This window comes from Pecten maximus, chromosome 17 (assembly GCF_902652985.1).
Source record: "Pecten maximus chromosome 17, xPecMax1.1, whole genome shotgun sequence".
NCBI classification, from domain to species: domain Eukaryota; kingdom Metazoa; phylum Mollusca; class Bivalvia; order Pectinida; family Pectinidae; genus Pecten; species Pecten maximus.
In genome coordinates this window covers 1,269,893-1,414,071 of record NC_047031.1, presented here as the reverse complement: position 1 = coordinate 1,414,071, position 144,179 = coordinate 1,269,893, and the positions used below count along the sequence as shown (strand labels likewise).

Below are 144,179 nucleotides of genomic sequence, written 5' to 3'. Positions count from 1 at the left end.
AAGTTATCACAACTTATCAATGTCCTCACCGTAATACAATTATACATGTGAAAAAACTTAGCAAAGGCTTAATGATAATCAGCACATCATAATTATATTATTAAACAGAGCAGAAAAAGAAAGAGAAAATGGAGAGAGAGAGAGAGAGAGAGAGAGAGAGAGAGAGAGAGAGAGAGAGAGAGAGAGAGAGAGAGAGAGAGAGAGATACTTGTCACCATATACAGAAGATTCCACTTGTTTGTCACGTTATGGTTAAAATGTTTCATTTTCAAGTTGTCATATGTATATAATCTGATTCACTACTACAAGGACGAGCTATTATTTAGCATTAATGCTATCATATAGATGTATGAAGATTTTTTTTGTAATTTTCTCAATGTACAGACACATTTATAAACACGAACGAATGACATATCGTCCGTCACTGAGTTATTTGAATCAATAACTTTGTCACCATTCACACTCCAGTACACACATCATCGCTTTTGATATCGCTCACAGGATTAAAGATATTGATCAAATATTGACCAATCAGCATTGTGCTTTATATTCACCTCATTCCATTCCGAAAACAAATCTGTATGGAGGCACAAGAAAGGATAAAAGAAAGAGTCATTGTTCTGTACAATTTTGCAATATTCACTACGTTATTGCATTTAATTCAAATACGCAGCAGAATCTATTTTTGAACAAATAAAACTAGAACATAACAGGAAACTGTAGAATTCCAAACAGCGACACCTCGTGGTAGAAAATAACAGGAAACTCTAGGATTCCAAACAGCGACAACTCGTGGTAGAAAATAACAGGAAACTCTAGGATTCCAAACAGCGACATCTCGTGGTAGAAAATAACAGGAAACTCTAGGATTCCAAACAGCGACACCTCGTGGTAGAAAATAACAGGAAACTCTAGGATTCCAAACAGCGACATCTCGTGGTAGAAAATAACAGGAAACTCCAGGATTCCAAACAGCGACACCTCGTGGTAGAAAATAACAGGAAACTCTAGGATTCCAAACAGCGACATCTCGTGGTAGAAAATAACAGGAAACTCTAGGATTCCAAACAGCGACACCTCGTGGTAGAAAATAACAGGAAACTCTAGGATTCCAAACAGCGACACCTCGTGGTAGAAAATAACAGGAAACTCTAGGATTCCAAACAGCGACATCTCGTGGTAAAAAATAACAGGAAACTCTAGGATTCCAAACAGCGACATCTCGTGGTAGAAAATAACAGGAAACTCTAGGATTCCAAACAGCGACACCTCGTGGTAGAAAATAACAGGAAACTCTAGGATTCCAAACAGCGACACCTCGTGGTAGAAAATAACAGGAAACTCTAGGATTCCAAACAGCGACATCTCGTGGTAAAAAATAACAGGAAACTCTAGGATTCCAAACAGCGACACCTCGTGGTAGAAAATAACAGGAAACTCTAGGATTCCAAACAGCGACATCTCGTGGTAGAAAATAAGTACAAGAACAAGTTTGCTCATTCAGTAACACATATTTGAATAGGCGTTAAAACATCTTAAATCTGTATGAATATATTGATACCTGTATATTGTTCGGTTTTGACTATGACGGGCTTCATTATTGAAATAGAAAACGATAATAAATGCAGATATGATAATTAGTTTTACTTTGGGGCAAAATCACAGAAGATAATACTCATTGTCACGTATTAAAATCAATGTCTAACTCTATCGTAGAAATACAAGAGCAGTAGTAGGGACTATACTTATTTGTCAAATGTCACTCCATCCTGAGTGTGTAGGAAAAGTTCTGAACTGATAACACATATTTGTTTTAAACTTAAATTTAAGATGAAAACCCGTTACTTTTATTATCAGCGTTGATCAATTTCAACATTGGGCAGCAGAAGGTATTCTAATTTCCGTTGTTTACCTGTAGTGTATTTACTGGAATGTGGTCATACGGATAACAGAGTGATGTCCCTTGGTTTTTCCAGTGATTAGTAGAAAATACCATTATAGAGGATAAAAGTTATACATGTTTAATGTTTGTATGGCTTACAAAATTATAATATCTTCAATAATCATACAAACTTTAAAGTTAAAAGGTACATGAATTATACGGTGATAATTTCAATAAGATAAATCAGAAATTTAAATTAATACAAAACATTATAACGTACACATACAAGATCTGAATAATGATAGTGACAACCCGCTATTTGTTTTATCGAATCAGCTTTGTTAAGTGTATAAGTCCTACTGAAATATTTTCATATCTACATATATTACAGTATTATGCTTGAATATCATTTGATTCCGTCAGAAATCTTCTTAAAAACAAGGACACCATCGATATGTAATACCGTAAATCCTGATAAAACAGAGACCTATATACTATATAGGTCTCTGTGATAAAACCATCTACATTTTATATCAGGAAACCGTTTGATTTGTTGATCAACGTTCTTTGTGGTTATTGGTAAACTCTGCTGGTAGACGTAAGTCCCCGACCTTTGTCGTTACCCTGTATGCCACTTTATACACTTAGTAGAACGGTCAAAATTTTTTGACTTTAAAAAAGTACATTATGCCAACACTACCAAATTCATTATAAATGTTGTTAAATAAACAATAAAAATGTACATAATTATCGATTGAAAAACAAAAAATATCTGTTGTATATTTCGAAGCTTTTTTTTTTGTTTTCTTCTTCTTTTCATCTGAAGTGGTTAATATTTCGAAGAAAATCATCGCATGATAAGTTCATGTTGTGAAATGCATCTCGATACGAGCTACACCCCTACACGGGAAGTTTCAAATAAACTGGCCGGGAATTTTTCCCAAATTCTTATATTTTTGCTGCAGATTAAAACTGTCGGTTTCTTATTTTGTGTATTAATTCTTCGCAAGGGGGAAATAAAGATAGGTGATGATGATGATGATGATGATATCATTATCGATTGAAAAGAAGAAGAAGAAGAAGAAAAAAGTTGTATAATTTTATACAATTCCCGCGGTTACAAACTATTACCATCCTCTCAAAATCGATTTTTTTTTCTACTTTTTTTTACCTTTTAAATTTAAAGCACAAATGGATTACGCCGCGAAGATCACTTTTAGGGCGCTGCTAACAAGATGTATTAATATAGTTTCTGTGACATTTCATTTTGGTGAGAAGAAGTGTTCTTACTGATGAACACGCTGATAAGTATCATTCAAGTGATAGAAAGAACAGAACAATCATCTGTACTGAAGATGTCATTTAGTTAATTAACGAGGGATTTTTAAATTAGATTTGACGGGAACGAAGAGCAAAGGGCATGTAACTCTAACAGCTCTACGGGTAATTGTGTCAGAGCATGTTTATCGCCTTTTATCCACGACAGGTGCAAGAGAAATATCGATTTTAGAAGGTCCCACACATGGAAAAAGTTATCGGTTATCTTAGTTGGCTATTAATAATTCTGCATGTCTCCCTCATATGGGGTAGTACATGTAATAACGTAAGGTACAAGAAAGATAACTCAAAATGTTTACCAGGTGTAATTGTTACACATGTGTGCGCATGTGAATGATGACACATTTACAGTATGTGTACTGTTAGAGCCAAACCACCTGGATTATGTGACCTTTTCATAGCCTCCCATGGAAGATCATTATGACAGGTTTGACTGTACACGTACTAACTGGTGTATATACATGTGCTTTGACTTTAATAGATAACATCATATCAAAATCAGTCGCAAATGTACACATACACAGTATATATAATATATATCATGAACAACACGTGATTTGTGATGTGGGCAGAACTTATTGCTTCATCCACGTCAGCTTTATCTATCGCCAACAAAATATAAATCATTTTATGAAAACAAATCATGCCCTGTATGTAAACGTGTTCACCTCTTCTACAAAGCAGGATCAACGCATATATATATTTCGTTTGTCACATTTGGAGACAAAAATATAAATTTGGAAATTTGAATAAATCTAATCAAGCTAACAATGCTTAGTTTTCAACTTATTGCGACTGGAGTTTTCACGTCTATTGCGTAACAATCACACTTCCATAAATCTAAGATCGGTGTTTTTTATGTTTATCTTACCTGGCGAAATCATGTACGAAACTGAGCCGTATATCAATGGAGCTCTATAGCATTTAAACCTTTATAGTTATGTGGTTTAGTTGAAAAGTATCATATTTTATTGCTTCTTAACATCAAGCAGGGGTTAGGAGGAAGTTATAGCGACTTATAGAAGACCTCGTATCCACAATTTAATTCAGAAATGTGACAGGAACACTGTTGCTGTGTTCTTATTTAATAAATGGATTCATTAATTACCATATTTAGAAATACAGTTAAAGCTGTCATTTGTGGCTTTCCAAGGGAGGAAATACAGATGTAACATTATACAGGTGATCTTATAATCCAGGTGGGAATACAGATGTAACATTATACAGGTGGTCTTATAATCCAGGTTTTGGAAACTATTATAGTAAATAACATTGGGAGGGAGAATACGGTCACATGATCATGAGAGAGGGTCGCTTATACCACCTAAGGCAGATTTGACTGTGCATGTTAGTACTTTTTTTAAAATTCTCAAATCAATTTTATTGCAGATAAAAAGCAAATAATGGATTGGACAAAAATTGTACAGCTTACTTACGTCCTTTCCGTTACAAGGGAACATATACAAATTTTGTCATGCAACTTGTATTATATCACGGGTATCAAGATAGAAGGGGGTGAGAAGGGGGTGGGGGTGGTGTGTGTGTGTGTGTGTGTGTGTGTGTGTGTGGTGTGTGTGTGTGTGTGTGGGGGGGGGGGGGGGGGGGGGGGGGACACCAACGAAAACAGAATATGGAATTTTGTAAGATGAAGACCGTGTATGTGGTTTATCTGGTCTTGTCGACGTAGGTAGACTGCTTGTCTAACACACATGTCCTTCTGCTTTCTAATGTTCGTCACATCCTGTGCTCAGTATCGTTCTCCATGTTCACTCGTAATCCATGTTTTACTTATCATGGAACATATAAAGAAGCAGGCATAACATGTAAACATTACATTAATGAATTAATTAATAATTACCATATATATATATATATATCATGAATATATATAAATCACCCAGTGTGGTGACGAATCCTATTTCTATTTTTACCAGATCGTTTGTGCAATAATACAAAAGAGAAAGTGAATTCGAAAAATTCAGATAATTTCCACTACGCGTTCATCAACTGATTTCTTGGTTAACATACGTCAACGTCTTCCGTTGGAGATATTTTGCTTGTTTTTTGACATAAAACATAACGTCACAACGACGTTATGTATCCTGTCGTACAAGAGTGACATAAAACATAACGTCACAACGACGTTATGTATCCTGTCGTACAAGAGGATGGTGCCATTGCTGAATCTGAAGGTAGTTTTTTTTGTCAAAACCCATCCTCTGGACATGTACTGTTGTATGACAAGATGCGATCATTGCTGAATGTCTTGGCACTTTGGTAAAGCCACATCTACTGGACGTGGCCTGTTGTATGAGAGGATGCGATCATTTCAACGCCTTCAAATGCTATAATCCAAAAATCTGCTGGTGAGTTTGCAGTGGAAACATTTTGAATGTTCGAACGAACGTTGTCTTCAAAATATAATATTTATACCAAATTCAAATGAGGGGTGTTCAGAATATATATTACGAATACAAGCAATGTTTGATAAAGGATGTAGACAGTTTCTCTGCGATAAGAAACGATAAATCTAAACCCAATACAACTAAAGAAATACTTCGATCGTATAAAAACTCTCCATGGGTTAGGAGTTAGTTGCTATTGACGTTGACTTTGACTGGTTAAAATTTAGATGTTGTCTGAGATTTCTGTCGTAGTCAAAATGGCACTGCAAACCGGTCCACATTGTACTACAGTAGGGGGCGGGGAGGTTGGTGGATGGTGGTGGGGTAGTGGTTCGGGCCGCGGTGGTGGTGTTAGTAATGGCGGGGTACCGTTACGGTCAATTATCTTATCACTTAAAAGTCGTTTATCAGTAATTCAGTTATCATATCCTGTGTGTCATCATGATCAAAGACAATCTGTAATTAAATATAAAATTAATTTAATTAGTCGTTATCTACGAAAATAAATTTGGAAAAGATAGAAATACTGATTTTTATAAAGATACATCTTACAGATCTAAAATTTGAGCAAAATGAACTCTGGCTTTGTTTTTATATATCATTTAAACATGGAATCATAAAATAGCAATACACAACTATGAAGCAATTATTTAAACATTGTATATTTAATTGCTTCTGGCTTTTTAAAAATTAGAATTATTGTTTAAAGGCAATTAATAGTTTCTCTTTTGTTTATCATAGGCATTTTTGAAGTTTAAGATTGAAACAGATGTAGCTTCAAACAGTATGTAAATAGACTTTAAACAACATAAGATATTAAAGAAATATATATGTAGAATCGTACCCACTTTATATAGCCCCGCAGTGTAAACCTTACCCAGGTACACAGTGTCATAAAAGACACAACACAATAGGTCGCCACACAAGGTATTTAAACAAGTGTATCAAAGGGCTATTGATTCTAAAGATCTGACATGAGTTATAACGATTAGACTAGATTCTGGTTGGACATAAATTTAGACAAATCAATGAACTAGCTTACTGAAATATTATTTTAGTATCAAACCTCATTTAAAATAGTTAGCAAAAATATAAACAAAATCTGAAAGCCTCTAAGTTATCATCTTTGTAAATGTTTTATAATAGGTTAAGTTTGGTTAATTATGAAATCAGATAAGTAAATATACCATTAAGCACACAATGCTTTATAAGATAGAAACTATTGTCTAATCTACCGAGGACAGTCCGGTACACCGGACATTGTTAGTGTGTTCTGTTACTCAACTGAGCGCTAAGTACCAGTTATATGAAGCTCACTGCACTTAAACATGGTCTATGTTTAAAGGAGCATAGGTGGTCATTTAAACTCTAAACGAAATCGAGTTAATTGTTTTTCGATATTTTTGCTTAAGTTTAGAAAAAAAGTTTCATATACTTATTGCATTACTTCCATGTAATTCAGTTAAAAATATATGCATTTTGCGCATATGACATATTATGACGTCATCATATCACAAGGATGCCATAACGGAGATTGATATAATCTCAGACTGGTGATGAATGGCGGCTAGCTAAGCTCTTTCACGGGGGTTCATATATCCCTGCCAACAGAACAGAACATTAATTGATTAATTTATTTCAAATACTTATAAAAAACGAATTCAAGTCAGAATAACATTATTCAATTCGTTCGCAAAAAAGATGAAAAAATAAAATAAAAAAATAATAATAAAAAAGGAAATAATAATAAAAAAAATAATAAAAAAATTAAATAAAACAATTGCGTTTGATTATAGGGGGACTTCGTCATACACAATGGTATGAAAGCTCAAAATGGCGTCACGTCTAAACAGCGTTATTGTCAGTCGTATTCGTGTTGTCTTTCCCTACTCTGAGACACTTCTCACTCTTCCCACCAACAACGTACAGTATTCGAGAAATATGGTTCTGTAGCATGACCTTCATGTCATTTGACCTTCAGAATGACATAGAAGTGCTAAGTATGACGTAGAAGTGCGCATGTGTAGAATAGTCACAAACTAGTTATGATTGGTTGATATGGATTTCCCTTTCAAAAAAGACAACTGTTTGTATCACAACAGCGCCTTTTTATAGCATATCACGTAGGTATATTATTGCTCTTGAATACATTAGAAACTTATGTAAGATCAAAAATTAGTTTGAGCCCTAAATTGCTGCTGGGAAAGTCAGGGGAAATGTGCGTTGCAACCTTTGATCAAGAACAAGGGAATGGGACCAGGGGTTTCGGAATGGGAATCGTCTTCTGTTCCATCAACGCCAAAAAAAAGTCTCACAATGAAAAATAAACAACAAAAAAAACAAAGCAAAAAAACTACGGGTCAAAATAAGATATAAAATCTTAAGTCCAACGCTGATTGAAATAGTGGTCAGTTATTAAAACCGGTATCAGCAAACACGAATTCTACCATTTTACTGTGACCGACTTTATAAACTAGCATATGGCCTCCAAAAATTAGAAAAAAATCGACTATTCCTTTAAGCAGTTAATTAGCACTCGGATAATTTTTCCGCTATCATGTAATCCAAGTAGTGCTGGATTTAAATTTACATATTTCATTTAAAAGATAGTAAAAAACGTGATAACATATCTAAATAAAACATAATATAAATGTTAGTCAGCGGCAGTTCTCCGGAACAGGCGGTCATGACATTCTGAGCTCAGCGAACAGATATCATTGCCTATTGCGTAACCCGAATGCACTTCATCTATAGGGGCACCGTTAACTAACTAAATATCGGCGGATGTTAATCGTAAACTGGATGGTGATTGCTGATATCCATTGATGCATTTGTGTGTTGGACAAATATTGCGGTTAGTGATTGTTGATGTTAAGACCTATCGAATTTATGGGATATCATTTTCAATCTAGAGAGGACATCAAGTGGAAAGTCATTTATAAATGGGACAACTGATGTTCCTCACATTGACTTTACTTCCTCGGGAATGTGACTTAAATTGGAATTAATCTCATCCTGGAGAAAGTCTACACATCACTGAGAGTTGGCCGAGACGAATCTTTGATATTGATATTGTGTGAGATAAATCTGGGCACAAAAGTGGACAAAGACAATAGCGCTGTTAAAACAAACAATGGAAATGTGGTTATGCAGATTTAACGAAACTCAAAAACCAGTACATGAAGTTTACATAAAATAACGTCATGTGTTTCCTTGCAGTTGTTTTTAGAAATGTGCAAATTTTCACCATTTCAGCAAATGTATGAAAAGATGACGAAAATGGTGCAAAGCAAATGATTTACAATATATTTCCGGATTCGACAAAAACTGTTTTGTGAATTAGACGGACGTGCGTCTGTATATTTAGGATATCGATACTCTGTGGGATAAATCTGGGACATAAGTGGTATAAGATGTACAATAGGTAGATAACAAGGTACTCATACATCATCACGTGAAGATATTCTTAAGATACTCATACGACATCACGTGAAAATATTCTAAAGGAACTCATACGACATCACGTGAAAATATTCTAAAGGAACTCATACGACATCACGTGAAAATATTCTAAAGGAACTCATACGGCATCACGTGAAGATATTCTAAAGGAACTCATACGGCATAACGTGAAGATATTCTAAAGGAATTCATACGGCATCACGTGAAGATATTCTAAAGGAACTCATACGGCATCTCGTGAAGATATTCTAAAGGAATTCATACAACATCACGTGAAGATATTCTAAAGGAACTGATACAGCATCAAGTGAAGATATTCTAAAGGAACTGATTCAGCATCACTGAAGATATTCTAAGATATCAAAGTAAGAAACAAGTGTTAATTTTAGATGGACACTTCATTAAGATTTGTGTAAACATTCACTATTTCATCAATTTGAAAATATTCTAAGGAAGATATAAATATACTAACGAAAAGAAGAAGGATTGATGTATATAGCAAATTACCTTAAATAGTTATATTTTCGACTTCTTCGTTGGAGGATTTGTGAACTAGAAGTTCGTCTGTTATATTAACATAACAGCACAGTGTATTAGACAATGGTTTCCGGGGCTGTGGCTGTGTCGGGAGGAGGATTCGGGGGCGAGAGTGTCCCAGGGGACGAGGCAACATTCGTTAATAATTGTCTCAACTTTCTGATTGTCCTTTTTATGGCAATTGTGGTTACGTCAATGACATTCGAAGTCCTTAAAATGCATAGAATGATAGTCGAAAATTCTAATGGGACTTGAGGTTAAATGGATATATTTAATGGAACATAAAGTTTAATGGATTTGTCTACAACTGGAAGCCTTTAATGAGTATTTCTTGGGAGGAAGGCAACTCTAAAAGGCCATGATAATTGATTTTCTTGTTTGACTAGGAACATGTTTAAAAAAGCATTTCTGAGAGGAGACGATTTAAATACAACTTTAACATAAATGTTTAATGGTAGAAATTTGTAAGTGTCACATCCTAGAAAGTGAGGTAATACATTATGAAAATGTAACTGTTACTTATAATACAATCAAACTTCGTTGTCTCGAACATGGATAACTCGAAGATATTGCTTAATTCAAAATAAAAAATAGTTACGACATACAAAATCGGTTACCTCGAATTCTCAGAAAATCTCGAAGTTTTCTTTTTGACACAGCGTGATAATGAGGTGTGGCTGTGTACACCAGTCCTTTTTATGCTTCAAGTGTTAATGAAATTTAAATGAAATGAGTATCATTTAAGGGTTGATATGTGGTTTGGGAAAAGAGTTACTAGGAAGCAAGCCATTGTTGTTTTCATTTGATCAAATTACTTGTTGTCAGACATGTAACATCTTCAAATGTGAAATTTGTTATAGATTATGTAAATACGAAATAGAATAGAGAAAACAACGAAAATAAAATTGATGGATTGTTCTCTGTTCATGACTGAGTCCACGCAGTTAGTTTCGTGAAAATAAAACACAAACAAAAGAGTGATAGATCCTCCCGTCGTCAAATTGTGAGATACATCAGATTCGGAGGATTGATGACAGCTTTATTTTCTGTTTATCATATAGAAATGTTATTTGATGGTTTTTCCTAGCATCTTCGTTCGTTTCGTCTTTATCCCGAATTTCATGCAAATACCACGACCTTGTATTTCTTATTTTTAGTCCATGGTTGTCTTGCCTTGAGGTATATCAGTTAAAAAAAGTTATGAAAATAGAAGCGATAAGGAAATTTTTACTCAAAATCAATAACATTAATGCAAAACTATGAACAAATATAGATTAACTTGGATACCATTGAAAAGTCACACAGGATGTTGGACCAGGTGCTATGGGATCATAAGCGTCTTCTGCTTCTTCCACAACACCATGGCGAATCAGTATATAAAATATTTCCTAGTGAGATCATGGTGTAGAAAACATGAAATACAGCTCCTATGTCAAAGTTTAAACCGATATTTCAGTATATACAGAACACACACGTATAAAGCAAGTAACATGACACCTTGTTTGGTACACATTATAAAAAATCAATGGCCAAAAACTGAATACCATGTCTATAAACAATACCGTCACAATGGCTGAACAACAATTAACCACCTGGACACACTGTATACATGGTTCTATTGCTCAAATGTACAATTTGAATTTGGGTTGTGCTCCGGATCTACCTATGTTTTACACACAGATTTTTCTTTTGTGATTCAAATTGGTCAAGTTTAGATTAAAGACATTTAAGTTCTCATATCCCTGAACACAATGAAGAACCACGTTTTAAATGGACTTATTCAGACTTTAACGTTATATATATATTGCTTTACGCTACCTACCATTTATAAGTTAACTATAAATTACTGATGTGGGTCTTTGCTTGGTTTTTATATATCAAAACAATAATTCAGTTATATCAAATATTTCTTTCAAAAAATCCCAAAAATATAAAGGTGTACAAGAAATATGATATACAGTTTGGAGCAAACTTAATTTGGTATCTAGTGTACTCTGTAGTGAGCATGTAGTGAAAAAGTGGGTGCTCTAGACTAAACACTGCAGTGAAATCTAGTGCAATACGGCGTTATTCCAAGTGCACCAGGCTGTTAACTACAGTGTACGAGCTGGGTGTTAACTGCAGTGTACGAGCTGGGTGTTAACTACAGTGTACGAGCTGGGTGTTAACTACAGTGTACGAGCTGGGTGTTAACTACAGTGTACGAGCTGGGTGTTGACTATAGTGTACGAGCTGGGTGTTAACTACAGTGTACGAGGTGGGTGTTAACTACAGTGTACGAGGTGGGTGTTAACTACAGTGTACGAGCTGGGTGTTAACTACAGTGTACGAGCTGGGTGTTAACTACAGTGTACGAGCTGGGTGTTAACTACAGTGTACGAGCTGGGTGTTAACTACAGTGTACGAGCTGGGTGTTAACTACAGTGTACGAGCTGGGTGTTAACTGCAGTGTACGAGCTGGGTGTTAACTGCAGTGTACGAGCTGGGTGTTAACTGCAGTGTACGAGCTGGGTGTTAACTACAGTGTACGAGCTGGGTGTTAACTACAGTGTACGAGCTGGGTGTTAACTACAGTGTACGAGCTGGGTGTTAACTACAGTGTACGAGCTGGGTGTTAACTACAGTGTACGAGCTGGGTGTTAACTACAGTGTACGAGCTGGGTGTTAACTACAGTGTACGAGCTGGGTGTTAACTACATTGTACGAGCTGGGTGTTAACTACAGTGTACGAGCTTGGTGTTAACTACAGTGTACGAGCTGGGTGTTAACTACAGTGTACGAGCTGGGTGTTAACTACAGTGTACGAGCTGGGTGTTAACTACAGTGTACGAGCTGGGTGTTAACTACAGTGTACGAGCTGGGTGTTAACTACAGTGTACGAGCTGGGTGTTAACTACAGTGTACGCACCAGGGTGTTAAGTACAGTGTACGAGCTGGGTGTTAACTGCAGTGTACGAGCTGGGTGTTAACTACAGTGTACGAGCTGGGTGTTGACTACAGTGTACGAGCTGGGTGTTGACTACAGTGTACGAGCTGGGTGTTAACTACAGTGTACGAGCTGGGTGTTAACTACAGTGTACGAGCTGGGTGTTAACTACAGTGTACGAGCTGGGTGTTAACTACAGTGTACGAGCTGGGTGTTAACTACAGTGTACGAGCTGGGTGTTAACTACAGTGTACGAGCTGGGTGTTAACTACAGAGTACGAGCTGGGTGTTAACTACAGTGTACGAGCTGGGTGTTAACTACAGTGTACGAGCTGGGTGTTAACTACAGTGTACGAGCTGGGTGTTAACTACAGTGTACGAGCTGGGTGTAAACTACAGTGTACGAGCTGGGTGTTAACTACAGTGTACGAGCTGGGTGTTAACTACAGTGTACGAGATGGGTGTTAACTACAGTGTACGAGCTGGGTGTTAACTACAGTGTACGAGCTGGGTGTTAACTACAGTGTACGAGCTGGGTGTTAACTACAGTGTACGAGCTGGGTGTTAACTACAGTGTACGAGCTGGGTGTTAACTACAGTGTACGAGCTGGGTGTTAACTACAGTGTACGAGCTGGGTGTTAACTACAGTGTACGAGCTGGGTGTTAACTACAGTGTACGAGCTGGGTGTTAACTACAGTGTACGAGCTGGGTGTTAACTACAGTGTACGAGATGGGTGTTAACTGCAGTGTACGAGCTGGGTGTTAACTACAGTGTACGAGCTGGGTGTTAACTACAGTGTACGAGCTGGGTGTTAACTACAGTGTACGAGCCGAGTTCACCTTTCTTGCGCTCTTTACTACAATAGACTACTGAGTTTTGTTTGCTCCAAACTATACTGATACTGAAAAGTAATAAAGAAGATCAACATTTAAACAAAGTCGTAGCTCCAAATAAAAATCGACCAAATGTAAGCAAGATATATATATAAATATATATATATTTGGGGTTGACAACCTTGGGAATCACCTTGATATATAATGGGATATGTAATTATATAATGTTTCGTCATATGATTAATTAAGGTTTTTGGGTTTGATCATTCCTCCTTTGCGATCAGTAAAGTTATTTTTAGCAAATCAAAAGGCATTGACGTCACGTTTGATAGAGCTGATATGTACACTTCTAATAGGGTCAACCTTTGTTTCTCAGTAACACAAAGGACGGGTGGTTGTTCTGTTCTAAAACACATTAACTATGTCGACTACAGTTTAGCTTATATTAAAAGTTTTAATCATTAATAATGATAAAAATGTACTCAGTAAAATACAGATTTCTTATTGCCATTTCCACCTGTTTAGGCTTTTTTATGTGGAACATTTTAAAAACTTGTGGCAATTTTATCAATTATTCGTGTCTATATTATAGATTTGTTATCAACTACACTTTAACTATATAACTTTTGGAGGAGCGGAAACAGAATCAATCTGCCATTTCATTGTATACTGTGTATATGTTTTCCTGAAGATGATATTCCGTAGTTGTCCCGGTCGGACATTGTTCGTTGGGATAAAATCTTGCGCAATCCTGCCTTGTAAACATTTTTTCGTAAACACTGATATACGTTTTGATAAATAATCGTTTTTTATTGCCGACTGCGAACATAGTGACACCCCCCCCCCCCCCCCCCCCCCTCCTCCCCTCGGGAATATTACCAAATATGCAGTAATTAGAATCGACTACTTCTATGAACTCCAATAAAATTCAGATAACAAGACTGGTTATGGTTTGTTTACGGCCTCTGTTTAGTAAACATCTTTGGAAAGTATACATATTACCGAATTGGTTTCCGGCTAGAAATCAGAATATACTGAAGTATGTACCTCATACCGTTATTTCATAACTTTAGAAAATATTGATATTTATTTGTTTTTTCGAATTAATTTCTGTACTTTAGAGATGAATATGTCTCGATTCCTGAGCTATCGCCAAAAAAAAACAACAAAAACAAAACAAAACAAAAAACCAAAAAAAACTTAAAAAATAATTAAAACAGAAAAAAAATTTCTGAAGAGCAAATGAAACGAGATCAGCTTTATTAGCTTGGCGCTACGTCTGATCAATATCTGGATGAAATCCTCATGTATTATTTTGCTTTTCAATATTTTTTTTTATTTGATGATGTCTATTTCCTAAACGTTTAAAAGGCTATTTTAGTGCTAATTGCTACAAGCAAAAAAAGGTTTTAATATTTTCTTAACACGCGATTTAGTTGATAAATCTTTAGGTCCGAATAGGACTGATGCATCTAAAACCAGTTGCACATACAGATTTTATAATCCAAAATAATTCCATACAGAAACAAACAAAATAGAATTAATACTTTTGTTTTTAAAAAGTACGAAATAAAGTTTTAGATCTTATTTTCAAAATTTACTTCGTAAAGCTAACAAATGTACCTAAACTAAAATTCCTTTGGAATCAAGATTTTAATGTTAGTACGTCACCAGAGGTAATTAGCATTGGAACAAGAGAACAAAGGCTTCCAACTTCATTAAGATCGTGATAACTGTTTGAAGTCAGTGTACAGTTACCCAGCGGCTCGTTTAGATAAAAAAAACCCATATCAATTTATTTAAAAGAAATGCTAAAATAAAGCCCTATTACGAAAAAAAGATAAGGATTTATATATCACGTTTTTTTTTATTCTAATCACATAGTATTTTGTTCGTAATCTGAATATATATTCGGTTTATACGATTACGTTAGTACAGGGATTTTTGTCTGAGTGATCTAGCTAAGTCGGAATGGTTAACTTAAAATATTTTCTTATATTTCAGTTTTATATCATAAATCATTTACTTTTTATACTTATATCTATACTGATATCTCTATTGATAGCGATTGAATGCTGGTGCATAATTACTTTTTGTTATATTAAATGTTTAAGAAAATAATCAAGTTTTAAAATTAAACTTATAATATACAAGCTAACCAATCATTTTGAAATAATCAATGTTTCTAAAGAAATACATCAATGGATCACAGCCTTAAAAGATTTGTTTCGAATTGAAATAAAACATTTGTCATGTAATAAAGTTAAACAAGCTTTGAAGTTGTTTCGATGTAACTACTGAAACACTTTAATTCTGCGAGGAATACAAGAAAGTTATATAAGAACGAGTCGGTACGATAACAACCGGTTGTGACTTTACGGATATGATATTCTACAGAGAGGAATACACTCGACTTGTGGAAAAGATATAATAGAAATAGTGCATTGTTGAGGATTATGATATACGCTTAAGACATTTACCTGTAAAACGGCGAAAGCTGAATGGCTATTAAATGCATATAAACAAGCATACAAAGGATTATAATTTACGCTGAAGAACTTTCCTGAAAAACTACGAAAGCTGAATGGCTATTAAATGCATCTAGACAAGCATACAAAGGATCACCATATACGCTGAAGTAATTTTCCTGCAAAGCGACGAAAGCTGAATGGCTATTAAATGCATACAATCTAGCATACAAAGGAGTAAATGAACAATTGCGGAATCTTACTATACAATCGCATACATAAATTGGATTGTGACAGGTGGACTAAACAATGGTTTCGGGGGCGGTTGCAGTGTCTGGGGGTGATTTCGGAGGAAATCAGCCTGGAGATGAGGCTGTCTTCATGAATAACTGTTTAAACTTTTTAGTATTTTTATTTGTGGCGATATTTGTGGTTGCACTGACGTTTGAGGTTTTAAGAATGAAAAATATGGCTGACGAGGAGGATCTTCTCAACAACACAGGCAGTTGACTATATCCTTTCTTCTTTCTAATATGAAAATTGAGCCCCATACTGCAGGTTTGTGTTAGCAAAGAGAAAATATAGTATTCAGATGTATTTGAAAGCATAACTGGACAAAAATAGTAAAAAAGCTAGAATATTAAAAAAAAGATTGCTGTTATGTTTTATTTTTTATTTTTTAAACTGCCCAATTTCTACTTGTGAGATTTGTCTTTGGCATTGGGTCATGAAATAGTTTATACAAGTTCATTTTGCATATTCCTTTTTTTGTTTTCATTATTACAAAGTCGAAACCAGAATGGATAAATAAATGAACAAAATAGATAAATAGATTTTTTAAAAAAATCAACATTTAAAAATATTTTTCTATGATAAATAGATAAATTTAAGAATACTGATGCTTAAAATGAGGTTTTGAGATTGTAATTAAATCCCTAGCATCATTACAGAACCACTGAACTTTGACCTGTATGATGTCATTAAGTATTCATGTAATGATGTCTTAGTCATAGAATGAAAAACTGTTTATTTACTTTTTCTAAACCCCATAATTCATTTCTCCGTTTATGTTTTTATTTACATTTTAAGCTCTTTTCCCTGACGTCCTTTCTATGGCTTCATACTTTTATGCCCAAAGCAATCCCTGGTGATTTCTAGAATTAGATGTAAAATACCGTTTTGTACTGTTCGATGATTCCATTGATATTTCTGATATTGATGACTTTGGAGTCTCTCTCTGTCGAGATGTTTTTACTGTAATCATTTCCCCTATTGACAATGATTAATCATCTGTCAATTTCTCGACGTGATTTTAGTTTTATCTCATTTCCTGTCCGTTAGCTATTGATATTCGATTTACTACAAAAACAGTACATTTCAGATGTCTAAAATGCGTTATACACACTTGCCTCTCATTGATGTATACATGTGTTTGAAAGAACATCTTGAAATCAGAAGATTTGGTGAAGTTTTAGATCAATGATAGTTTCGCATCTTTTTCCTGAATGTGTTTTGATTGATATACCCCCAGTCATACTTGTAAGCCTGTCATTTCCCTTTATGATATTGATATATCACTTGTCGATGCGATGCTATGACATGGCATGGTATTCTCTGTACACAATGTGGAATAATAGTTTTTAAGTTTGCGCTGTTAATGTTCTACTATGATGCCACATATTATTTTATCAAACTGTCATTGTTTGTTTCAAAATGTCGAATACTATGGCTTTGAAGGAAACACTCTGACTATACACAAACAAATGTATGCGAGTTTGAAATCCGATCGGTGACAGTCGAATTTCATTAAAGCTGACTCTAAAAGTTAGAATTTCATGAGATGCTCTCCTATAAAAATCTTCCGGAATTGTGTCTGGCCTTTCCAAGCAAGATATTACTTAAAATACATTCACTTGCATACCAGATGGAGTAAATGATGAAAATTTTTAAGTTGTACTGTCAGCTTAAACGGTATATGTTGTTCTCTTTGTGTATTTCGTCACTGCACACTGCATCACGTGCTGGAGAAGATAGATTTCGTAGTGATGACAAAAATGTAAGAATACCAGGTTAGTTTTTATATGGATGTTGTGCTACTGATAACAGGGTAGTTAAGTGATGTTTAATCTGATAACAGGGTAGTTATGTGATGTGTTTGATATGATAACAGGGTAGTTATGTGATGTGTTTGATCTGATAACAGGGTAGTTATGTGATGTATTTGATATGATAACAGGGTAGTTATGTGATGTATTTGATATGATAACAGGGTAGTTATGTGATATGTTTAATCTGATAACAGGGTAGTTATGTCATGTGTTTGGTATGATAACAGGGTAGTTATGTGATGTGTTTGATATGATAACAGGGTAGTTATGTGATGTGTTTGGTATGATAACAGGGTAGTTATGTGATGTGTTTGGTATGATAACAGGGTAGTTATGTGATGTGTTTGATATGATAACAGGGTAGTTATGTGATGTGTTTGGTATGATAACAGGGTAGTTATGTGATGTGTTTGATATGATAACAGGGTAGTTATGTGATGTGTTTGGTATGATAACAGGGTAGTTATGTGATGTGTTAGGTATGATAACAGGGTAGTTATGTGATGTTTGATATGATAACAGGGTAGTTATGTGATGTGTTTGATCTGATAACAGGGTAGTTATGTGATGTGTTTGGTATGATACATATAACAGGATGGTCATGTGAAGTAATATAGTATTTTTTTAATATTTTGCAGATGATCAAAACAATTGATGGAAACGAAGTTGCTCTAATGGCCTGACCGTGACGTATATTTCTTTCATTTGGAGAACAATGGAAAGTGTATATATTGTTTTAGAGAACAATGGAAAGTGTATATATTGTTTTAAATATGTGTAAACACTGCAACTCATCTCGCTGTCATTTTTGCATGCCGGATAATGTTTTAAAATATTTCGTCGGAATATTTCAAATGATTAGGAAAAAGGACTTTCAGTGTGATACCAAATGATTCAACAACGGTTTTTTTCATTTCAATGGATATAATTTTGTATATTTGTTTAATTCAAGCCAATGAATCATAAGAATCGCAGTGTAAACATTATAACTTTATTTCATCTACATATGGTGATATATTTATAACGCGATCATTTCTGGAGATGGTTACAGATGCAACAATATACACTATTATTGTCATATTAATACGGATTAAGTCATTGTTAAAAATTTGCATCAGATTTCGTTGAACAAATAGTGAATATTTGATTTTTGATTTCATTTCGGCAAAAATTGAAGACAAATGTACAGATAAAGACTGATACAACCATTCCATAAGTTACTGTATTTAAGTCCATTTTGGTGAATTCTTATTTTGTCGGATTTTACTGTTTGCAAAAAAATATCTTCTGAATAAGTAATGACGTCATATTCTTAATTATTCAAATGTTTCCTACTAATTCTTGTGATCAATGAATTACGGAGGATACACCCGAAAACTAAATTATAAAACATATTTGAAATAATGTATCGAAGTGATATTTATTTACTAGAATGAACTTATTATATAAACATGTTTGTCTATTAAATATCCATGTCGCATAACATAGTCATGAATTACTCATTTCAATTCATGTCTGTTTTGATTCTTTGAGTTTTTGTATAAGGCTGCGTGAAAACGAATATTCGATAAGACGAAAAAAAAATTCCAATATTTAGTCATATTACAGATAATTTAGATGAAATGGAGTATGTCCAGTTCCCCGTCAAAAGTTTTATCTATGCTATTGCGGCGAAAATTCAAAGTATCTAACTAAGAAAATAAATCTAAAAATATTGTCAAAACTTTTATTTATCAGATTAAGACTGTACATTTCTGTGTTAACAGCGTGAGCACTGTGAACATGTAAATGTATATCGCATGAAATAAAAAAGAAATAATGTTACAAAAAAGAAATAATGATACAAAGAAGAAATAATGTTACAAAAATGAAATAATGTTACAAAAAAAAAATAACAAAAAAGAAATAATGTTACAAAAAAGAAATAATGTTACAAAAAAGAAATAATGTTACAAAAATGAAATAATGTTAAAAAAGAAATAATGTTACAAAAAAGAAATAATGTTACAAAAATGAAATAATGTTACAAAAATGAAATAATGTTACAAAAATGAAATAATGTTAAAAAAGAAATAATGTTACAAAAAAGAAATAATGTTACAAAAAGAAATAATGTTACAAAAAAGAAATAATGTTACAAAAATGAAATAATGTTACAAAAATGAAATAATGTTACAAAAATGAAATAATGTTACAAAAAAGAAATAATGTTACAAAAAAAGGAATAATGTTACAAAAAAGAAATATAGACAGATCGTGAATATCTTTACAGCGGACCTGTAAGGGGCGTGTGTGCATGCTATTATTTATTAAGTTATTGATGTTATTCTTATTGATGTGTAATAAATTGTATGATTAAGTTAAATTATATTGATTTGTTTGTTTATCTAAACATAGTTCTCTATGTCTACATTTGATTACTCCACTATATTGAAACAACGAGATCTAAATTCCTCGTATCGTCTTTAATCGACATAAGGGCGTGGTATGTGATAGTTACATCTATATATATATCGCTATATCCATTTATACAATTTAACACCTCATTTTTACTATTACTACAAAAAGGAAACACAAAGTTTTCGAAGACTGCTGTTTCTGCAAGACATGTGTATTTCTGTGAAAATAATAATGATAAAATTACCCCTCCTCCCCAAACAATTACCCCCCCCCCCCTCCCAAAAATGAAATAAAAAAAATAAATAACCCAAAAATAAAAAACAAAAACAAATAACAAACAAACAATAACAACAGCAAAAATGATAAACAATAAGTCAATAAGTCTTTGGAAATTTTCCTCTGTTTTCTAAAGGTAATTGTTATGTTCCTTCTGTTGTAAAACTGCTGTTTCTGCGGGACATGCGTATTTCTATGAAAATAATTATGATGAAGTAACACACAACCCATACATAAAAAATGATAAACAATCTGTCAACTTGTCGTTAAAATGTTCCTTTTATAAAGGTAATTGTTACGTCCGTTCCAAACCTGTCTCAACCTTTGTGTTATATCATGACGAAATACAATTACAGACGAATACAAAACAGTGAGCTCCCGAACACCCAACATCATTGGTGCTCCCGAACACCCAACATCATTGGTGCTTCCAACACCCCACATCATTGGTGTTCCCCAACACCCAACATCATTGGTGTTCCCCAACACTCAACATCATTGGTGTTCCCAACACCCAACATCATTGGTGCTCCCGAACACCCAACATCATTGGTGCTCCCAACACCCAACATCATTGGTGCTCCCAACACCCAACATCATTGGTGTCCCAAACACTCAACATCATTGGTGCTCCCCAACACTCAACATCATAGGTGTCCCCAACACTCAACATCATTGGTGCTCCCCAACACTCAACATCATTGGTGTTCCCCAACACCCAACATCATTGGTGCTCCCAACACCCAACATCATTGGTGTTCCTTTGAGAAAAGATCTTTCTATTAGATATTTCTATGGGAGGATATATTACCTATTAGAGATATTTCTATGGGAGGATATATTACCTATTAGAGATATTTCTATGGGAGGATATATTACCTATTAGAGATATTTCTATGGGAGGATATATTACCTATTAGAGATATTTCTATGGGAGGATATATTACCTATTAGAGATATTTCTATGGGAGGATATATTACCCCTTAGAGGTATTTATATGGGATGATATATTACCCATTAGAGATATTTATATGGGATGATATATAACCTATTAGAGATATTTCTATGGGAGGATATATTACCTATTAGAGATATTTCTATGGGAGGATATATTACCTATTAGAGATATTTCTATGGGAGGATATATTACCTATTAGAGATATTTCTATGGGAGGATATATTACCTATTAGAGATATTTCTATGGGAGGATATATTACCCCTTAGAGGTATTTATATGGGAGGATATATTACCTATTAGAGATATTTCTATGAGATGATATATTACCTATTAGAGATATTTCTATGGGAGGATATTTTACCTATTAGAAATATTTCTATGAGAGATATTTCTATGAGAAGACATGTTACCTTTAAGAAGAGATACTTCAATGAGAAAAGATATTACCTATGAGAAGAGATATTTTCTATGAGAAGAGATTTCTATGAGAAGAAATATTATATTTAAGAAGAGTTATTTCTATGAGAGATACTTCTATGAGAAGAGAAATTTCCTATGAGAAGAGATATTTCTACGAGAAGATATTTTCCTTTGTTTTATATATAGAGGTTACACAACGAGTGGTTGTTGGATATGAAATTTATTTCACAAGAGTAAGTTATTTTTTAAAAGTTACAAAAGACACGAGCCGAGCTTTAGCGAGTGTTTTTTGCAACTTTTAAAAAATAATTTACGAGTGTGAAATAAATTCCATATCCAACAATTTTGAGTCGTGTGACCTGTTTCTACCACAATAATATCGGCTTGAATCAAAGGGAAACGTGGCCAAGTATAATTTCGCGTATGCAAATAAAGTGTACCGGTGACGTCCGGGACCCGGTGATGTGACGTCATTGATGACGTCAATAACAATTGCAGCTTGGGTCAGAGTTCACCGTGTTAGCCAATCAAAATGTGTACAGAGTTTATACCACGTGTGGTATAAACAGATTGTTAATCAACAGCTGTAATGATTAACTGATGGTCTGAGAGTTGAATAACACAGGGTATTGTGGTAGAAAATGAGAAGAGATATTACCTATGCGATATTTCCCTGAGAAGATATTTTCCTTTGTTTTATATAATGAGATAAACAATAGAACCGTCATGGCATTTAACTACTCACAAAACAAAACAGAGATACTCTAAACAGTACTTTTTACTAAAGGTAAGAACAAAGATTATTCTAAATGTCTTTAAGTGTCTTTAGGTTAATAACGCTCGGTAAACTAAGAACAATTTCAACATGAGCACTACACGCCACAAAGCACTGCCACAAAAGATATGGCTACTTATTTCTGCTGATATTGTTCTACCGGTTAACGGAATTGTCACTTTAAGTCACTTTAATATAAAATAAAACTTCTTTTTTTTTCATAAATTCATAACACATGGTGAGAAGATAGCTTATTATATGATTAACATAAGCTCTGTAATAAGGTGGTTCGAACATGCAATCCTGAGTGTAGTCCGAAACTATTACTGAATATAAGATTTTGTTACGTCCTTGTTAAGCTGACATTGCTGAACGGTGTAAGATTTTAATGTTAATTGAAAGGAACTGATCAGGCTATGGGTGATACATCGGGTGTTATACAAACACTGCCGGGTACCCGGTCACAGACGGGATTTATTTAGATGAGCAGCTTACCTGTACACTAAAAGCAGAGGACAAAATCATTTTCATGACAACTACTATTTGGTTTGTTTAGTTTAACGTCATATTAACAGCCAAGGTCATTCAAGGACGTGCCTAGTTTAGGAGGTGGGGAAAGCCCCCATACAACCATAATCTAAAGGAAAGACATGATAATTTTTTATCATTATGCAACGTAAGAACAATTCGATCTGAGTTTAAAAAAAAAAAATTAGGAATGATTTCTTTCTCGATTTATACATTAAAGGATGTGCCTAGTTTTGGAGGTGGAGGAAAGCCGGAGTACCATACAACTATAATTTAAAGGAAAGAAAGACATGATTAATTTTTATCATTATGCAACGTAAGAACAAAACAAATAAAATATTTAGGAATGATTTCTTTCTCGATTTAAACAGGAAATTAAGTTTAAAATGTCATAATCAAAATTCTGAATTTTTGATATTACGATCAAATCCAGTGACATGCCATTAATAACTTCCAACCCTGTATCAAAAGCATGGTGTTTACTTTGTTTCGCGAAAAGGATATTTATGCTATTCCGGAAGTAATTTGAGAATTCTAGATTTTGATTATCATTTATAGAAAACATTAACCTTGAGGAAATTCAATATTAAGTCAATTCTATGAAATAACAAACAATGAAACATTGAAACATGAGGCATATCAACATTAACCGCCTAAAACCGGAAGTGGAAATATATGTATCTGACGTGTTTAAGACACGTGACAGTCACATCGGCATTTACAGCATTCGACACCCAGGGAATCGTTAACATAAATGGATTGCGCATGTACAGTTTACAATATTGAAAATGGTATTCACATTAAAAAAGTAATGGACAGTTTCGCCTTGGAGATGTCTACATTCGGGCATGACATGTGTGTGTATATGGACAAGAAGTGTTTCATAATAAAACTCTCCTTACAGAAGTGAGAATTTAAATTCTCCTTTGGTCTTATAAGGACGAAACAGCTTATGGTGCAGTTAAATTCATTATAGCTCAACTGTACCTAACTTTCAATTTCTTTCTTCAAATGTGTTTGAATTTTTCGTGTCATTAGTACAACCCTTACAGGTTGAAGGTGACGATATTATCTAGTTAGAATAACACCTGCAGGTGTCACGAGGCTACAGATAAGATTATTATACCTCTCATTATTTTGCACAATATATAAAAAATAGACAATAGAAATGCTTTTGAACCACATCCTCCAAAGATGCTATCAACCAGGTTAATAGTCAAAATTGATATTTACTCGGAATGAGCGCATTCATATTTTCTGATTGGACAATGCATTTGGATCGTCTTTCCCCCAACTATCCCTTGTATTACAATAAAGCCCGAGATCGCTTTCGAGGAAGTAAGCGTTTTCGAGACCGAGACACAGTATGTTTACTTAAATCGTTCTAGTGAATGCTGTAAGAACATTTTATAATTTAATTTTGTATGAAACACGCATTTTCATTGGCTGAAATAATTTTGTTATACCTCCATAATTTGGATGAGAATGTGCTGGGGAGGATTATTTTTCTGAAAAAAGAGAGTACTAACACACAAGTAATGAAAACGGCAATTAACATACTGCAAGACTAGCTTCGGGAAAAAGGATTAGGAACAGTGGAGGATATAAACACTGGTTCGAGAGTAAAATGGAATGATTTAAAAGCTGGTATGATAAAACAGTTATTGTATGGATATTTCAGGAAATAGCACTTTAATCGTCCCCCTTGACATTAACTATTTCCCTCGACGTGTAGTTTATATCTCGGGGGATAATAAAAGTACTATTTCCCTCACATCCATTCAATAACTGTATATCACTCAGGTGTAAAATAAAGGCCGTGTGTAGTTCTCCGTCGGTACCATACACTTCGATAATTCTGTTATCTATAGAAGGTCATTTAGGCATAAACAGATACAATAAACTTTATGAATAGATTGGACACATCAGGTAGCTAATATCAAATCGCCCGTTTAACGTTTTGTGACTGTCAATGTCAATGGCGAATTCGTCTTTGACGTGTTCTAGACAGCTATAGTATTTGGTGTCTATTTTACCAGTTAAATAGCCATTTATTATTTCTACTTCGGGACTAATAATTGTGAACTTTAAAAGAAGTGTTACTTTCAAGATAGCATGCAACAGGATCTTATTAGCATTATCAAATATCGGAATCTAAGGATTTAAATCGGGAACCGTTCGCAAACTAATATGGATCAGGGAATCACACCTGCATTTGTTTGAAATTTAAAGACGAATTGTAACATTGGATCGCACTCATTTTCTCTCTGTCTCAACGATTGTCAAGGTTTAGATTTAAGTAACCTTGAATAGTGAATACTATTGTGAGTTTGATGAACCCCATCGCCTTCATAATGACCGGTTTTAAGGAAACACAAACTTGCACTATCTATTGATAAAGCCGGCTCTTGGATTATTTGAAAGAAGAAGTGGATAAAAAACATCTTCCGGGACAACAATCGCCGACATTATCGATTGAACCATTCCATTTGGACCTGTTTTAACATAGCTCCGTAGAGCGTTTGGAAAGTGACTCTGTTTGAATTGTCTAATACTGGTTAACCATGGTCGCGGGATCGGTGGCGGTTTCTGGAGGTAGTTTTGGCAAGGACGGGGGAGGAGGGGGAGGCGATGAAGCGTCCTTCTGTAATACGTTACTATATCTTCTATCCTTCATATTTGTCGGATCAGTTATCCTCGCCATGTACTTTGAAATCGTAAAAATGCAAAATATGCCCGATCCAAATCTAGTTCCTCCGGAATAAGACTATTGTGGAATGTGAAATGTGTTTTTTGTATGGTAAGTTTTATAAATGATTCTAATTATTTCATTACCTGTTGTTATCATAGCATATCGTTATTATGAATATGAAGTTTATAAAAACTTGATAGGTTTAACATAAACTATCAAAGAAAGTTAGAGCATTGTATTAATCGATCATGTTGGCCTGAATGGAGGAATGCAAGAGTGTCCTACCTTTGTCGTTTGACCCAACCTTAAATTTAAGATGATATGTGAACAATGTTTGAGTTTCACATGATAAATACTGAATAACGATAAGCGTTTGTTGTGTATAAACTTTCGCTGTTTTCGTGACTGCAACAGAACCGCGAATATAAATACAACGAAATTTTCTGCACACGAAATAATTTGAAAGCATCAAACCAAGAATTTTTTTAAACAAAAATATTTCATGTCATTCAAAGAACAGGACCCTACTTTAGTTAAACTGTGTGTTGTTTACAACATATAAATGATGCAAAAAGGAATTAGAAACAAGTGTCAAGACACTTATATTGACATAGTGTATGTATGTTATTTGAAGGCAACTCAGACAAAATAAAACATTATCTTTCACATTGACTAGTATTGGTCTCTAAGTTATGTAGACAAAATAATGATAAAGACTACACTGCAAGTTTATCTTAAGGGATCAAGTTTATCTTAATGGAGAGAGTTTATCTTAAGGGAGAGAGTTTATTTTAAAGGAGCATGCATGTTTATCTTAAGGGATAGATTTTATCTTAAAGGAACACGTTTATCTTAGGGAGAGATTTTGTTTTCAGTGAGCAAGTTTATTTTAAGGGAGAAAGTTTATATCAAGGGAGCAAGATGTAACTCATAAACTGTTTCTTCAATTGCCTCTTTGATATGTTTCACAGGTTTTTCACACACATTATGCAATATAATGTCATTTTCATAACTCAATAATTCTAAAATGAGCGTGTCGTAAACATAGATACTAATTTAGATATATCGTTAAGATGTTTGATATCTTCTCTTCCCCTCTCTCTCCCTTTCTCTCTCTTTCCTCTCTCTTTCTCTCCCCCACCTCTCCCCTTCTCTCTATCATATAATATGAAAATTGCATGCTCTTGTATATTTTGTACATTATTGCGGAAAGGGCTTTTGATTAATTTGCAATAACTTGTGCGGAATCCTTTTGTCAAACTTTTTGCAATAAAATATGCTTAAACTAACCTAACTAAACTAACTGTATAACAAGATAAAATACATTGTTTGTATTTTCGTAATTATATCTTTCTGTTGTGCTTTCGTCCTAAATGGTAATACATTACCGGGACACTATGAGCGAAAAAAAAAAAAAAAAAAAAAAGCCACTAAAATGAGATAACCGCTTAAATAATAATTATGTACGTTATAGTAATATTTTTTTTTCTTTTTCAGATTCTGCCGGTTGAATACCGGTGAAAAAGAGTTTAAAATTGTTGGGGATATTGATTACACCACGTGACTTGTGAATCAGACAATGTACATTATAACTTCCTCCTGAGTTAGGGATGTCATTGGATACGGTGTACATTGTTATTACATCAGGAAATGGAAATGGCGTGTTAAATTGACGGGATGTGACAACATGTTGAACTTTAATTATTTTTATTTGTCATCCTGATTTCTAAGAATGTATTTTGAATTTTCTTTTCTACCGACTATTTTACTTATTTTTTTTTCTTTTCTTTGATATAAAACTTCGTTTAAAAACTTAAAACAAGAAATAAATACTCAGAGTTAATCACAATTTTAATTTAAGATGGGAATATATTTTATACGTGTTGTTTGATATAGTTTTTTAAGGTAATAGTAAATTTGTCAATATCTAATTAACAATATATATACAACATAAAAATGATACAAAAAGAATCAGAAACAAGTGTCAAGACACTTATATAAATCTGACTCCTATATACATGTATATACATGTAGGTTTACGTTACATAATAACATAGACATAATAAAACACAACATCGTATCATAATGACAATAGAGTTTGATGTGAAAAAATAAGTTGGGAATTGATCAAATAATTAGATATTTGTAGTTAATAAAAAGGGGAAAACGTGAATTAGGATTTGATAAACATGTCAATCTAAATCAAAATGGAATCAAAGTGATAATTATTTTTTTTATATTTATTATATTTCCAAAAGTGAGGTTTTTTTCAGAACAGTGACATTGTAGTAGTTCATTCATACCCAATAATAATCCATTTGAAACAAAATTGTCTTTCATAAAGTCACATCTCATATCATAGAACTTATACAAAGATTTTAATTCTTTATTATATCATCTAATAAAATACTGTATTGCTATAGTAAAGATATTTTAATTAAAATAACGACACTTGTAATCTTATGCATTTAAACTTTCTTTCGGCGACACCTAGACGAATCTATGTAACTCTGGCGGCAAGCCATAATTTTTTTAAAATAAATTGTGAAGTTATAATCCTATATCCAATGTTCAATTCCAAAAGAGATATGCTTGTTACTCATATGGACACCTGTATATTTGAGATATTACTATTATAAAATCAGAAAAAATATACATCATTTAAAAATATAACAATTAACATAATAATGCATCAGCCGGCTGTTAATCAACATTAATTCTCAATGATGGACACAATATTAGAATTCCTGACTTATTGTCACAACGGACAATAGGAGTTACCTCCCTTACTCTTTTCGACAAGGTTAACCTAAATAGCTCCAACAGTTCACTGTATTGCTTTTTAAGATTTTTTTTAGATATTTCAGCATTTGTTTTTTTAAAACTAGTCATCGCCCTGAAATAGAGAATGAAAATGATTTAAAATATTAATTATAATTCAATAACATAATTTAAAATTCAAGGAGGTTATTCAAAGACCCTCTTATATATAATCTTATTAGTAAGTCAAAAAAGCATTACTTATCGAACTGCGTGAAACATTATGATTTTTTTTATAAATATACATGTATATATATCTAACAGGTTGTCATATTTCAAAGGATGTCTTTTTTAAAGATGCTGAATTGCTGATAACGTATACTCTGCTTTTCATCAAAATATAGAGGCAGGAATATGATTTTCTTAGGGATGTAATTAATTAATTATCAATTTTAAATTCAAAAGATAAAGTTAAACTTCATGAGAGTGTTAAAAGCGCAAAGTATGTAGCTTAGAGTGGTGTATCAAACTATACAACTGCCTGTTCCTGATTTCAATCGATCATAATTATTGTTTGTCGACGTGTAGCATCGTAAAGATACAAAATGATATTATTTCTCATAATGTAAACATTAAGACCTCAAAAATAATTTTGTTTTGTCTTTCGTTTTTTAATACAAAGGAGGTATCAAGTAGGAGCTATGATTTTGATTTAACGATGGTATTTTGATTGTCAGCAATAAAATGTCATGTTTTAATAAAATTTAACATAGTCGAGTATTGTTTATATGATGAAGATTAGGTCTGATTGTCACACCTGTATCTTACTCTCAATTTATTCTAAAATGTGTAAATATCTTGTCTATCTTTTGTGCAATCCTTCAAACACATTTTAATCCAATTTATCACGAATAAAAACTGTTCCATAGCAACAAAAAGCCATGAACAGATTTTAAATTTCTTTCTTGGCAAATACTCCTTTCTGTCCTAAACGAAGTAATTGATCAAATATACATGTATTTACATAATATAATACATTACATAATATTTATTTCAAATCGACAACATCAGTTCGTCAATGATCATTTTTCTAATCTGTAAACCGCTTTCATTAGGTAATACTACAAAATAATATATACCAGGTAATAGTATTGTACAAAGGATACGAATGTGGATTTCACCTTTAGATGTAAATGTATGTACTGGTGTAATACATATGGAATGTTTAACACAGAATCACATTCTACAGCTTGTTCTTCATTATATAAGAATATAATAGATACTTAACCTTCTTTTCGAGTCCAATAATGAAAATTATGATTTATTGATTTTTTTTTCGATCTATTCTGGGTTTTTCTTTTATCCCGATTAAGACATTTTGTCTGTGCCCTTTTCGAGTTTCTGGTCGCCTCCTATGAATAACACTTGGCAATTAACCCTAGAAGTACGAAACAGCTGTAGGATGTCCCAAGCATCGCTGACGAGTAATAGCAGGCTGAAAGGGCTGTATGGTGTCACTAAAATCACCGAAGCGCCCTAGAAGGACGAAACAGCTTAATGATGTCCCTAAACCATCACGGATGCGCCCTAGAAGGACAAAACAGCTGTAGTATGATGACCCTAACATCACTTACGAGCCCCTTTATAATTAAACAGTTGTAGTATGATGACCCTAACGTCACTGACGAGTCCCATGCGGAGAGAAACACCTGCATGATTTCTCTTAGCATCACTGACGAGTCCTAGAAGGACAAAACAGCTGTATGATGTCCCTAACATCACTGACGAGTCCTAGAAGGATGAAACAGCTGTATGATGTCCCTAACATCACTGACGAGTCCTAGAAGGACTAAACAGCTGTATGATGTCCCTAACATCACTGACGAGTCCTGTAAGGAGGAAACAGGGTCAGGGTACCTCCATTGCTTCGATTGTTGTTTGGCCAAATCATTTTAAAATGATGGACCCACGTTTCATCCATAGTGACAAATCTCTGAAGAAATTTGGCAGGATGTTCCTCAAAAAGGTTAAGATTAGCACGCAATAATGTTGCCTGGTGTTCTTCTGATCAACTGTCTTGGTAACCATCGGGCCAAAAGCGTTCTCACTGCAAGATCCTCGATCAGAATGTTCTCTTTCCTGTGAAATGCGAACTCTACTGACTATATATATTTCTGTAACTCTTCTGTCAGTCATAACAATATCATGAACTTTATTGACCATTTCTAGGGTTGCAACATCCTCCACGACGGGGGGCCATCCTCAAGGCTCTGTCGGCCGTGCTTAACTTCCACCACCCACATTTTCACTGTAGTATATGAAGGGGCATCTTTCCCTGGTGTTGCTACCATATCATTATGGTATCCTTAAGTGTTCAATTTTGTTTTGCAATTATTGGATAACTGCTCTTTCATCGATTTTATCCATTTTGCAAACACCGCTTGTCTTGCTTACTTTAGAGCACTACCTCGTTTATATAAACTCACCAAACGAGACCAGTCCTTGGGTACACGGCCCTATATAGTCAGAGAATAGTAGGACTTAAAAATAACATCCTTGAGTACCTCCTTCAATACGAGACTCAAAATATATCAATCAACCCTCATATCCTTGTAACACGCTGACCATCTGGGGAGAGAATGTATATAGGCTTGTCTGATACTCAGTCCATTAGTCCATAACATCATGTCAATCAAATCTGTTGAAATGAAGGGATTCGACACAATCACCTTGATTTATATACAGATAAGCGGTGAACAGTCGTGAACATGACATTAGATATTGTTATTTGGAGGATTTGAACAGAGAAAATCAAACAAAAATAAAAGATTAGTAAACAGAGTGAGGTTAAACTCTAGACTTTTAAATTTTATCTGAAATTACAAATCATTGAAATGACTCATATGGTATATAGACAAGTAATCCAAGTCAGAAAACATAGTTAAGTTCAAAATAAAAGGAAAACGATTGAGGACTTTTGTGATTATAGCTAACACAGGGATATAGTTTACCCTAAAATTAGTTTCGTCAATATATCGCTATACTAATGAATATATACCTCGAGAATATAATGTCTCACAATTATAACAGTCGTGCAGTTGTTAATTAATTAATCATTTTAAAGGAAGTCAACAAGGGGCTACGATATCATTTAACAAATCAGATTTAATGAATTATTAGAAAAGCAATTAATCAAATGTCTAATAAATGTAATTAACATGTTCAAGCTAACAATGCTATAGCCTTACATATCGTCTCCAGAAGATATGTTACCGAAATCCTACAATAACATTATTGTTAAATGTTGTCAACGTAAAGCATTGTCTACTTAACATACTGATGAATAATAAAACTGATTCTACCACCTCCGCTGTGCAATATATAATGAATTCAGTTCGGTTTTTTAAAATTTATAACGATACCTACAAAGCTTTGTTATAATATAAGAATGATAATTATTGGCAAGCCCGTCATACCGCTGGAAATCTTAATCTTCACAAAGTATTGGCTTAATATAACAGTGGTGTTTATATTATGGGGTGTTTTCTGAAGTTTTACATTAAATTTGTAGTTTCTTGAATAAACTGTAACCATTGGTAAGCTGTTGATCTTAATTATAAACTTGATTATGTTGCGAGAATTGCGAAACAAGTTGATCAACGTTTGGTTAAATTTATATTAACTACGCTTGTTGCCCCAGATGAAAACCCTCGAGGGGTGATCTTACTGTGGGAGGAGGCCAGAGTACCCGGGGAAAACCCACGTGGTCGGACAGGTGACCCCATACTATTTCACGTCCGATCGGGGGTTCGAACCCCGGTCAGCTATAGGTGAAAGACAAATGTGTTACCACTCTGCCACCCGGCCACCCATCACGTCTTATTTCATAAAAAAATACTGGCAGCGGCTCAAAACGTGTACGCCTTTCAAGATCTAAAACGGTTAAATACAAAAAAAAAACAACACTACATACTGAATTAAATAAAATGATTCAATGCGCTCAAATAATTTATATTACAAAAAAGAATCATGTATATGTTAACGCGCCCTCGACTTGTGTGGTTATATACAATCCTTAAACACAGGTATACACGGACAGGTGTTAGCTTACGTCTGATGACGTCATCATAGTATATATAATAGTCTATATTAGTGTAAATATTAATGCTCTGTGGTAGTTTAACATCCGATCTCAACTCAACGCTTATATTCATTTAAAATCCTCACAGACAATTTATAACCGGTTCTAATGAATTAACTTTAGGTTAAACACATCGTTCAACAAGAATAATCACTGCATTTAAATATCAAAGAAGCGTTAGCTTTATCAGTTAAATACCGATTAACAATATCATACTTTTAAAGACAATTACGGAGAAAAATAAAGTTTAAATACTTTCAGAACGCTTACTTTGAAGTTTTACCAATCAGAAAACATTTCATAATTTTTCACTTCGATATTTATTAAAATGTTTATGATTTTATTGGTTTTGGTTTGAAGCTAACCATACTTTAAACGACTATGACAAAGTACCTACCACCGATACAAATCGGTAGGTTAATTATGTTTCAGGGTAGATTTCATACATTTATCTATCTTTACACCGGAGACAAGAGGCCGTGTCCCCTCTACCATTTGATACCATTCATCCGATAGATACTATTGTGTCACAAAAAACGTCCCTTTATTGTTTAAAGATAATGCTCTGTTTGTCCTGGTATTGTCTTTAACAAGGTGTGAAACACTGCCTAGGAGAGTGTACTAGTAAACAAGAAATATCTTTAAAAAAGATAAACGGCATAGTTTTAATGCTGGTGATTTATAATGTTAATCTGCTGTTGAAATAAATTAAAGAACTAATGTATTTCAGCACGGATAACAAAATTATATCGGTTTGAATCATATTTGGTGATAATAAGGCTGCATTTGAATCAGGAATATAATTTTATTAATTGAAAAGATACACCCACTTATTCAGCTTGTATTCAATCTTAACTTTGTTTCGTTTTTAACGGCATATCTACATTTTGCATCTACCGCTACATTGACCAATCACATACTTCATCTTGACCAGTAACGCCATCTGTCGCGTCATATCCGGGGCCAAAAGAATAGTATACGGCTATGCCGAAAAATACCCCACTTGTTACATAGTGTTGTACATTTGTAGGTATAGAGTCATCCTTCAACTTCTCAAATTCAAATTCAACTTCACTTACTCCTTCTCATTACAAAAGTATAATTTATAGAGAGAATTTATCTACAACTTCGATAGTACAGTCACCCGTATAGCTGTAACTATATGTTGCATATACAAGAAGATTGTAAAACATACACAAATGACATAAGCATACAATTAAAAACATTCCATACAAATTAAGGGTAAGGTACATTTGAGATAAAGAGTATTAAATGTTAGGGACATCGTAAAGCTGTTTCGTTCTTCTTGGACTTGTTAGTGACATAATACAGTTGTTTCGTCCTTCTATAACTCGTCAGTGAGGTTAGGGACATCATATAGCTGTATCTTTCCTCTAGGACACATCAGTGATGGACGCGGTGCCAAAAGTGATGAAATGTTTCAACTAAAATCAGGAAAAACAAAAAAAAGATTAAAAAAATGAATACAGCAGAGGAGGTTCGATGCCCTTGTGATACAATTCATTAAATATTTCAATATGAAATTGAGAAGAAGAAGAAGAAGAAGAAGAAGAAGAAGAAGAAAAAGAAGAAGAAGAAGAAGAAGAGAAGAAGAAGGAAAGGCTTGTATATTCTTTGTCGATGGCACTTTTTATAAGAATTTAAATATGGCATGCAGGTTAACAGCAAATCTCGGGGATTCAATGTCTACCAGCACGGCATACCACTCAACGATCTCCAAGGACTGTACATGTACAAATGACACGTTGAAGGTATAACTAATCCCCTGTTGTGACTGAGATAAACATCATCCTGCATTTAAACGTTTAAACAACAGCCGATGGTGTACCGACAATACAGGAATGTCCTTTGTATAAGGTCCCATGGAGTTAAACTTTACATTCTGAATACAGAGGTATTATTTTCGTCCGTCCTAAGTATCAAAATAACAAGATCGTCAGGGGAAGAAGAAAAAAGACAAAGAAACAGAGTAATTAATTGATTGTGTTGTGTTTTGTGGAGAATTCATGTCATGTCCATGATTTAAGACTATTACCAATATTTTGCAGACCTAGTGTTCACTGAATCTTGTGTGGTTTCCTCATTATGACGTGTAAATATTCATTAATGATAAATCACTCATCCGGGAAGTTACGGGAACAGACAGAAATAGACTAACCTTACATTTCATTGGAAGTTTATTGAAATCACGCTAAACGAAAACGTTGGACTTAGTACACGGGGACAAAAATTCTGGAATCAAGTGTTGATTTACTCTGACAAAAGTCGTCTTGGAACTCTCCAAGTGACAGTGGAATTATCTAAGTAACTGTTTTAATTGAAGCTGACCCGCCGCCATGGTGTCCGGGGCGGTTGCAGTGGCTGGAGGAAATTTTGGTAAAGGAAGCGGTATAGATGCAACTGGTGACGAAGCCACAATGGTTAATAACTGCCTTAACTTTCTCATTGTCTTATTCCTAGCTTGTATCATCTTGGCAATGACTTTCGAAGTATTACGGATGCATAAATTAGCAGATCTACAAGAGAATGAAATCATGCGTAACGGCACTGGCGATGTTGGCTGACCTTTGAACTTTGTGCTTTGTAATGTTTTAACCGTGAAGGTAAGTTATAAATTAGATCATTATGATATGGACTGTCAAAGTGTAGCTATAATTAGATCTGTGATTAGATAGATTATACTTGTGTCGCGTGAACACAATTACGCTAAAATATTGATAGAGTTTCAAAACAGACATCTGAAAAAACTACATCAACAGGCGATGTTAGTAAAACAATGAAACTATCACTCTAATAGTATACAAAGTATCGGGTTTGACACGCCTGACACGCATTTTGCCAAAAGACAGAGGAGATATAATGTTGACATAAATTAATTGTCGTCTCAAATAAGAGTTACACAATTACCAAGAAGGGTGGTATTATACAATTGTTAACTTTGTTTAGGTTAATACAAGGAATTTTTAACCCGAGAAAGGTTTTATATACAATTCAGCAATATAATCATATCACTACTATAGTATTTTATGGGGTGTTACATTTATATACAATGTACTCATAGCAATAACTATAGTATTTTATGGAGTGTAACACCTACATACATTCTACTCATATTAACTACTATAGTATTTTATGGGGTGTAACTCCTACATACAATGTACTCATAGCAATACTATAGTATTTTATGGACATTGATACCTGCATACAATGTACCGTAACTTTAAACGTATTGTCATAAAAGTTTTCAAATTTCTTGCTCGAGCTGTTATTATTCCATTGTGTTATGAAATAGTGTTTTCAAATAAAATTCTTTTTCTGTTTCCTCGTTTATAACTTCTAATGATTGTAGAATGTATAAAAAGACAGAAGCGTCATAAAACATTGTGATTAGAATTTCATTTATGACAATCATTAATAACTAAATGATAATGGATAAATCAGTGATAAATGATCCGCAAATGTCCAGTATTGTACGAAATTGTATCAAATTTCTTCAGGATATTCCGAAGCGAGACGAGGGGACCCATATATTATCGCACATACGTGTATATGGTAAGGTATGAGAAAAAGCGCAAATAAGTGATATCTGTTTTACAGATTTTTTAATTTAAACTTGAATCTTTCTAATACAGAGTCTCAATTTTTCCAGGAAGGGATATCGTCCACCAGAGGTCACGCAGAAACGGGGAAACTTTTCATCAAATTCACACTGCCTCAATCTGGAACGCTCTAAGAAACGAACACTCGAGAGAGAAAACAGTTTTTGTGTCTTAAGGCCTTCGTGGAGTATGATATCTGGAATCTAATATTGACCTTCGTTGTGTTAAATGTTGATATTTGTGAAAATGTTTGTCGGTAATACCAGATGTTGTCGTTTCTACTGAAATGTATTTCTCTGCACTTTGTCGTTAAATGTTTTTTATTATTATAAATTTTGGAGAATATTGATTTTTTTTCACAATATCAATTTGATTCCAATACTTTTGTAGAGGTTGTAATCTGTATGTGACAGATGCAATATACGTGACTTCTAGCATGCGTTAAATATGAACAAAGGAAACAGTCACATGGTGACCTTAAAATGTACAAGGAAGAAAAAATGACCTTTCAGCCTCTTACAATCAAATACAAATGGTTTCCTATTTTCCCAATCTCGGTTGGCCCATTTCTCAGTTTTCGTAAGTCTGAGCCTATTATTTAACTCTTTTAACACTCCATTTTCCTGAATGAGATACGTTTGAGAATGTTTGCGAGTCAGTGAATGCTTTCTTCAGAGTAGTGTGAATGAAAGCGAGTTTGATATTCTCTTTCTCTGATGATCCGATCTAATTTTGAACCTTCATCTTTTTACATTGTATCAAACAATGGACAAGACAACAATATATGAAACAATGGACAATATACCAGTATATGAAACATGGACAAGATACCAGTATATAAAACAATGGACAAGACACCAGTATATAAAACAATGGACAAGATACCAATATGTGAAAAATAACAAACAATAACTTTTTACTTCAATAACGTCGACAACGTCACCCATTTTGAAATATATAACACTGTCATCGTTTTAGACGTCAAAAGAAATGTTTTGTGCTGCCTGTGTTGGAAAGGTGTATGATAATGTGAGCGTCCTTAATTATTGTCAAATTCTATATCATAATGTTATTGATATTAAAACTAAATTTAATAAATGTTGATATCTTAACGCTGTTTATATAAACTACCTTTTTACAATAAAAATAATACGAATTCCGGTGATCTTTCTGTTTTTATTTGTGTTTTTGTTTTGGTCTGGGTTTTTTTTTGTTTTTTTTTGTTTTTTGTTTTTTGTTATTTTTGCATTTGTTTTTATTTCTTTTTTTTTTTTTAAATATTTATCCTAACATTTCATCGCGGAAAAAGCTTTAAAAATTATTTAAGCAAGTGTCATAGTGCTTACAAGGTTCTATTTATTAAAGATACTGTATCTTTACAACCACGTGTTCCTTATAGGAACTGACCAAGTTCCCATTTATCAATTTACCTTCAATGATTTTCTGTAATCGTTATTCTAATTCAAATCTATTACACGAGGTAGTCAGAAGTGAACGTAGCTTTACACGGAGACACATTAAAACGATATTAGGACCACGTGTCTCGGAATGGTAACCGTCTGCGGCTTTATCTATGATATTCGCAATAGCAATCTAGGTTAATTCTGGAATATAAATCTAGGTTAATTCTGGATTATAAATCTAGGTTAATTCTGGATTATAAATCTAGGTTAATTCTGGAATATAAATCCAGGTTAATTCTGGAATATAGATCTAGGTTAATTCTGGATTATAAATCTAGGTTAATTCTGGATTATAAATCTAGGTTAATTCTGGATTATAAATCTAGGTTAATTCTGGGATATAGATCTAGGTTAATTCTGGGATATAAATCTAGGTTAATTCTGGGATATAGATCTAGGTTAATTCTGGGATATAGATCTAGGTTAATTCTGGGATATAAATCTAGGTTAATTCTGGGATATAAATCTAGGTTAATTCTGGATTATAAATCTAGGTTAATTCTGGGATATAAATCTACGATTAATTCTGGGATATAAATCTAGGTTAATTCTGGGATATGAATCTAGGTTAATTCTGGGATATAAATCTAGGTTAATTCTGGGATATATATCTAGGTTAATTCTGGAATATAAATCTAGGTTAATTCTGGGATATAAATCTAGGTTAATTCTGGGATATAAATCTAGGTTAATTCTGGGATATAAATCTAGGTTAATTCTGGGATATAAATCTAGGTTAATTCTGGATTATAAATCTAGGTTAATTCTGGGATATAAATCTAGGTTAATTCTGGATATAAATCTAAGTTAATTCTGGGATATCAATCTAGGTTAATTCTGGGATATCAATCTAGGTTAATTCTGGGATATAAATCTAGGTTAATTCTGGGATATAAATCTAGGTTAATTCTGGGATATAAATCTAGGTTAATTCTGGGATATAAATCTAGGTTAATTCTGGGATATAGATCTAGGTTAATTCTGGATTATAAATCTAGGTTAATTCTGGGATATAAATCTAGGTTAACTCTGGGATATAAATCTAGGTTAATTCTGGATTATAAATCTAGGTTAATTCTGGGATATAAATCTAGGTTAATTCTGGGATATAAATCTAGGTTAATTCTGGGATATAAATCTAGGTTAATTCTGGGATATAGATCTAGGTTAATTCTGGATTATAAATCTAGGTTAATTCTGGGATATAAATCTAGGTTAACTCTGGGATATTAATCTAGGTTAATTCTGGATTATAAATCTAGGTTAATTCTGGGATATAAATCTAGGTTATTTCTGAAATATAAATCTAGGTTAATTCTGGAATATAAATCTAGGTTAATTCTGGGATATAAATCTAGGTTAATTCTGGGATATAAATCTAGGTTAATTCTGGGATATAAATCTAGGTTAATACTGGAATATAAATCTAGGTTAATTCTGGAATATAAATCTAGGTTAATTCTGGAATATAAATCTAGGTTAATTCTAGATTAAGCAAAATCCGCTAATCGAGAGCCAGGTTGGTGGTAGAGGTGACACCAAGCGTTTCACAAGCGTCGCACACATCTGACTTTACATCGAACAAGGAACAATAATACCTTTATGTCGACCGTAAAACGTTTCCATTGTTTTCATCAACTTCCATTTCAAATCCTCCGATGTTATTTTTTCGCCAGCAGCCTAAATCTGACATGGAATATGTTGGTATACAAAATATAATTTGAAAACATTTGAATTTTTAAGAACTATTGACTTTTAGTTGTGGTAATGAATTATGACGACGACGATAACGACGACGATATAAGCGAGTTTCAAAGATGGGAGGAGATACCTATAGGAAATAGGAACCTCATAGCCCCACTAGAGGCAACATTATGGTATCTGATTAGAAAACACGTGTAGTATGTGGATGTTTGTGAGATAGTCGACACAGCCATGGGGATACATGTACATGCATTGATGAACTTTTAAAATTGATTTAATGGAAAGGGATATTTTGCCGCAAGACTCGAGTTCACATGCGAATCATTTAATTCGAAAACGAAGAAAATGTTTGTAAATAAAACATCTTTGCTTCTTAAATTTGTAGCCAATGTGATTTATCGGGAAAACTGTAAATAAATTGTCAAATGGTACTAATGTTTACAGGCGATGGTCACTAATATACTTAAGTTAGGTCCAATGTTTTAAGGAGAAACAAACTTGCATTTTGTATTGATGTATTGATGTATTGCAAGTCTTTATCGTATAGGTCATTAATGTCTTAAAATAGTCCCAGTTGAAAAATGACCAATGCAGTAATTTTGAACGAAATGGTTTCGTCTCGGACCGTATTACTGGAATCCAAATAAAGTCGCCATCTTCGATTTTTATATTCACGGAATCAAAGAAAGTTCTTCCGGTATAAAAAAAGAATTTGGATAAATCAGATGACGGCATGCGGTTTCAATCGCTCCGCGGAAATAAACAGATATTAATATATCAGTTTCTCTCTGATACAAGGGACATAACTCTGTCAATATATTTTTACACAATATGTTTTAAAGAATATTACTGACATTGTCAGTAGGCATTACACAAAGGCGCCATGCGGTAAAGAACTATAGCTGATCAGTTTATGAGATTTAGATTTTTGACACGTGCTTTGATGTCAAAAACCGTACATGGCTTATCTGATAAAGTGGTAACTGGTAAGACAAAAGACAATAGAGGTTATACAAACATATCATACCTATTTATATACGTGGTCTACGTCGGATATACACTTCAAAATGGCGGTCCTGGCGATTATCTTGGTTGTGAGCATTCTGCCCGGTTATATTCATTCAAACCCAAAGTTTGAAATACTGGATGAAACACGACAAGAAAATAGGAAAAGTATGTCATCGACAAACGTGAATCATCGACAATGTCCATTTATTGTGTCCAGAAGGAAGCGCGCTGCTGTTTCATTTGTAAGCGAGAAGGATGGAAAATTTGTACAGCAAAACGGACATGAATCTTTCAGAGACGTGCTTATTACGAATCCAGGTATGTTTCTACGGCCAGACGTAAATATTTCGTTTCCTATTTCTAATCTAATGAAGAAGATATTCGAATATTCTGTTACAAACTGGAAAAATCAGAAAGACAAGCTTGCCGAAGATCTGTATAATCCGTATTACGCTGACGCTTGGAAGATAAATCTGTGCAGTAGCCGGACTGTGTTGTTGGAGTCGATGATACAGCTTTGCTCTGCTGGTACGTTCTTTGGGAGGATGAATGAAATGTTAAGAAACTACAACGCGAAGAGAAATGCAAACCTTCAATCGTATGCTCTCATGTTAAACGTCATTTTGTTTGAGTGGCCGGAAGTGACGCAGTACACACAGACAACATATCGTGGATTCATATCCGGTGTACAAGATTATCAAATTGGCTTGACATTTGCCTGGATAGATTTTGCTACAGCTACCAGAAATGAAGCAATAGCTTGTCGATCAGCGAAAACGGCATTATTTGTTATAGACAACAGTGAGAATTCAAACTATAAACCGAGATCTATCGCGAAATATTCCCCCGATGGTGGCGAGTATGAATTTCTATATCCAGTTTCTGTTCTCTTTCACGTGGATCAAATCAGGAGTGGCGCGTGCGGTGACGTCACTATACCGACGATTTACATCTCACTTGAGGCTGGCGATTATACTTTGAGTGGATGTAGTATTAGTATCCCGTCACGTGCTGTTACATTTCTTTGCGCACTTTTGATAGAATTAGTAGCGAGACTCTGTAGCATGAAATGATTGCGGTGGCATGTGTCTGACTGGGTTTAAATGTCACTGTCCACGTGCCCTGAATGTTATAAACTTTGAGGCGAAGACTTTGACCTCAAGACGGTATAGCGATGTCGAAATAATGGAAAGAGAATGAACATTTATTCATAATGGAGTGTAATTGACAAAAAGTCCTTATTTGTTATCGACTCGGTATGTACCGATCATGTGTATACCGACCCTTGTGTATACCGAACACGTGTTTACCGACCCTGTGTATACCGACCCTGTGTATACCGACCTTGTGTATACCGACCTTGTGTATATCGACCTTGTGTATATCGACCTTGTGTATACCGATAATGTGTATACTGATCCTGTGTATACCGACCTTGTGTATACCGACCTTGTGTATACCGACCCTGTGTATACTGATCCTGTGTATACCGATCCTGTGTATATCGACCCATGTATATCGACCTTGTGTATACCGACCGTGTGTGTACCGACCTTGTGTATACCGACCTTGTTGTGTATACCGACCACGTGTTTACCGACCCTGTGTATACTGATCCTGTGTATACCGACCTTGTGTATACCGACCCTGTGTATACCGACCTTGTGTATACCGACCCTGTGTATACCGACCCTGTGTATACTGATCCTGTGTATACCGATCCTGTGTATATCGACCCATGTATATCGACCTTGTGTATACCGACCGTGTGTGTACCGACCTTGTGTATACCGACCTTGTGTATACCGACCCTGTGTATACCGACCTTGTGTATACCGACCTTGTGTATACCGACTTTGTGTATATCGACCCTGTGTATACCGACCTTGTGTATACCGACCTTGTGTATACCGATCATGTGTATACTGATCCTGTGTATACTGATCCTGTGTATACCGACCCATGTATATCGACCTTGTGTATATCGACCCTGTGTATACCGACCCTGTGTATACCGATCATGTGTATACCGACCTTGTGTATACCGACCCTGTGTATACCGACCCTGTGTATACCGACCATGTGTATACCGACCTTGTGTATACCGACCATGTGTATACTGACCCTGTGTATACCGATCATGTGTATACCGACCTTGTGTATACCGACCCTGTGTATACCGACCATGTGTATACCGACCCTGTGTATACCGACCATGTGTATACCGACCTTGTGTATATCGATCTTGTGTATACCGACCATGTGTATACTGACCCTGTGTATACCGATCATGTGTATACCGACCCTGTGTATACCGATCATGTGTATACCGACATTGTGTATACCGACCCTGTGTATACCGACCATATGTATACCGACCTTGTGTATACCGACCCTGTGTATACCGACCATGTGTATACCGACCTTGTGTATAACGACCATGTGTATACCGACCCTGTGTATACCGAAAACCTGAATTAATTGTACAGAACATAAATAAACAACAAAAACTAAATAAAGCAGTACAGATATATTTACAGTAAAACTTTATGTACCAAGTGTTGACTGAGTTGAAGAGATGAAACACAGACAGATCATTCGGATTGGATATAATAATATTAGTATACATAGGTATCTTGACACTTGTTTCTGATATCTTTTTCTATCATTTATATGTTGTATATATATTGTTAATTGTAAATTGAAAAATAAATCACAGTTTTCCCCTTTAACGCCGATATTTATTAATTTCTGATGAAAAGTGTGGATCCCATTAGTTTCTCTTTCTTGGAACCTTGAACATCACTTTTTTATGAACAAGGGGAGTTAACTCCCACCGCTCTGGAACATACATCGTTTAAAGCATCCAGAGGAAAATGTTTCACTTTTATGTTCATCACCTAAAATGCTCTCGTTTTATCGTTTTCAAATATAGATTTTTTTTCCGAAATCTGTAATTAATGAAAAATGACAATGTCACGTGGTTTGTGTATTCCTCTCCTCTAGTATCCCATATACATGTTTGGCATGGACCAGGAACTCCTCCATGGCCGGTATCTGGTCATTCTAGGATAGCCATGGTAAGCCACCCATGTAGCCACGCCCATTCATGCCATAGCCACGCCCGTACATTCCATAGCCACGCCCATACATTCCATAGCCACGCCCATACATTCCATAGCCACGCCCATACATTCCATAGCCACGCCCATACATTCCATAGCCACGCCCATAGAAAGGGGTCATTCCATAGATACCATAGTTATCGTTATCATAGATATCTCCATAGAAGTCACGGACATCTCCCAAATTGTCACTAAAATTATCGTAGAAATCGCCTGAAACAGGAAAACACACTAAGTAAGTATATGTACAACATTGCCTACATGTATACAAACAAAACAAAAACAAAATCAGGTAGGACTTGACTAGTTATCGCCCTTATAGATTCGAAACCCTCCCGCCAGGGATATGTTTCAAATATATATTTTGAAGCAAAAATAAGCGTATTATAGAAAAACTATTTTGTACCAGGCTGAATACTAAAGATAGAGATTGCTTTACCTTGAATCTGCCGTGTGATTCCATTTTATGTTGTAATATATATAGGGAATAAGTTTAGATAATACTGTTAATTTCTAGTAATTGGTTTGAATACACAAGACAAAAAAAAAAAAAAAAAAGCGTAACTCGGTCACGAAAAAAGTAAAATATAAACTTTATTTTAAAATTGTGATACAAGTTACGCCAACTTATATTAATCACGCTTGTTGGCCCGGATGGAAGCGTGATTAATATAAGTTGGCGTAACTTGTATCACAATTTTAAAATAAAGTTTATATTTTACTTTTTTCGTGACCGAGTTACGTTTTTTTTTTTTTTTTTGTCTTGTGTATTCAAACCAATTACCAGTCTTACTGTGGGAGGAAACCGGAGTACCCGGGGGAAACCCACGTGGTCGGGCAGGTCACTTCATACCTTTTCATAGCCGGAAATCGAACTTCAGGTGAAAGGTAGGTGTTACCACTATGCAAAATGCCAATCCTGTCTCATGGTCGGATTTGAAGTTGAATATTATTTTTATGATTACTTCTTAACTTGATTATTGTTTGTGAATGAACATTTATACGAGCAACATCCCATGTAGTAAGCGAGGCATTATTGTGTGTGTATTGTTTCGTATAAAAGGATAGTTTAATGTCACGTGACAAATATGATCAATTATACATGTAAAATAAACAGTAGTTAGGCCTTGTCACGTGTCAACATGATGGATGGAATGAGACATAAAAAGGAAATTCATCAAAATCGCGGAACCGCTACAGACATGGGACATTATTGTAGGTCCGGAACAGCGCATGCGTGTTGTTTACGGCTGTTTACTGCCTATCACGTTTACGTTGTAAAGCTAAATGCTGACTACACAAGCCGCTAATGCTTAAGGGGGTTTATACGTTTTATTTCCCAAAGAGAAATATTTTTTTTGTATTGGTTTTTGAAACATGAATCATTCCTTTTTTTTTATACATTATTGTTTTACTTGCCGTCGAAGATTTGAACAGGGAGTGGAAATTGTAATAGTTACATTTTTTAATAAAATGAACTGTAGCGATATTTTGATATACCCGACTATTTATACCTATAAAGTTTGAATGTTTATTATTTCACTGATTTGATTCATAACACAATATCAAATTGATAAGCAAACAAAACACCGGAAACTTTATATGAATTAGAGGAAAATGGGTAGAGAAAAATAAATCATGATACATGTAATCAGGCGGAGTTAATTAGCAAAATATTTACAGTTTTACTGATAATGTAATTAAGTTCAATGCTTATATTTACATTTGACAACGAATTTGAAAGACTATATCCAGGAATTTTACTCTGATAATGAATGAACAAATTATTATCGTCAAAGACGGAACAGCCTTTTCAACAGCCATCTTTCGTTATCGCCGACGTGACAATTATGACGTCACTATAATAATGACGTCATAATAAAGATTTGGAAGTTATGGACGCAGATATTTAAAAACACATCGATCAATACAAAATCCCGTGAACAACGATTACTCCGCTGACGTCACAGTCAACTTCCGGTATAACTGAAAGTAGTTCCTTTTATTTTTTTTATGTTATGAGATGATAACATAATTTTTTGAGCCAATGAAAATGCTTGTTACAAGCAAAATTAAATTATAGTTATATAGTGGGGCTGCAGTGTACAAATGTAAATATTATGTGATACACAAAAAAAACAAAAACAAAACAAATGAACCAACAAATACATAATAAGCAAATAAATGAATAAATAAAAAAAACCCCAAAAAACAGCAAATAAATGAATAAATGAAACGATAAATATTATACTTACTTATTCCAAAAACACCAGATACCAGTACTGTGAACAAAAAAAAAAGAGAAATGAATCTGATCTTATTTTTACACAAAACACAGAAGATGGGGAATTAGCACATACTATTATATACAAAGATAGTGTCTTAGGAATATGTGATTCACGACATTTACCATACTTACAAAGATCAGGTTTAGGAATATGTGAAAACTTTATTTACCACATGTCCAAAAATAATGTTTAGAACAAAAGTGAAACCGCATTTAGCATATATACAAAGATAAAGTTTAGGAATATGTGAATCACTGCATTTACTGCATGTACAATGTACAGAGATAACGTTTAGGGATACGTGAAACTGTATTGACTAAATGTATAAAGATAATGTTTAGGGATACTAGTATGTGAAACTGTACATGTATTTACCATATATACAAAGATAAGTGTAAGGATATATAAATCACTGTATTTATCATATGTACAAAGTTATTGTATAAGAATATGTGAATCATTGCATGTATAAATATAATCTCTTGTTCCACACAAAGTGTGGCTGAGTAAAATAAAGTCAACCAATCAATGTACGTATGAAGACACCCCCCCCCCCCCCCCCCCCCCCGGATGATCCCATCCCCACCCCTAGGACATTTCATAAATACATTCACTGACATTCCATAGTGAATTGTCTTGTGTAAAGTACACACATTGAATCTAACTGCACAAGGTCGACTTTAGTTATAATTGAACGTATTATGCTTGAATTGAAATAAAAGAAAGTTTGAACTAATGGGCTATTAAAATATTGTTGACAATAAGAGGATATCTATATAAATCTCCTTTAATTGTTTATCAAAGTCTAGATTATATATGTAACCGATCCTACAATTGTGTAATTCCGCTTCAACTGTAAATCCAACCATGATTTTTGTCTTCCCTCTCCGTAGGACATTCCCTTAAAACGCATTTGTTCCTATTTTTGACCTTCATCCAGGACCTTAATATCATAATATCCGTGAAAATTGATAAAGAAAATACTCCCGATTTCTACATAAACCGTGACGTTTGTTGTGTTTTCGTCATACCTACAGCAGTAGTGTCGTTTTAAAAAAAAACCTAGTAAGTACTTTTTCAATGACGTATGCATGCTTTATGGAAACCTAATATTACACACCCACAGTTTAAAACACTACACACATAAGTATCAAAGACTGCAAAACAGGTTTGAAAGTAAAATAATCACTGTTACATACATAGATAGTGAATAAAGCTTGTTTGTCTTGTTCTGAAATATGTATATGAATCTTTAAAAAAAATCAATTTTAATTGAACAATAAACCAAGGTAATTAAACCAATTAACTATCTCTATTGATTCATTATTATGATGCTATTTCTCATTATTTCTTATGTATCATCCGTTTCTAAAATTAATAACTTTAGTTTTCTCCACATTTTCTGCTAAAGGGGCATTCCTTCGTTCGGACATCAGAGACATGCACAAATTCTATTGATGAAATATATCTTCGAACGATGACTATATGAGTGTTTGTGCCTACAAGTAATGAAACAAACACCGAAATGTACAGGGGAAAGGTGTTTTGTATACAAACACCGTGTGTTTTTGTGGTAATTAGTGATACTTCGGGTCGAATTAGGAATTTTCAGGACTTAATATTCGAAGAACTTTGGTTTATCTTTAGAGGAAAACTGCCATATCAATGTAAAAAAAAATATAACCTTTACTGCGTGGAAAAAAATCCTATTTTCTAGTAAGTTTAATTTTGATGACCTAAACTTCACTCAAACGAAGGAATGTTCCCTTTAAACCCCATTCCTTGGTATACTCCAGGAAATAATTCATTATAATTTGATGACCTTCGGCGTCATAGGTATTAATAACATATCCTCTGTATCAATAATAAAGTATGCGTTTATGGTTCTAATATCTGTCGACGTACAATTGATATTGATAGGATTATCTTTATGTCATTAACATACAATGTAAAATATATCAGCGGCATAAATTCTCTTTAAAATAATCCGCAATTGACGTCATAAAAGTCGAATCTACCATTAAATTTTACACAGCAGCTGACGGTATCGTAGAGTCCTCTTATAATTTTCACACTTCCTTCAATGCACTCTTTAATTAATTCAAACCAGTTTTTTGTGTGTTTACAAAATCAAATGCCTTTTTTATGAGCTATGAAACAACAATATAACCTTTAACCTTTTCATTAAGTGTCAGATTGATCAAAAATTGTAAAGCCAAGCTTGGTCTACAGCCGACTGGCTTTTCCGGAATCCGAATTGCGAGTCGGTTAATTTATTTTACAGTATATCAACTGTATGTATATTTTTATCATCTCTCTGCTTACTGAATAACAAAATAGATAAAATAAATAAATAAATAGATAAATAAATAGAAAGATAAATAAATAAATAAATGAATAAATAAATCAATCAATCAATCAAATCCAGCTGAACATTTGTGAAATATTTGAACCTCTAATATAAGTCTGACCCTATCAGATACACATCTATTTAATATTTTTAGAGATGTATCTAATTCGATTGACAGATATCTAAATATAGCCTTAACTCATGTTCGACGTTTTACTTCGGAATCAGTGCCCGTTAGTCTTAGTTACACTCATACAATAACACCACGTTCATTAAAGGATTTAGTGGCAAGGGAAAGTTAATTAAAACGAGAAATTATAAAAATGATTCATATCAATAAATAAATATTTTTTACAACTTACCTGTAAATAGTGTGAATATTGCAATCTTCATACTGTAGTTATTGTTTTCCAGACCAAGAAATAAAAATACAATTAAATACGGACCGGGCTCGGCTTTTATTTATACGTAGACATGTCCGTCATGTTTTTTTGTTTGTTTGTTTTTGTGTACCATGATCGCCCTATCACGACCCTGTTCTGTATAATCGCCAGCTATTGGACATGCTATCATTGTACTTAGCTCTATTATAAGTGCACATTACACCGATTCCGGACATGATCACCTTGCGGTTTGTATACTAGTTACAACGTGATTAAGGCCGTTCCTATGTAAATAATGGTTTCAAGGTATGATAAAGGTTTGTTTTCCGAATTTGTTTAAAACATTACTTTTACAATATTAGATCTATATTACAGAACAGAATTAGAAAAATATATTTATAAAAAACGCTTGCAAACAGATGCCATCAAGAGAAATTTGTTTATTTGAGAACAAATGGAAATGTATGTTATCAATAAAATACACTGCATCACGGATGGAAACTTAATTGATGTCAAACCGATATCTATACACATTCCTCCTTGTACTGTCGTTTTACTTGCGTTTGAGTTATCTTTAATGTCGACAAGACGTTAAAGGGGCATCATAACACAGTCGACAATGTCGACAAGACGTTAAAGGGACATCATAACACAGGATTAGTTATCCCTATATCAGGTAATTTACAATGATACAAAATATCAAAATCAGTTAAAACAGGAATCTATGGATACCGATGTCAATACTAAGATCGTGTTACAGTTCACTTCTAAAGCGATATGCATTTATCTTTCATTCTCTCGTTATTATATTTTCGTCACATTTCTTCATTTTATTCTTTCCTTCTTTCAATTGTTTTTGGTATATTTTTGTTTTATTTTCTTCCCTTGTTAGTTTGTTTATATCTCGTGTATATGATGGTATTGAGCTTTACAACGAGAGGAAATAAAACAACTCAGGTCGTGTACATAACGAGAAAAAATGTACATGAACAGCGAATCACATGCCTACAGGAAACAAAGAGTTACCTTGGCTTGGCCTGCTGACATAAATATGACACGAATAGCCGACCTACTGCCTACACACGAATGCTTTTACGGGGGCGATGTTTCACCCCAATGGTCCGTTTCCCTCTTCCTTCACCTTTCCTTAACAGGTGTGAAGGAGGGCGGACAGAAGTAAGATGAACATCGATCTATTTTCAGATTATTTTTTATCAGCTCGTTGATAAACAAATGACAAGTTTTGGTTATAATGACTATATATAGACGAGTTTTTCTGTTCTACTTGGGGTTGAGGTACATAAGTAGATATTACCTGTAGCTGTTAATTTGTGCATACCGACCGGTACATCTATATTTTCAGAAATAGATACCTGAAATTGACTTGCAACTGTCATCGCGAAAATATCGAATATCTGTGTTGATATTCACAAATTTTACGTCCCCATTTCAGAAAAGGACACACTGTTTTGACCATCATAGAAACAACGGTGGTTTGCATTGTATCAAAAGAAAGGTAAAGTTGTTTTAAAAAAAAAAAAAAAATTCTGAACTTGTTAAATAGTAATCTCGGGATCAAGACACGGATGTTGATATGACATAAACGAGGGTTTCATGGTGAATATCCATATGAAAAATAAATATTTAGAACAAAAATTTCCACTTCTTTTCATATACTCTAGTTTAGATCCACCTCGATTTCCGGTACAATATAGATTTAGCTCCCAATAAAAAAAATGAAAAAATAAAGAAAATGAACATGATATACAGAGTTAACGCCCTTGTTATATATTTTCATATACATGTATATAAAGGTTACACAACGAGTGATTGTTGGATACGGAATTTATTTCATACTCGTAAGTTATTTTTTAAAAGTTACAAAAAGCACGAGCTTTAGCGAGTCATGTGACCTGTTTCTACCACAATAATATCGGCTTGAATCAAAGGGAAACGTGGCCAAGTATAATTTCACGTAGGCAAATAAAGTGTACCGGTGACGTCCGGGAGCCGGTGTTGTGACGTCATTCGATTATTGATGACGTCAAAACAATTGCAGCTTGGGTCAAAGTTCGAATTCTTTACCAATCAAATGACCGGGAGGTCATATAGCACTAGTGGTATATAACATATATTTATCCAACAGTCGGCATACTTATAAAATGGCTTGAGAGTAGAATAACACCGTGTATTGTGGTAGAAATAATGTTATTCCACTATGTTATCGGGTTCGAATCCATCCCGTTTACTGGGTCTTCACATGACTGACGTGTCCTAGAAACACACTTTGATCTACTTATTACTAGAGATTTATCTGGACGGCCCGTGTAACACTTAACAATTCAAAATTCTAAAATGCTTTGTAGACAAAATACTTTTGAGATATCGTATGATGACGGTGCCGCCATGCTGATCTAGCCTACTTTCGGTTTCGCGGTTCTGGCGATCGTGGTCATTCAGGTGCTTTGAAGAGATGAACGAGTTTTGATATTTTGAATCTTTAAACGGCAAAGGTATAAAAATTAAAAAAAACAAAAAACAAAAAAAAACAAAAAAAAAAAAAACACAAAATCGCGAAACGAGTTTGGATATTTGATATTTTAGGTTTTTAGTTAAAAGCCTAAAAATCTAAAGATTCAAAACAGGCTTGAAATTTTAGAATTTTGGTCAAAAACCTTAAAACCAAACTTTTTGTTTTGTTTTGAATTTGATATTTCAGGTTTATGGTCAAAAATCTGAAAATTTAAAATTCTAAAACATTTTAGAATTTTGAATTGTTAAGTGTTACACGGACCCCGGACCATTATTCAATTCATAATTGAGATGTTGTTTTATTTCGAATTCCAAGTCAGTAAGTATCGATGTGGAGAATATTCTGTAATAATTCTAAACTGTGGTTTAGAGGTTTAAATGTTCCCTCGCTCAGTCGAACAATTTTAAATGAAATTAAAATTTTCTCTTGCTGTGTCACGAATTTAAACACCGGTTTAAATGATTTAATTTTTCTTTGCCATCTCTTCAAGTGAAGTATATTTCTGTTTAAAATTAATAAAATTTGAATTTATGGTTTAAATCTTATTTTCCGTTATCAATTCGCCCCCGGAAGCAAACATATGCCTCGGTAGCGCAGTAGGTAGCGCGTCAGTCTCATAATCACATAAACAGAGCGATCTGAAGGTCGTGAGTTCGATCCTCACCCGGGGCATTAATTTTTATTTTTTTTTTGAAATATGAAATCTTCATATTTTTTTCTTCTTTTTTATATCTCGAACTTCTCTAAAATAGATTATAGCAAAATATTATAATTAAAAATAATAATATATGTATTTTTTTCCACGAAAGGTGGGTGTTAATCAACTCTCGAGACATGAAATAATCCTTACAACTGTTGAACAACATTCAGTTTATACCGCACGTGGCATAAACTCTTAATGCATTTTGGTTGCTTGACACGGCGAGCTTCGACCGGGACTATTCTCAATCACGTGGTTCAATGCGATTTGATTGGTTAACAATTGAAGGCCGCTTCACATTGTCCCGGAAATGATAACGCAGGTGTAGATTGCAACTGTTTTTGACATACTCTTGAAAATTTATAAAGATTTTTATTATTTCATTGCTTTGTAAAATAAAACGCTGTTTATTATTTGTCGTGAATTTAAATAAATTGTAATATTTCAACACATTTCCGAAATTGTCAGTTTTTCAAATTGATTAGCGTCATTTGAATTTAGAGTCATACCCGTATACCCCACCCTGATATTATGAAAACATACGTTGACACAAAACAGGTCAATTCATCCCCAGAATAGCTTTTCTATTGTGGTAGAAACATGTCACACGAACTCGAGGTTGCTGTAAATGGTATTTCTTTCACTTTCTTTAGTTGTTTTGCGCTGAAGCTCGTGTTTTTGGAACTTTTGAAACTGAAAGAAATACCAGAACTATGAGTTTGTGTAGACTCTATTTGTTTGATGCATCCATTGTTGACGTGTTACTAATAAGAACTTCTATAATGCATCGTTCGTCTAAAAATCAAATTATCACTGGTATCAACTAAAAAGTTTCGGTTGTACAACTGGTGTCCAACCCGAATTAAATACCGTATAGATTAGAATGGATTATTGATTGGGACAATTTATAACCGAGAGTTACCTCCCTTCGGCCATGTCTTACTTGGTAGAGAGGGGTGTAAGCTGGTTAATTACTAAGCATGTTGATCACCCGGAGATCTCGAAATACTTAATATATCACGAGAATCTGTCATAAAATCAACACATTCTAAAAATGATGATAATAATAATAATAAAAAAAAAATAAATAAATAAATAAATAACAATCATTCTCTTCTCCTCTTTGTCCGTTTCCTCATTCTTTCCTTTCTTTGTGTTTTCCATAACCCTTCAACACATTCTAAAAATGATGATAATAATAATAATAAAAAATAAATAAATAAATAAGTAAATAACAATCATTCTCTTCTCCTCTTTGTCCGTTTCCTCATTCTTTCCTTTCTTTGTGTTTTCCATAACCCTTCAACACATTCATAAAATAATGATAATAATAATAATAAAAAATAAATAAATAAATAACAATCATTCTCTTCTCCTCTTTGTCCGTTTCCTCATTCTTTCCTTTCTTTGTGTTTTCCATAACCCTAATATTATATGGTTGTTTAGTTAAGTTTATTACTACACCAATTACGATCCCCTACACCGGAATAAAATATACAAAATAAATAATAATAATTAAAGAAATCAATCATGGCATCAGTTCCCTTTCTATAGAATTTCTTATGTATAATTATACAAAAGTTCTTGATCCGATTCTTGCCAGTCTATTCTATATTTGAAACAATCTAAATTAACTGTTGGATGCCGACATTACTTCATCTAGCTAATTGTTACATATCTTGATTGCACACAGCACAAAAAAACAAATAATAATGAAATAAATAATTATGTGAAATTGACTTATTTAATTTTGAATTTAAAATGTTTTGTTGATAGGAGATGGCTTCATAAGTTGCCAAATCCTTTGTGACTATTTTGGACAATAAATAGGTTTAAAGTCAATAAATAAATAAAAAAAAAAAAAAAAAAAAGGCTGTGTCATAGATTAAGTTACTGTTTCAGTAAATCATGTACTCGATTTAATTTCACTCTCGTGATTGTACTGTGGTGAATATTTAATTGATTTCATATGTGTACAATTCGCATCTGTGTATGTAATCTAACAGGCGATTTATCACTTTGACCATATCAGAGTATCGGGAAAACCACCATTTCGCCTTTGAAATGCGATAGGTATTTGTGCAGTAGACCGAGTCATGTACAACTGTCTTCCCTTCGCCATTAATTGTTATCATCACACAAAGGGTGTTAACACGAATGGCCATTTCGTCCCGAGTTAGCAGCAACTTATTCTGGTTTTTCGGCATAGCCGTATACTATTCTTTTGGCCCCGGATATGACGCGACAGGTGGCGTTACTGGTCAAGATGAAGTACGTGATTGGTCAATGTAGCGGTAGATGCAAAATGCAGATATACAGTTAAAAACGAAACAAAGTTAAGATTGAATGCAAGCTGAATAAGTGGGTGTATCTATTCAAATGACACATTAATAAAATCTTATTCTTGATTCAAATGCAGTCTTATTATCACCAAAAATGATTCAAACTGATATAATTTTGTTATCCATGCTGAAAAGCATTAGTTCGTTGATTTATTTCACCAGCAGTTTTACATTATAACCATCAGCATTAAAACTATGTCGTTTATCTTTTTTAAAGATATTTTTTTGTTATATCTAACTGTGGGCGTCAACATACAAAACAATAGCATAGTTTTAAAGATAAGTGTATCCGACATTTTCTGTGACTTTTCAGGAATAAGATGTTCCATGATTCACAAACAACCACCTAGATGTCACTTTCGTCTTCTTTTGTCGCCATTGTTGCCTAGGAACAACTGTCCGACGTTGAACTAACTGCCTGTACTTTCTCTATACCACTGGTTTATGTACACGTACCCGGTAGACACATACTATATATATATATTCTTCTGTCTATATTTGGTTTGTAATAAAAACTTGTGCCGAAGTCCCTTTTTAAGATCTTCAATAGAATTCCCGAGTGATCGAGTGAAAGTAATGATGTTATTCCATTTATAGACTTAAATTAATTCATTTTCGTGGGCGTTGAACTCCCCGGCCGCTCTGGAGACTTGACTAGTCTCCACATGACATATATCGAGGTAAATTAACGAGACTTTAAGCAATTCATTCATCATACGTGTACAAATATAGAAACAGTTCACAACTCGCTATCAAAACATTTCCCGTTAGAATAATTCAATACCGAACATAAATCGAAATAGAAGTATAATGGCTGTCATATCGTGTACTGATAGTTAAATGCCGGACGGAGATATTGTTACGTGTGGAGACCTTGATGTACGATAAAAATCGGTTTAAAAATATTATTGAGTAACCGACGTAACTCATCTCGAAACAAAATACGATTTCTTTGTGATATGTAAATCCTGGGGCCCGATTGTTCAGCCGATTGAGCACAGGTATAATAGATTTTAGGTTTGATCCCTCCTCGGGTAAGTTTGTGTTTCTCAGGAATCTGAGATCATGGCCTTGTAATAGTTTACTTCAATTACTCTGGGTACCATACACAGGCAATATTCATTCACGTGAAATTCACATGAAATCCACGTGAATTTCACGTGAAAAGGGCAAAAAAGTGAAATTCAAATGAAATTTTTTCAAAATGAATTTAACTTGAATTTCACATGAAGGAATATCGCCTGTGTACGACGAGTAAGTCGTGTTGTCCCGTGAGGTAGGCACCAACTACTACATACTTCATTGAGACATTAAAACAACACACACACACACACAAAGAAAAGAAAGAGCACTGATCTGTTTACGCTGTACTTTAATGTTCCCCCCCCCCCCTTATAATTCGTCAATAAACCGTATATAATTTCATCATCTATAGAAGTTGCTCAAAATCAGAGGATAAAATGGATTTGTAAGTATTTACCCAGAGAGTTTAATTTGAATAAGGGCAAAATATGAATATGTACACAGGACGCAGATGACTGCCGGCGGGGACGTCATATGGCCCTGTGTCGTTAGACCGGCCACTATCCTTGACCCCCTGTGGTTCATACAAGATTACGGAATTAGTTTAGTGAGGAGAGGAATTTGTGAATTCTGAGACGTAGATTATTAAGTTGTCCTGAGCAGCTCAACAGAGACTAATCCATCCCGGAGAGGTCAAGGTGTGTGTAGTTTTGGGGTATTGTGAACTTTTAAAACCCAGACTGTTGTCCGACCATTACATCGTCGTCATGTCAACACATGTCGAGAAATCGACTCTAGACATTAACAATAGATTCAGTAAATGGTCAGTATTAATGGTCAATTTAGCTTACATCGACATTTCGGCCAATGTATATACATATCACGGTATCTAGGTCCCCTATAGCATTTCAATGATTTGTCAGCTTAATCATACAACAAAGTGAAATTTAAGTTTTAGATATTATTCTGGACTTTAATGCTAAAACAAAACATTGAAGTCACGAGATTTAAAATAATCACATTTTAATCAATCGTTATTCTGCTATCCTTCTAAAATGTTATATTTAATCAGAAAATTCTTCAGCGCGATATCAAGCTAGCTGATTTCTGAACCAGATCCTGTGCATACAGGAGTTGATTCCTACCTCCACAGGGGGTCGTCCTTAAATGACCATAGCTGTTGACAAGACGTTCAATATTACAAAACCTCGTTCAATATTGTTTGGTAAACATTTCTAATTCTATGTCAACCAGGTTGAATAAATAAGTCTCTCACACCGCCATATTTGTGTAATCGGCCTTCCATGTTGGACCCGACTATCCAATACGTACACAGAGCTTTACATAGAGCGGGTGGTCGGGTGGCACACTTGCCTTTCACACAGGCGGCCGGGGTTCGATTCCCCGATCGGACGTGAAAAGGTATGGGGCCACCTGCCCGACCACGTGGGTTTTCCCCGGGTACTCCGGTTTCTTCCAACAGTAAAACCCCTCGCGCGCTTCCATCCAGGCCAAGCGTGATTAGTATAAGCTAAGATAACTTGTTTCGCAATTGTTGTAAAATAAATAAAGTTTACATTTACACAGAGCTTTAACAACATGACCGAATGTTTCGGTATTGTTTAGGAGCTAGAAACAATTAATCTCGCGTTTTCGCCGTCGCGTTTTTGCATTCTCGCGGTTTCGCTCTTTCGCATTCTCGCGTTTTCGCTCCCTCGTCGTCGCGTTTTCGACCTAAGGTCGAGAGTGCGAGAATGCGATATCTGATACTTGGCCCTAACGAGCCACCATAGGTATGACCTGTATTCTGTAGACGACATTGAATAAAAAGGGTATAGTCACATTTAACTCCTTTCAGATCTGACAATACACTTGGCCCTGCACCATAATGGGTCAATTCCCGTCTTATTGAGAAAATCAATCAACACCCCGATGTGTGTAAATTTACTTTAACTTAATTGACATTCATTTAAATCTGCTTTACGTTTGACATGGAACTTTTTGTAGGCGTATTGACACAAGCAGGCAAGCACTTTACCGACGTTAAGAGTTCATTCTTTATTATAATCCAATAAGTGGAGCAATCAAAAATCTGTAGAAAAAGTTTAAAGAGGCTTGCCCGCAGAGAGATCAGAAAAATTGGCTAATAGAAAAAGATTTTTTACACATGACAGATTGTTGGAATTGTTGAGTTTTTCATTTTATTTTCCTTATAAAACGCTGAAAAGTGATATTAAAACCTCATTTTTAAATATTATTTATTTAATCGCAACCCGCAATAAGTCTAATTTGATTGACACATCAAAGAAACAAGCACGTGCACAGTGCCGCACAGTGATAACTTCAAAGGCAGCGGCGATTTACAAAGAAGATTTGCCGTTATATTCCATACATTTCCCTCTCAGGTTGAGTTTTAAATCGTCTTTTAAATACATATTCTGTAATTGTTTTCAAGAAATAAAGTCGGAAAGCCTCTAATTTTGTCACATAGAAACGTGTACTGAAGTTTATTTAGTGATCGGAGATGTGCCGTTTACCGGTCCGTCTGCGGGTAAGCCTCTTTAACACCACCGCAGCGATAAAGGAATTTTTTTATGACGAAATGAATCTGAGAATAGCGGTTTAGTTTTCTGATTTAGAGCTTTAATTTACTGTGTGAAATATGACGTGAATTAATAAAGGACGAATTTGATTGTCACAGACATGTCACGAACTAATTAATATAATGCTAATATCAGAATAATTAATAACATGATCTGTCCTTCTTAAAAAATGGAACTGTTTTGTTGTGAAACAGTGCTGTGTATCAACTACGAACATAAATATAATTGTATATATTATATTGTAAATATGTTTTTCTCTATACATCTTGTGAGTTTGGGAAAAGAAAACAAAATGCATTTGAATTTTTAAAAAGCAATTGAGCTGAATGTAAAAATGTACAAAATAGTATTGTACAAAAATAATGTCACCGAGCAATCTTATTTGAAGAAACTATATAAAATGTATATCTATGTATATATATATGACTAGTGTGTTTTAACAATCCTTCCCCACGATAATTTAACTCCCGCGCGGTTGATTTAATTAGGGAGTTGGTCAGTAGTGTTCTTCGACAACGTTTGGACTTTAAGATCGTGTTCTCTGGCATCATGTACGGATATAAACAATCCTATAGATTTAAATTGAAATATCCTTTTATCGTAAATGTACAACTATTCTTAGTAATGATATTTCACGTCGTGTATTAAAAATATAAATGTTTGAAATGAATAAATGAATGAATACAAAACAGGTGATAAATAAGTAAATAAAGTATGAAAAAAATAGATGATAAAGAGATACATACATAGATAAATGAAAAATACAATGTAAAAAAATAAAAAATGAATAAATAAATAAATAAATAAATAAAGTAAGTAGATAAAAGAAAAAAAGTGAATGTATTGTAATATTGATTGACATATCGAGTAATTACCGGGTAATGGAATGTTTATCATCCAGCTGTTTAATCATCGACCAATAATATGTAATGTGTGAATTTAGAATGGATATTAGGGAAACATTACTCTCTCCGTTTGAAATTGACAAACGCTGGAGACCAATTTGAAATGATATTTTTCTGCTTACAAAAGTATATTATCATTATTCTTTATTTTAAATCAAGCTAGCTCTAACCAAATTACTAAACCATCAGCTCAAACTCTGGACGGAAGCCAGCTTTAACCAATTCAAACTCTGGACGGAAGCTAGCTCAAACCAATTAAATTAATTATAGCTCAAACTGTGGACGGAAGCTAGCTCTAACCAATTCAAACTCTGGACGGAAGCTAGTTCAAACCAATTAAATTAATTATAGCTCAAACTGTGGATGGAAGCTAGCTCTAAACAATTCAAACTGTGGACGGAAGCTAGCTCTAACTAATTCACTAAGTCATCGTTCAAACTGTGGACGGAAGCTAGCTATAACCAATTCAAACTCTGGACGGAAGCTAGCTCTGACTAATTCAAACTCTAGACGGAAGCTAGCTCTGACTAATTCACTAAACCATAGTTCAAACTGCTACTGTACTTTGATTTGTCACTCTTATTTTGATAAATCGACGCTCCCGGAAGACAAAATATAATATATACACGTCCAGATTTTTTTAACCTTAAATTTTACGCACTAAACAATCTCTGCCATCTCCGCAAAATTAGCCAATAATTATCATTTCAACATCCCATGATAAGGGCGGGGGGTCCAGTAATTTAGTAACAATGGGAGTGCCGTAGGCGCGAGCCGATTTTTTTTTTTTTTTTTTTTTTTACGAGGGGTCTGAGGGGCCGCCCAGCGGGTCCAGGGCAGCGCCCTGATAGGGCGTTCCAGGGGGTCTAAGCCCTCCGCGGAAAATGAATATAGCACATTGCCAATAATTTGGGATCAGGCGCGGATCGAGGAGTTTACGAAAGAGGGGTCCAGTAATTAAGTGATAATGCGAGCGCCGTAAGCGCGAGCCGATTTTTTCCTTTTTTGCGAGAGGGAGAGGTCTGGGGGCCGCCCAGCGGGTTCCAGGGTGGCGAAGCCCCCCTGTGGATCTGCAATCGAAAGGAGAGGGGGGGGGGGGGGGGGGGGGCAGTAATTTAGTGATAATGCGAGCGCCGTAGGCGCGAGCTGAATTTTTTTTGTGTTTCCTCGTACCTGTCGGTAATTAGTATCACTCAATTCACGTTAAAACCGCGCATTCTTATTCATGTTGTGTTTCTGTCTTGTTCTCATTATGAACTCAATTAACTTCACAAATTATCATCAACTTATCTATGTGATGAAATTAAGCAAAATTTCGTACTGAGGATTGATATACTAGTATAAAAGTCAGAATGTTCCGGATGTACAATTTATCGAAATGAATATATAAATTCGTGTTTTTCCCCTTTTTTAGATTAGGGGGGGGGGGGGGGGGGCAAAAAGATATGTCCCCCCCCCCCCACTGTAAAAAGTGGGGGGGGGGGGGGGGGGGGGGGGCAATTGCCCCCCTGCCCCCCCCCCGCTTCCTACGCCACTGTAATGTATATGTATTGAAAATAATTATATAAATATATGGGGAATTTTCATAAACATTGCAATGGTTTATCGATTTCCTCCGGAGTTTTCTAAAATGCAATCAAAATGTTCTGCCCATGGCTTCGTTACTATGCATTATGCCGTATCTGAGAAACGTAGCCGTGGACAGATGCTTTTAAACAGATCAGATAACCTCAATTGTAAATATCACTCGTTACAACACGTGTTTCTTTTAATCAACTAGATATTATATTACAGGAGCTGTGGTAAATATATATAGGGGATGAAAAATTAACGGTAAGCCAGTCTAACCAAACATTCCCCAGATACTGAAAAGCCAATAAACTAAGCAAATACATGTTGTGTTATAATTGTAGTTTTGGTGAATGAAATATATGGGTAAGTCACACTGCCTGACCAATTATTTCCCCAGACACTGAAATGTCAATGCTAAAGTTGTGCGTTAAACAAATAAATGACGCTATGCTCTATAGCTAACTGAGCTACATGTGTGTTGTGTCCGGTTACCGATTTCACCTGGTCTATACGGACATAAAAGACGAAATTGATTAACTTCCCGCCTTGCATTATTTTATTCAACAATATTTTCAAAGCAGTCTTACAGTACAGCGAACGCAAATTTCGTAGGTTTCTAGACTGTTGTGGTGAAATTTTATGTTGGACTGTAGTAAACAAGCTACATTGTTAGCATATCTGTCAGAAGTCTTCATCTCCATATTTGATTTTAAAAAATCGTTTACATATTTGTTGATGGGTAATTCGGATCTTAGTCCTCAACTTGACCACCCTAAATGATTAGATTCCATGAAATCCTCACCAGTATATATTTTAAAACAATCCCTCCAGTGAAACCGCTGGCATATCGCTTATTAAAATCACATTTAATGAAGAAAAAAAAAGTGCAAAGCTCGACTTCTTGACGGGTCGACGCTATTAACCATCATTTTGGCGCCAATCGATGACGTAATGAAAAAAAAAACAAGGAAATGACGTCATATTATTTGAGCCGTCTCTTCCGGTCGGCAAAGTTAACTTTCATTATCGAATTTGGATGTTTATGCATTTTGAGACGAATACAAGAGAGTCAGTGTTGGTTTAATGTGATTCAGAGGGGGCCGTGAGGTAAGTTAGCAACTTCTTTTATCTTTAGATATCATTGTATGTGGAAAAATACGTTATTGTTGTACTTAATGTGAAACTTCCGTGTTGCCATGCTTTCGCGACATCTAATCTACGAACTGGAGAACTACATCACAACTGATCCCACTAGAACACTTCCAGGTTAATTGCTAAGGAATTAGGTTCTGTACACAACTGGTCTAATGATTATGTCGACCAAAATCTGTTTGATCACAAAATATATTCTATGGTCCCAAATCATTCTCGTTAAACGTTCCTATTCACATGTTTGGGTTTCCTACTTTCTTACAACATTTTAGTATTTGATACGATTTCAGCTTGACCTCGATGGTGATTTTGTGCAGATTCTGACACTGTGATAGAATAAAAAAAACAAAATGATGCTTAGAAATTAAAAATGTCAGGAAAATGTTAACGCAAATCTATATTATAATATTATGTTATACTACTATCGGAATGCCTTGTACTATTGGTAAAAAATGTAGTAAGGGTCAAAACAGCCCTCTAACATCCTCATCGTCCCGGGTCCCTAAGGACCTATACATTGACCCAATCTTCACCCCTGCCCTACCCCACCCAACCAGGACCGGATAGACGTGCTAGATTATAGTGCTGATATTTGTACGAGTTGTAGTTCGTTGAATTTTGAAATTTTTGTAGTTTTTAACACTGTGGGATTGCTTTTAGCAGATTACAGATGAAAAAGATCGATTAAAATAAATTGTAGATTGATCACAAGTACATAATATGCCGATTTATAAGATATGTTTTTTTTTTTGTGTGAGAAGTTTCTAGTGTATACGTTTTCGGTCTTTGCTGACCGTTAATTCCCACATTTTATTTCTATCAACCCATGCATTTGTGAATCCGTATATCTGTGAATCCGTATATATGTGAATCCGTATATCTGTGAATCCGTATATATATATATGTGAATCCGTATATCTGTGAATGCATATATAATGTGAATCCGTATATCTGTGAATCCGTTATCCGTGAATCCGTATATCTGTGAATACATTGATATATCTCGATCTTTGAATCCGTATATCTGTGAATCCGTATATCTGTGAATCCGCATATCTTTTAATCTGTATGTTGATGACAACCATCAATATGTTCTTGCATTACTGTAAGTATCGTATTATAAGTCAAATGAGGTAGTACTGTCGGATTAAAGTGTTTAATTCTAAATAAATATTTGGAGTACACGTAAAAACACACACACACACACACACACACACACACACACACACACACACACACAATAAATAAAACACTTAAAAGTTACAATTTTAACATTCCTCAAAGCCCAAAATGATGTCCTGGAATAAGTACTGCTCGCTTACAAATGATAAGCTTATATTTTCTTTTTGTGAATATCGAAGATGCCGGGACCATGATTAGAATTAGACCCGATTTTCTTGTATCCTCTCTTACACTTAAAATGTTAGTTTACTCCTCGAGTTCGGATCAGATCCAGTGCGAAACTAAGGCCCACTAAAATCTGTAGAGGTCGATCGGTACCACATTGAAAAAAATCCAATCTCAGGATACCACCGTTCATATCGGGATAATATTACTGGGCCCAAGCATTTAATTCTTTTGAAAATCAAAGAAACAATTAGAACAAAGCACTAATCAGCATTCTTTTTGTCTTTCAGAGACATGTCTATTCGGGGAACAGTATTTACGGCCTTTTAAATTCTAAAAGTGCAGTTCTCTGGCCATGAAAGGACTTTTTTCTCAGTTGGAATTAAAAAAATTCCTTTGACATCAATGTAGTTAAACATTTATCCTTAAACCAGATAATACACGGACAATCGCCTGGTCGTTACCGCGAGGGCACGGGTATCTCGTATATCACATAAAAGGTCCTATACAACTAGTTTAAATAACCGTGTGTATTATTTCAACGCTGTTCTGTTCGCAATTTAAATTGTTTCAAGTGATCCTTTGTGAGTTCGAACGTCTCGCTAGCTATCCGAGCATGTCTGGTTTAAACAGTATTTTATTTTGTAAACAGCAAAGTTGTACACATTACATGAATGTACGAGCATGTTTGTTGAGGTGTATAGAAATGGTCAGACCCATGTAAGGGAAGCTTCATACAAATTCATCCTCTGAAATATCCCCTCTATACACATTGTAAAATTCTCTCCAAGCCTCATAGACATTAGTTTATTACTTAAAGAAAAAGAGAAAAACTCTCCATCGATGTATACTAATGTTAAAACCCTTCACAGTCCGTCACCCCTCCTTACCCACAATACACTCTCCCTTCACAGTCCGTCAACCCTCCTTACCCCCAATACACTCTCCCTTCACAGTCCGTCAACCCTCCTTACCCCCAATACACTCTCCCTTCACAGTCCGTCACCCCTCCTTACCCCCAATACACTCTCCCTTCACAGTCCGTCAACCCTCCTTACCCCCAATACACTCTCCCTTCACAGTCCGTCAACCCTCCTTACCCCCAATACACTCTCCCTTCACAGTCCGTCACCCCTCCTTACCCCCAATACACTCTCCCTTCACAGTCCGTCACCCCTCCTTACCCCCAATACACCCTCCCTTCACAGTCCGTCACCCCTCCTTACCCCCAATACACTCTCCCTTCACAGTCCGTCACCCCTCCTTACCCCCAATACACTCTCCCTTCACAGTCCGTCACCCCTCCTTACCCCCAATACACCCTCCCTTCACAGTCCGTCACCCCTCCTTACCCCCAATACACCCTCCCTTCACAGTCCGTCACCCCTCCTTACCCCCAATACACTCTCCCTTCACAGTCCGTCAACCCTCCTTACCCCCAATACACTCTCCCTTCACAGTCCGTCAACCCTCCTTACCCCCAATACACTCTCCCTTCACAGTCCGTCACCCCTCCTTACCCCCAATACACTCTCCCTTCACAGTCCGTCACCCCTCCTTACCCACAATACACTCTCCCTTCACAGTCCGTCACCCCTCCTTACCCCCAATACACACTCCCTTCACAGTCCGTCACCCCTCCTTACCCCCAATACACTCTCCCTTCACAGTCCGTCACCCCTCCATACCCCACAATACACTCTCCCTTCACACGCGGATTCATACAGTTTGCAAACAAAATTTGTTTCATACCCCGATGAAACTAAAAAAAAACCGACATCAATGATTAAATGAAATAATGTACATTATCCATATACTTCACTGATGTTTTAAAACCTGGATGAATTATCCAGGTTTCTGTTGCCAAGAACGTCACTTCAGGTGTAAACAAATAGAACGAGCTACAGGAAACGGACACTTTGTCTGATGTTTGTCCGCGGTGTCGATCAAACAGGCATTAAACTTCATCATCAATATCTGTCTGAATTGTTATCTATGGAACGCCAGAGCTGTCTTAGGTGATCAAATATGATTATATTCGGTGGTTATGTCTTTATGTGCTGTAGTTATACCATTATATGCGGTGCTTTTTACTTTATATTCGGTGGTTATGTCTTTATATGAGGTAGATACATTCTTATATTCGGTAGATACGTCTTTATATTCGGTAGACATAACCTTATATTCGGTAGATATGTCTTTATATGCGGTAGATATGTCTATATTCGGTAGACATTTCCTTATATTCGGTAGTTATGTCCTTTTATTCGGTAGATATGTCCTTATATTCGGTAGATATGTCCTTATATGCGGTGCGTTTCCCTTTATATTCGGTAGTTAAAATGAAACTTTATATTCGGTGCAAACTTCCTTATATGCGGTGCAAACTTCCTTATATGCTGTGCAAACTTCTTTATACTATGTGGAAACGTCTGTATGATGATGACCAAACCCGGAACTTTTTGAGTGGATCAATCCTACAACGACACCGTACGGAGAGCGTCAAAGCAACCCAGACTCCAGAAACTCCAAACAAAATCTTGCTTGAAGATTTGAAACGGACCATTTGAAACATGGTATATAATCATGAAATGTTATATGAATTAAGGCAAAGCCTTAGAAGAGCTCAGCTATAATCACCTGACTCACCGTTAATCAAGAAGGAAACACAGGGACATGAGAATAACAGTCTAAGAACATGTACCACATTTTCAGATTTTTCGGCATAGCCGTCTAATTTTCTTTTGGCCCCAGATATGACGCGACAGGTGGCGTTCTGGTCAAGATGAAGTATGTGATTGGTCAATGTAGCGGTCAATGCAAAATGCAGATATACAGTTAAAAACGAAACAAAGTTAAAGGGACCTCACGGTAAACCAATATCTATTTTGTATTTTTTATCATATTATTTGGTATATCTTTAAAAATTAACCTTCTGAACAATGACTGACCATTCGAATTTGATGATGTATATACATAAAAACATCAATTATTAAAAGGTTATCACTCTGAATATGCAAATGTTGTGACATATACGGAAACAAAAATGGCTTCCAATGTGAATCGGCTGCGGTTGAAAACTATAACAGCTTCCGCAATGAAGAGAATAATGGGAAAATGGGTCAAACACAATCCTAGAATTAAACTTGGGAAGCAGTACAATAGATTGTAACAGTTCAAACATGAAAACAGCAGTAATACGGACGCCGCTCGTATTCTGCTTGATTGTTTGATAGTAGGTCATGATAATTTCGGTAATATTTACACAAATACAGTCTGTACCAGTACATTGCTACTGTCACTATACTATATGAACAGTGTTTACACTTATTTACACATAAATAATATTTACAGAACGTGTTATTTAACATTTAAACCACTGTGTATAATATCGTTATCCAACTAACCCAGATGGAATATAGATATCGCCTTGTAAACTATCGTGTGTTTGTGTTGCCACGATTTCAAAACAGTCACGTAATGATCTAAAAATAATTTCCGCGCTAAATTTAGAGGGGGATTCCCAAGTAAATCGAGTGGTCAAGCTGGACATAGGGATTGACTGTGAACATTGGAACAGCACAGAAAAATAACTGGAAAGGAACAAAACGCGTACATTCAGTGAAAATTGCAACGTTTTTACCGTGATGTCCCTTTTCAATTGAATGCAAGCTGAATAAGTGGATGCATCTATTCAAATGACACATTTGCAGTCTTATTATCACCAAAAATGATTCAAACTGATATCATTTTGTTATCCGTGCTGAAACTGCGCATTTATTAATTACATCGTAGTTCGTTAATTTATTTCACCAGTAGTTTTACATTATAACCACCAGCATTAAAACTATGCCGTTTATCTTTTTAAAAGATATTTCTTGTTTTTTTTTCTATAATTTTTTTGGGGGAGGGGGGAGGGGAGAAGGAGGATGTTAGGCACCTAATTTAAAATAATGACACAACGCATCTGCAAAATATGCTACAAACTAGGCCAATATTAGGGCCTAATCCAATACATATAGACTGTAAATTATACATCCCCCATTAAAAAAAAACCCAACAACATGTAAACACAATGTATTACATCTATACGTATATCGGCTGAAATTCTTTTTGTTTGTCCTGATGTGACTAGCATTGTCTTCATTTTGCATTGTCGGATTCCAGATTATCGCACACATCATATCCGTGATGACATGTGCACTGCATAATGATATCATTATTCTACTGCCACATTTCAAATGCTACTAACAACGTAAAAGTGCGGAGGGATCGAACCCGCGACCCTTGCTTACTGGTCCGCCGCTCTACCGACTTAGCTAAAGGGACATTCCCCCATCACCGACATTAGAAGCAAGGCGGCCGTATCACTATGTACACTATTTACAATTAAAACTTGCGCCGAACACACATTAACCCAGGTTTTATCCCCAACGAAGCCTCTCATTTTCCTATAGTTTTTTCATTTGGAGTGGTCAACGGCACCAAATGTAACAGAAAAGCAAGAAGTGTACCTCCACCGGGATCGAACCCGCGACCCCCGGTTTAACTCGTCAGCTGGTTCAGACAGAACTAAAGGGCTAGAAGACAAGCGTATTACTATATAAACTATTTACAATTAAAACTTGCGACGTTTATGTATATTATCTTTTGTTTTATGCATGTTTTTGGTTTTGGTTTCGTTTTTTATTTGTTTTTGAAGCACGGACACATATTGGTATGTACATTGTCCGTGTTTGAAATAACAAGAAGCAAAATCACTCACTTATAGACTATTATTTGAGATACATGTATATCATAAACATCGAGGTTTTTAATCTGAAGTGTGTGGTGTTCTGTTAGGGCCAAATTTCCAGTATCGCTCCTTCACTCCTTCGACCTAAACGCGAAGGAGCGAAAACACGATGGCAAAGGAGCGAAAACACGATGGCGAAGAAGCGAAGCAGCGAAAATACGATGGCGAAGGAGCGAAAACACGATGGCGAAGGAGCGAAAATATGATGGCGAAGGAGCGAAAACACGATGGCGAAGGAGCGAAGTTCCATCGTTTCTTCGCCATCGTGTTTTCGCTCCTTCGCCATCGTGTTTTCGCTCCTTCGCGTTTAGGTCGAAGGAGCGTTATTGGAAATTTGGCCCTAACGGAATACCATAGAAGTGAGTGCTTAATGGACAAGTTATAAAAAACAGGCTTCATTTTCCACACAAAGAAACACATTACTAAGTCTGTTTTCTAGTGGGAAAGTTTGGTATACTTAACGTCCTCACTGTATGCTTAGACAATTTAATCATGCTTGTTAATATCATTTTCATTAACTTAAAAAAGAGGTTCATGTATGGTCGTTTTCCGATTATTCTGACCGAGGCCACGTACAGCGATAGTCTGGGCTAAAAATACAGGTAAAATATCACGTGACCCCAGTGATTCCCTCAGTTCATTCAGATTTTACTTTGAATGATACGGAGTAAATAGGTTATGATTTCACTCTTTTTTTTCATTAAAGTGAACATTTGCTATCTCAACATTTCTATCTTTATACTAAATACTTCATATCAAATATGTGTTTAATGTTGAAAATATCTTTCAAATATGACCAAGAAAAATTGAAAGTTATCATTTTTAGAAACATAACAAAATATTAATGAGATGCATCTTAGTGATTCGAACTCCAAACCTTCGGGTTGATAATCGATCGTTCTACCATATGAGCTATGCGGACTAACATGTGAAGTTTATGTTATCATTTAGAGTCAGTCTAGTTAATGCTAAAATCAAAATGTTTTATCAACTATGTTTTTTTCAATTTTTCTATACCAGCACATCGGAGGACCACTTTTTAAAAATAGGATTTTAGTTGTCCTTTTGGTATATAGAATAAAATTAGACATTGTAAAAGTTGGTCTTCCGATGCGCTCTATGTAAAAAAATGATATGAATGCGGGAAAACTTCCCTCGAAAGTTGCAAATAACTCGATGATGCAACTTTACGGTCATTTTATGAAATATTCATTGCAACGAACAAACAAATTTTTCGCAAATAAGAATCTTATTTGTTATAGATTTATGGTTTGTATTCATAAACTCAGTTTTTAACATTTTTTTTTTTTTGATTTTGAAAACGGTGACCGTTAGGTCGAAACATGCCAATATGCGCCATACCCCTTTAAACAACAATGAAAGATAACTTTTCTTCAAAATAGTTATACAGCTAAGGAAAATCTAGTATTTCATGATTATATACCATGTTTCAAATCTTCAAGCAAGATTTTGTTTGGAGTTTCTTGAGTCTGGGTTGCTTTGACGCTTCTCTGTATGGTGTCGTTGTAGGATTCATCCACTCAAAAAGTTCCGGGTTTGGTCATCATCATACAGACGTTTGCACATAGTATAAAGAAGTTTGCACCGCATATAAGGAAGTTTGCACAGCATATAAGGAAGTTTGTACCGAATATAAAGTTTCATTTTAACTACCGAATATAAAGGGAAACGCACTGCATATAAGGACATATCTACCGAATATAAGGATATATCTACCGAATATAAGGACATGTCTACCGAATATAAAGACATTTCTACCGAATATAGGGAAATGTCTACCGAATATAAGGAAATGTCTACCGAATATAAAGACATATCTACCGAATATAAGGACATGTCTACCGAATATAAAGACATATCTACCGAATATAAAGACATATCTACCGAATATAAGGAAATGTCTACCGAATATAAAGACATATCTACCGAATATAAGGACATATCTACCGAATATAAAGACATATCTACCGAATATAAAGACATATCTACCGAATATAAGGACATGTCTACCGAATATAAGGAATTGTCTACCGCATATAAAGACATATCTACAGGATATAAGGAAATGTCTACCGAATATAAAGACATATCTACCGAATATAATGATATATATACCGAATATAAGGACATATCTACCGAATATAAAGACATATCGTCCGAATATAAGGACATATCTACCGAATATAAGGACATGTCTACCGAATATAAAGACATATCGTCCGAATATAAGGACATATCTATCGAATATAAAGACATATCTACCGAACATAAAGACATATCTACCGAATATAAGGACATGTCTACCGAATATAAAGACATATCTACCGAATATAAAGACATATCGTCCGAATATAAGGACATATCTACCGAATATAAGGACATATCTACCGAATATAAGGACATGTCTACCGAATATAAGGACATATCTACCGAATATAAGGACATGTCTACCGAATATAAAGACATATCTACCGAATATAAGGACATGTCTACCGAATATAAAGACATATCTACCGAATATAAAGACATATCGTCCGAATATAAGGACATATCTACCGAATATAAGGACATATCTACCGAATATAAGGACATGTCTACCGAATATAAGGACATATCTACCGAATATAAGGACATGTCTACCGAATATAAAGACATATCTACCGAATATAAGGACATGTCTACCGAATATAAGGACATATCTACCGAATATAAGGAAATATCTACCGAATATAAGGACATGTCTACCGAATATAAAGACATATCTACCGAATATAAGGACATGTCTACCGAATATAAGGAAATGTCTACCGAATATAAGGACATATCTACCGAATATAAAGACATAATGTCCGAATATAAGGACATATCTACCGAATATAAGGACATATCTACCGAATATAAGGACATGTCTACCGAATATAAGGACATATCTACCGAATATAAGGACATGTCTACCGAATATAAAGACATATCTACCGAATATAAGGACATGTCTACCGAATATAAGGACATATCTACCGAATATAAGGAAATATCTACCGAATATAAGGACATGTCTACCGAATATAAAGACATATCTACCGAATATAAGGACATGTCTACCGAATATAAGGAAATGTCTACCGAATATAAGGACATATCTACCGAATATAAGGACATGTCTACCGAATATAAGGAAATGTCTACCGAATATAAGGACATGTCTACCGAATATAAGGACATGTCTACCGAATATAAGGACATGTCTACCGAATATAAGGACATATCTACCGAATATAGGGAAATGTCTACCGAATATAAGGAAATGTCTACCGAATATAAAGACATATCTACCGAATATAGGGAAATGTCTATCGAATATAAAGACATATCTACCGAATATAAGGAAATATCTACCGAATATAAGGAAATGTCTACCGAATATAAGGACATATCTACCGAATATAAGGACATATCTACCGAATATAAGGACATGTCTACCGAATATAAGGACATATCTACCGAATATAAGGACATGTCTACCGAATATAAAGACATATCTACCGAATATAGGGAAATGTCTATCGAATTTAAAGACATGTCTACCGAATATAAAGACATATCTACCGAATATAGGGAAATGTCTATCGAATATAAAGACGTGTCTACCGAATATAAAGACATATCTACCGAATATAAGGACATATCTACCGAATATAAGGACATGTCTACCGAATATAAAGACATATCTACCGAATATAAAGACATGTCTACCGAATATAAAGACATATCTACCGAATATAAGGACATGTCTACCGAATATAAGGACATGTCTACCGAATATAAAGACATATCTACCGAATATAAAGACATGTCTACCGAATATAAAGACATATCTACCGAATATAAAGACATATCTACCGAATATAAGGACATGTCTACGGAATATAAAGACATATCTACCGAATATAAGGACATGTCTACCGAATATAAGGACATGTCTACCGAATATAAAGACATATCTACCGAATATAAAGACATATCTACCGAATATAAAGACATATCTACCGAATATAAGGACATGTCTACCGAATATAAAGACATATCTACCGAATTTAAGGACATGTCTACCGAATATAAAGACATATCTACCGAATATAAAGACATATCTACCGAATATAAGGACATGTCTACCGAATATAAAGACATATCTACCGAATATAAGGACATATCTACCGAATATAAGGACATGTCTACCGAATATAAAGACATATCTACCGAATATAAAGACATATCTACCGAATATAAGGACATGTCTACCGAATATAAGGAAATGTCTACCGAATATAAATACATATCTACCGAATATAGGGAAATGTCTATCGAATATAAAGACCTATCGTCCGAATATAAGGAAATATCTACCGAATATAAGGAAATGTCTACCGAATATAAGGACATATCTACCGAATATAAGGACATATCTACCGAATATAAGGACATGTCTACCGAATATAAGGACATATCTACCGAATATAAGGACATATCTACCGAATATAGGGAAATGTCTATCGAATATAAAGACATATCTACCGAATATAAGGAAATGTCTACCGAATATAAGGACATATCTACCGAATATAAGGAAATGTCTACCGAATATAAGGAAATATCTACCGAATATAAGGAAATGTCTACCGAATATAAGGACATATCTACCGAATATAAGGACATATCTACCGAATATAAGGAAATATCTACCGAATATAAAGACATATCTACCGAATATAAAGACATATCTACCGAATATAGGGAAATGTCTACCGAATATAAAGACATATCTACCGAATATAAGGACATGTCTACCGAATATAAGGACATATCTACCGAATATAAAGACATATCGTCCGAATATAAGGACATGTCTACCGAATATAAGGACATATCTACCGCATATAAAGACATATCTACCGAATATAAGGACATGTCTACCGAATATAAGGACATGTCTACCGAATATAAAGACATATCTACCGAATATAGGGAAATGTCTATCGAATATAAAGACATATCTACCGAATATAAGGACATATCTACCGGATATAAAGACATATCTACCGAATATAAGGACATGTCTACCGAATATAAGGACATGTCTACCGAATATAAAGACATATCTACCGAATATAGGGAAATGTCTACCGAATATAAAGACATATCTACCGCATATAAAGACATATCTACCGAATATAAGGACATGTCTACCGAATATAAGGACATGTCTACCGAATATAAAGACATATCTACCGAATATAGGGAAATGTCTACCGAATATAAAGACATATCTACCGCATATAAAGACATATCTACCGAATATAAGGACATGTCTACCGAATATAAGGACATGTCTACCGAATATAAAGACATATCTACCGAATATAGGGAAATGTCTACCGAATATAAAGACATATCTACCGCATATAAAGACATATCTACCGAATATAAAGTCGTATCCGAATATAAGGATGTGTCTACCTCATATAAAGACATAACCACCGAATATAAAGTAAAAAGCACCGCATATAATGGTATAACTACATCATATAAAGACATAACCACCGAATATAATCATATTTGATCACCTAAGACAGCTCTGGCGTTCCATAGTTATCTCATGAAATATAACTCGTTGATAATCATCTGCGGTATTCTGTAATATGCAAATTTTCTTTTTAGTCGTTAATTATTGATATAATTTTAAATTTCATGATATCGTTACGGTTGTTACTATCGATAAAGTTTACAAAGCTGTGTTACGTTATATTTTTGTATAATCTACAATGCAATTGATATCATAGACTGACAATATCAATGAGTCATTGTTTTGCTGCCGTTATAATTGGTCGCTGTACCAACAATATTATGGGGATGCACTTGGATATAGATAAATCGTCTGTCTATTTTGATTGGCTCTCAAGCATACGTTATACCTATTGATCAATCTGATTAAGATTAGACTTGTAATTTCCATTCCTCTGCGATACTACGGTGGCTGATTTGTGCCATTTCGTCCTTTCGCCCCCCCCCCCCCCCTCCCCCCAAAGACGAACATCAAGTATTTTAATTTTCGTCTTTTCGACTTTTCCAAAAGACGAAAATCAAGCTACTACAGTGTCTGCTGGTAGGAATGGTGAAAAATGAGTTCGATATAAAGTGTATTCGGAGTAATACATACAATCGTAGTATCAATGGCAGATGAATTATGTCTTCATAGATAAACATCTATTTGAGAAAACGGTACTAGAAAACATCATGACAGTTTCTGCTAACAGCGTGAACCTGATGGCTTAGTGGGTAGTGTCCCGGCCTGTTTACAGGGAGAACCTGGTGGCTTAGTGGGTAGTGTGCCTGTTTGTTTACAGGGAGAACCTGATGGCTTAGTGGGTAGTGTGCCGGTCTGTTTACAGGGAGAACCTGGTGGCTTAGTGGGTAGTGTGCCTGTCTGTTTACGGGGAGAACCTGATGGCTTAGTGGGTAGTGTGCCTGTCTGTTTACGGGGAGAACCTGATGGCTAAGTGGGTAGTGTGTCTGTCTGTTTACGGGGAGAACCTGATGGCTTAGTGGGTAGTGTGCCTGTCTGTTTACAGGGAGAACCTGATGGCTTAGTGGGTAGTGTGCCTGTCTGTTTACAGGGAGAACCTGATGGCTTAGTGGGTAGTGTGCCTGTCTGTTTACAGGGAGAACCTGATGGCTTAGTGGGTAGTGTGTCTGTCTGTTTACAGGGAGAACCTGATGGCTTAGTGGGTAGTGTGTCTGTCTGTTTACAGGGAGAACCTGATGGCTTAGTGGGTAGTGTGTCGGTCTGTTTACAGGGAGAACCTGATGGCTTAGTGGGTAGTGTGTCGGTCTGTTTACAGGGAGAACCTGATGGCTTAGTGGGTAGTGTGCCTGTCTGTTTACAGGGAGAACCTGATGGCTTAGTGGGTAGTGTGCCTGTCTGTTTACAGGGTTAACCTGATGGCTTAGTGGGTAGTGTGTCGGTCTGTTTACAGGGAGAACCTGATGGCTTAGTGGGTAGTGTGTCGGTCTGTTTACAGGGAGAACCTGATGGCTTAGTGGGTAGTGTGTCGGTCTGTTTACAGGGAGAACCTGAAGGCTTAGTGGGTAGTGTCTCGGCGTGTTTACAGGGTTAACCTGAAGGCTTAGTGGGTAGTGTGTCGGTCTGTTTACAGGGAGAACCTGATGGCTTAGTGGGTAGTGTGCCTGTCTGTTTACAGGGAGAACCTGATGGCTTAGTGGGTAGTGTGTCGGTCTGTTTACAGGGAGAACCTGATGGCTTAATGGATAGTATGCCTGCCTGTTTACAGGGATAACCTGAAGGCTTAGTGGGTAGTATGCCGGTCTGTTTACAGGGAGAACCTGATGGCTAAGTGGGTAGTGTGCCTGTCTGTTTACAGGGAGAACCTGATGGCTTAGTGAGTAGTGTGCCTGTCTGTTTACAGGGAGAACCTGAAGGCTTAGTGGGTAGTGTGCCTGTCTGTTTACAGGGAGAACCTGATGGCTAAGTGGGTAGTGTGCCTGTCTGTTTACAGGGAGAACCTGATGGCTTAGTGAGTAGTGTGCCTGTCTGTTTACAGGGAGAACCTGAAGGCTTAGTGGGTTGTGTGTCGGTCTGTTTACATGGAGAACCTGATGGCTTAGTGGGTAGTGTGTCGGTCTGTTTACAGGGAGAACCTGATGGCTTAGTGAGTAGTGTGCCGGTCTGTTTACAGGGATAAACTGATGGCTAAGTTGGTAGTGTGTCGGTCTGTTTACAGGGATAACTTGATGGCTTAGTGGGTAGTGTACCGGTTTGTTTACGGGTTGAACCTGATGGCTTAGTAGGTAGTGTGTCGGTCGGTTACAGGGAGAACCTAATGGCTTAGTGGGTAGTATGCCTGTGTGTTTACGGGGAGAACCTGATGGCTTAGTGGGTAGTGTGCCGGTCTGTTTACAGGGAGAACCTGATGGCTAAGTTGGTAGTGTGTCGGTCTGTTTACAGGGATAACCTGATGGCTTAGTGGGTAGTGTGCCTGTCTGTTTACAGGGAGAACTTGATGGCTTAGTGGGTAGTGTGCCTGTCTGTTTACAGGGAGAACCTCATGGCTTAGTGGGTAGTGTGCCGGTCTGTTTACAGGGAGAACTTGATGGCTTAGTGGGTAGTGTGCCTGTCTGTTTACAGGGAGAACTCGATGGCTTAATGGGTAGTGTGCCAGCCTGTTTACAAGGATAACCTGATGGCTTAGTGGGTAGTGTGCCGGTTTGTTTACGGGTTGAACTTGATGACTAAGTGGGTAGTGTGCCGTTTGTTTACGATATTTTGATATCGTTTGTTTTTGTTCAAATAAATAACCATGGATTACCGCAAAAAAAATTCTCTAATGTCCAGGGTCAGTTGAACTGGTTTATACGGCAGGATGTGAAATAATGATAAATATATGTAAAAATAATGGCGGAAAGTATGACGCTGATTTGTTGTAGCAACAGGATAACACACGTGTGTTTAGATGCGGATCAAGTTTCCGATAAATGATTCAGTGGTCCAGGCCTTCCAACTGTTTATGTATTCAATGGCAATTCAAATACTGCATACTGGTGATTTAAATACGATATCCTGAGTTTCTGTTGAATGCGTCCCTATATAGACAATGAAAAGGAATATTTCACAAAGTCCATATAAGTTACACAGAAGGGTCTTGTTTATTCTGAAGAGGGCCCAATTAAAAAAAAACCGTGACATTTATAAATCATTCCACACTAACTACTCATCTCGATAGACATGCTATATACCCCCTATAGAGAGATCTTTATACGTCTCCTATTTATATAGAACGTTTGTGGATGTTTGCTCACGAGTTTGAGAAAATGTTTTGCTAGCTTCACCTAACGAACTTATGCAAACGGTTGCCACAACAAACCAGAGAGAATAGATCGCATGCAATGTCCTGTTTCATTTTCTTTTCAAACCTTTTTACAAGTTCAGTATATTGCTCACACGACGAGTAATGCATCATTCAATTCACAATTTAAGATAAAACAAAACTATATATATATTTTCTATAGAAAATGAACTATCATTCGACCCGAATGCTACAGAAAAAAATCCACGAAGAACACACATTCACCTTAGTCAGTCCACGACGAAGACACATTTAGCTTAGTCAGTCAACGACGAAGAGACATTTAGCTAAGTCGGTCAACGACGAAGACACATTTAGCTTAGTCAGTCTACGACGAAGACACATTTAGCTTAGTCAGTCTACGACGAAGTCAAATTAAGCTAAGTCAGTCCACGATGAAGACACATTTAGCTTAGTCAGTCCACGACGAAGACACATTTAGCTAAGTCAGTCCACGACGAAGACACATTCAGCTTAGTCTGTCCACGACGAACACACATTCACCTTAGTCAGTCCACGACGAAGTTACATTAAGCTAAGTCAGTCCACGACGAAGACACATTCAGCTTAGTCAGTCCACGACGAAGTTACATTCAGCTTAGTCAGTCCACGACGAAGACACATTTAGCTAAGTCAATCCGCGACGAAGACAAATTCAGCTAAGTCAGTCCACGACGAAGACACATTCAGCTTAGTCAGTCCACGACGAAGACACATTCAGCTTAGTCAGTCCACGACGAAGACACATTCAGCTTAGTCAGTCCGCGACGAAGACACATTCAGCTTAGTCAGTCCATGACGAAGACACGTTTAGCTAAGTCAGTCCTCGACGAAGACACATTCAGCTTAGTCAGTCCTCGACGAAGACACATTCAGCTTAGTCAGTCCACGACGAAGACACATTTAGCTTAGTCAGTCCACGACGAAGACACATTCAGCTTAGTCAGTCCACTACGAAGACACATTCAGCTTAGTCAGTCCACTACGAAGACACATTCAGCTTAGTCAGTCCACGACGAAGACACATTTAGCTAAGTCACTCCGCGACGAAGACACATTCAGCTTAGTCAGTCCACTACGAAGACACATTCAGCTTAGTCAGTCCACTACGAAGACACATTCAGCTTAGTCAGTCCACGACGAAGACACATTCAGCTTAGTCAGTCCATGACGAAGACACATTCAGCTTAGTCAGTCCATGACGAAGACACGTTTAGCTAAGTCAGTCCGCGACGAAGACACATTCAGCTTAGTCAGTCCACGACGAAGTTACATTAAGCTAAGTCAGTCCACGAAAGAGTTGATATGACAAACACAGAAGCTGGGCCCTCGACAGGATTGATCAGGCTACCAGGAAACTGAATATGTATGTGTGTGTGTGTGTGGGTGAATGTATGTTTATCAGAATATATATACAAGTATAGGAGTATGTATGTTTTTTTTTATGTATTGATCTCCTTGTTTATTTGATGATGATGATGATGATGATGATATGATGATGATGATGATGATTAGCATGATGATAAGATTACAATGGTGATGATTATGATGATGATGATGATGATGAACTTATGATGATATTATGACGATGATTACTATGATGATGATGAGATTATGATGGTGATGAATATGATGATGATGATGATGATGATGATGATTAGCATGATGATAAGATTACAATGATGATGATTATGATGATGATGATGAAGATGATGATATTATGACGATGATGATTATGATGAAGATGATGATATTATAACGATGATGATGATGATGAGATTATGATGATGATGGTGATGACGATGATGATGATAATGATGATGATGATGATGATGATATGATGATGATGATGATATTTTGATGTTGATTACTATGATGATGATGAATATGATGATGATGATGATTACTATGATGATGATTAGTATGATACGATTATGATTGTGATGACAGGCAAACCATACCAATTGGAATTGATGTGTGTTTGTGTGTGTGTGGTTCTTATATATTTATGTATTAAAAATGTCTTAAAAAATAAAACAAATATAAAAAAAAAGTCAGTCCACGGCGAAGACACATTTAGCTAAGTCACTCCACGACGAAGTCACATTTAGCTTAGTCAGTCCACTACGAAGACACATTTAGCTTAGTCAGTCCACTACGAAGACACATTTAGCTTAGTCAGTCCACGACGAAGTTACATTCAGCTTAGTCAGTCCACGACGAAGTTACATTCAGCTTAGTCAGTCCACGACGAAGACACATTTAGCTTAGTCAGTCCACGACGAAGTTACATTCAGCTTAGTCAGTCCACGACGAAGTTACATTCAGCTTAGTCAGTCCACTACGAAGACATATTTAGCTAAGTCAGTCCACGACGAAGACACATTTAGCTAAGTCAGTCCGCGACGAAGACACATTTAGTTAGGTCACTCTGCTTGTCTGGGACAGAAAATTATCTTATATGTATTAAATATCAATGCCATTGTTGATTGTTATACGTATAGTGTTATAGAAAATAAAATTAAGGATGTGTATCAGCAAAAATCATTAATAGGATTAATCACGAGGAGTAGAATATAAACATTTAGTCGATAATTCTTGTTGACATTTTTATTTGATTATTTGATTCAAAATAAGACTTTCGTCACATAATCTTAAGTATAGAGTATGGCAGAAAACATAATGTTCCTAGGGCTAACAGATTTTGCGCTTGTTGTAATTTAGAAGAAATGGAAGACGAGTATAATATCATTTTTATTACAATGTCCATTTTACTCTGACCTTCGTCAAAATATACTTTGATTTATTATTACAGAAAGCCAAGTATACAAAAAATGTATCGTTTCAAATAAGTATACTTATTGAGCATAAACAATTCAAAAGAACTAAATACAACTGGTAAATTATATTAATTATATTATTATATATAAAGATAGAAAAATTAGATAGTTGAGTATGACTGAAATGAACACTTATTTATAATGAGCTTACAATATCATGTTGTATACTCTCCGTTTTTATGTACGTAATTGTACCGTTGAATATTTATATTTAATCAAGTTGTTATTTTCAGTTATGGGCCGATAGGTCCACGAAATAAAATTAACTGAACATTTTTACTGTTAGAAATATAGACACAAAATAAGCCATTAAGATCATCTTTGAAACCTCACTCATGTAAAGTGCTTTATTTATTCAATGTAAGGGAATAAAAAAACCAGACAATGGAGTTCTTAACTTAGAACACATAATTACTCTAGATAAGTAAGGAATTTTATTGCCTCGAGTTTGTACTGATTATATGAATACAGTCAAACCTGTCTATCACGACCGCCCAAGGGGAGGCAGAAAAATGGTCACTATAGACAGGTTGCCTTTATAGACAGGTCAAAATTATCCCACAAGGCAATTTACGTGAAACTGCCATAAATAATTTGTCATTGAACAGGACATTCAGAAGACCAGTCAGAAGTCAAATAAATGCATAAGCTTTATAAATCTGTATATCCGAAAATAATTGCAAAATACCTCGACATAGAAAATCGAGAAAGGCAAGTGTGAAAGGACGCATATTCCGGGGAAGGTAATATTAATGTCCATTAATAAAATCAATACTACACTGCGACGCCTGATATGTATATCACTTCGCATCGTGGCGACCAGGATGTAGCACGGTAAGCTATCGATTACATGATTCAATATTTAATCGTTCTGTACTGACCCCAATTGGACAACACTTTAGGTAATATTTGACCAGCTGTTCCGTCCCTTCAGGTAATATAATCAACTGACCACTGGACCCGCTCGATACGGAGGCTGGTCAGCCGTAATGCCCACGTACAGACTGGTTTAAACACACAAGGACCAGCTCCGCGTTCTCTCGTGAGGGAGATTGTTCCGTCACATGGTGATGCAGACGACTGTGAAAGGAAACTTAGATACGTGCATTTAATAAACTCGCCGACACAAGGGGTCGGCTCCTCCCTCCAGGTATGAACAAACGTGACGCGTACACCGGAGTATCATCTACTGGTTAGCTACTTAACCGTACAGATGTGCTATATATAGCGTAAAATGAACTGGATTACCTGCTTTTAAACTGGACGTTCATATTCTTAACGATTTAGGTTATTTTATCTTACGTGGGGTGTGATATTTCTTTTAAAGCTTCGCTTTGAGTGTAGCTGCAATTTGGATTTATATCGCTTTGATGTGTAAATGTTTCAACATCGCAACGCCCTTTCGAGAGGATATCCCACCTTAACTTAGGCACCAAAGGTACAGTACTTTATTGTAAGGCCTGTTGTTGTAACCATTTGTACACTCGATATGAATTTCTATATTTAAACATTGCTTTCTGTCGTTTATTGATTTGATATGTAAGGTGACTACATCATTATTTTGTTGACATTTTGTTTACACCTGGTCATGTTATAAACGTGGATCTGAGATATTATCTCAGACAGGAGTTTATATCTCCCGAGATTTGACCCGGCTCATCCTTATATTCGCAAATAACTTCCCCATCACTCCCTGAATTTGACTTGATCACCCATGCATGTCTTTCACAGGGGAATGACATATAAAAACTACTTTATCTGACATCTAATGGGTATCCCACGTCACGACATTCATTGATATCAAAGGAATGTCTGATGTTTCATATTACAGAAGTCCATTGTACTTATGTTACATGAGTGTGGGACATATATATTGTAAGACTTTTGAGTTTCTGGAATGTGTGAATTTGTGTGGATAAAGAATGGCACGCATGCGCGGGATGAGGATGGAGAGGATGAAATCGTACTTGAGGGGTTGAGGGTGGAGAGGGGTGTGTCACGAAATTAATTATAATTAATCTACATACTCTATACTTATTATATACAATGTCCAGCCATACTATTTTGATAACTTGATATTTGTCGGTTTTGGAAAAATAGAAAAGAAGATTATTTTTAATTTTGGTTCAACGTATTAGTGTGATTTTAAAATTTATCATATCTTATTTTTGAATAGAATTTGACTTGTTTGACAGTTTTCGAACATTTCCTTAGAGTTAACATTGTAAGGTTATTGTATAAGAATCTATTGTTTGACAGTCGAACCAGCCGATATTCGATTTCACAGGGTGACAATGAGACTTGTTTTTTTTAGTTTAAGTTTCGAAAGGATCTCGTATTCAGAAATCTATAGAGAGAGATAGGATGACCTAAGTTGTTATGTCTGACAGAAAGTAACTCGGGCTTAGAGCTATATATATGTATGACATTAGGATAAGTAATAACAAGCTTAAGTTGAGAGAGGGGTAAACTAGTAGGATAATTACTGACCAGTTTTAGACGAGAGACGGGGTATTCTAGCAGGATAATTACTGACCAGTTTAAGACCGGGGAGGGGGTATTCTAGAAGGATGATCCAGTTTATGACTGGGGAGGGGGTATTCTAGAAGAATGATCCAGTTTATGACTGGGGAGGGGGTACACTAGTAGGATAATTACTGACCAGTTTAAGACCGGGGAGGGGGTATTCTAGTAGGATGATCCAGTTTATGACTGGGGAGGGGGTATTCTAGAAGGATGATCCAGTTTATGACTGGGGAGGGGGTACTCTAGTAGGATGATCCAGTTTATGACTGGGGAGGGGTATTCTAGTGATGTGTCCATGCTGTGTCTAATTGGTAGCGTTCCACTTCTGTTGTTAAGACGAGACCAGTATTATCTAACAGCCATTTAAATGAGTTGGTGTAATGCCAATTTGTAATGAAATAGTTCCTCAAAGCAAGGCCTAATATTAGCGAGAGTACACATATACTGAACACAACATGTGCGTGCGGTAATTTTGGTCAAATATGCCGTTAATCGTGCCGCAATTATGAAGCCATAATTATTACCACGACGACTATGGGAATCCACCCGTGGAGAAGACTGTATGATGTAATAGGTCAGACGTTAAATTACATAATAAATGGGGTTGGAGTGAAGACATTTTAACACATACATACACATAGCATAGATGTCTGTTTTGGGTGGGGTGGGGGGGGGGGGGGGGGGGGGGGGGGGGGGGGGGGATACAGTCGAACAATGGGCGAAGACTGAAGAACAAATACATTTGAGAGACATCTCTGTCTTACGGGAGAGAACATGTCCGATTCATTATGGCGACCCGGCTGCATATTTCTGGCGGAGTACTTCATAATCGACAGATAATAACTTGGTAAGGGTAGCGGTGTATTATACAGATTAACGTCGTAGTAGCGGACAATAAAAGGTAGATGTTTTGTTTATCTTGGTTACGTACCGTTGACTGACCTCGTACAATAGGTATCTGTCGTCTGTGTGCTGAAGAAGGCTTCATTATAATCTCATTTAAGAAATGATAATAAAAAACATTGCGTAGGAGAATACACCCGGTGTGACCAGGCTCGAACGTGTTAGGTCCAAATGATATTAATCGGCAAGCCATACTGTATGGTGTATAGATTATAAACTAAAAGTATTTAAAATAATCCCTACAGGTGGTATCTCCACGCTTTGAATTTGAATGGATATCTATGTGCCAGCTACTATTCAAAGTCGATATTTCGAAATAGCTGAAATGTACATAATGCCAAGCGTCGGGACGTGTTCGATGTTAAATTTATGAAATATTTGTGAAGCATTTGTGACGTGAACATGACCTACATTATTGCCTTTATATATATTTTCGCTACAAAGGGTTTTGTAATTGAAGAGTACTGCGATCGATACCCATATATCTGACAATTTGTTTGTCTGGTTTAATATTGATGTCAATATACGGACCTTATCATGTCAAAAAGAAATATTGAGGAAGTATTCACTGGGTCAAGCACACTCCGTGGATAGCGCCTTATCGTCGGTATCAATGGTATAAACATTGTCCTGTCACACCGTGAATCCTCGTTTAATCAACACCGTCCTTGTCCACCCTCATCCGAGATAAATAGTCCCGGATCTACGTCAAGATGGCTTCTCTAATGGACATCATTATATTGATGATTTGAATGGTTTGCAATTGCATTTTATTAGATACAGTTGACAGATATATTTAGACAGATATCTGAACGCTTGTGTTCGTAAATGAGTATATATAAGTTGATATACTTGTAACTTATCTCGGAATTGTTCTAAAATAAATAAAGTTTGCATATTTATCTTTACTTACGGGACATTAACTGACACAAGGTAGGAATTGTATGACAAAATGTATTACAAAATACACATCTCATGATTTTTCTCAAGTTGCAACTGATAGCAAAGCTGGCAGATAAGTTAGTGGCTAGAGAGCAATGGCAGTGACGTCATAGAAGGAAGAATGGCAACCTCCCCGTTATTCCTACCTGTCACTAATGAGATTGGGTCTGACGACCACCATTGTTACTGAATAACGTGAAAACGTAAATATCCTTTTACAATAACTGCAAAGTAAGTTATATCAATTTATATAGATACATATCTTGTGTTTACGACTCATCTGTCGTAATTACATTAAAACATTGCTCTACGCAATCAATAATACAATTTCATCACGAAAGCCACTCTAAAAGTGTCATCCTGGACTGAAGATATTAAAAAACCCACGTACCATCAATAAAAACCCACGTACCATCAATAAAAACCCACGTACCATCAATAAAAACCCACGTACCATCAATAAAAACTTTCATCAGGTTAAAAATGTGAATGTCCGGAAAGTAAAAACAATTCAGTGGTAAATTAAATTTCCTCGGCGATTAAAAATAATCATACAGGGTGTTGGCTCAGAATTTAGCACAGCTTCTGAACTTAACTGAACTAATTGAAATCGGCGTCCTTAAGTATTTACTGCTTAAATAGAAGGGTTTCGCGTTTATCTATTGGCATTTCGTAACTACATGTATTTCATCCTTGATCTCATCACCACAAAAAGTTCTTTTATCCAAGGGAAATTTTTATATCGCCAGTTTCCAACCGTAAACGAGCGACTCTACAACGAAATTTCGCGAAACACTAAATGTGACCTTGGGAGGGTCACTTTAAAATAGTCTCCACAAACATTCTTGAGTTTGTTTTCTCACGTCCCACGCTGTACTCGTGGATTGCGTAATAACTACAGCCAATGTTGTTTATACTGTGCCATCATTAATGATATTGCGTCTGTGACCATTTTTTAGACCCTTTTTATATCATTGAGGTTTAACGCGAAATTTATGCATTTTCGGTTCGCGATACGGTGGTACTGTACTGGCCAGCTAGGACGGAAGCGCGCGAGGGGTCTTATCATAGTGCCCGGGGAAATCCCACCTGGTTGGGACAGGCGACGCAATACCTTTACAAGCTCTATCGGGAATCCATCCGGTCGCCTAGGTGAAAGGTAATGGTGTTACTAACGTGACCCCCTCCCCCCCCCCCCCTAACTCGCCCGTCTACCTGTCAATCAAGGGCTGGATAGATACATTTCAGCCGTAGCATTCTTAGCAAGTAATAGCATCTTTGTTCACAGAACTTAACTTGATTTTCATTTTAACATTTGTTTTTGCATTGTGTAACAGCAGTCAAAGTCATGAAATGATGGTCAATCTAAGTGATCTCATTCAAGTATCGTAAACTCGACCTAAAGGTGACGGGCACGTTATCTAAAGTTAAATGCATTGATACTCTTATTCTAGTGATGTAAATAGCTGGATATCATTGGATGTTTGTCTTGTGTGTCGCGATGTCACCGTGTACGTGTTGACAGGATAATGCTCAGTGCAATAACGACCTACAAAGGAACGGTCGTCCGAGACGCGAGATTAACATCTGAAATCCATTAGCTCTAGGCGGACAACATGACCGTCGGCCTGACGGGTGTGAGAACCTACAACATTGTCATCATACACGCTAGTCTATCATTCTATAGGTAACAAACAACAAAGAATTCAAGACTCAAATATCGCCCCAGAAGTACAGATGATGGGGCGAAACCGATCCGGAAAGGGAGGACATTTCCTGTACCACATGTGACACCGGAGTCTATTTATGTCCATTTGTAGGGATAAGAAGTGTTGGACTCATGCCCTTTTGGGTTCCTTTTCAATGTATTATGTTCGAAAGCGTCATAGTTTAGAGACCATTCTTTCATCTTTTTTCTTTATTATTCTGTTTGGTTTGATGAATTTTAAATTTTCTCTATTTTCTAAATGTTTTTATTTCTTTCTTTCTTTTTTGTGTGTTTTTGTTTTTGTTGGGGGGGGGGGGGGGGGGGGGGGGGCGTAGGGGGTCCGTTTTAAAAATCGATGCACCAGAAATAAGGTTTGTTGCATGTCTTAACATGCGCTCAAAGTATTTCATCCTCGCACTACAATATATGCAAGTCACAAAAGAACGGGTTATATATTGTATCGGTAGCTTCCCATTCATTTACCAACTTTAATTACTCAATAAATATTACTCTTGGATTTCTGAAGTGACTACGGTGCATGCTATTGATGTGCAGCTTGTCATATATCATGTTACCAGTAAGCCATATATCTTTAAGATCAATACAATACGCCCATTATACCTCTTGGGTTTCAATCTGCTGAATGAACGTGGTATTCCTGTGCAGGTCGCCGTGTCATCATATTATAATCCAGCAATCCTTTGTGATTTTCTGTAACCAAACGACAAAGTTTGTTGATATGAAAATGGCAGGACGATGTAACACAAGAATATAATCAATAGAGAAATCGTTTTAACTTTCAAAGTTCCGTCGTAACTGTCCCCAATAAAAGGACAGACCATTTTTTCGGTTGACATTTTCCATTTAAAAATTGCAAGCATATGCATGTTCAAGATTGGGTTCGAAGAAACATATTCAAGTTTTGATGCGCCAAGGATAAGGAAAATTCCAATTATCGATAAATCTAGTCTTCCTATTTTATTACATAAATATCCGATTCATTGCTGTTTCATAGATTAAAACACGTCAACACGTGTTTTAGATAACAAATATGTGATATGTTTAGAAAATCATTAAACAAAAGGTTTCAGGTATACAAAAAACATTAATCATATTTTTGTTACTCAATGGTATTGGTGATTGTCAGTAATTTAAATATTGACATTCCATTTGTTTGCGCAATGTTTTCTAAACCATTCCACGTTACATAATTGAACACATGATTATAAGCAAACATAAAAATTTAAAGCAAATATTCTTGAAATGGTATCAAATTATCAGCGATGTCAAACTGTCAATAGGAACAAGGACGGAAGCGTGTTGAAACCGGTGGTAAAAGACTAAATCAGGAATTTTTCTTTGAGCTTCTTTCTATCTATAACTAGCACAAATATTACTTCGTAAATAATAAATGTGGTAAAAATAGAGTAAAATTAAATTAGATGATTTCTTATTAATGGAAAGAATGCTACTTTGAATCCAATCATCGAATCAGTTAAGTAACCGCCACAAAAACCTTAAAACTTATTCTTAAAATAATTGTTTCTTTGATATAATAATTATATATTTTTTCTTAATTTTCCTGTTTGTATTGATATCGTTTTACAAGTGTTCCCTTGACAGTTGAAGAAAATGAAATGAAAAAGGAGGACAAATTGATTAGAGACCTTCAAATCCCACGTAAATATCTGTAACAATGAATTAATTCTCTAAGATATATCGTGATATTTTCCTGAATGAGGTGTCTTTACAGATGCAGCTTCTCAAACAGTAAAGCTGCAAACGAAGATATTGTAGGAAATATTTTCCATTTTTGATAAAATGAATGAGTTAAAAGGGGCCAGAAGTGTGAAGTAATTAGAGAAAAAGGCCTTAATGTTTTTTTTAATCTAGGTTTTTTTATTTTTTAACTTAACCATAACTCAATCAATTTGATAATTCCTAGTTTGAGTATATTTAAGAAATATTATTCTCAACATGTGTATATTCCAAATATGTCTATCTATAAAGTTCACAGGTGACGCTAAACCTTGGAGACAAAATGACTTGACACACAGGTAACGGTAAACCTTGGGAATGAAATGACTTGACACACAGGTAACGGTAAACCTTGGGAATGAAATGACTTGACAAACGGGTAACAGTAAACATTGAGGACAAAATGACTTGACAAACGGGTAACAGTAAACATTGAGGACAAAATGACTTGACACACTGGTAACGGTAAACATTGGGAACCAAATGACTTGACACACTGGTAACAGTAAACATTGAGGACAAAATGACTTGACACACTGGTAACATTAAACATTGGGGACAAAATGACTTGACACACTGGTAACGGTAAACATTGGGAACCAAATGACTTGACACACAGGTAACATTAAACATTGAGGACCAAATGACTTGACACACTGGTAACATTAAACATTGAGGACAAAATGACTTGACACACTGGTAACGGTAAACATTGGGAACCAAATGACTTGACACACTGGTAACATTAAACCTTGGGGACCAAATGACTTGACACACTGGTAACATTAAACATTGAGGACAAAATGACTTGACACACTGGTAACGGTAAACATTGGGGACCAAATGACATGACACACTGGTAACGGTAAACATTGGGAACCAAATGACTTGACACACTGGTAACGGTAAACATTGGGGACCAAATGACTTGACACACTGGTAACATTAAACATTGAGGACAAAATGACTTGACACACTGGTAACATTAAACCTTGGGGACCAAATGACTTGACACACTGGTAACGGTAAACATTGGGAACCAAATGACTTGACACACTGGTAACGGTAAACATTGGGGACCAAATGACTTGACACACTGGTAACATTAAACATTGAGGACAAAATGACTTGACACACTGGTAACATTAAACATTGAGGACAAAATGACTTGACACACTGGTAACGGTAAACATTGGGAACCAAATGACTTGACACACTGGTAACATTAAACATTGAGGACAAAATGACTTGACACACTGGTAACATTAAACATTGAGGACAAAATGACTTGACACACTGGTAACGGTAAACATTGGGGACCAAATGACTTGACACACTGGTAACGGTAAACATTGGGGACCAAATGACTTGACACACTGGTAACATTAAACATTGAGGACAAAATGACTTGACACACTGGTAACGGTAAACATTGGGGACAAAATGACATGACACACTGGTAACAGTAAACCTTGGGGACCAAATGACTTGACACACTGGTAACATTAAACATTGGGGACCAAATGACTTGACACACTGGTAACATTAAACATTGGGGACCAAATGACTTGACACACTGGTAACATTAAACATTGGGAACCAAATGACATGACACACTGGTAACATTAAACATTGGGGACCAAATGACTTGACACACTGGTAACATTAAACATTGGGGACCAAATGACTTGACACACTGGTAACGGTAAACATTGGGAACCAAATGACATGACACACTGGTAACATTAAACATTGGGGACCAAATGACTTGACACACTGGTAACGGTAAACATTGAGGACAAATGACTTGAAACACTGGTAACGGTAAACATTGGGAACCAAATGACTTGACACACTGGTAACGGTAAACATTGGGAACCAAATGACTTGACACACTGGTAACATTAAACATTGGGGACCAAATGACTTGACACACTGGTAACATTAAACATTGAGGACAAAATGACTTGACACACTGGTAACGGTAAACATTGAGGACAAAATGACATGACACACTGGTAACATTAAACATTGGGAACCAAATGACTTGACACACTGGTAACGGTAAACATTGGGAACCAAATGACTTGACACACTGGTAACGGTAAACATTGAGGACAAAATGACTTGACACACTGGTAACGGTAAACATTGAGGACAAAATGACTTAACACACTGGTAACGGTAAACATTGAGGACAAAATGACTTGACACACAGGTAACGGTAAACATTGAGGACAAAATGACTTGACACACTGGTAACAGTAAACCTTGGAGACAAAATGACATGACACACTTGTAACGGTAAACCTTGGGAACCAAATGACTTGACAAACGGGTAACATTAAACCTTGAGAACTAAATGACTTGAAACACTGGTAACGGTAAACCTTGGGGACCAAATGACTTGACACACTGGTAACAGTAAACCTTGAGAACTAAATGACTTGAAACACTGGTAACGGTAAACATTGAGGACAAAATGACTTGACACACTGGTAACAGTAAACCTTGAGAACTAAATGACTTGAAACACTGGTAACGGTAAACATTGGGAACCAAATGCTTCTTTTTACAGGTTGTCATCTTGTATTTACATGAATGGAGATTTATAACACTAGTTTAGACTGGTCTCTTGTATAAATATGTAAAGGCTGCATTATCGATGGGGCAGGGTTTTGTGTTGGACAAAGCAATTTTAGTTTTTTATGCGACGACGTTGGCTGTAATATCAGTTATTTATCTTGCATTTTACCTACCAATTGTCCTCCATGACACTTGTTTTGTATGGTCTACTGGTTTATTGACCAATTCTGTGTGGAATACAACTTTTGTGCATAATTATAATGAATGCATTTAAATGGATAACATATCTGAATTATTCAAAATGCATTTGTTCTTACAGGAATACGGTATTTTGTAGTCTGGCCCCCTACAATAATTTTGTGTCTTTATAGCCCACAGGGTACCGTTAACACCACTTGTTCCAGTATCTACGAGTCTATAGACAGCTATGCTAAGCACGCCATCTAAATATCAATAAAACATTTTTACACGCCTTACCTCGTCGTCCTTTTTTCACATGTCTTATTATTTTTATAAACTTCCAGCTGCATGTATTGAGTAGCTTGGATCTGGCTTGAATAGTGCACGCCAGACCGAAGCTAATTCGATACAATACAGCTATATATCATTAGCTGTTTATATGGTGTTCCCTCCCAGGCTGTCACGCTACTTAGCATTTTGCATGGCATTGATGACAGAAATTAGTAATTTGATTTCTTATCCACGAATTGATAGGTTAGAACTATTTCCTGTTTGTATAAATGTTTTTAAAGTGTCTTCCTTTACGGTCACACGAGGTAGTCCGGTAAATGTAGATTTGTGTTGTTGTTATGTCGGTGACATTGTCAAGATAATACATTTTGTAAAGTGTCTTCCTTTACGGTCACACGAGGTAGTCCGGTAAATGTAGATTTGTGTTGTTGTTATGTCGGTGACATTGTCAAGATAATACATTTTGTAAAGTGTCTTCCTTTACGGTCACACGAGCTAGTCCGGTAAATGTAGATTTGTGTTGTTGTTATGTCGGTGACATTGTCAAGAGAAGACATTATGTAAAGTATATGCGTTTTTGTGTTCTCTACGGTCAAATATCGGGAATATTTTGCTCAGAAGTGTCTTAGCGCCAGGTTTTGGCGACTACACTAACAAATATTGTTGTAAGGATATTGTATATTGTACTCTGGTCATAAAAAATACTTCCATTGTTGATGGAAGGCAATGGCAGTATGTTTGGATGCTTTGTTCATTTTTGCCGTCCTTTGTGTTTTGATCCATGAAAATGACTTCAAACATGATTGATGAATTTTAATGTCACCATTTCCATTTATTGTCTGTTCGAATTTATTGTTATGAGTGTAGAGCTTATATTCACTTATTATGCAGCGTGATTTTTGTTATTATATTATATTATATATATCAAGTATCACGTGATCACGTGTCTTACAGTTATGAAGAATCATGTGATCACTTGTCTTACAAATATAATATTCCTGGTGTCTTACTTACGAATATGATTGGTCAACTGATCACCTGTCTTACTTAGAAATATCATATATCACATATCTACAAAAATGATTTGATCAACTGATCACGTGTCTTACCTACACATATCGTAGGTCACGATTCTTTTTTGATAAAATAGGTAATGTGGGTTGTGAACAAAATCACGTATGCATTATTATATAATTTGTTTATATAGTAACGAATCGCGTGTCTTGTATATACTCAAAAAGGTCAGGATTGTGTTGCGTGGTAACGATATGTCACGTGTCTTCTTATAAAATAAATGACGTGTCTTTTTGCATACATCACAGGCCACGTATACACATACGACAATGTTACTGTATTAACAGTTTGCGAAGCCCTTCTCCTGTCGTATCAAATGACACCTTGTGATCATATTTCTTGTGATATAATGCAAGATGTATTAAGTGTGTTTTGTTTCCTTTTTATCAACTCGTGTTTTCTGCTGAACAAGCCGATTGTTAAGAGGGACGTATCTCCATTATGGAGTGCTTTGAAGTAAAGGGCCGTATCTTAAATTTATCATATTTTTTTTTTTATTTTGATGAATTACAATTCCGACTGGGCATTTCTTATAGAATATGTACTTTATATCAACGGAAAATTGTCTAATTCGTTTAAATCACATAGTATTTTAACAGAATAAGACTATTTCAATTGATATAATGTACAAATTCTATTAGAAAATCTCACTCGTAGTTGTAATTTATTAAAATCTAAAAATTGATAAATTTGACATACGGCCCTTTACTTCTAAGCACGCCATGTTGGAGATACGTCCTTGTTCCTCTAAACAATCGATTATTAATGGTCTTAAAGCACTGCATGACACACTTTATTTTTACTAATAACATTTTCGGTTGTGTTGCAAAGTAACTTCCTGCGTCAGTATATGGTACAACCACGACAGGTACGACATTCTTAGGCTATGTAAAAGCCAGTATCACACCTAAGGGTACGCTCTGTAAGTATTTCAAGAACCCAGAACACGCGATCGTCTGGAATTCAAGGTATGTGTAATTTATATACAGCTGTATAATATTTTGATAATAATACATTTTTAACCAGAGAGATACTTAATTTTACAATAGTTTGCTGGTTAAGAATGTGTAAATACAGTAAGCTGTTTAAAGTTCTATTTTGGAAAATAGTCTAAGATAAACTAAGCACATGCCGATTTACAAACACGATATGGTTTTCTGGTAACATATTTGATTAAATAACTCTCCCTTTGGACACCGATATACAGGATTTATTGACGAGACGTGGGTTAAGATTTCCCCTAAGACATCTATGCTGGACAGTATGCTCCAATACCCACAGCTTGTTCTCTACGTAATGTGAGAGGTTGTATTGGATATGACCAAGCCCTTTCGCAGGTAAAGACTACGATAACGTACGCTCAAGTTACACTGCTGCAAGTCTAAAAACGATGACGAATTTTTCACGAACAGGCAATTTTACAAGCTTTATTGTGTGTATAAACTCATATTCCACACACAACATCAAAGTTGAAAGTTGAAAAAGCACACATCCAGGTCAGCGTTTTCAGTGACAACACGCATACAAACGACTCCCTGTAGGGTAGGTCAATTCTCGGTATGTCTGTATTTACATTGACAAGCTAGTTCGTTTGGTCCACTGCAGCTAATAAATTGTGAAAAGCATGTTCAATATATTCCCTAAAGCATATTGGACCTGGTTTGTTTGCTTTCAACATAATAATCAAATAAATGATCACAGGAACCTAATGCTGTCAATATAATTCCACAGCCTGCTTACTTAAAGCGGAATTAAACATTTTCATTCATTTTAAAGATGTAGATGTTCTTTTGTGATGTCATATTTTGATTTACGTTTAGAAAATACATGTCCATATATCAAGGTGATTACATTGATTTGAAGTGAGTTCAAGGAGATTTAAAGCCAGAAAACTAATAAAGTACTGAAGTTGTTTAATTTAATATTCATTTTACACTGTAACATTCTCCTATCAAAGCATTTGACTTCCTTGTTTAAAGTGTCTCACCCAGTGAGGACGCTGGCCACTTAATATCGGGTGAAGGGGCCGCGATAGCTCGGTCGGTTAGAGCGGCGGCCACGTAATCTGAGGTGAAGGGGCCGAGATAGCTCGGTCGGTTAGAGCGGCGGCCACGTAATCTGAGGTGAAGGGGCCGCGATAGCTCAGTTGGTTAGAACGCCGGCCACCTAACCTCGAAAAAATGACATCACATGTTGCTTGGTTTGAAGCTCCTTACCAATGTCGGTTTGTGTTTCGTACACCCAGCTAACTATTAATACCAGTGTTACGTTATTCGCTCTAACTTTTTCCAGTTCTCATTAACCCCAGTTCTCATTAACCCCGGTTCTCATTAACCCCAGTTCTCATTAACCCCGGTTCCCGTAAATCTAAGTTCTCATTAATCAGCGTTTCCATTAACCACAAGTCACATCAACCCAAAGTTCTGATTAATCAACGTCCTCAATAATCCACGTTCTCATTAATATAATATTAATCCTAGTTGTCGTTAAAACCAGTTCTCATGAACCCCAGTTCTCAGTTATCCACGTTCTCATGAACCCCAGTTTTCAGTTATCCACGTTCTCATGAACCCCAATTCTCATTTATTCACGTTCTCATGAACCACAGTTCTCATTTATCCACGTTCTCATGAACCCCAGTTCTCAGTTATCCACGTTCTTATGAACACCAGTTCTCATTAATTTATGTTATCATTAATCATAGTTTTCATTCTGAGAACGTTTCTTTACAGAGTTTTTGCGTATGTTTATTAAAAAGACAAGTATATATATGTTATTGATACAGTTGAAAAAGAAGAAAATATTTTTTTCCATTAAGAAAACACCGTTTCGATTCCCCTTGTGAAATATATTTTGTTTTAATTTTGCCTACTATTGATCACGTTTTGAGCTGGAAATTACGAAGTCACTTTTTGCAGTTGTTTCTTTCAAACATTTAATATCAGACCATGATAATTTGACTCTTACCTGACAACACAAACAGTTGGTCGTTCACGGGTGTTAATTTAATAGGAATGATATTCATATACAAATCAATGCTACTGAATCAATACATACGTGTATCAGTGACAGAATGTCAGATACGTTTATACAAATAAGCTTCAGCTATTAAATCGACACGTGTTGCCTACCGTTGAATCTGTTCATTTAAACTATATTTGTGTAGGACATTTTGAAATATTTATCTACTTGCATTTCTTTAAGAACTGTGTTTTCCTCAATGATTGATTTTTTAAAATAAAATCATGTACATTGAGAGACTTAGAGTTGACAGTTTTGTCAGTCAATATCCACCAACACAGCCAATCTCCGACGACACGAGATCTACATGTCAGGACAGCATGTGGTGAATCGTCTACGAGAGCTTTCCACTCCGTCAAAAAACACAGCTGTTCGTGTATGAAAATGTAGGGAAATAAAGGATAGGTTTGATAAAGAACTAAATACATACATTACTCATTTGTAAACAAGAAATATCTTTAAAAAAGATAAACGGCATAGTTTTAATGCTGGTGGTTATAATATAAAACTGCTGGTGAATTAAATCAACGAACTAGATCTAATGCGTTTCAGCAAGGATAACAAAATTACATGTATATCAGTTTGAATCATTTTTGGTGATAAGAAGTTTATTAATGTGTCTTTTGAAAAGATACCTCCACTTATTCAGCTTGCATTCAATCTTAATTTTGTTTCGTTTTTAACTGGATTTCTGCATTTTGCATTTACCGCTACATTGACCAATCACATACTTCATCTTGACCAGTAACGCCACCTGTCGCGTCAAATCCGGGGCCTAAAGGATATTATACGGCTATGCCGAAAAAGATGTTTGATATAATCTTGAAACAGCAAACAGACCGTCAAATATTTTAAGGAAGCTTACATTTAACAGTAACCCAACACGTTTTGACGTTCGCATGACGTTTTAACATATTGCTGCAATCGGCTCACCGAAAATAAACAATTATGTACATATATGTTCTACATAGTAATTCTCACTTATATTATTGTAGAACAGTGTTCGTGACGTCACTAAATGACGTTGAATTTACTGATGTCACTGTATTAGTTGAATTTTTGACGTCAGGAAAATGCGTGCTACCGGATTGATACATCCGATTGATCAATATGTCTCACAAAAGATAATGTAGTCCTGCTCTATAAAAGGTATCCTCACGGTCACACATATTGATCAGAGTGTGTAAATTAAATCGAGTACGGTCGCTTGTACTTGTGACGTCGCAAGTGCAGGTCCACGTGACTGTTACATGTTGAATATAAGTAGAAAATTGCTTTAAAATCCAGATATATAAGTAATAGCTCAATTTGTCTGCAATGCTGTGAGAATCATGGGACAATAACCTTCCAGAGAAGGCAGTTCAATGCTTAATGAACGTCAAATGTGAAGTTACTGGGGCACTTATTCACTGCATGATGAAAAAATTCTTCTAAACATCAAGCTTTTCAGTACCCGTTTGTTCGCGGGTATGGACTACCAGCCATCGACGGTTGATAGGTTTTCATTCTCTGTATGAACTTTTCTGTTGGTAGAAATCACACGCCGAACAGGTGAAGCCAAACATAATTATATTGCTTCGCATTTAACCTCCAACGTATCAGAACCGTATTGTTAACTGACTCCGAGATCAAATTCCATTCACAGATAGCGTACAGCCAGTATTCTTCATCAAAATGAACAGGTGATTGGTTCAGTCTCCCCAATGTAAGGACTCTGCGGTAAATTCCTATTTGATCTTTATTGATACTGATCTACGTTCAAAAATCAATACAAGGGATGTTGTATTTGATTTAAACATATTTTTATTGTCATAAATTGTTGACAATTGGGATTGGACACAAGTTTTTCCAACTTAGTGACGCCCTCTCCCTAGTACATAATATAAATCAATACATAATGGACAGCAGTGGAATGCAATATATATATATATAAATAAAAAAATCTATAAAGGAGAGAAGGAGAAAAAGGGAAAGATGGAAGAAAAAGAAGGGGGGGGGGGGGGGAAGTCATTTTCTATGTACAAATACTCTCAGTCATATGTTGTATATATGGTGTATATATCATAAAGGAGAATTAATAGAGTATCGATGTCAAATGATGACATCATAATGACATCATGGAATGACTATAATTATATGGATGTGAACATTGTAATTCACGACAAATATTCTGATCAATACAAAATGTTAACCAGAGTTCTATCGTTTAATGATGCATGCAAGATTGCATATTGATTTGGGATTTCGAAGAAAAATAAAGTCTTTGATGTCGATGAATGTTTACACCACGTGACTACATGTACAGATAAACTAAGATGGATGTCAACGACAGCTGCTGCCCTTCACCAGTTGTCGTATTCAGACTGTATACCAGTAATATCACCAAACAATAGATACCTGAACAATGGCCAGGACAAAAATAAAAATAACACAATACTGTATACTATGATGCGATTGTCATTGATACCTTCCTGTAGTTCTTTGATATCGTGAACAATTGATGATTGTGAAAAGGACTATACAGAAGATACAACAGTCAATATCATTTTAGAAATGAACTTAATAGTACTTACATATATATATATATATATATATTATGCCGAACAAGGGATATATAATTGCATTATAGAGCTGTTTCCTTCTCTCCTTGTTGGACTCGTTAGTGATATTAATGGAGGGAAGATGCAGTGATCCTCAGAATCTAATTTATAACTTATAATATGCTTACGTAACGGAGATAGAATATGCGTGACTGTATTTTGAACCAGCGACACATCTTTTTGTCCATAACGATTCTATCATGCTAACATGCAAAGGAAACAGCAATCCCAAATCAAAAACGAAAGAAACTAAAACCGAAAAAGCTTTTGGCTACATAGAATTATGATTGAAATTTGATACAGGGTGATGGAATTTCGTTTACTGTTTGAGGAAGGAGGTTATATTGTTTACATAATTTAGTGAAATTGCTATACCTTCCCAGACGATTTTAACATGATAAAGAGAAAAGTCAAACATCAAATCATTTGATTTCACCAATGGCGGAATACAGACTAGCAATCGTTATCACCAATTCCGGATATCGCCAATAAAATAATATCCCCATATCCATCTCACAAAGGAACTATCTAATATACAAAATTTATGATATGGCGTGTACTCCTATCAGAACACTATTAGAGGATCTGTAATCATTGATATTACCTGCTGGTAGCGACGTTCCCACTGGCCATATTGAGTCAATACCGTTAAGTTACGGATCAATATGGCTGACGTTAGGTCGCGTGAAAAACTCATAACATCTATCAGAATTGGTATCGGATGTACTCAGGATGCCATATTTATGAGATTTGATATTTCATTTTACACTGTATATAAAATATCCGAGGATATATCATCCCATTCGCTGTCTCCCCACTTAATTTATTTCATGTTTATTCGTTTTCACATCTAACGTCAATTTAAACCTCAGAAGATATTGTCAGGGATGGAAATGTTTTTTGTTTGTGTTTGTTTTTAGTTATTTTTTATATTTTGGTTAGGTAAATATCTTCTTTCAATATATTGTTAGTACTTGTTTCTTCTGATAACGTCTCATTATCAAAGAGGTTATGAAATGTCGACTGAATTGTAAACATATTGACACAACAGAAAGAGTAGCCCTCTGTTCTCCATGTAGCGATTCAAAGAAGCTCGTTTCCGTCAGACAGTCGTCTAGTTTAATTTGAGATTGGCCGTGAATTCATTTTCAAAACAATACATTGATAGTCATTGGATATGTGTTAAGAAAATAGCCGCCATTAGCCATATACAATGACCTCGGTAGTGTTTCATGAAGTAACTGTTCCAGTGTTTGGTTTAGAAAGCTTTGACATGACAACTGTGTGCTGATTATTACACGTGCGAGCTGTTTATTACACACGTGTGCTCATTATTACACGTGTGTGCTTATTATTACACGTGTGAGCTGTTTATTACACACGTGTGCTCATTATTACACGTGTGTGCTTATTATTACACGTGCGAGCTGTTTATTACACACGTGTGATCATTAATACACGTGTGTGCTTATTATTACACGTGCGAGCTGTTTATTACATATATGTGCTGTTTATTACAGGTGTGTGCTGTTTATTACACGTGTGTGCTGTTTATTACACATGTGTGCTGATTATTGCACATGTGTGTTCATTATTACACGTGTGTGCTAAATATTACATGTTTGAGTACGAACAACATTCACATGCATCAATTTCACCAGAGGAAGATATCCATTTGAATTCGTTACGAGTGCTGTTCAATTATTGCCGAACAACAAGCGTGTGATTGATGTAGACTGAGTACATTGCCTTGTTATCGATTAAATAAAGGGTCGTTTTCTTTTATTCGTTAATGGCACGTCTGAGGTAATATGTTTTGTTAACAATAACGCATTATTCTTATTCAATCAATACAAATTTACATTAACGTCAAGGTAGGCAGAAATCGGCTCTCACATAAATAGTACATAGCTTTCTCTTGTACGACAGAAGTTGAACCTGGGGAAATTAGCATGCACACGTAATAAAAGGTTAATAGGGTTATTTGGAAGGCGAGAACAGTCTCTAGGTGTTTGATATAGGGGAATCTGAGAGTCTGGTTAATCTAAATGAGGAGCTTGATAAATATCACAATACGAATCGTACAGACGTGGATAGCACATTTAAGAGAAGCTATTTGTTTTAGGTTCAATATCGGTCTTTTATTCCTCATGTACCATTTTCAAAATATCAGGGTTGGAAGACCACTGTCCATCTTTATAAGAGAAAATAGCCTTGCACGGTACGTCATTCATTCGTCAGATGCAGTATTAAATTGATTTCTAGTTCCTATATAGGTGTTTTGATATAGATTAAATGTGCGGTGGCCTGTAGGTGACCTGTATGGCTTTATCAATACCCGGTATGCTAGCTTATCTATAATTGTGAGTGGGTCGGTTATCTATGTATATATATATTCATCTGCTTGTTGTGTGTGACTATAATACAAATATACTACATATTTATATGTATTACCGTACTACATACCTATATGTATAACTGAACTATATATTTATATGTATTACCGTACTAGATATATATATAGGTATTATTATACTATATAAAAATTATTTGATATGTACACATCTTCACTACATATTGATATGTATTACTGTACTACATATTTATATGTATACCTGTTCTACATATTTATATGTATAACTGTATGGCATATTGATATGTATTACTGTACTACATATCTATATGTATATATGTACTACATATTTATGTAGTACTGTACTACATATGTATATTCTTTATACATGTTTATTTTATATTCTATGATAACAACATTTGACAATTCTCGTACCAGCCGCCTTTAAAGAACATCAGCCGTCGATACGGGGTAATTTTCTCTATGATTTTGTTTTGAACATTCCTCTTCTTAACATTTTAATCGCAATAGAAATACGTTGAACAAACTTTTAATCCGAATGTAGCCACCTGCACTGATATGAATTCAAATAATCTTTTATATCAAAATGTCTTAAGTCGCGTATTGTTTTTAGCTCGTCTCTTCGAAGAAGAGTGAGAGCTTATGTTGTCACTCCGGCGTCGGCGTCGGCGTTGGTTTTCCAAATGTTAAATTTTTGGTGCAAGTGTTGAAAGGCATAGTAATTTATGGTAATATGGTCCCTGTGGGGGCCAAACTATCCCCTGCCGGAGTTAAACTAAAAGTTTTTTTGAAAAAAAAAAACAGATTTTTGAAAATTTTTGGACTTAAGAAATGTTTGCGTTAAGTTTTTGGTGCGAGTGTTGAAAGGTATTAATACATCACTTTACAATTGTACTAGGGTGCTGATAATTGGCAATAGAGTCCCTCTGGGGTTAGACTATCCCCTGCCAGAGTTAAACTAGAAGATTTTTTTGGGAAAAAACCAGAATTTTCAAATTTTTGGACTTAGAATATTTGTGCGTTAAGTTTTTGGTGCGAGTGTTGAAAGGTATTAATACATCACTTTATTATTGTATTAGGGTGCTGATAATTGGCAATAGAGTCCCTCTGGAGTTAGACTATCCCCTGCCAGAGTTAAACTAAAAGATTTTTTTGGGAAAAAACCAGAATTTTCAAATTTTTGGACTTAGAATATTTCTGCGTTAAGTTTTTGGTGCAATTGTTAAGAGGTATTAATACATTACTTTATAATTGTACTAGGGTGCTGATAATTGGCAATAGAGTCCCTCTGGGGTTAGACTATCCCCTGCCAGAGTTAAATTAAAAGATTTAAAAAAAAAAAACCCAGAATTTTCAAATTTTTGGACTTGGAATATTTCTGCGTTAAGTTTTTGGTGCAAGTGTTGAAAGGTATTAATACATCACTTTATAATTGTATTAGGGTGCTGATAGTTGGTAATAAACTCCCTCTTGGGTTAAACTATCCCCTGCCGGAGTTAAACTAAAAGATTTTTTTGGGAAATAACCAGAATTTTTCAAATTTTTGGACTTAGAATATTTGTGCGTTAAGTTTTTGGTGCAATTGTTAAGAGGTTTTAATGCATCACTATATAATTGTACAAGGGTGCTTATATTTGGCAATAGAGTCCCTATGGAGTAAGACAATCCCTTCCTGGAGTAAAAATTGGATTTTTAGCTCGTCTCTTCGAAGAAGAGTGAGAGCTTTTGTCGTCACTCCGGCGTCGGCGTTGGTTTTTCAAATGTTAAATTTTTGGTGCAAGTGTTGAAAGGCATAGTAATTGATGGTAATATGGTCCCTGTGGGGGTTAAACTATACCCTGCCGGAGTTAAACTAGAAGATTTTTGGGGATAAAAACAGTTTTTTGAAAATTTTTGGACTTAGAATATTTCTGCGTTAAGTTTTTGGTGCAAGTGTTGAAAAATTGGATTTTTAGCTCGTCTCTTCGAAGAAGAGTGAGAGCTTTTGTCGTCACTCCGGCGTCGGCGTTGGTTTTTCATCACTTTATAATTGTACTAGGGTGCTGATATTTCGCAATAGAGTCCCTATGGAGTAAGACAATCCCTTCCTGCAGTAAAACTTTAAAAAAAAAATTGATTTTTTCTTTTTAAATCTGTGTTTTTTTGTTTTTGCTTTTAAATCTTTGGACTTTGTGTTAATTTTATGTTGTGAGTGTTGAAAGCCATAGTAATACATGGTATTAGGTTCCCTGTGGGGGTTAAACTTTCCCTTGCTGGAGTTAAACTGAAAGATTTTTTTGGGGAAAAAACACATTTTTAAAATTCGTGTGCAAATGTTGAAAGCTATTAACACGTCACTTGGTAAAAGAGTCCCTATGGAATTACACTATCCCTTCTTGGGGTGAAACTGAAAAATAAAACAATGTCGAAATGCTCACAATAGACAATTTATACTGGTCCACATTTATCAAGGGAGACAACTCTCATTAGGATAATATTTTGTCAAAAACTTGAAGAAATATGTCCAAAAGCAATTACATTTGTATTTAATATATTCATTTAACAACAGCATAGCTTGTCTCCCGAATGTTTGTCGATAAATAATTTATATATATATATAAAAGGGTATGGTTTTGAAAATTGCATGAATTCACAAAACATAATCTGATCAAGTAAACAATATAAATATTATTAATGCAATTTGTGAAACCATTCCAATCAATATATTTTAATTATTTATTGACAAACATTTGCGAGACGAGCTATGCTGTTCTCCAACAGCTCTTGTTAGATCCAATAATCTGTTTCAAAAGCTAATTATAACATCAAATCTTTAATCTAGATTAAAGGAGTATTTGGCAGGTTATATAACTTTATACATGTATAGTGTCAGACTGTCAATACAAACTACAATGATCTTATATTGCGATAGTGCTGTGCACATCTTGATGGAGTTAAAAATGTTCCTCGTTACCAACATGCTGTGTACTGTAAGCAATGCTATCTGAACATCACAATTTAATCGTTTAAGCAAGGCTATTTGATATACCTAGCAACAAGTCATTATCTGGTGGTGTTCCGGGTCGCACTGGTGCATGGGAGATCTGCACTTATCACGTGTTTGCAACTGTGAAGGTCATGGTGACAAACGCGTGACGCAAACAGAAAGAAAGACAACAAACATTCTAGTCTTTGCCGGCGTAAAACAAAACTGCCTCTTCACAATTGGCGGGGGCATGTTCCCAGACTGAAGTCAGCGTTCCTAACACGTCGAATGCTGTTTGAGATGTACTTTATGGCCGCCAATTTCCTAATACGATAATTACACTGCAATTAATTACAACAATTATTATCACCCTACTCCAAATTATATGGGGGACGTTGAAGAGTTTGATATTTCAAACAATTCACGTTTTTAATGCATTTTGAAGAATGTGAAGCATGAGTGAAACAGCTTGTCATGCGAATGATATAAACGTGATAGCTGACAATTAATTCTCGATTTGTTATCCCCGAAAAAAAATCCAATTGCGATACGAGTTAAGACATGTTCAACACTTTGTTGATATCCTCCGCCAAACATGGCTGACGCAGATAAAAAAAAAAGTGTCTCTTGCCTTCCTATTTGAAAGGTTGTACTGACAGCGGCCTCTCCAAATGTGTAATTTAGCTGTAAGTGTCTAAAAGGGGTGAAATGACCTCTAAATTTTGGCATTTTGTAGGTAACTTAAAAGTGTTACTGGAATGTGGCCAATTGAAATAAGAAGTAGGAAAATGTACATATAACAATAGCAAGACAATGTACATATAACAATAGCAAGACAATGTACATATAACAATAGCAAGACAATGTACATATAACAATAGCAAGCAAAATGTACATGTAACAATAGCAAGACAATGTACATATAACAATAGCAAGGAAAATGTACATATAACAATAGCAAGGAAAATGTACGTGTAACAATAGCAAGAAAATGTACATATAACAATAGCAAGACATTGTATATATAACAATAGCAAGACAATGTACATATAACAATAGCAAGAAAATGTACGTGTAACAATAACAAGGAAAATGTACATATACATATAACAATAGCAAGAAAATGTACATATAACAATAGCAAGACATTGTATATATAACAATAGCAAGACAATGTACATATAACAATAGCAAGAAAATGTACGTGTAACAATAACAAGTAAAATGTACATACACATATAACAATAGCAAGGAAAATGTACGTGTAACAATAGCAAGAAAATCTACATATAACAATAGCAAGACAATCTACATATACATATAACAATAGCAAGGAAAATGTACGTGTAACAATAGCAAGGAAAATGTACATATACATATAACAATAGCAAGGAAAATGTACGTGTAACAATAGCAAGAAAATCTACATATAACAATAGCAAGGAAAATGTACATATAACAATAGCAAGGAAAATGTACGTGTAACAATAGCAAGGAAAATGTACATATAACAATAGCAAGGAAAATGTACATATAACAATAGCAAGACAATGTACATATAACAATAGCAAGGAAAATGTACATATAACAATAGCAAGGAAAATGTACATATAACAATAGCAAGGAAAATGTACATATAACAATAGCAAGGAAAATGTACATGTAACAATAGCAAGGAAAATGTACATATAACAATAGCAAGGAAAATGTACATGTAACAATAGCAAGGAAAATGTACATATAACAATAGCAAGACAATGTACATGTAACAATAGCAAGGAAATTAGCATGGACATGACGCTAAATCATTTGTGTTCAGGTTGTTTTCGTCGTGCACGTGTAAAACCGTTTCGTTTAGCAATGGGCGCATCTCTCTTTACTGCATGTTGATTTGTATATTATGTCATATTCAGATTGTTCCAAATTAAACAGGCCGCCTTCATCCTAGAAAATGGGTTATCAGTAAAATAACATATCGTGTGCTTGTTTGTTTGGCTTTGTCTTCCGCGTCTCATTAGATTGGTATTTATTTTCCCACGATAATGCAATATTACTATAAATGAATGTGTTAAAAATAAGTACAGTGATGACTGATGCTTTTGATGTCACTTTTTTGTTCTCCTTTTGAGAATCTGATATTAGACCATGATTGACATCACATATGTCAGAGATGATTTAGAACGCGCGTTACATAAGAGATGATTTAGAACGCGCGTTACATAAATCTCAGATGTTCGAGATGATTTAGAACGCAAGTTACATGAATCGCAGATGTTAGAGATGATTTAGAACGCGCGTTACATAAATCTCAGATGTTCGAGATGATTTAGAACGCAAGTTACATGAATCGCAGATGTTAGAGATGTTTAGAACGCGCGTTACATAAATCTCAGATGTTAGAGATGATTTAGAACGCGCGTAACCTACATCGTAGACAGTAGCGATTGATAACGCGCGTATCTTTCGAAGCAGCCGTTTGTATTATCCTTTCGCCGCTACGACTTATTTTCAGTGTTTTATTAAGTTATCGTCAATTTATGGGAAGAAAGTAAAAATACACTCCATATAAATCCATCACTGATCATAGCAACTCTTTAACATACTAAACGGGAGGGAATTCCATATCACTGATCATAGCTACCCTTTAATATATTAAACGGGAGGGAATTCCATTAGTGTTCATAGCTACCCTTCAACATCTTAAACGGGAGGGCATTCCATTAGTGATCATAGCTACCCTTCAACATCTTAAACGGAAGGGCATTCAATCACGGCTCATAGCTACCCTTCAACATCTTAAACGGTAGGGAATTCCATTAGTGATCATAGCTACCCTTCAACATCTTAAACGGGAGGGAATTCCATTAGTGATCATAGCTACCCTTCAACATCTTAAACGGGAGGGAATTCCATTAGTGATCATAGCTACCCTTCAACATCTTAAACGAGAGGGCATTCCATCACTGATCATATCTACCCTTCAACATCTTAAACGGGAGTGGATATCCCTTTTCAGACGTTCGAAACATCACTATAATAAGATGTGCAGCCATATTGATGTCAATGCATCAAGTGCATGTAATTAATTATAGATAGATAAAATAGTCAGACATCTGAAGAACGTCTAATATCCAATTGAGTGTACGGAGGTTTCTAATTCGATATATTTCTAGTTAAAATGGAGATTGTCTTGAATAAATACTATATCTCTGATTAAAAAAAAAAAATCTTAAAAATGAAAAAAAAAATAGTTATCTAAAGTTAGAATGTGTTTTCTTCATGTTGAATTTGCACTGTATCGGTATAATAATATATATAGATTATATGCGCTGTACTATAGTAGTTGGCGGTACAATGATGCTATTCTTGAATGTAAATGTCTTCAGCTTAAGTCGTGGCATTGAATGATAAAAAAATCTTATAATACATGAAGGCAGATATAATTATACCTGTTTAGATATCCTGTGAACCTTTGATTAAGCCTTTTGGATGTTTAAATATTCACACATAATGAAAAACAAACCTTTGTTTCTATATATAGACATTCCTAGGTGTGTTTTATCTTATCAAAAATGCGTATTTGATGTCATCAAGGTAATGAGGCGTAAACAGGTTTTAGTTGGTAATATGATATTGTCATCTATAACGGTAAGGTGTAATTAAATCATTGTATTACTTAAATTCCACGAACGATTTCTAGTTTATTTAGATCTTAAAGTAGACGACCCTCTTGTTGCCAAACTTCTCGTAACAACCAGGGATAGGCGATAGGCTCTAGTCTTGCCATTTGTCATTATGTCGATGGATTCAGTATCTACAATTCGAAGAATATGCATTATGACCTACGTCAAACTTTAATGGATAATTGTCTTTGATAATTTGTAAGATAGCATTAGTCTACACCACGTGGGGTAGTGTTGACCTATCAGGGCCTTAATAGAGTGACTATGGCTACTGTTGTTTTGAAATGATGCGACGTACATGTAATTTGATATGACACCCTTTTCTATTCCTGATATATCAATGTTTAAACTGCCAATGACACCAAAAGTGTAGACAGCTTATGGGCAGACAGGCTTTATACACATACATAGAATACATAACAAAAGTAATTTGGAATTAGTTGACATAGTATTTAAAGACCGGTTCATTGAAGAAGTCATGAACATGTTTACGACAAGACTTGTTAGGCAATATCCACGTAACGATGAACCTGATTTCTACTAGGCACCACAGTTCGAAATTTTGACCTTTCTTTTGACTCTTTTTACATCATGTCCTGGGTATCAACACTGTAGTCCCTAGCAACACTGACGACTCCTATGCTGTATCTAACTCTCGCTTATATTGAAGGAACGTATATCGTGTGTCATTTGCACGATCCATCTTCCAAGGCATCTAAAAACAATATTTATGGGAAGGTAGCATTGATGACTATGTTTTCATAAAGGTAGGTCTATATCTATATGACGGTAATAGCGGTTATGTTTCGTTCTGTATATATATATATGATAACCATGTAGCAATGATGAACATGATTTGTTGTAGCAAGCTTGACAATAGGAATTTACATATAACAGTCCTGCGCATGTTTAAGAAAGGTTATGACATACAATGAAATATCAGTCGTTATATACAAGATCCCAATGTAGACAGTCAGACTAGCATAACAGTCGTTATAGACAGGTGATCACTGTAATATACTCATCCAGCTTTTTGCAGGTGCAGGACAGCAAGTTGGCCCTTGATATTTAGTATTTTCAGAAGTCATATGATCAGTTCTCAGAAATATGAAAAGTCAAAACATATTTGTCAAAATGACACGCCTCCTCAATTCCAGGAGTCATTTGTCATATTGGGGAGTTATAAAAAAGACAAACGGTATATCGGTTTAACCTGATTAAAGCAATGTGCCCGAGTGTGGAAGGGTAAGTTTACAGCTTTCGTTGTCGAGGCTACAAAGGCCTGTCGGTGCTTGTTTTACAAACTGTTTATTCATACTAGAGGTATCTTGCATTTAAATTTGATAACAAACGCCATGTCAAGCTAAAAAAGTTGCCAATACATTACTGTTTGCAATTTGCCATTAGACACCTGCAGTCAAAGGAAGATATTTGCACATGCGTACTTCATAGGGAGATGTTTCGATAAGCATAACAAATTATTGGTCCCAAATTAATTACTCCCATTGAGAAAATTACACAAAGCCCCTCCGTTGTGTGGATTATTCAAAACGATTCTTCATTGTGCAATGTATCAAATGAGCATAAGTTGGTTTCGCAATCACCACTACAATAGCTATGTTTAGTTTGCGTTACTACCAACATAGATCAGAATTTCGTAATTGTTAGAAGCAACGCTCATTGAACCTTGAACAATAGGAGATACAAGGCTTATCAAAGATGAAACAAGTAGTCAGGATCATTTCTGCGGTGGTTCCTGTAAGTTTACTTTTATCTGTTATTTTTTGGTATATTTTTTGTTTTGTATTTCATCTCTCCGTTGTCTCTTGTATTTTGTAATTTCATTGTTTAAATTATGTCGTGGTGTTCTGAGTGACCATTTCACTATTTTTGTTTTTCTCTAAAATGTCTTTAGTTATGATGTTCGCGAAACCAACTGTTCAGCTGTATTTACGAAAAGTTTTTTTTCAGATATGATAAACTATTTAACGGTTTTGCTTCTATGTGTAGTATCAATCATACTTTGTTTGATGTAGGTTTATCTTAAGTCATTATTATATTACTTCTTTGTTGCAAATTTGAAAACAATATTTGTCAAGTTTGCTTTTGTTTGTCATTTTGGTATTAAAGCTAATGATATAATTTCTTAAATTTTCATTCATAAAATATTTCTATTTTGGTTATGCAACACAGTATTGCAAATAAAAAAATGCTATTTCCGAAATTCTGTTAAAAAGAAGAAAGGCAAAACTGCATTCGTATGTCAATAATTTTGCACGTAATGCAGATCCAGAGTGGGACAGTCTGCAATACCAAGAAAAAAAGCTAATACAAACCCTTTAAAATAATCTTATATTAGAAAACTAAATCTTAAGAATTTAATTATTGAAGGGGTAGATACCCTAAAGTAATAAGAACAAATTCTGCTACAGATCGTTTCGCGATTCTGTAAATAATGTCACATAACTCGAGGTTTTTGTTGATGGTATTAATTTTTGTTTGAGGTAGTAAACTTTAAAAAAAAAAAAAAAAAATTCGATGCTATATCGCTGACGGTGTATATACTGGTTGTCTCAAAGATGCACGAAATCGCACCAAATGGCTTCTATAAAGAAAATGAAGAATTAAAAAAATGTTAAAATTATTATTTCTAATAATTAGGTATATTTGCATATTTTTATATGGAAATGTATTCTTTCTCGTTGGTAATACATCAATATCCACGAAACTAGCATTTCTGACTTTTTAACCATAATATGTATGACACGAAACTTGGAGAGATTTGAAAGGAATTGTAATACTTGTATCGAAATGTGACAAATTATTAGATATTTTCACATTGTTCAATACGGCCTGTTTTGTGTGATTTTTAGGAATCATTGAGAAAAAACGGCAAACGCTTTGTAGTATTCAAGAAAAATATTACTATATCAAGGTGAAAAAGTTGAAATCACCAAAGAGAGTTATAGCTTATACACAGAATGCAATTAAATCCAGATATATTACAAATAGAATTTCTGACTTTTTAGCCATAATATGTATGACACGAAACTTGGAGAGATTTGAAAGGAATTAATTTATTAGATATTTTCACATTGTTCAATACGGCCTGTTTTGTGTGATTTTCAGGAAGTATTGAAAAGACGACTAACAGGGGCTTGCGAACGCTTTGTAGTATTCAAGAAAAATATTACTTTAACAAGGTGAAATACACAGAAAATTAAATCCAAATATATTAGAAATATTGGGTAAACCTTTCTTTATTTCCTTCTATTAATCTTAATATTTATTCAGTATAAAACAAATAATGCTAACAGATTTGAATTTGAAAATGCAAATTTGAAAAAAATTAAAAAATCTTTATTTTGCAAATCATCCAAAACCAATAACAGACTGAAGGGTGTATGTTATGAGACTATCGGAGATTTCTCATCTGATCAATACTGATTGTTGCTATGTAGGGGAGTCCTGTATGATTTAAAACAGGGCAGCCTGAAAAAACCCTCTGGTGAGCCATTTGATACCGTCTCATGTTCAACCTGGAGTCCATTAGAAGAGACTAGTGTCTTTTGTTTTGTTTCATAATCTACACTTTATCATCTACACATTTTGTGAAATCGTATTTAAGACGAAGTGACTGTCAAACGAAATGCAGAACTGTATGTAGTTAGCTGTTATTCAAACCGAGCCCTATTCTGCATAATGATCTAGATAAACAGTTAAATAACCACACAGGGCTTTTCTTGGAATTGCCTGGGATTTTCGGGTCCGATCATGAACTGCACTCCCAAATAAAATTATTTTGTATTCATGCCAAAACCCTCCAAATTGCTTCTGGAAATATCCTTCATGCACAAATATCATTCCCAAGATGAGACAAAAAGGTTAATCCCAACCAAGCAAAATCCCTGCCATATGGCCTTATTATTACTGAAAGGGTACTTTTAATGTAAACGTACACCAATTGTGAAATAGGTTATACTCAACAGTGATTGCATATTGATACAAGGTCAGCGATATTGACCATGCCCTTTAGACAGAGGAGGATATGGATGACTTTTTGGGGTCGATAAAACCATGCATTGACCGAATTCAACATGCAATAATAGATTTGTTATTTCTGATTATCAAACTATAAAAAAAATAAAATGTTCTTTTTTTTTTCAAATTCATTCCAGACAATAATGAAACGATTTTATTGATGAAATACTAAGAAAAAAAGCTACTTTTTTCTAGTTCCTTTCATTGATTCGATTGGCAAAATTTACCAATCACATATTCCCTGATCAAATATTTTTTGAACAAAACAAACACAACCGTTAATGTAATAAAGTAGCGTTCGATAACATACAAACAGTCTAGTCAGGATAGCCTCGGTATATTTACCTAGCAGTCACGGCAGATAGTGAGATCCGGGAGTTTGTGGATTCTTTATTATATGACAACCTCTTTGTCTGGTTCAGTCAACATTGGAGAGCGTCCATGTTTGAAGTTGGCATGGCGACTTGTATATGTTTTATTCTCAAACTTGATTTTGAAGATGCATTACCGACGGTTAAAATGTTGAATTAAGCCCGAATTGTGACGTCACAAGATCAACTTTTTTCCTGCAGTTGTTTGCAGGTGCTCAGTCAATACGACATTCACATGTGAACACTTGTCACATTCTTGCTCAATCAAAATGCGGATAGCATAGGTAAAAAAATATAATGAGTCATGTTGGCGCGTGTGTAAGGTCACACGGGGTACTTTTTGTGTTAGAAAACCCAGAGAATGTAAAGGAAAAACCCTGGTTGTCGGGCAGGTTACACCATATCGTTTCACGTCCGATCTGACCGCCTTCTGAAAGGCAATTGTGTTACCATTGTGTTGCGTGTCCGCGGTGACCGAGTGGTTAAGGTGTCCCGACACTTTAACACTAGCCCTCCACCTCTGGGTCGCGAGTTCGAAACCTACTTGGGGCAGTTGCCAGGTTCTGACCGTAGGCCGGTGTTTTTTCTCCGGGTACTCCGGCTTTCCTCCACCTCCAAAACCTGGCATGTCCTTAAATGACCCTGGTTGTTAAGCGGACGTTTAACAACATAACCCATAACCAAACAACTGTGTTACCCGTATATTATGATGGGATAGATAGTTGATGATCAGTTCAAGAAAGTTGTACATGCAAATTGTGTGCCTTTAATTAGGAGTGACCAACCTTTTTGAGTGAACGGATGCAACATGTTCATCGACCAGACTTTTTTCGTGCCGAATATTCCCCGTCTGACTGATCGTCAGAGACCTTCAAATCAATTACCCGGCCGGTGCTACATCCATTATTCCATTTTACAGGCGCCATATTCACTACTTTGTCAGAGTTACAACCCCTTGAGATTTCTGGACGGTAAGCCTTACTCATGAATATTTAAGTTCCCGGGGTTAACCGTTACTACCATGCCGTCAAGAAATAAACATGAATAAAGCCAACGGGATCAGACTATAATGAACATATCTTTAGTGTTTAAGTATGATATAATCTCTAAAAACTGTCAGATTGAGTTCACATTGATTTTTCCATTATGTCAATTTTGGTGTTCTCTCTTTATTTACTGATCGGTGTTCTCTCTTTATTTGCTGATCGGTGTCCTTTCTTTCTTTCCTGATTGGTGTTCTCGCTTTCTTTCCTGATTGTTTTCTCATCTTACTTTTCTGGTTGGTTCTCTCTCTTTTATGATTGTTGTTCTCTCTCTCTTTCCTGTTTTGCCCCCTCTCTTTCCTTCCTGTTTTGCCCCCTCTCTTTCCTTCCTGGTTTGCGTCCTCTCTATCTTCACTGATCGGAATTCGATATCTATCATATGCTCAATAGTACTACATCATATTTCGAGGAGCTTTTCACTTGCGTCATCGGTACAAAGTGGCATCAGATAAAATTTTCTTGAATTTGATTGGAAACCGAAGTCAAAGGCGACATAGTATTTTCCCTCCGGCATTAGTTAATTTGTTACTTGGAACTGTTTGAACATGTCAGAAATCACAGACTTCAAATGAAGTTTAGGATCAATAACACATTCATGATAAAACGAAAGCATCAAAATGTTAATTGACTTACAACTCATTGTGATGATTTAAGGTTATTTTCAGTCAATAATGCGTGTTCAAACATTCTATATTGTTTGAGTGTGTGAATGCTACGCCTGCGAGTATCCCCGGTATGTTTGCTCAGTAAGTTTACTACGTATTAACGACAATGCCGCCTACTACGTCTGTCCTGCTGGTACCGCCTACTGCGTCTGTCCTGCTGGTACCGCCTACTACGTCTGTCCTGCTGGTACCGCCTACTACGTCTGTCCTGCTGGTACCGCCTACTACGTCTGTCCTGCTGGTACCGCCTACTACGTCTGTCCTGCTGGTACCGCCTACTACGTCTGTCCTGCTGGTACCGCCTACTACGTCTGTCCTGCTGGTACCGCCTACTACGTCTGTCCTGCTGGTACCGACTACTACGTCTGTCCTGCTGGTAGGACGCAATAATACAAGCGATTACTGCTGCACTATTTGCGTGATCGTAAGAGGCGACTGAATTTGGGATCTTATCATTTCTGTTCTTTAACAATGTTCTTCCTATACCCCATTTAGTGCTTCCTTGCGTTTTAGCCTTAATAAGTCTATACAAATGTATTTTTTCTACTATAATAATAAGAAGAACATATTTCAGTAGTACACGGAACACATCTTTGCACAATAGTTGCAATTTCTTGAAAATATTTTGAAAATATTTAAACACAGTAAAAATGCCAAGCCTTCAGTTGGCTCATAATCCTTATGGCAGTGTATCATCATAATTATTGGAAAAAGTAATAATATACATGTATCGTATATAAGTAATCGCCTTTTTATTGCTTAAATGTGTATTTTGCACGGTTGATTTGCAAAGCATCACAATTCATAAATAACATAAGCTGATTATCAGAATTCATGATTGTAAAGTCGTCACATAAAACATTTATCCTGTCCTGAGTTTAAAAAGCTTTTAAAAGCATTTTTAAGGAATGTGACATCTAGTTCAATCATTGTCAGTATGACTGGATAGTGGGGTGTCGTTCTATGTTGCTTCGACTGTATACTCCAGTGAGGTAGCACTATAATTCAGCATCTGTTCCGCAATACCGTAAGGAGACAAACATCAACTTAAAAGTCACACACAACTCACACACAACTCACTTCACGCTTGCATGTTGCACACAGGGAAATATGTCCTATAATAACTTCACTGTTGTTAGGACATAAGAAAATACTTAACCAAGCTAAGCCCGATATATAACTAAATTATCATGAGGTGAATGTAATTATTTGTCATTTGATCTTATCGAACGTTTTCTAAAGACGATTGACGTACATAGTAATTGTAATATAAACATTAGCATATATATGAGTTTCAAATTACGTCTCCAAATTAAAGGCTTCGAAATAATTATCTTAAAATTTATTAGATGTAATATGATGAGTTTGTTTTTGCAGCAATTCATTATACATATTGAAGAACACTTTTTTGATCCAAGACCTTCTAACGCATATAAGACGTATATTTAATATTTAATCTGATAACGTAATGAATGCAGATTAAAAGTAAGAAAAAATATGTTTTTTCACAAATGTTATTAATTGTCGGTTGCTAGCCAATTAGAATTTCTATCGAATGCAGATGGTCAGTGTCCAATACCATTAATGATCTGAAACAGTTACTGTAGTAACGTATCAACTCAATCGAGTCGAAATAGGAAAGTTTCATTAAAGTATATATAATACCTCAAGAACATAATATATTTAAATCCCACACAAAAAGAATCGTGCTTTCGCAGTACAAATATTGATAGTATCCCCAAGCAATGACCAACACCAGACATGTCATACCACGTAGGGCGATAGTACCGAGAATTATCGATGAGACCGTTTTTTTTGTGTAAGCCGCGACTCATTCTATTCATCAGCAGTTCGCTGTGTTACAAGCTTGGAATACGTAAACTGCTTGTGGAATATTAATTATTGCGTAACTCGGGGGTAAGGATTTAATATTCTTGATTTTAAAATGTGTGTTCATTTTTGACTTGTGGCTGCAAGGATATCGTACAGACGTCAAATGTGAGTTTTAAAGTTTTATTTATAAGCAAATACGCGACGGTTTGTAAGTACATATAATGTAAGCAGGTCGCTCCTCTGGTATTCAAAATCATTTGGTCTTAATCTATATTTAGGTGGGTATTCGAGTGGAGCTGTGGAAAAAAAATCAGCTTTGCACGCAAGGTACAGACCGCTCGCGCACTTCCACACACCCAAAATAAGTTTGTAAACAAAGAAATAAAAATATCTCAAGCTGAGTTTCATTAGAAAATTAAATCATTTTTATCAGACACGGGTGAGTGACCCCTTTAACACATTCGTGATGATGAATAATAATGCCTATTAATTGTATATGGTCAAACGTTTATCAATAATGGTAGAAATATGAAATGTTAAAGTAAAAAAAAATATGTTTTTATTTATTTATTTTCCTATCTATTTATTTATTCCGTTCAATAATCTACCAAATTACAAGGAATACAAGTGTTGTGATAGGTATTAAAATAATTAGAAATGTACACGAGGATGTCTTGAAAGACACGTGACCTAATGGTATCCTATTCCGAAATTTAATTTTAATTTTATTAGTGACATGTTTGGTTTGGTACACCCTGGGCACAAAGAAACTATTAAACTAGTAGTTTCCTGTAGTAGTTTACCCAAACTTTCGTTAAAGTGGAGAAACTAAGACGAATAAATCGTAGATATATTTTATTTATTCATTTTATTAATTATCTTAGCACTGTTGTTGAGCTGCACGAAAAGAAAATGAAATAAATAAACAAAAAATAAAATGATATCTATTTGTAAAAGACCTAAATATATATCAAAACCACAAATAGGGGTTTTCAGTTAAAAAAATCAACTACTTGAATTTATTGTCTGTGACAATTTAATGAAGTTCCTCACGCGTGACAGCTATCGCTATAAACTAGAAACAAGAACAAAAAATTGTTGACGAATTTCAAACGAATTTTAAACGAATTTGGTTTAATGTTAATGACAAACAAGAGTGATTAAACAACTGGAAATCATTTTCCAGCTACAATTTTGAAAGATCCAGTATTTCAAGTTCAATACCCTATACAATTATTTAGTTTATAATGAATTGATATCGACAAATTCCTTGAATTTTGTTAATTAGTAAACCTGCATATCAATGCATGTATACGTGCAATATCCTGTAAATATGCATACATGCGTATCAGTCTATGTACATGTGTATGTCCTGTTAAATAGTACACATGTATATCAATCTATGTACATGTGTATGTCCTGTTAAATAGTACACATGTATATCAATCTATGTACATGTGTATGTCCTGTTAAATAGTACACATGTATATCAATCTATGTTCATGTGTATGTCCTGTTAAATAGTACACATGTATATCAGTCTATGTACATGTGTATGTCCTGTTAAATAGTACACATGTATATCAATCTATGTACATGTGTATGTCCTGTTAAATAGTACACATGTATATCAGTCCATGTACATGTGTATGTCCTGTTAAATAGTACACATGCGTATCAGTCTATGTACATGTGTATGTCCTGTTAAATAGTACACATGTATATCAATCTATGTACATGTGTATGTCCTGTTAAATAGTACACATGTATATCAATCTATGTACATGTGTATGTCCTGTTAAATAGTACACATGTATATCAATCTATGTACATGTGTATGTCCTGTTAAATAGTACACATGTATATCAATCTATGTACATGTGTATGTCCTGTTAAATAGTACACATGCGTATCAGTCTATGTACATGTGTATGTCCTGTTAAATAGTACACATGTGTATCAGTCTATGTACATGTGTATGTCCTGTTAAATAGTACACATGTATATCAGTCCATGTACATGTGTATGTCCTGTTAAATAAATAGTACACATGTATATCAATCTATGTACATGTGTATGTCCTGTTAAATAGTACACATGTATATCAATCTATGTACATGTGTATGTCCTGTTAAATAGTACACATGTATATCAATCTATGTACATGTGTATGTCCTGTTAAATAGTACACATGTATATCAATCTATGTACATGTGTATGTCCTGTTAAATAGTACACATGCGTATCAGTCTATGTACATGTGTATGTCCTGTTAAATAGTACACATGTATATCAGTCTATGTACATGTGTATGTCCTGTTAAATAGTACACATATATATCAATATATGTACATGTGTATGTCCTGTTAAATAGTACAAATGTATATCAATATATGTACATGTGTATGTCCTGTTAAATAGTACACATGTATATCAGTCCATGTACATGTGTAAGTCCTGTTAAATAGTACACATGTATATCAATCTATGTACATGTGTATGTCCTGTTAAATAGTACACATGTATATCAATCTATGTACATGTGTATGTCCTGTTAAATAGTACAAATGTATATCAATCTATGTACATGTGTATGTCCTGTTAAATAGTACACATGTATATCAATCTATGTACATGTGTATGTCCTGTTAAATAGTACACATGTATATCAATCTATGTACATGTGTATGTCCTGTTAAATAGTACACATGTATATCAATCTATGTACATGTGTATGTCCTGTTAAATAGTACACATGTATATCAATCTATGTACATGTGTATGTCCTGTTAAATAGTACACATGTATATCAGTCCATGTACATGTGTATGTCCTGTTAAATAGTACACATGTATATCAATCTATTTACATGTGTATGTCCTGTTAAATAGTACACATGTGTATCAGTCTATGTACATGTGTATGTCCTGTTAAATAGTACACATGTATATCAATCTATGTACATGTGTATGTCCTGTTAAATAGTACAAATGTATCTCAATCTATGTACATGTGTATGTCCTGTTAAATAGTACACATGCGTATCAATCTATGTACATGTGTATGTCCTGTTAAATAGTACACATGTATATCAATCTATGTACATGTGTATGTCCTGTTAAATAGTACAAATGTATCTCAATCTATGTACATGTGTATGTCCTGTTAAATAGTACACATGTATATCAATCTATGTACATGTGTATGTCCTGTTAAATAGTACACATGTATATCAGTCCATGTACATGTGTATGTCCTGTTAAATAGTACACATGTATATCAATCTATTTACATGTGTATGTCCTGTTAAATAGTACAAATGTATATCAATCTATGTACATGTGTATGTCCTGTTAAATAGTACACCTGTATATCAATCTATGTACATGTGTATGTCCTGTTAAATAGTACACATGTATATCAATCTATGTACATGTGTATGTCCTGTTAAATAGTACACATGTATATCAATCTGTGTACATGTGTATGTCCTGTTAAATAGTACACATGCGTATCAATCTATGTACATGTGTATGTCCTGTTAAATAGTACACATGTATATCAATCTATGTACATGTGTATGTCCTGTTAAATAGTACACATGCGTATCAATCTATGTACATGTGTATGTCCTGTTAAATAGTACACATGTATATCAGTCCATGTACATGTGTCTGTCCTGTTAAATAGTACACATGTATATCAATCTATGTACATGTGTATGTCCTGTTAAATAGTACACATGTATATCAATCTATGTACATGTGTATATCCTGTTAAATAGTACACATGTATATCAGTCTATGTACATGTGTATGTCCTGTTAAATAGTACACATGTATATCAATATATGTACATGTGTATGTCCTGTTAAATAGTACACATGTATATCAATCCATGTACATGTGTATGTCCTGTTAAATAGTACACATGTATATCAGTCTATGTACATGTGTATGTCCTGTTAAATAGTACACATGTATATCAGTCTATGTACATGTGTATGTCCTGTTAAATAGTACACATGTATATCAATCTGTGTACATGTGTATGTCCTGTTAAATAGTACACATGCGTATCAGTCTATGTACATGTGTATGTCCTGTTAAATAGTACACATGTGTATCAGTCTATGTACATGTGTATGTCCTGTTAAATAGTACACATGTATATCAGTCCATGTACATGTGTATGTCCTGTTAAATAAATAGTACACATGTATATCAATCTATGTACATGTGTATGTCCTGTTAAATAGTACACATGTATATCAATCTATGTACATGTGTATGTCCTGTTAAATAGTACAAATGTATATCAATCTATGTACATGTGTATGTCCTGTTAAATAGTACACATGTATATCAATATATGTACATGTGTATGTCCTGTTAAATAGTACACATGTATATCAATCTATGTACATGTGTATGTCCTGTTAAATAGTACACATGTATATCAATCTATGTACATATGTATGTCCTGTTAAATAGTACACATGTATATCAATCTGTGTACATGTGTATGTCCTGTTAAATAGTACACATGCGTATCAATCTATGTACATGTGTATGTCTTGTTAAATAGTACACATGTATATCAGTCCATGTACATGTGTATGTCCTGTTAAATAGTACACATGTATATCAATCTATGTACATGTGTATGTCCTGTTAAATAGTACAAATGTATATCAATCTATGTACATGTGTATGTCCTGTTAAATAGTACACATGTATATCAATCTATGTACATGTGTATGTCCTGTTAAATAGTACACATGTATATCAGTCCATGTACATGTGTATGTCCTGTTAAATAGTACACATGTATATCAGTCCATGTACATGTGTATGTCCTGTTAAATAGTACACATGTATATCAATCGATGTACATGTGTATGTCCTGTTAAATAGTACACATGTATATCAGTCTATGTACATGTGTATGTCCTGTTAAATAGTACACATGTATATCAATCTATGTACATGTGTATGTCCTGTTAAATAGTACACATGCGTATCAGTCTATGTACATGTGTATGTCCTGTTAAATAGTACACATGTGTATCAGTCTATGTACATGTGTATGTCCTGTTAAATAGTACACATGTATATCAGTCCATGTACATGTGTATGTCCTGTTAAATAAATAGTACACATGTATATCAATCTATGTACATGTGTATGTCCTGTTAAATAGTACACATGTATATCAATTGATGTACATGTGTATGTCCTGTTAAATAGTACAAATGTATATCAATCTATGTACATGTGTATGTCCTGTTGAATAATACACATGTATATCAATCTATGTACATGTGTATGTCCTGTTAAATAGTACACATGTATATCAATCTATGTACATGTGTATGTCCTGTTAAATAGTACACATATATATCAATCCATGTACATGTGTATGTCCTGTTAAATAGTACACATGTATATCAATCTATATACATGTGTATGTCCTGTTAAATAGTACAAATGTATATCAATCTATGTACATGTGTATGTCTTGTTAAATAGTACACCTGTATATGTACATGTGTATGTCCTGTTAAATAGTACACATGTATATCAATCTATGTACATGTGTATGTCCTGTTAAATAGTACACATGTATATCAATCTGTGTACATGTGTATGTCCTGTTAAATAGTACACATGCGTATCAATCTATGTACATGTGTATGTCCTGTTAAATAGTACACATGTATATCAGTCCATGTACATGTGTATGTCCTGTTAAATAGTACACATGTATATCAATCTATGTACATGTGTATGTCCTGTTAAATAGTACAAATGTATATCAATCTATGTACATGTGTATGTCCTGTTAAATAGTACACATGTATATCAATCTATGTACATGTGTATGTCCTGTTAAATAGTACACATGTATATCAATCTATGTACATGTGTATGTCCTGTTAAATAGTACACATGTATATCAGTCTATGTACATGTGTATGTCCTGTTAAATAGTACACATGTATATCAGTCTATGTACATGTGTATGTCCTGTTAAATAGTACACATGTATATCAATCTATGTACATGTGTATGTCCTGTTAAATAGTACACATGTATATCAATCTATGTACATGTGTATGTCCTGTTAAATAGTACACATGTATATCAGTCTATGTACATGTGTATGTCCTGTTAAATAGTACACATGTATATCAATCTATGTACATGTGTATGTCCTGTTAAATAGTACACATGTATATCAATCTATGTACATGTGTATGTCCTGTTAGATAGTACACATGTATATCAATCTATGTACATGTGTATGTCCTGTTAAATAGTACACATGCGTATCAGTCTATGTACATGTGTATGTCCTGTTAAATAGTACACATGTGTATCAGTCTATGTACATGTGTATGTCCTGTTAAATAGTACACATGTGTATCAGTCTATGTACATGTGTATGTCCTGTTAAATAGTACACATGTATATCAGTCCATGTACATGTGTATGTCCTGTTAAATAAATAGTACACATGTATATCAATCTATGTACATGTGTATGTCCTGTTAAATAGTACCCATGCATATCAATCTGTGTACATGTGTATATCCTGTTAAATAGTACACATGCGTATCAATCTATGTACATGTGTATGTCCTGTTAAATAGTACACATGTATATCAGTCCATGTACATGTGTATGTCCTGTTAAATAGTACACATGTATATCAATCTATGTACATGTGTATGTCCTGTTAAATAGTACAAATGTATATCAATCTATGTACATGTGTATGTCCTGTTAAATAGTACACATGTATATCAATCTATGTACATGTGTATGTCCTGTTAAATAGTACACATGTATATCAATCTATGTACATGTGTATGTCCTGTTAAATAGTACACATGTATATCAATCTATGTACATGTGTATGTCCTGTTAAATAGTACACATGTATATCAATCTATGTACATGTGTATGTCCTGTTAGATAGTACACATGTATATCAGTCTATGTACATGTGTATGTCCTGTTAAATAGTACACATGTGTATCAGTCTATGTACATGTGTATGTCCTGTTAAATAGTACACATGTATATCAGTCCATGTACATGTGTATGTCCTGTTAAATAAATAGTACACATGTATATCAATCTATGTACATGTGTATGTCCTGTTAAATAGTACACATGTATATCAATCTATGTACATGTGTATGTCCTGTTAAATAGTACAAATGTATATCAATCTATGTACATGTGTATGTCCTGTTAAATAGTACACCTGCATATCAATCTATGTACATGTGTATGTCCTGTTAAATAGTACACATGTATCTCAATCTATGTACATGTGCTTATCAATACATGTCCTGTTTATTAATATACCTGCATATCAATGCATTTACATGTCCTGTTCATTAAAACACTTGAAATGCAATGCAGGTACACGCCCTGTTCATTAATACACCTGTATATCCATGGACAAACATGTACATATCCTGCATAGGTGCCGAGTGGTTAAGGTGTTCCGACGCTTTACCACTAACTATGTTGTGAGTTGCCTGGTGTTGACCATAGGTCGGGGGTTTTCCTCCGGGTGCTTTGGCTTTTCTCCACCTCCAAAACCTGGTACGACCTTAAATGACCCTGACTGTTGATAGGACTTTAAACAAAAAACAAACAAATCATGCATACTTATTCAGACTGTATCAGTTATGAAGTGTTGTCCTGGCCTTGTATTGTTTTACGGCCTATCGACAATTTGAGCAAGTATGAACAGACAATAATGTTACTTGTGAAGACGTGTGTATTGAAAATGTTTATTTGCCCTGGTTTATCATCAACGGTCAATGGACACTGATGTAGTACAGACGAATTATACCAATAACTAAGTAGATCACTAGACTCTCTGTGGTGGTCTCCTCTATTTGCTTACATTTCAGTCAAGACTTTAGATTTACGTACCAGTCCGAGGTTACCCGAGTAGGTATCAAAAGCGGGGCATCGTTCTTCCTTTGTCCTGATTAGAACAGGAATAATTAAACGTATGACATCTCAGGTCAATGTTCTGCTCGTATTACACCAATATTTAAATAACTAACCTCAAATATAATTAAGGTTGTTTTGATTATGAAGGGGTACGGGATCGATTCGGAGTTTTAACCGACTCCCAGGGAGTCATTAAATCGGCAGCTTACAATTCCGTCTAAGAAATAAAATATGCATTTGGCACTGACGTTTGTGAGGTTGTAGGGTAATGTCTGATTTTCACGACAGCCTCCAATGCTTAATAGGTACGTTCCTGTTTGTGCCTTGGAAAGCAAACTTAATACAATCTACTTTACGGACATCCCGAGCGTTTGGCCGACGACTCGTATGGTCGACGTTATGATATCCCTTGTGAATGTTTTAGAGCGACATCAAGGTTTAATCTGTCGATACGCGTTTTACACACAGTTGTTTCTTTGGTAAAACCCTGGTTCTTATTTTGAGAACGTGTAATTATCATGACTTGACATGAATTTAATATCGGGTGCCTCCGATGATACAGAAGACATTTCCATTTCCTAGTCTTATAGACAATAGGTTGTTAAAACAGGCTTGGCTGTAAGTTATAGATAACTGGACTCTGCGACAGGTTTGACTGTATATATATAGACAGATATCCTCTATAGGGACCACGGAACCAAATCAAAAATAGAATGTGGGTTTTCCCCGTTTGGGCAGAAGATTTAATAGGAAGGTGAATACATCGGGGCCTACTGATTGGATATTAAGATGAGAGAAGTTTCCAAAGTTTTAATATGTGGGTCGGGCAATACATATAGATGTAAAATATATAGAAAAACAGTTATTTTTTTGCTAGCCTGTTTTTGTCAGGGGGAGGTAAGTAAGTGTGTATTTTGTTATTAATTTAGATGAATTTTTGGTGCTGATTTCAATACAAGATGGCGGCCCCCATATAAAAAAAGTTCAAATTGGTAGAATTTTTTATAATTCCATTTAGAGGTTTCCGAGATGACATACTTCAAAATTATTGCTACTGGACCAGTGTTGAAAACTCCATTTAAGCAGTACAGTGATAAACGTTAACATTACCGTCTATGGGAAATCATTTGGTTCCGTGGTCCCTATAGGGAGCTACCGGATTTGACATTTTATGCCGTTCAGCGTCCCTGGACACCAGATTACGGGACCGATCTGAACATATTCGGCTGGTATTTTCATCATGGAGATATTTTGGCAGAATTTAAGCAGGAAATTAGATCCTGAGCTTGTTTATAATGAAAATATGGGCCTGTGTACAGTGTAAAGGGGGCCATAGACCAGGTTAATAGGAAAATATAGTATTTATTTCAATGGTAGCTGTATAACGCGTGTTTCGTAGTCCCGTGGTGTGTCTGGTTGTTCTGTAGTCAGTACCCCGGTTCGATTTTTGGTGTTTTTTCTGGTTGTACTCTTGACTCTAGCCCGGTTCGGTGTTCGGTGATGTGATTGGTTGTTCTGTTGTCACTACCCCGGTTCGATTTCTGGTGGTTATTTTGGTAGTTTTGTTGTCCCTAGCCCGGCCCACTGTCCTGTGTGTGTGTTTGACTCAATTATATACAAAAATGCTCTTGTCCTAGGTTTTTTTAAGATAAAGGCGAGAAATAAGGGGGGTGGGGAGATAGCATGGAGTTATCTGCCCTTGATCTTCAGGGTATTTCTTATTTGTTTATATTTTTCAGTAGTACAATATCAATACTCTTATATGACCAAAAGACATCTATCTGGATTTAAAATTCAGCAAGATATTTCTATTTTAACTAAAAAATTGTTTCAATTTTTATGTCCTTTTCTAATACGAATCTCCATCTCCGGTACCAATAGAAGACTTGACCTACCAGCCCAAGACTTGCAGCCAGCCACTTCCTATTTGGACATCATACCCTATGGTCCTGTCCTGTCCCAGAAAAGTTAAATTTGAAAAATGTGTACGATTCTATAGGGACCACGGAACCAAATCAAAAATAGAATGTGGGTTTTCCCCGTTTGGGCAGAAGATTTAATAGGAAGGTGAATACATCGGGGCCTACTGATTGGATATTAAGATGAGAGAAGTTTCCAAAGTTTTAATATGTGGGTCGGGCAATACATATAGATGTAAAATATATAGAAAAACAGTTATTTTTTTGCTAGCCTGTTTTTGTCAGGGGGAGGTAAGTAAGTGTGTATTTTGTTATTAATTTAGATGAATTTTTGGTGCTGATTTCAATACAAGATGGCGGCCCCCATATAAAAAAAGTTCAAATTGGTAGAATTTTTTATAATTCCATTTAGAGGTTTCCGAGATGACATACTTCAAAATTATTGCTACTGGACCAGTGTTGAAAACTCCATTTAAGCAGTACAGTGATAAACGTTAACATTACCGTCTATGGGAAATCATTTGGTTCCGTGGTCCCTATAGCAGGCTTGACTGTAGATATAGGTGGTAGCTTCAGGCAGCATATTTCCGCGGCTTGTCAGTACACTCGCTTCACCACCGTCCTACAGATAATCCTGTGTATTCAACTACTATACAAACAGGTACCCGTGTCGCACTTGAAACAGCGCTCATTTTTACTGTCATAAAACTTCTTGAGAAGTCTCCTGATTATATTGATATTACGTTCCTGATCATTTAACTAGACCTACTTATCTAAACAACCGCAGCACTAGACTGTTTAAAATATAGTCACGTTTACATTGTTTACATGGTCTCAAAGATCGCAACTCTATTTACAAAGCCATTCATTGTCGGTTCGGCAATTGCTTTTTTTTAATATCTCCCTTCGTACAGTTAGAGACGATATGGGTCAGGGGTTTCATTGATATTGGAGTTTGGTTAGACGACGGTTGTGGAGGATGTGTGAGGGAATGGCTTGTATCAGAGCACTCTAGAACCACCACTAGCTACCACTCCTCCACGTAAGTATCGCCAGCGTACAAACAGGCTAGGTTTTCATGTGGCTGCTTTTACCAGAATGTATTGAAATTTAGAATTTTACATCCCGGTACATATTTCCAAAAACATATCTGTCAATAGATACGATATTTATCATATTTGTTTGTCAATAGATAAGATATTTACCAAATGTGTTCTCACAAATCATTTTCTTGCTCAAACTTAAACCCGACTCCGGAGATTGACTGCCGAAAGATTTACACCACATTGCCAGTGTACAGCAGTGTATTGTGATGTTTTGTTTATATTATTAATAGTTGACTTTTAATGCACACTATCCAAATGCAGAACGAAATTAGAGTAGACAGTGTGGGTTCGTTATTTCTCCCAAAAGATAATTTAACTAGAGTATACATACGATTTATAAATTCAAACATTGTTTAAGGTCTAAATAATTTGCCTTGTTTAATCATTGGTTAGAGAATACAATTTGGCATGTCAACATATTCGTTACAAGCTACAATTTGGCAAGTCAAAACATTCGTTACATGTAGAAACTATAGTTAAGCAATTCAAGACATTAGTTAGATGCTACAAATTCGTTAGAAACTACAGTTTGGTAAGTCAAAACATTCGTTAGAAACTACAGTTTGGTAAGTCAAAACATTCGTTAGAAACTACAGTTTGGTAAGTCAAAACATTCGTTAGAAATTACAGTTTGGTAAGTCAAAACATTCGTTAGAAACTACAGTTTGGTAAGTCAAAACATTCGTTAGAAACTACAGTTTGGTAAGTCAAAACATTCGTTAGAAACTACAGTTTGGTAAGTCAAAACATTCGTTTGAAGCAACAATTTGCAGGTCAAAGGATTCATGATTGACAAGAATTTAACATTAAATATTCCTAAGAAAATCTGGCCAATCAAAATATTCGTTTAAATGACAAATGTGTGTGGCAGGATTAAGATTTAGATAAAGTCGTTACTTATGTGTTAACCCGGATGTAGTGTGTACTAGTCTGCACAAAGTAACATCTGGGTTGCTATTTTCAGGGTTCATATTGATTCTAGTCCAGCTCATTACGTAAACGATGCATACCATGCAAGTCATGCTATGAAAACATAATATGTTAATATTTAAGTCACAACCAATACAGATTATGTATCTGGCTTTGGACACGGAGACGACTAAAGTGGTTAAAATCAACAAAGGTTCTTAATAACCATGTTTGAAACATACATCAGGGCCCAGTTGTTCAAAAGGTGATTAGCTTAATCACTTGATTAGTGAAAATCTCATTTTCCTTCAATTCAAAACCTGAGTGTGTGTGTTCCGTAAAATGGGCAGGTAGGAAGAAACTGACTGGTGTTATCGTTTCATGATTTTTTGTTATGTTTGTTTTACCAAAAATAACTTAATCATGATTTCAAAAATGTGTATTAAACCGTGATTAGCCATATCACCATTTGAACAACTGGGCCCTGGACATATTTGCTTTACTAAATACTTGAGACATGCATTTGGTTATCCATGTATAAGGTACATAGTGATATATAAGAGTTTGTGTATATAAATACTAATGAGGACGGGTCAGTCTTTTAACCAACATTCGTAGCTGAGTACATTTGTAGTACGTTATGTTTTGACGGAATTGATATAATCTTGTATCCCTTTTTGGCGAGACGGGAATCTCAACCTGAGGGGGAAACTATTAACTTGCCAAACTCGAGGCTTGGTGAGTGTTTGGCAGCTTAAAAAAATCTTCCTGAAAATTGAGCTTAATATAATCTTTCACTCCTTTGGGGGTGAGACAGGGGAATCTGAACCCGAGGGGGATATTTTTTTAAGTTTTTAGCTTAATTATCTTACCCCGAGGGTTGAGATTCCCCTGTCTCACTTTTTTTCTTACCCTGTTTACCCTCTTATGTATCTAATATTGACGTTTAAGCAATGCAAGGAAATGTTGCCGTGACGTCATTGTACTGTTGCCGTGACGTCATGTTGACGTGACGAAATACAATTGTTGAAAACGTGAGAAGATCACGTGTAGCTTGTCTTTGTCCCTAGGACAGGGGTATTCGCAGTTTTCTTATCTCACCCTAGGGAAAAGACAAGCTACACGTGCTCTTCTCACGTTCTCAACAATTGTATTTCGTTACGTCAACAATGCCATGACTTCACGGCAAAGGTACAATGACGTCACGTCGACAATTCAATCACGTGACGTCAACATTTCATTGCATTAAAGTAACGTAAATATTAGATACATAAGAGGGAAAACAGGATAAGAAAGAAACAATCATTCACCTTTACGGAAGAGAGACAGGGCAATCTCAACCCTCGTGTTTGGCAACTTAAGAATCTTCCCCTCGGTTGGAGATTCCCCTGTCCCAACCCCCCAAAGGGGGTTAGATATTATGTCAATCTCACACCGGTAAAGGAGAGAATACTCCTTGTTTCTAGATGCACACCCATGGAAAGCAACAAAGTGTCAATCCTACTCGGTAAAGTAACTGATATTCGTCAAATTACCAGGAATATACTGTTAATAATCAATTTGTTCTCATCCTTCCCGATGCAAGTTTCAATCTGTCACTCTGTCTGTTTACCTGCCGTTTTATCAGTACTCCACTGAACTATGCAGTTTAACACATGGGACACAAGTTTCGAAAAAAAATAACATTACATCAATTTTCCACAAAGAGCAATATCTTCTCTCAGAAGAAACTATGTCACTGTGAGATCAGCAAGGATCTGGAATTCTCTGTCGGAAACCGTGATATCTGACCCTAACACAAACTGTTTTAAGAATAGACTTGATAAATTCTGGGAAAACCAAGTCATCTTTTATAATTACAGAGCCGATATAACAATAGAAACTTTTAAATAGCATTTCATGGAACTGAACACTATTTATTATGATTTGTACATATATATATTCTATGTTGAGTCCAGTATAGAGGATCAATCAATCCTGATCTGGAAATAAACTTAACTTATAAATGCAGTGTGTGTAATGACCAAGCAATTTAATGCAAAAGCTTTTAGATCTATATATTATGTGTTTAACCTTCGTAGATTTAAATGTTGGCGTACAGATATCAACGGCAGCACAGCTGCCAAATATGTCCAAGTGGCATGTCTATGGTAAACCCATGGTTGTGAATATTGTAGGCCGACTAATTGAAGACGTTTGCAAATGGACATGGACGATGAATATCTAGAAACAAATCTTGACTGCAAAGATCAAAATCTGTGTGTTACATTCAATCACTCTCACTGTCAGGAAGTAGCCTATCCTTTCTAATTGGAGACGGACATTAACCGTGACGAAACACGTGCTCGTTTGTCGGGAGTTCTGAAGACTGGCTTATTGTTGCAATTATTATTATTATTATTATTATTCATGCAAGTTGAATGTCACTGTCCCATTGCATATCGGATTACACTCTGAGGTTAGTAGAATAATTGTTGTATAGACAGGGGTTCGTTTGTAGTTATGCACATTTCATGAGTAGCTTGGACAAGAGAAGATTATCTTTTGGATAGATCATGATTTATTGATGACAGAATGTGGTTTGATATATATTATGCCGTAGTTATTTCGACTAATTACATTTTTGTTTCCTACCAGTTGCAATTCCTAAAGATATGCTAGTTTTGTCAGAAAGTTGAAATTTTCACTCCAAATAATGTGCTGTGATTGGTTAAAAAGAGTGAAAATATCAACAGTAATATTTTCACCCCAGTGAAAATAGAAAAGTGTATTCCGATACGTATAATGGGGACTAATTGGGGTATCACAACGGCTTAATATGCACACATCATATATTTGATAGCTTACAGACCACAACACTGCGTCTTGAAATGGCTCTTTAAACTAATGGACACAATTCAATGACCTTGACCTAAGTTATTTTGATCCAGTTAATGTAATGTCTTCAATGTGTAGGGTGTTTATCGTTAACAGTTGTTTTGTACGAGTCAATCTACCTCGTTCATATCACATAGCTATGGCCGTTATATAGCATTGTACTGCTTTACGATATGCACTAGTAATTTTATCGAATCGGATACAGTGCGAAAAAAATAAGACGATCCTTAGCTTCAATATGTTTGAGCTCCGTGAAGTCAGTCGATCACTGATATGACAAACGTACCAGCCAGGCGGTCAAATATGGCCGCCTTTCTACCAAAAATACAACAGTGTGATGACCTAGATAAGTATCACCATTTTTATTATCTATGGTCAAAACATGTGTATCATAACATGTCATCTATATTTGAATAAATGCCATTAGACTTAAAGACTATTACACGTTTAACTGGTAATATGCCAAATGTTATTTAAATGTTACTATTGAAATGCTATCTTTATAAACTTTTTCGTGGATAAGCATCCTTGTCGTTTATCATTTCATGGTCAAAATGTAGAGAAATGAAGTTAAAACTAGAGTTTTCCTGGTGTCATTGTTAAATGCGTTCGTATTAGTGGATATGGTATGTACTTCACTCTTGTATTTAATTTTCAAAGCTCGTCCTGTCTTTCGTAATTTTTGAAAATTTAATCATTTCGAAAGACCAAAACACCATATCCAACAATTACTCGTGCTGGAACCTCTCTATATAGGGGAGTATGATTGAAAATATTTATCAGGGACATAGCTATTATCTATAAGGGGCGAATAAATGCAAATTTCCATCAGGGCGGGGGCTAGGCAAATATCTACCAGAGTGAGCTCTGTTATTATTTTTAAGGGGCGGAGATATGCAAATATCGTCGTGCGCCGTGCGTCGTCCGTCGTGCGCCGTGCGTAAACTTTTCACATTTCAAACTTCTTCTCAAATTCCAATAGTGGGATTGAGCTGAAACCTGCCTGAAATGATCTTGAGACCAAGTTTTGTTATTTTTTGGGTCGGTCAGAAATCCAAGATGGCCGCAATTGCAGCCATCTTGAAATTTTTTTTTATAAACTTCTTCACCAGTTCCACTGGTGCCATTGAGCTGGAAATTGGTGAGGATGTTAAGGAAGGAGAGCCAACAAAGTGTTGTTATTTTTCGGCCATTTTGTAACATTATTGGGTAATCATGGTTTTCCTGAACAACATCTATTTCAAACTTCTCAAATTTCATAACTTACCAGAAATGATCCCGAGATAGTCTTGAACAAGTGATGTTATTTTTCGGGTTGATCCAAATTCCAAGATGGCCACCATAGCCAACGGTGCCTCTATTCTCGCTACAGAGAATGCCGACTACAATAGTAAAAGGGTCTTTAACTTAGAGTCAGATGACCGTTAAGGCCCTTGGGTCTCTTGTATCTTTAAATCTTGACATTGATTAATTATATTGGTCCAAGGTACCAATTTATTAAATACATTTGATAATCATCTAAGTCTATTGGTACCATGGTACCAATAATGACGATTACTAAAAAAAATCTACTTCAAAGTTGATATCTTTATCCAGCGGGTTTATATAATTCTCCCGTGAATCTAACCACGCCCGGTCTACTATAATTCGTGAAAACTATGCTTTACTTACGATATATTTACATTCTGTGTGACAGTCTCCCATTACTCCTGTGTTAAACCAGATGGTATTTTTTTTTTTTTTGCACAAATTTGGCGTGATCATATATTTCATATATGTTTGTAAATGTAAAATTGTTCACAGTTACAAGAATTATTTTTTTTTTTAAATTTAAGCCATTTTTCTGCGCAATGATATACCGTTATCATTTAGAAGTGATACTACGTCGTACTGGTATTGTACCGGATAGGTTAGTTTGTTTCCTCGGAAACACTTAGGGTTGTATCGACTGGATTTACGTGATTTTCAGAAGAATACCAGCTCTTAAAATATGTATGTGAAAGTTTTGACAGTAGGAGAAAACTATTTCAATGATATTTCGTTCAAAACGTATTCCACGTCCATTCAGTAGCCGGTCAAATCAGTGCCGCTAAGTTGCAGACGATGGTCAACTTCACAGGGGCTCGTGTTTGGATTTTTGTAGTAAGATAGGCCGTTGACATCAGTGGACATTTTCACAAGGTTTTGTGGTACGCTGGACTTTTAATAATGCCGTGTCTTGCATTTCTCAAAAATTATTTAGTTTCTGTCTATATATCCATGTTTCTAGAACTAAATTCTCATATTCCATTCAACAAAATTAACACAACAATGTCTGTATGGTATTGATGTAGTCTGCCGTAGTGTTTAGATTCTAGTAAACGGACATTAGCCTTAAAGTACACGATACGGTAGACTGGTTGGGGTGTAAATCGTAAGTAAAGCATTGTTTTCACGAATTCTAGTGGACCAAGTCTGGTTAGATTCACGAGAGAATTATGTAAACAAATAACTTTTTCTGTTTCCATTGTATATCCATAATCAGCTCATTGATAAAGGCAAATTTAATCAAAAGTGCATGTCTTAAGAATTCACTTATCCATTTTTTTTAATTTTTAGAAACGTCAAGCTAACTAGGCACTGATATATGAGCGATCTGCTCTCTTAAAAGGACACGTAACCACGCCAACAACTCGACTGACCGTTTGGTCTGGTCAGCCGAGTGGCCGGAGGCTTTAGATCAAACAATAGTTATACAGCCGATTTACATTGTGTAGTTCAAGCATGATCAATTTGATATATACAGCATTTAAAATAGGCGTCATATATACCAGTACATTTAGTGTGTAAGTATTTATTACTTACCGGGTTCACCTTGAGCAGAGGTACGTGTTAGTGTGTTTGTGTGTATGAAGGGTGTGGGGTGGGGGTGGGGTGGGGTTTGTTTGTGTATGGGGGTACGTGGAATAGGGGTGGAGGGGCGTGGGAGTGGGTGTTAAGGAGGGAGGGGGCCTGTGAGTATGTGTGTGTCGGGGGGGGGGGGGGGGGGGGGGGGGTACGTTGGTGTTGGTGTGGGGATGGAGGTACACGGACGGTATGGAGTATACTACTGGTGCCCGGGGTTGTTTGGGGTTGTGTGGAGGTACATTGGATGTGTGAGGGTATAGGGGTGTGCGAGTGGGCAGGGGTACATGGGGTTGTGTTGAGGTACATTGGGGGTGTGGGGTTTGTGAGTGTGTGGGTGTGCGGGGGTGCATGGGGTTGTGTGGAGGTACATTGGGTGTGTGTGAGTGTGTGGGTTTGTGGAGGTACAACCTCGGGGTTAGGAGGTAGGTGAGAGTTTGATGGGAAGGTGCAGTCGGGGTGTGGGGGATGAGAGAGATTGTAAGGATGGTGTGTGAAGGAAGGTGGCCGGGATTGGTGGGTTGTGGGATGTGAGAGTTGGTAGCGATGGGTTAGGGTTGGAAGGCGGGATTCAGGGGTTGGGGAATGTGAGAGTTGGTAGGGACGGGATGGGGTGGAAAAGAGGGAGAGAGGAGTTTGGGAGATCCGAGATTGAAAGTTGGTGGAGATTGAAATGACTACATAGCATTATGTACGTGTACCAGATAAAACGATAAACCTAAAATTTATCAGTGCAATTTAAATCAATTTCCTAATCTAATGTTGATAATTAATGATTCTTCAGGCGTTAATATGTAACAAGTATTGTAGAGATCAGTATCTAAGTCTGTATCTGTAAGAACTACCCGTGTACTTAATGGACTCGTCATTTCACGAACTTACATTGTACATAATTGCTTGTTGAAATGTGCAATTCGTGACGTCACACCATTATGTACTGTTACTACGCACCTGAAGCTCTAATAGAGTGAAAGCGATAGTGCAAAATGTAACGTCTTCTTTTGTCAATTATCAGTTTATATATATATATATATATATACTGTACGTCGTACAGGGCAGCTTGTTAGACTTTTAATCATTTTACCGTCAAAATTAAAATTGTATGTTGCCATTTCTAGAATTGACATTTAGATTATGTAAAATATTCTATTTATAAAGCGTCTACTATTGTTGATTCTTTATCCGTTAAGAGCTCAAAGCCACTAAACCAATGTATTGGGTGTCCCCCAGTAATCCGCCTCGTAAGGTTTACTAATCCCTAATCCCAAATGAATATAGTGAGAAATATGGCAAGCTTTGACCGGCACACGTCTGATTGAACTTTAGTAGCTCGTTTACTGCCTAGCCTATTTCAGACCTAGGTTATCGAAAAGATCATTTAATTTTATTTCAATTTGTCTTCAGGAGAGGATAAATTCAACCAAATGCGGTGTCTACACAGAATGGATCAAACGCGGTATTCAAGGTATGTTTTAAGTCAAATATTTCTTTTGTAAATAATGACGAAATATCAAAATTCTTTTAAAATCATGATACTGTGTTCTATAATATAGGCTTAATATTGAAATCGATACTTCATGACCATAACATGTACATGTTATTTCACTTCAAAAAAATTAATATGCGAGAGTAGCCTGCCGTATGTTTGATAACTACGATATGCATAAACCACCGTTCAATTTCAATTTCAATTTGTTTATTGATCTTGAGCTTTATAGCTCATCAGTACAAAACATGTATAACAATGGCGGGCACTGTACAGTATTGTGAACTGCCAATGAACCTTCCAGAACTTGACAATTGTTATGTACAGTATGGATTACGGTGGTAGCGCATTCCCTACTTTTTGGCGTAGATGAGGTTATAAATGTATTTGACTCGAAACTGGTCTTAACGCAAAATGAAATAGTTTATCATACACATGTAGTATCCAGCAATATTCAACTCCAACCACCCCCTAATATCCAAGGCTCTCTCTACCCGCCCCACCCCTAACCTCCAAGGCTCTCTACCCGTCCCACCCCTAATCTCCAGGGCTCTCTACCCGTCCCACCCCTAACCTCCAAGGCTCTCTACCCGCCCCACCCCTAATATCCAAGGCTCTCTACCCGCCCCACCCCTAACCTCCAAGGCTCTCTCTACCCGTCCCACCCCTAATATCCAAGGCTCTCTACCCGTCCCACCCCTAACCTCCAAGGCTCTCTATCCGCCCCACCCCTAATATCCAAGGCTCCTTACCCGCCCCATCCCTAACCTCCAAGGCTCTCTCTACCCGTCCCACCCCTAATATCCAAGGCTCTCTACCCGCCCCACCCCTAACCTCCAAGGTCCTCTCTACCCGCCCCACCCCTAACCTCCAAGGTTCTCTTCTCCTGCCCAATCCCTAACCTCCAAGGCTCTCTCTACCCGCCCCACCCCTAACCTCCAAGGCTCTCTCTACCTGCCCCACCCCTAACCTCCAAGGCTCTCTCTACCCGCCCCACCCCTAACCTCCAAGGCTCTCTTCTCCTGCCCCACCCCTAACCTCCAAGGCTCTCTCTACCCGCCCCACCCCTAACCTCCAAGGCTCTCTCTACCTGCCCCACCCCTAACCTCCAAGGCTCTCTCTACCCGCCCCACCCCTAACCTCCAAGGCTCTCTTCTCCTGCCCCACCCCTAATATCCAAGGCTCTCTACCCGCCCCACCCCTAACCTCCAAGGCTCTCTACCCGTCCCACCCCTAACCTCTTAGGCTCTCTACCCGTCCCACCCCTAATATCCAAGGCTCTCTACCCGCCCCATCCCTAATATCCAAGGCTCTCTACCCGCCCCACCCCTAATATCCAAGGCTCTCTACCCGCCCCACCCCTAATATCCAAGGCTCTCTACCCGCCCCTCCCCTAACCTCCAAGGCTCTCTACCCGCCCCACCCCTAATATCCAAGGCTCTCTACCCGCCCCACCCCTAATATCCAAGGCTCTCTACCCGCCCCACCCCTAATATCCAAGGCTCTCTGCCCGCCCCACCCCTAACCTCCAAGGCTCTCTACCCGCCCCATCCCTAATATCCAAGGCTCTCTACCCGCCCTACCCAGGCTCCCCCCCACCCCTAACCTCCAAGGCTCTCTACCCGCCCCACCCCTAACCTCCAAGGCTCTCTCTACCCGCCCCACCCCTAATATCCAAGGCTCTCTACCCGCCCCACCCCTAACCTCCAAGGCTCTCTCTACCCGTCCCACCCCTAATATCCAAGGCTCTCTACCCGCCCCACCCCTAACCTCCAAGGTCCTCTCTACCCGCCCCACCCCTAACCTCCAAGATTCTCTTCTCCTGCCCAATCCCTAACCTCCAAGGCTCTCTCTACCCGCCCCACCCCTAACCTCCAAGGCTCTCTCTACCCGCCCCACCCCTAACCTCCAAGGCTGTCTTCTCCTTCCCCACCCCTAACCTCCTAGGCTCTCTCTACCCGCCCCACCCCTAACCTCCAAGGCTCTCTCTACCCGCCCCACCCCTAACCTCCTAGGCTCTCTCTACCCGCCCCACCCCTAACCTCCAAGGCTCTCTCTACCCGCCCCACCCCTAACCTCCAAGGCTCTCTCTACCCGCCCCACCCCTAACCTCCTAGGCTCTCTCTACCCGCCCCACCCCTAACCTCCAAGGCTCTCTCTACCCGCCCCACCCCTAACCTCCAAGGCTCTCTCTACCCGCCCCACTCCTAATATCCAAGGCTCTCTGTACCCGCCCCACCCCTAACCTCCTAGGCTCTCTCTACCCGCCCCACCCCTAACCTCCAAGGCTCTCTCTACCCGCCCCACCCCTAATATCCAAGGCTCTCTCTACCCGCCCCACCCCTAACCTCCTAGGCTCTCTCTACCCGCCCCACCCCTAACCTCCAAGGCTCTCTGTACCCGCCCCACCCTTAACCTCCAAGGCTCTCTCTACCTGCCCCACCCCTAACCTCCAAGGCTCCCTCTACTCGCCCCACCCCTAACCTCCAAGGCTCTCTTCTCCTGCCCCACCCCTTACTTTTTTATATCTTCCTTAAGGGAACAAAGCTGAACAAATCTATGTGTTTTAAATTATAGATACAATTTTTTAGTTATTATTTTTTGTCAAATAAGACGAATGATATTGTTATAAGACATTTTTGTTTGGACACAGTCACACAGTACAATTCTAGTATCGCGGGCGATTCAGTGGATTTCTTATATTAAGATATAACATAATGGATTTAGGATCAATTTAACAGAAATGTCATCTTGGTTATACCATGTATTTGATAAATACTTTATTGTTTTTGTAGCTTATTACCATAAATAACACCAAATCAGTACAAATACAAAGTGGAGTACGGATTAAAGATATAAAGATCGGATTTTGTTTGCTTCAAATATAAATTTGCCTGAGCGACTTAATTCTTTGATATTTTGTACACTGTATTAATTTGAACATTGAAGGCTTTTGCCAATAGTATTTCTTAATGAGGCGTCTTCTTAAATTGGTATACTTATTACATATTAATACAAAATGGTATTCATCTTCTATCTCAGTCGTTGATTTACAAATTAAACAGTGTCTCAAATTTCGATCAATATTGTTAAAGCGGCCAGTTTCGATTGCTAAGTTAATTAAATGTTAGTTAAATAAAACTGAATAGAAAAATTATCCACAATATGTTTATATAAAACGCATTTCGAGGACTTTTCTAATGCATCTCTCAAATACTGTTGGGCTTGGTCAAAAATTCTTTGTCGTATACAAGGTAAAATAGTTTCAGAGTTATTTGGTGATTGGCAGAACCATATTTCGCCGAAACCTAAAGAGCATAATAACTCCTTTACATCGTGTACCTAATTAAAGTTTTTTGTGTCGAGTAGTTTGATCCAATATTTAACAATTCTATATCTGCGTGTATATTCTAAGTTTTTGGTTAATTTGACTGCCATGTCGTCCATTTTTCATTAATTTGACTGTCATCGTCCATTTTTCATTAATCTAACTGTCATTTCGTAAATTTTTCTCAAGTAAAGGTGACTGTGGTCATAGTGCAGACGTCATATGGATAAACGCAATACACACGCTTATGAGTCATTAGCAATGCAATATTTTTTTTTCAATTTCTAGTTATGTTTGTGGACACAATAAAACTACCAAATTTTGTCTGTTTAATTTGTCCATTGATTAGACCTGATAAATTAAGACCTGTTAATTAACACCTCAGGATTGAATAAATTAATTAATGCCAGCAGTTCATTTTTGTCTCAACAGCAATTTCCTTAAATTATTTGTCTCAAGAGCAACTCAATTTACCACGCCATGAAATTGACCAGAGCAGAAGTATTCAACACATACATAATGTACAGTGAACATTGTTTGGTCTTGAACCCATTGTTTGGTCTTGAACCCATTTCCGTTAAATTAGAATTCGAAGCTGCAGGCATGATGATATGACGTAGGTATTGGAGTTGGACAGTAATGATGCCTGATGAATAAGAACTGTTAGCATGGCATTCCAATACAGTGTATAATAACGACAACGATTTGATTTTTTTTTCATTTATACATCAACTTTGTTGAAAAAGTTCTTTTCTCTTTTTTGCAGGTTTGTTCTAAGAAAGGAACGGAGACAACTGCAAATATCCGGAAAGATGGATTAAGCTTTTGATAAAACTGCAGTAGAATGCCGCTTACGACAGGAGGACATACATATGATTCTCTTTTGTACCTGAGAATTCTTCTTCGCGAAACTCGTTGTTGTTATGCTGTTGAGGAATAGCTTACCCGTCAGTTCAGATTTGTCCATTGGTTTTTGTCTTTCGCGGGATTGTGAATTGGATGGTTCATAATCATATAAGAGATCTATTCTAATTTCGGATAAGATGCTTTCTCGGTGAAAATTAATTTCTGGGGTGCAAAATATAAACGTAGTCATCAGAGGAGTTCCGAGAGAGGATTATTCAATTTTGTGTGTGTGTAAGCCGATATTTACTATGAGGCCATGGTTTATCGTTCGGAAGCTTCGGCCAGTATTGTACATAATGGCTGGACTGTGGTTGATCTCATCGGTCCAACAGGTGTCGGATATAGAATCCAAGGGGTTCCTAAGGGGCCGACTCTTCGGACACCGTGTGATGCGAGCACTGAAGGAAGTCCCATTGGAGCCGATTTCGTACCGAAGGGAGTTTATGAGAAATTATCCATTGCAGGTCGATCTCTTGCCGTACGTGTTGGATAAAATAAAAAATGGCACTGACATTCCATTTAAAAAGCGGTACCATCATAACTATACGTACATACACAAGCCGGACAGCTGTAAGTTTTATAGTCAAAAAGGCGCCAAGCTAGCAATCTTGGTCAAATCGGCTGCCCAGAACTGGTATCGACGCCACACTGTACGGACCACGTGGGCCAAGATACATCCGGGCATTATAAAAGTCGTATTTTTAGTTGCCTACAATAAATCCGTACAGGGCATGGTCGATTACGAAGCTGATTTCTACAAAGATATCGTCCAAGAAAATTTCCAGGACGCTTATTTTAACAATACGTTAAAAACAGTCATGGCATTTAACTGGGCAATGGAGTCCTGTTCTGATGCTAATTATTTTTTGTTCGTTGACGATGATCATTTTGTTAATGTTCCGGGATTAGTGCAATTTATAAAGAGCCTATCACGTGAAACTAAGGAAAATTTATTTCTAGGATTTTTAATATCTTGTGGAGAACCAGAAAGAGCGAAAACATCGAAATGGTATATTTCCCTCGAACGTTACCCTTTTGACCTCTGGCCGCCATATTTAGCGGGAGGTGCATTCGTCACTTCCTTCTCGGTAACACAGAAGATGCAGATGGCGTTTCCATATGTAAAACCTATTGGTATAGATGACGCCTATCTAGGAATGGTGGCTAAAAAACTCTCTATCCGCCCAATGGACAGTGTCCACTTTCACACCACCGGACCTTATGCATCTTACGAATATTTTATACATGGGAAATTAAAATCAAACAAAACTGGAGAAACACCGCACGATGTTCTTTCACTTCCAAAGACAGAATGTGTATGACGAATAAGATGGAACGAATTATGTGAATGACGGATTCGTAAACATCAGTTTTTATTTTAGCTGATTTAAGGGTATATGCTGCCTAACAATTATTCTACCTGTCCTGTATACGCGAATTATGTCCCTTGAAAAGCGATATATAATTAACGCTTCACTATACAAATCTGTGTTGGTCTACGTTCAAAATATATAATCATTCATAAATTGTATGCAAAACACATTTCATAACAATGTCATTCAGAGTGTAACTCTTTTGAATTGGAGGATGAAAAAGTCCAGTAATAAGTACCTTGGTATTATGAGTGCCAATATTGTCATCACTTACTCAGCAAGTTGTTTTTGAGTGACCAATCTATCCATTTTTTTATAATTTTTTTTCATATCCACAGAACATGGCTTTTGAAATTAGTTCCCTTCTGTTTTTAATATAATTTTTTTTAATACATTGTACCTGTTTAGTATATAGATAGGTTTAATTTTAACAAGATAGCAGAAAAATATTTAGTATTGCTTTTTTAGCTTTATGCATCATATAACGGGATATGCTTTTAAAACGACTGACATCGCATTTTAAAATCATCAAATGGCCTTAAAAATACTAGCTTTCAACAAAGACAATTTAAGAAAACTCTCTTATATCTTTGCCTGAAAAAAAGACTTGATGATTTATTCTGAATCTCGATAATTCTCGCCAATGCTCCGAATAAGTCCGAGTCTTGACGGAATTGGCCGGGATGTTCGGCAGTGATAGATTTTACCAATACTTGTAATGAATCCGAGAAGAAAAAAACTTACGACAAATGTAAAAACAAAAGATGAAAAAAATTCGTTATGTTTAATTGCAAAATCCTGCTAAGATTTGTTTCCATAGAATAGGTGATATTTGTGTGGTTTAGACTTCAAACTATCGCATAAAATTTTACAATAATTTTACTTTTTATGTATGTGATCTTTTGCTGTTAGGCATGTCAATACTTAAAGGATATCCCTGCTATACATTGCATACCCCCCCCCCCCCCCCTTTTTTTTTAAAAATGTATATACTTAAATATAAATATTTATATAATAACATGATACTTTTGGATCTTTGACAATGCTTGTCTTAAGTTTAATGGTTTGGAATTTTTATCGATTCTCCCACACCAATTTTTCACCTATAGAGACATGCTTGTCACAGATTTTCAGACACGCTTAGGTATCTCGGACAAGAAACCTGATTGTTGAATAAATCATATATTATATTTTTATAAGATGAAAATTGAAAACCTCATATTTAGTGCAACTGGTAACGTTAAGAAGACCACAGACTGTTGTCTATGTTCTTAGTTTAAATTGTATTTTATTTGTGATTCAATACAACATGTAGTACAGCAACATACATTTTTTTTCTTTTGACGGAATGAGAAACAAAACGGATTCTGAGCTGTCTGGGTGAAAAGAAAAACGGAAAAAACAACAACAAACAGAAATCAGAAGATTTGTCAGCTGGTTATTTGTTCGTTTCTTTTTGATCTGTTGTCAATAGCCATGCCTATCATAAAGCAATGAAATATAAATGAACAAAAACAACAAATGTGTAAATCAATATATATGTATAAATGGAAGTGGATTATGAAAATATGATGATTTTTTTTACGTGGAAAATCAATTTCATTTACCATATTAATTTGAAAGCATGATTTTTTATGAGGAAATTTCGCTGAAGTAACAAATACAATTCGATAAGGGAGGTCTTGCGCTGAACATTCATTTATTTTCTAGTAGTTTGTGATAAGTAGATTAGCCAAATTATTTATAATTTAGTATTATGTATATTATTTCTGCGACAGATAATTATAATATATTAAGTATTTATTCAGGTTTTACAAATATTTATTGTTTCAAATTATTATTATTTTTTAGATATTATATTAAATATGGATTACATTGCTCAAGAAAACTGACTTCGTGATAATAGTATGCACTTTGTAGTATTCAAAGCTTGAGTTAGTGTGTGTCTCCATCATTATAGGAGAAATGTTCGGGGGTTTCCGGAAGAAAGCCGGAAATTGCCGAGACTTGGTATACCTATGACGTCAAACCTGACTGAGGTGTGCCTAAAGAAAAGTATCTTTCTGAATCGATATAATTTCAGAGAGATACCGGAATATTGCTATTTTGAATAATAGATTTTTACCCGATTATTTACAATTAAAAAAAAAATCTCGTCAATACTGTGATATGTTTAAAAAATTCAAATACATTACTTAGACGTTTATGACAATTATCCAATGAACAAATAAACATACTCTTATCATCATTGTGAATAAAGATATGCTCGAACGAAACATTATTTCACATCAACAATTCATGTTTCAAATGTCTTAGTGTTTGGACAAATTCACTTTTTTTTTTAAAAAAAAATCAGATAAATTGACAAACATTAGTCGGAATAACTTCGTGAATTTCCGTCAAAGTTCCGATTGTGACGTCACAAAATTATTAAGCCTGATTACTACCTGACGGAAATACTCGAACATTTCCGATTTGAATATCTTTAATACCACTAATACAATTACTCATCAATCAACCACTCATAGTTGATTAAATTGTAACATGTTAATACAATCACAGTAAAAAGAGGCATTTGTGACACAATAACTTAAAAATGTTAAAAGCCAGCCAATTATGGCTTATGAGACACTTAATATAAAATGTGTTCACATATCTATAAAAAATTCTATTGAATATCAATCATGTTGCTTAGTTTCAAGATAATGAATAGCATTAAAACAACATATTAAAGCTATATTTAAAGCAATAAGTATGTGATAATTGTTTTGGGTAGCTGTACCTAAAATGTCACACATCCCTTATCATTGGGATCACAATGAACTAGCGGGATGGGTGGAAATGATATTTTCGTTTGTGTCCATAGACACTGCATAAAGAATTGGTACAATTTGACGATTATAATATTTTTGTTTGAATGTATCTGATGAATATTGAAATATTGGAAGAGGTTGATGTGGCCAATTTAACCAAGAATTATTTTTATTTCTATCCTGACTATTGTTAGTATATCAGACTGCCGTCCTAGTGCTGATTTCATTCCGATGTGGTTGTCAGATTAAATATATATATATATAATTAATGTATGTTTGTTTGTGAGATAATCTTGGAATCATTTGTAGTAGAATTCTTAAAAAGTGTGAGTACTGCTTTGTATGAAAATTACCACGTTGTCTGGTAAAGGTTCCTAGAAAAGAAAGACAGAGAGAGAGAGAAAAAAAACCACAGAGAGAGAGAGAGAGAGGGAGAGAGAGAGACACACACACAGAGAGACAGAGAGGGAGAGAGAGAGGGAGAGAGACAGAGACAGAGACAGAGAGGGAGAGAGAGAGAGAGAGGGAGAGAGAAAGAGGGAGAGATAGAGAGAGAGAGATGGGTGCTTTTTTAGTTGGAAACGAGGATATCAATCTTTTAAAACATATTCAGGTTATTAAGCAAAAAGATTACCAGTGAAAAATAAAGATACATTATATATAACACATATTTATTTGTTGTTGTTTGTATTTCACAAGAGACTGCCTCGTCCCGGCTGAACGGGTGACTCACTGAATTCATCAGCACTGGTTTATGAACGGGTAACTCACTGAATTCATCAGCACTGGTTTATGAACGGGTGACTCACTGAATTCATCAGCACTGGTTTATGAACGGGTGACTCACTGAATTCATCAGCACTGGTTTATGAACGGGTAACTCACTGAATTCATCAGCACTGGTTTATGAACGGGTAACTCACTGAATTCATCAGCACTGGTTTATGAACGGGTGACTCACTGAATTCATCAGCACTGGTTTATGAACGGGTAACTCACTGAATTCATCAGCACTGGTTTATGAACGGGTAACTCACTGAATTCATCAGCACTGGTTTACGAACGGGTAACTCACTGAATTCATCAGCACTGGTTTACAAAGTCTATGTAGAGACGAATTCCCCACCCACATGTTCTTGGACTTGGATATCGGCAGTTAAATCGACATAATTATAAAAAAAAAAAATGAAGTTAGTTACTTATTACATATAATGCCACACGCCCGGGTACATCCTAATATCTCAACAGTGCAAACGGGCTTGACAGATAATTTTTCAATAATTACGAAAAAAAATATATTTCAAACATCAATAGGCTAATTTATCTGTCAATGTCATGCAGGAGTTTTAGTTCTGAAACTGAACAATTAACTGCAGATTAAAAGATAAATATAAACCGCTTCTCTTTAAATGATGATATTTTACAGAATTTATATAACAGTGAGTGATTACGTCATCAGTTAGTGTCCTTGGCTCGATTATAACGGACAAGGACGTTAAGCTCCATCAATCACGTGATCAGTTCATGGCTATACAATAGAAAGTAATGACGTAATAAGTTGGGTTTTTTTTACCGGAAGTGACAATGTGGTCATTTTGTGTTACGCAATAGAGAGTGACGATGAGCTCATTTTGAAGTTTTACAACGGAGAGCGATCACGTGATCAGTTTGTGATCACACAACCCAGACTGGTACCGTGTTTATTTTTGGTAATACAACAAAGAGTGTTGACGTCATGATTTTGTGGTTCAGCCGAGAGGGTTACATTGAGGCGTTTATAGTTTATAGGCCAAATAGTAATAATGCAATCATTTCATTAAACACGAAATAGAAAAAAAACAAAACGAAAAACAAAAACAAAAGAAAAACAAAACAAAACAACACCACACATCAATGACTTTTTTGAGATATACGGATATGAAATGTGTTTTTTTTTTTTACTAGATTCAATGTTTTGAGCGTTTATGAAAGTGTTTCACGTACTACAACCTACAAGCTATAAAAATACTTTCTGAAAGTGTTTTCTAATCGGGTATCTACCAGGGTATGATGAAATTGTACACAGTGTTCTATATACCAAATTACATATGGGTATCCTAGTTAAAGGTCGACAGAGTTACCTCCCCGGATGTATTTCATAGGACGGGAAATCAGGGGAAATAACTCATTTAAGCTTGTCGATATGATGGACAATTTTTTAACGAATCGGTATTGACTTACGGTTCTCTATATTTTCAGTATATCGTCATTTACACGTGTGAACAGGACGGCTTTCCATACACTGGTAAGATTTTGATGAAAGTATGAAAAAAAACCCCAAAAAAAAAGGACAATAACAAAGATTTTATTTTCATAAACTTATAAAGTGTAGAGAATCACATGCACACAGAATTGTGCAGCAAAAAGTCAACATCAAATTCATTGAAG

The 144,179-nt window shown here is 35.7% G+C and overlaps 3 protein-coding genes and 1 non-coding gene across 10 annotated transcripts; 2 read left to right on the top strand and 2 right to left on the bottom strand.

Annotated features, from left to right (window-relative positions):
• Nucleotides 1–43,224: 43,224 nt before the first annotated feature.
• Nucleotides 43,225–48,924, bottom strand: LOC117315744 (keratin-associated protein 19-2-like). The gene is made up of 3 exons (XM_033870096.1): nucleotides 48,835–48,924; nucleotides 46,090–46,116; nucleotides 43,225–44,047 (listed from the first exon to the last, which is right to left on the bottom strand). Exons 1-3 carry the CDS (start codon nucleotides 48,863–48,865, stop codon nucleotides 43,776–43,778), a joined length of 330 nt encoding a protein of 109 aa, XP_033725987.1. The 5' UTR covers nucleotides 48,866–48,924; the 3' UTR covers nucleotides 43,225–43,775.
• Nucleotides 48,925–51,970: 3,046 nt separating this feature from the next.
• Nucleotides 51,971–52,060, top strand: Trnam-cau. The gene is given in 2 exon segments: nucleotides 51,971–52,007; nucleotides 52,025–52,060. It is a non-coding gene; the product is annotated as a tRNA-Met (tRNA).
• A 9,474-nt stretch (nucleotides 52,061–61,534) lies between these two features.
• LOC117315401 (beta-1,3-galactosyltransferase brn-like) lies at nucleotides 61,535–142,420 on the top strand. 7 transcript variants are annotated; one of them, XM_033869575.1, is made up of 3 exons: nucleotides 61,535–61,640; nucleotides 133,251–133,311; nucleotides 137,427–142,420. In XM_033869575.1, the coding sequence occupies exon 3, from the start codon at nucleotides 137,815–137,817 to the stop codon at nucleotides 138,886–138,888; it is 1,074 nt and encodes a 357-aa protein (XP_033725466.1). In that variant the 5' UTR covers nucleotides 61,535–61,640; nucleotides 133,251–133,311; nucleotides 137,427–137,814; the 3' UTR covers nucleotides 138,889–142,420. The 7 variants fall into 7 exon arrangements, with proteins under 7 accessions (XP_033725466.1, XP_033725465.1, XP_033725468.1 ...); XM_033869574.1 differs by lacking the exon at nucleotides 61,535–61,640 and adding an exon at nucleotides 80,546–81,044; XM_033869577.1 differs by lacking the exon at nucleotides 61,535–61,640 and adding an exon at nucleotides 114,193–114,254.
• Nucleotides 112,435–113,430, bottom strand: LOC117315824 (pre-mRNA splicing factor SR-like 1). Its single transcript, XM_033870225.1, has 2 exons — nucleotides 113,423–113,430; nucleotides 112,435–112,861 (listed from the first exon to the last, which is right to left on the bottom strand). The coding sequence occupies exons 1-2, from the start codon at nucleotides 113,428–113,430 to the stop codon at nucleotides 112,435–112,437; spliced, it is 435 nt and encodes a 144-aa protein (XP_033726116.1).
• Nucleotides 142,421–144,179: the final 1,759 nt, after the last annotated feature.

Bases quoted from the DNA above. Each gene is read 5' to 3' on its own strand.
- LOC117315744 (XM_033870096.1), bottom strand. From the start codon at position 48,865: ATGAAGATTGCAATATTCACACTATTTACAG. The intron at 46,117-48,834 runs GTAAGTTGTAAA...TTTTGTTCACAG, and splicing joins AATATTCACACTATTTACAG to TACTGGTATCTGGTGTTTTT. The intron at 44,048-46,089 runs GTAAGTATAATA...TTCCTGTTTCAG, and splicing joins ATCTGGTGTTTTTGGAATAA to GCGATTTCTACGATAATTTT.
- LOC117315401 (XM_033869575.1), top strand. From the start codon at position 137,815: ATGAGGCCATGGTTTATCGTTCGGAAGCTTCGGCCAGTATTGTACATA.